The sequence below is a fragment of the Felis catus genome, chromosome A3 (genome assembly GCF_018350175.1).
Source record: "Felis catus isolate Fca126 chromosome A3, F.catus_Fca126_mat1.0, whole genome shotgun sequence".
NCBI lineage: Eukaryota > Metazoa > Chordata > Mammalia > Carnivora > Felidae > Felis > Felis catus.
The window spans coordinates 15,656,076-15,779,852 of NC_058370.1; the positions used below are offsets into that span (position 1 = coordinate 15,656,076).

Consider the following 123,777-nt stretch of genomic DNA (forward strand, 5'->3'; position numbering starts at 1 on the left):
AGAATCTGGGGCTGGGAAGTCAACTGTGCAGGTTAAGTTGGGAATCCTGGGTCTTCTCTCCTTGTTCCCTTGACCTGGCAGTGTGGTCGCAGGTGAATCACCACTCAGGGATTCTATTTGCCCTTTGGAAAATGGAAAGGATTCTACTTCCTTCTCTGCCATAGTCCTTCTCATGGGGTTCAAATGGCTGAGCTGTTGACTCCAGAGGAGCAAATGCTAATGTATGGATACATGGTGAAGTCCAAGAGAGGAGAGGGAAGAGAATAATCTATGAGCTTGGATATTTCCCGTCTTTCTGGGACTCAGTCTCCCCATCTGTAAATTCAGGTGCTTGGAACAGATAATACAGTACATTGTACTATTGCCCACAGATGCCTCTTCCCTCCCCACCGTTACCATGGCTTCCCTGTGGGGGGAGAGGTCATCCGTGGCCCAAAAAGTTAGGGCTTGGCCCTGGAACTGATGGGACACGGATGCAAGTGACAGTGTGCCAATTTCAAGGCAAGGCACCAGCCTTCTTGGAGCCTCTGCCCTCTGCCATGAGAAACGTTTGCCCAGAAGCCCTCTGGTCTCAGGATGAAGGATAACTGGGGCCTGGGCTGGAGCTGTCAAGACTCTAACTTGGAAGAGCAAAATAAATGTTTGTGATAGGAAGCCAGTGAGATCTGGGGGCGGAGGGGGGGCGTTCATTATTGACCTATAGCAGTGAGAGCTTGTGGAATTCAGATAATGATTGTTTCTCTTTAGCGAGTGCCCATTCTATGCCTCACACTCTAAACCATCATCTTATTCATCCATCCCATCACCCTGAGAAAGGTCGCCATTGTTATTCCCATTTGACAAGAAGAGCCTTTGAGATAAGTGATTGTCCGAAGTGGGTTCCCTGGAAGCAAATCTTTAGATGAAGGTTCACAGGATGGTGATGCTTTGGAAACATTCCAGGAAAAATGGGTCTGGGAGCAGAGAAGTGTACCAAAAAGGGAAGGAGGCCAGTAAGGGTGTGACAACAAGCAAAGTCTCACAGGGGGGTCTAGAGATGAGGTAGGTGACTCTTCAGAGCTGTCCCGCAGAGCAAGGGAGCTGGAGCATTTATGCCTCTGTATCCCTCAGGCATCAGTTAGTAGTACCTATGGGACGGAGGACATAAATTCCCAGGCACCTCAGGGACATCTGGGCGGCTGAGTCGATTAAGCGTCCAACTTCGTCTCGAGTCATGATCACACAGTTCTTGGGTTTGAGCCCCACATCAGGCTCTCTGCTATCAGCACAGAGCTTGCTTAGGATCCTCTGTCTGCCCCCCCCCCCCAGCGCATTCTATTTCTCTCTCTCTCTCTCTCTCTCTCTCTCTCTTTCTCTCTCTCAAAATAAATAGCCTTAAAAAAATCCCCAGGCACTCCAGGCTCTCCCTGTGTGTGGCACAGCAAGCTGCAGGAGGCTTAAGGACGCCAGTTGACAAAGAGATTCAGATACTAACTGTCAGGAGGGAAAGCATCCCAGGAGCCGGTGTGCACAAAACTGGAAAAGGGATCTGAGGTGATCTGGGCAATGCATGGACCTCACCTGCTACAAAGATGAGAGCCACATGAGGACAGTGGAGGAGGAAGCGACAAGGAGCCTGGGTCTTCAGTGCCACTCACGGACAGCTGCTCCCAGGCTGCTGAAAAGAGTCACCTCCCCTCCAGTTAAGCCACCAAGGCTCGGTTTGTATTCTTGCAGCTAAGTTGAATCGTACCTGAGATGCCGGGTGAAGAAAGGCAGGAAGAGTTGTTCATGGAGGAGCGACAGCGTGCGTTACTTCTCATCACGCTCCTGAAAGACAGGCGTTGTTCCCGTTTTACAGATGAGGAAGCTGAGAATCCAAGAAGAGACATCACTGGGCCCATGATCCCACAGAGATTTGGTGGGAAAGGCAGGACACAAACCCACTGTATTCGTTATTTATCACTGAGTAGCAAATTACCACCCATGTGGCAGCTTAAAACAGCACGCATTTATTATTTCGTAGTTTCTGTGGGTCAAGGATCCAGGCACAACTTAGTTGGGTCCTCAGCTTCAGGGTCTCACAAAGCTGAAATAAAGATGAGCAGCTAGGGCTGGTATCTCACTGAGTCTCGACTGCAGAAGGATCCACTTTCAAGTTCATTAGGTTGTTGGCAGCATTTCAGTTCCTTGAGGGCTGTAGGACTGACTTCCTCAGTTTCTAGCTGGTTGTTGGCCAGAAGTTGCCCTCATGTCCTTGCCTTTCCAGCACGGCAACTTGCTTCGCCAAAACCAGCAGGAAGTCAATCTTATGTTACTCAATCCTGGAAGCAACATTCCCTCACCTTTGCCATATCCTGCTCATTGCAGACAAATCAGGAAATCCTGCCCATCCATGCTCAAGAGGAAGGGATTACACAAGGGCATGCATACCAGGAGGCAGACATCACTGGGGCACATTCTAGAAGCTGCCTGATGCGCCGAGTCTACTTAAGTACAAAAATTTCTGCACTTTATGCAACATCAGACTTACTCTTTGGGGTAAAGCCTCACGGATCCAGATGGCCCTTTCTGGCCAGGACTGAAAGAGAATTTGGGGCACAGCCCAATGTAATGGGTACGGATACCTCTTTTAGCCTCAAAAGCCCATGATGACCCTCTTCCCACTCTACATTCGTGAATTCATCCAACACTCCATTTACTTCCCACATGATCTGGGGATGAAACCAGATCCTAGATTCAGTGTCTTCTGCCCTTGGGAAATAGGTCTGTCTTTTCTCTTTTTGGAAGCTACTGGTCCAACTCCGGGGTAGAGGGCACCTCTAGGTGGGGGCCGTGAAGGCTGCAGAGAAAGTACTAGGCCAAGAAATGGGAGACCTGCTTCTCTGCAGATCTTCATTTCCTTTGTTGGTAAAATGAGGGAATTGGGCAAGTTGTTTGTGAACTTCCTGCTCTGACTTCTTACTTTGAGGGAAGAACTGAACCGGTAAAGTCTAGAGCTGCAGTGTCCAGTATGGCAGCCACTGGCCCCATGAGGCTACTGAGTGTGTGAAATGTGATTATTCCAAATGAGAAGTACTGTATGTGGATATAGGAGTCAGAATTCTATGATGATTCCCGGTGACCCTCCCCCCTGTATAACCTCCTCCTCTTCGAGTGTAGATGGAACATGTGAAATGTGTTATGTGAGGAAAGGGAGACTGTCCTGGGTGGGCCTGTCCTAAGCAGATGATGGTCTAAGGGCAGAGCATTCTCTCTGGCTGCTCACAGAAGAGGAAGTCCACACACTAGGTTGCCTGGAAGAAAGCAAACATCCACGCGGGGAACTGCCCATGGGGCCATGTGGCAAGGAACCACAGGCAGCCTCCAGAGGCTGAGAGTGATCCCCAGCAGATAGCCAGCAGGAAGATGGGGAGCTCAGTCCTGCAACCACAAGGAAATGAACAATCTGTGAGCTTAGAAGTGAACCCCGAACTTCAGATGGGAACCACAGCCCCGGCTGATACCTTGACTTCAACCTGGTGAGACCCTGGGTTGAGAATTCAGCCATGAGGTGCTCAGATTTCTGACCTAGAGGAACTGTGAGATAATAAATCTCTATTGTTTTAAGTTGCTAAGTTTGTTGTAATTTGTTACACAGCAATAAAAAACGAATATCTTGGATTTCCAAGACTTAGTACAAGAACAAAAATGTGGGGTGCCTGGGTGGCTCAGTCGGTTGAGCGTCTGACTTCAGCTCGGGTCATGATCTCGTGGTCCATGAGTTCGAGCCCCATGTCGGGCTCTGTGCTGACAGCTCAGAGCCTGGAGCCTGCTTCAGATTCTGTGTCTTCCTCTCTCTCTGCCCCCCTCCCACTCATGCTCTCTCTCTCTCTCAAAAATAAATAAACATTTAAAAAAATGAAATTATAAAATACCTCCTTAGTAATTTCTTTATCGATCGCATGTTGAAATTATATTAATTTGAATATAGTGCGTTAAATAAAATATATTATTAAAATTAATTTCATCTGTTTTTAATTTTTTAAGTTGCTATCAGAAACATTTATTAAAAAATATTTTTTAATGTTTATTTATTTCTGAGAGAGAGAGAGAAAGAGTGCAAGTGGGAGAGGGGCAGAGAGAGAGGGAGACAGTATCCAAAGCAGGCTCCAGGCTCTGAGCTGTCATCACAGAGCCCGACATGGGGCTCAGGCTCATGAACCGCAAGATCATGACCTGAGCTGAAGTCAGATGCTCAACCGACTGAGCCACCCAGGTGCCCCTTGCTATCAGAAAAATTTAAGTCACATATGTGGCTCACAGACTATTCAGTGGACAGGTCTGTTCTAGAGGTCCCGGAAGTTAGCCATATGACCTTAGGAGTGAGTCACCTCACTCTCAAAGCCTTGCATTTCTCTTTCATTAAATTTTTTAAAGATTTTTTTAACGTTTATTTATTTTTGAGAGAGAGAGACACACACACAGAGTGAAAGCAGGGGAGGGACAGAGAGAAAGAGAGACATAGAATCCAAAGCAGGCTCCAGGCTCTGTGCTGTTAGCACAGAGCCTGACACTGGGCTCAAACTCACAAACCGCAAGATCATGACCTGAGCCCAAGTCGAACACTTAACCAACTGAGCCACCCAGGTGCCCCTATTTTTTATTAAATATTTTTTAATGTTTATTTATTTTCGTGAGAGAGATAGAGTGTGAGCAGGGGAGGGACAGAGAGAGAGGGAGACACAAAATCCCAAGCAGGGTCCAGGCTCTGAGCTGTCTGCACAGAGTCCGATGCAGGGTTCAAACTCATGAACCGTGAGATCACGACCTGAGCCAAAGTTGGACATTTAACTGACTAAGCCACCCAGGTGTCCTAAAGTCTTCCATTTCTTATCTTTGAATAATAATAGCACCTATCCATTTTGCAGCATAAATGAGATGAGGCCTATAGGACCCGAGACACAAGGCAAGGTCTTAAAAAATGCTGGTTATTATGATTATTAATAATAACAATTAGTATATGTGAAATAGAAATCCTTTCTTGAACCCAGATCCTAGTCTCCAGCACCCTCTCTCCGTCCAGACACACAGTAGGCACTTGATGAATGCTTGTGGATTATATAATCTTTCTTTTTAAAAAGATTTTATTTTTAAGTAACCTCTACACCCAACACGGGGCTCGAACTTGCAACCCGAGATCAAGTCTCACACAATCCATGGACTGAGCCAGCCAGGCACTCTGGATGACATAACCTTGACAAAGCTCTGACACAGTTCTCCTTTACCCTATCAACCCACTTGGAAGGTGGAAATCAGGGACCCATAGCTAGGGGGGAGACAGAACTTCTGGGGGACAAAATGATCTGTTTCAAGCTTCACAGCCCCAAGGGGCTCTCGGGGAATAAGGCCACCTTCTCTAACTCCCTAAGTCAGAGCCCCACCTGCAGTCCTGGAAGACATGAGACACAAGACCAAGCTAGGTGACCTGCGCAGGTGACTGAGCCTCATCTGTCCTCGTCCAAGTCTGTGTCAGGAAGGACTTGGATAAGTCACCTGAAGCAGAGTGCCTTACACATGTCAAGGGCGCAATTAAGGAAGGGATTATTACTGCTGTTGTTGTTCCTTTGTAGGCAAAACCCGGGCTGAAATCCCTCCCTAGTGGCACCTCAGTCTCCTAAATGACCCCTCCTCCCCTGGCCCCTGACTGGGGGGAGGGGGATGTCCTGGCTGTTGGGCCCAGTCTCCAGCCACCATCTCCACCCAATCGAGTCAGGAATAGAAACAACCGCCTCCGACAGCCCGCGGTCTCCCTCCCTCCCTCCCCCGGCAGCGATCGATGTGGCCTCCCCCGCGGGGGACAGAGGAAGACAGGGAAGGAGGGGCGGCGGGGCCTCCGGCAGCAGCGAGGTTCGGCGGCGCCGCTGGGACAGAGACGATCCCGGCCTGGCCAGCGGCTCCCCAGCCACGGAGCCCTCAGGGACTGAAGCACCTGGTGGGTGCCCTGGAGGGGCCTTGACAGGTAAGGGACCTCCCCTGGGGAGGGGCGTGGCCCGGGACGGGGCGGGGGCTGCACAGTGGGAGGCGAGGGTGGGGGCACTGCCCTTTCCGCTCCAGAGTCCCCTCCTTGAGACCCTCCCCCTCGCCTGGAGGGAGCGCTGTGGGGTGGCGGTGACCTGGGGTCGGTCCTGTTGGTTCATCTGTAAAATGGGATTAGAAAACCTCCCTAGCAGGGTCGGTGTAGGCATCTAACCGAGTGAAGCTGTATATAGAGCCCTGCGAAGTGACCAGCACATAGTAGTTGCTCAAAATAAGTTTGTAGAGAGAGCCTTCAATGGAAAAGCCTAGTTTCCAACCTTAACTGTGTGCCATGGACTAGCTGGGTGATGCTGAGCAAGTCATTTAATCTTTCTTACTGATATTCAGATTCTTGTTAGGGAAGGTTTGTTGAATTCATGATCTCATAATCATAGAGCAGGAAGGTGAGTTCCAGAAAGAGAAAGGGATTTGCCCACCGTTATGAAGCTATAATGGGTGATGCAGCTGGGTTAGAAGCTTCATCTTTTGACACCAGGTGCAATGGAGGAGGTGGGAGTGGAACTGCGTCCGCGTCCCAGGTGTTTACTGTGCACAGAGTATGAACCAAGGGCCGTGCTGCCCATAAACATCTTGCCATAGTTAAGCCTCATAACCTCTCAAGGGAAGTGTGATGTCCTCCAGTTTACAGATGGGGAAGCTGAAGCTCGGAACGGAGCCCCTCAAGGTCAACAGTCAGCAAATGGCAGACTCAGAATTTGAACCTAGCTCTGACCAGAAGAAATTGCAAATGATTAACATTTATTGAGCACCAACTGTGTTCCAGGGGCTTTGCACATGCATTCACAGTAAGCTTTCACCCTAAGTGCTATTGTTACTTTCCCTGTTCTATAGATAAGAGACCCAAAGCCCAGAGCAGGAGGAGACTGGCCTGAGGACGCAGAAGTGACGGAGGTAAGGACACCACCCTGATCCTGACCAGCTTAACACCAAGCCCAGGGTGAGTGAAGGGCACCCCACCTGGCTCCCTGCCAGGCAACAGGCGAGCGGCTCGATGGTGTACATTCCACCCTGGGAAGCGGGCATTGCTGATGGGATGGGGCAGATGGGATTACTGAGGATCAGGAGGCGAGTCACTAGCCATCAGTCCCAGTAGAGTTCGGAGACGTGGGCAGTGGAAGGACCCAACATCTTCTGGGGTCAACTAAGGCGAAGCACTTTCCCCATAAGCTACTTTAGTCCTCCAGCCTGCCTTGGGTAGGTGCTGTTGTCTGCATTTGGCATTGTGTAGGAAACTGAGACCTGGAGAAAAGCATCTTCCTCAAGGCCCTGGGGGGCATCAGGGATGGAGATAAACCCAGGTTTGGCTGACTCTGGGAGACAGTGAAACAGGTGGATAATTTACTGAACCCCTTCTGGGAGCCAGGCCTGATAAAGACAACAGTTCAATTAATCTTTTTAACCACACTTGGAGGTGGATCTTTTTATCTCCACTTGACCGAAGCTCAGGGAGGTGACAGGACTTGTCTCTGGTCACAGAAGACAGTGTTCCATCTGACTGACTCCAGAGATGCTTCAAATGGTCTAAGCCAACGGCTCTCAAATTTGACCATGGATCAGAGTCACCCTCCATGCTTGTTAAAACCCCAACTGCTGGACTCCATCCCCACAGTTTCTGATTCAGTAAGTCTAGAGCAGGCTGAGAATTTGCATCGTTGACAAATTCCCAGGTGGCACTGATGTTGCAAGTGCAGGGGACACACTTTGAGAACTACTGATCTCTTGGTCTAAACTGATTCTCCCAACACCCCCTTCCCCCCCAGGGATGGTCAGTATTACTATCCCCATTTTGCAGAGGAAGAGACTGAAGTTCAGAGTGCTCATGTGTCCAAGATCCCACATTAAGCCCCTGGCATATGAAAATCCAAGTTTGGAAAAGGGAGACATCCTATCTGAGCACACCCTGGGGTGCCAGGACATCCTGCCATTCAGTCACTTTCATAACCCCCCAAGATAGATCCCAGCATTTGTTCCGTGCCATTGAAATGGGAGGGGGGGGGCAGGCTCAATGATTTGGCCAAAGACCCTGAGTCGGGGGAGTGAGGGGCATTCAAACCCTAGTCTGAGATCAGAGGGCACTTACCTCCCGAGCGCCGCGCCGTCTGCACACCAGAGCTGGTGGAGGGGGCAGGAGGGTTAAACCCGGCCTTCTGGAAGGCAGGCCCGGAGACAACCCCCGCTCCACATCCCGCCCTCCCCGTGTCCACAGGCCATGGTGAGCGAGTCCCCGGGGCCCGGCGCCCGCGTGCCCTGGCGGCGGAGCGACGAGGCGCTGCGCGTGAACGTGGGCGGCGTGAGGCGGCGGCTGAGCGCACGCGCGCTGGCCCGCTTCCCGGGCACGCGGCTGGGCCGCCTGCAGGCCGCGGCGTCCGAGGAGCAGGCGCGGCGCCTGTGCGACGACTACGACGCGGCGGCGCGCGAGTTCTACTTCGACCGGCACCCGGGCTTCTTCCTGGGCCTGCTGCACTTCTACCGCACCGGCCGCCTGCACGTGCTCGACGAGCTGTGCGTCTTCGCCTTCGGCCAGGAGGCCGACTACTGGGGCCTGGGCGAGAGCGCGCTGGCCTCCTGCTGCCGCGCGCGCTACCTGGAGCGGCGCGTGGCGCGGCCGCGCGACTGGGACGAGGACAGCGACACGCCGAGCAGCGTGGACCCGTGCCCCGACGAGATCTCCGACGTGCAGCGCGAGCTGGCGCGCTACGGGGCCGCGCGCTGCGGCCGCCTGCGCCGCCGCCTCTGGCTCACCATGGAGAACCCCGGCTACTCGCTGCCCAGCAAGCTCTTCAGCTGCGTCTCCATCGGCGTGGTGCTGGCCTCCATCGCCGCCATGTGCATCCACAGCCTGCCCGAGTACCAGGCCCGCGAGGCGGCGGCCGCCGTGGCCGCGGTGGCCGCGGGTCGCGGCACGGAAGGCATGCGCGACGACCCGGTGCTGCGGCACCTGGAGTACTTCTGCATCGCCTGGTTCAGCTTCGAGGTGTCGTCGCGCCTCCTGCTGGCGCCCAGCACGCGCAACTTCTTCTGCCACCCCCTCAACCTCATCGACATCGTGTCGGTGCTCCCCTTCTACCTCACGCTGCTGGCCGGCGTGGCGCTCGGCGACCGGGGCGGCGCGGGCGGCGAGGACCTCGGTGACCTGGGCAAGGTGGTGCAGGTGTTCCGCCTCATGCGCATCTTCCGCGTGCTCAAGCTGGCGCGCCACTCCACCGGGCTGCGCTCGCTGGGCGCCACGCTCAAGGTACGGCCTCTGGGGCCCCGCGAGGAGGTGGGGGGGGTGAGGTGGGGGGGGGGCAGGCGGGGGTGACCAGAGGACGGGTTAGCAGGTGAACTTACAAGCGCGTGGTGTCCAGGCACACAGTGATCCAAGGCAACATTCTGTTCCTGTGCCAGGCACAGGGCTGGACACCAGGTGTACACGTCACATCTTTTCTGATGTTCCCAGCAGCCCTGGGAGGGCTCTTTCCTAGGGGTGAAAACTGAACACCGAGGTTTGCTTTTCTTTAAAAAAAAAAAAAAAAGAAAAGAAAAGAAAAGAAAAAGCAGGGGGTGGGGCGTCTGGGTGGCTCAGCCTGTTAAGCATTCAACTTTGGCCCAGGTCATGATCTCACTGTTAGTGAGTTCGAGCCCCATGTCAGGATCTGTGCTGACATCTCAGAGCCTGCAGCCTGCTTCAGACTCTGTCTCCCTCTCTCTCTGCCCCTCCCCCACTCACACTCTGTCTCTCAAAAATAAACATTACAATTTTTTTTAATTAAAAATATAAGACAAAGGTCACTTTTGGTCTGTCAAATATCAGATAATAAATAAGTGCAGAAATTTGCAAAGCAGAATGCTAAATGCCTTCTCCACTGAGCCTTTCCTCTGGCATTATCAGGGGGCACAGATATTGTAGGTCACCCTTGATGGGCCAAATCTAGCAGCAGCCCCAGAGCTAACACTTACTGAGTGTTAATTCTGTGCCAGTTTTACATCCATTATCGACGTTCTCAGGACAACTTCCTCAGGAAGATGCGGTTATTTATTCCCTTCCCGTAGATGAACAACCTGAGGTTGGAAGGTTGGCTTTTTAAAGCCTGGTTGCAATTTACTGAGCACCCTCCTTCTGCTGGGCCTTGCACTGGGGTGAATCACTGCCCTGGCAAGCTTAACCTTGAAGGGGTGAACTTAGCCTGGTGTGGAGAAGGAGGAAATGTGAACGGCTTGGACAGAGGCCTGGAGAGAGAACAGGATGAACGCTGGAGTGGGTGTGGGGGGGACATGGAGGGAGGGGTGTCAGTTGATGAGGTTGATGAGGTGAGAGGGACAGGGTACTGAAGGGCCATGGACTCTTGGACCAGGATTTTGAACTTTATCCCGAGTATTAGGGGATGGAGCCTGTGAGGGGTTCAAGCTGGGGCAAGTATTACTGTCACTACTTTGCAGATGTGGAAACTGAGGCTCCAGGAGGGGACAGGACTTGTCAGAGGTTCCTCAGTGAGTAAATTGCAGAGCCCAGAGAAGAACCCAGCTGTGCCTAACGCCATGACCTCCTGCTCTTTCTCCTAAAGCTCCGTGCAACCCTCCTGAGGATCCCTAGAAAACCCCTTCTACTCATGGCTTCCTAAAGCCCTTTTCATGCCCTGGAGGCAAGACAGCCAGCAAGCTGGGTACAGGCAGGGTGACGTGAGCAGAATGCTGGGGCATCAGGCATGTACGTGGGATTCAGTATCTGTCCAGGGAAGACCCCTTTGCCCCAGAACTCTGCCTTGTCTCCAGCCATGCAGGGATCCAGGGCCTGGTATCACTAGCATTTTCTGCAAGGAGGGAAAAGGATGTTGATGGAGGCTGCCAGATTCCAAGACACGGGTGTAAGTCTCCAGATGATAGCCTTGCTACTCAAAGCAAGGCCCTTGACCAGCAGCAGCTTTCTCGTTACCTGGAAACTTGCTTAGAAATGCAGAATTTCCAGCCCTACCCCAGACCCGCTCAATTGAGTTCTGCCTTTTTAACAAGATCCCAACATGATTCCTCCACACATTACAGTTTGGGACTAGGGGACTACAGTTCTAGGCTAGGAGTCTCAGCCTCAGCACTATTGATATTTGGAGGGAGATAATTCTTGGTTGTGTGTGTTGGGGGCGGGGGGATGGCTATCCTGGCATCGTAGGATGTTTACCGGCATATCCGACCTCTATCCAGTAGATGCCACTAGCACACCTGTCCAGTTGCGACAAGCAAAAATGTTTAAGGACTTTGCCATATGTCCCCTGGGGCAGATTGCCCTATTTGTGAACCACTGCTTGGCCTCCGGGTAGGCAGGTGCATTCAGGAACGTGTATCCTGTCAGCTTTCTCGAGGGGCAGAATGTATTTTTGTACTTGTCAGAAATGAGATAGACCAGTCAGAAGTACATGAAACCAATGCTTTGCATTGTGGAATACAAACTGTGGTCCCCCCTTGGTTCTGCAACTGTGGAAGAGTCACAAGCTTCTTATTCACTGGCTGGTGCCGCCAGTGCCCCCTGCATTAGAAGAAACCACTATGGCTTAGTGGGAGCCCTGGACAACAGAAGTTAGGCCTGTGTTTGCTCCCAGGGAGCTGGCTGCCTCTTGTAGATGAAAGATCTTAGTTTGGAGTCAAGGGGCCTGGGTCTTGGCACCAGCTCTACTTTGCTCTGTGACTTTGGACCTGCCCCTTCTACTCTCTGGCCTCAGTTTCCTCATATGCTCCATACCAGGTCTGTGAGCCCACCCGGCTCTGACTTGGCTTCCTGCATTCTCTTCCAGCACAGCTACCGCGAGGTGGGCATTTTACTGCTGTATCTGGCCGTGGGCGTGTCCGTGTTCTCCGGTGTGGCCTACACAGCCGAGAAGGAGGAGGACGTGGGCTTTGACACCATTCCCGCCTGCTGGTGGTGGGGCACGGTGAGCATGACCACTGTGGGCTACGGGGACGTGGTGCCCGTGACGGTGGCTGGCAAGCTAGCAGCCTCAGGCTGCATCCTCGGGGGCATCCTGGTGGTGGCGCTCCCCATCACCATCATCTTCAATAAGTTCTCTCACTTCTACCGGCGCCAGAAGGCTCTGGAGGCTGCTGTGCGCAACAGCGACCCCCGGGGGTTTGAGGATTTGCTGAGCAGTGTGGATGGGGTGTCAGAGGCGTCTCTGGAGACCTCCCGTGAGACCTCCCAGGAGGGAAGGTCTGCAGACCTGGAGGCCCAGGCCCCGAGTGCACCTCCAGACTCTCAGGTTTATTAAAGCCAGGGCTCAGTATCCTCCTTCCCACACTCCTACAGTCAGCTGAAGCAGCAGAGATCCTTCCCTGCTTACATGGTTCATGGTGGCCTCACTGCTCAGAATCACTCCCCCAGCCCTGAGAAATGGGGACTGGGTCCCTTCCGCTAAAGGCCCAGGTTAGGATGGTGTCACCCTAGGTTCTGTGAGCCTGGAGAACAGCCCAGAGACTTTTGTAAACGAACCTCCAAGCTACTGTGAAGCAGGCATGTGCTACAGAGAAAACCAAAAGGATGCTAACGGGTCATGAACACTCCCTGCCTGTCAGCCCTATCACACTCAGCCCTGTGTTGGAGGATGAGAATTGGACCCATTTCGCAGATGAGGAAACTGAGGCCCAGAGAGGTGCAATGACTCGCCCAAATGTCTCCCAGTTAGAAGTCGTGGAGCCAAGTTGGGAATCCAGACTCTTTGGTCGACCAAGCCAGTGTTCCTTCCATGCTGTCTTTCTTCTGCCCTCCTAAAGTTTGCATGTGGTTTTAGGGGGTTCATGAATCCTGAGAAGATCCTCTATCAGGGCTAGGGAAAGGCCCAGACAGAGGATTCAGATGTAGGAGCGCTGGACCTCAGCTGTGGTCCTTTTCCATGAGATTCTTTTTTTTTTTTTTTAATGTTTATTTATTTTCAAGACAATGTGAGACACAGAATACAAGCAGGGGAGGGGCAGACAGAAGGAGACACAGAATCTGAAGCGGGCTCCAGGCTCTGAGCTGTCAGCCCAGAGACCGACGCGGGGCTTGAACTCACGAACCGCGAGCTCATGACCTGAGCTGAAGTTGGACGCTCAACCGACTGAGCCACTCAGGCGCCCCCTTTCCCATGAGATTCTAACGGCAGTCGGCTCTAGGTGAGGTTTGGGAGGAAGGAAGAAGACCTGCCTTCCTAGCTGCTGTGTGAGCTTTGCTGAGCAATAGTCTTGCAGCTTCCTGCCAGGGCTGGCTTGAGATACAGACCCTGGAGGGGCCCCTGCCTGTGGCCTGAGGTCTAGACCCAGCTCTGCTAGGACACAGTGTGGGAGGTGGACGCCCCATCTCCAGGTCCCAGCCCACCTGTCACAAGGTCACAGTCTGTGCCCCGGAGGGAGATGAAAGCCAAATTCAGCAGGGAGTCACCGATTTAAAGCCAGCTCAGCTCTGAGAGGTTGGTGGCAAGAAGCTGCTATGCATGGACACCTGTGACCCCCCCCCCCCGCTGTCCCCAGTCTGACTGTGGCAGTTCCCTTCTTTGCGCCGCTAGGCCTCCAACCCTTCCTTGAGTTACCGTCCAGGCAGACGCTTGAGACCTCTGCTTCTTTTGACCCGCTCCAGCCCTTCATCCTTGCCGAGGACTTACCCTTCTACTCACCTGCTGAATCCTTCTTACTTACTGAGACGTTGGGAGGGAAGACTCCCGTAGCCCCATTTACATACTGTTTCTAGAACACTCATCACCGTACTGTCTTTGGCTGGCCACGGCTCTGTGCGCCGCCACCCCCCACATGCTGCACTTCAACACAGAAGACGTGTGGTGGAACCCAGGCTTGGTGGGGAGTAGGTGCTTAGTGAATACCTAATGAATACCTACTGATGGATCAGCCAGTTCGAACAGCACACTGTGTGTCAGGCGCCGGGAAGGAAGAGGAAATGACCAGAGAGGCCTTGCCCTTGAAAGGGTATGGACAGGACCGAACAGCATGTCCTTTGGTCCTGCCCCTGGTTCCTCCTTACTTTACGAGGCTTTTATGGCCATTTCTCTGTAGATTCTTCATTCACACATTCAACAAATATCATTGGAAGACTCACAAGCCGGGGCTTCATGTGTGGCCTGCAGAGGCGTTTTATTTAGCTGAACAGTACTTTTAGTATATTTTTTTCATTCAAATGCCTTTGAGTGAGGCATGTACTTTCCAGTTCCCCATAGCGTCTCCCCCGAAACACACACACACACACACACACACACACACACACACACTACTGTGGTAGTCCCGCTGCTTCTCAGATTTACTTGCCACACCTGTCCTCCGATTCATTGACTGCTAGGTTCAAGAGATATAACGGGGAACCAAATATATATATATATATATATATATATATATATATATATATATATATATATTCAAGAAGCTTACAGACTAGTGAGGGAGATGGATTTTAATCCAGTAATCACAGAGATGTGTAACAGTGAGCTGTATACTGAGTCCAGGAACTCCAGGCACACATGTAGCAGGGACCGTTAACGGGGGTCAGAGAAGACTTTCTTGAGGGTGACCATACAGATGAATCGTTAATTAGGCAGCGGGGGTTCCGGGAAGCATTTCCAAGCACAGGGCACAGCCACGGGCAGGCCTTGGGTATGACGTGGTAGGCCCCCGCGTATGGTTGGAACCCAAGTCTCCAGCCTGAGCAGAGACTGGAGCGGCGCCCGACCCCCCGCGTCCATACCAGCCCTCCCGCAGGCTCACCCCCGTATGCACCGCCCTTCCTGAACCGCTGAACGTGTCAAAGAGCCAGGTAGCTTCCAGACTTTCTCATCCCACAGACAAGTCCCTAAAGCCGGTATGGAGAAAGCTCCGGGGTGAACTGACCAGCCTGCGTCCCTCCCCAGGTGTGTGTCATCCTGGCAGAAAAGCAACAACTCACTGTCACTCCTACTCCTGTGTGTCTGTGAAAACTATTATGCAAATAAAGAGGCGGGGCGCAGGGACCTGTTTCTGCCTGTACTGGAGCTGACTGCCCGGGTGTGTGTGCTGAGTGAATGGGGAGGGTGGGGAGGCTCGTGGAGTGACTCCTTCCACGTCCTCTGGTTCCAGTCTCGAGTTTGGCACAGGACACAAGGGACAGGAATCCGGTGGGAACTAACTTGGTCAAAAAGAGTAACGCATTATAAATAAGTGATGAGCAACCATCACAATTATAGTCCTTTGGTTACAAGCAACAGAAACGGACTCTCTTAAGGAAAAAAAAAATTTATTGGAAGGTGTATTCCTTTCCTGTTGATGGCATAAAACAATAGAAATTTGTTCTCTGACAGTCTGGAGGCCAGAAATCTAAAATCAAGGTGTCAGCAGGGCTGCGCTCTGAGGCTCCAGGGGCGAATCTTCTTACCTCTCCCAGCTTCAAGTGGCTGCCAGTGTTCTAGGCTTGTGGCTGCATCCCTCCATTCTCTGCCTCTGCCCTGATGTCACCTTTCCCTCCTGCGTGTGGGAGTCTCCCAGTGCTCCTCTCATAAGGACTTGTGTGATGGCATGTAGGCCCCCCCTACCCGAGCTAATCTAAGATGATTTCAAGACCCTTAGCCTAATCACATCTGCAGAAAGACCCTTTTCCCGAATAAGGTAACATTTACAGGTTCCAGAGAATAGGACTTGGATGTATCTTCAGAACCACCATTCTGCGCACTACAGAAGGGTACCAGTGATGCTCACCTGTCAAAGGAAAAGCTGGCTGGCCAGGCCTCAGGACACGCAGGAATGAGGGGAACTCTGGGGACCTCAGTGGTGGGACCCATGAGCCTTCTGCCTACGGCACTGCCAGCTAAATGCTCAGCCTTCAGTGGCCTTCCTCCCCTGTGTCAATCCGCGCCCAGTTCCGATCCCAGCCTGCCTTGAGTCCCACGCCTCTCCCTTGGTGGAAGGGGGCAGGGCACCTGGGCCACGTGGGATGGAAGAAAGGTAGTTACCCAAAAGAAAAGGCCATGTGACGTCACCAAAATAAAGGGGAGGGATGTTAGGCAAAAAGAGCAGGTAGTCCACAACCCTTGGCTACCCAGCACATTATATGCTCACATCTTCTCTCCATAAGCACAGTCTAAAAAAGTGTTTGTAACATAAGGAAACTATCTTGTATATAACGGAAAACACACTTGGTGTGTTTGGGCTCTATTAATGTGATTTAATCAGTGTAGTGGATCAGTTTGATGTCTTGTGGGATAGGACAAAGTCAGAGATCTAATCAAATCTTTCCAGTGTAGAACTGGTGAACCAAAGTGTCCCTGAGTCAAACAGTAGAGGAAAACTGTTCTCTCTTCCAACTATTAGCAAAAGGCTTCCAGTGGTTTGTGTTTCTTGGAATAGAAAATGAAACCAATAGATGCATATTAGCTCCAGAGATTGTAAGGAATACATATCTAACACAGCAGTTAAAATTGGAGTTGTCACTTCATTAAAATCATCCACGGCCATTTTCCAAGATCCATCTAATTTTACACCAGCCAAACAGGGGAAACTAATGGTGTTTTGATGGGAGTCATCACCCTGCAGGGTCTTTATTGGAGGTACTAATCTCTGCAGCCTCCCCCAAGATGCGGTACCACTCTGAGTTTTCCATTTCAAAATAGTCATTGGATTCTATTGGCCTTTTATATTATAATGGCCTCCCTGGGTCAGGGAGCCAACGTGGGGATCTTTTCCAGCTGTCACTCAGAAACTGGAGATCTAGCCCTCCAGTGACATGGACAAGGGCCAAAATCTGACTTTTCACATGATGGGTGGACCTACAGTGGTACTCTCAGACCCAGAAAATTGGCATTGATTCAAAGTCTTCATCCAATGCCTCCTGAAAGGTTTGAGTATTTCCCTTTCTTCTCCCAGTTCCCCCGGTGAATGACCACAGGCGTTTTTGGAGAAAGCAAGACAAATGTTGCCATTACACTCGTGTGGTAGTATAGCGGACATGCTTCCCAAGGGCAAGTAGCATATCCTTCATTCAAGGGGCTTTAGATCAATAAATGAACTCAAGCCTAGGTGTTAGGTGATGGTTGCAGTGACGTAAGTTAGGACTTTTTTTTTTTTTTTTGCCAGGACTAGGTTTTGTTTTGCTTTGCTTTGTTTTGCTTTGTTTCTTATGTTTTATTCATTACTCAAATCAAGTAAGACCGGTGGTCACCTTTACCTCTTCAGGGCCCTCTAGCAGAGATCCTGCCTCATTCAGAACCTACTGAATATTATGACGACCACTTCACTTCGTTTCTGAGGCACTTCAATGCCACCCCCGGCCTCCCACACGTCTCCATTCTCCCTCCCGTCTGAGGTCAGTGAACCCATTTCACTGCAGTTGCAGCCCCACCACCAAGCTCTCCTGATGTAGACTTTCCTCAAAGCAAAGGTGAAGTGTTCTGGGTTCAGTGAAGGCCATAGAGATATTAATGGGAAGGAAGCACAAAATAAATCCAGTCTTCAGAAACTTTTGAATCCTTTCCTCTACGTGATGCCCAGGGGTTTCGGGCCTTTATATTGCATTTCACGTGGGCCAGCATTCGGTCCAAGTTTGCTTTAGCCAACCCATCAATGGTCAGAACGCGGCCAGCTCCTGGAGCTAGCACAGAGAATGCCGGATCCCTGACCCGTGCGTCCCTACCAAGGAGACCAGCCTGGTCCCACATTACATTTCCCCTCCCCTCATCAAGCACCACAAAAATCCATTCTCACAAATATTGCCCAGATTTCCACTGGTATCAGTGAACAGATTTTTGCAGTTCTGTATGTGTCCAAGATTCTTTCCTACTCAGTCTGTTTTTCACACTCCAGGCCAAAACTCATCCCCACCATCCCGGGAGCTTGGGAGCTTTCTCCACAAGGAAGGTGGGGACTGCTTCCACCCAGTGTTTGAGATCGCCTTGGATTTCTCCCACATTCTCTTGCGTGGCTGTTCTGCTGGTCATAAGCCACACATAAAAGTGTAGCCGGCCTGTCAAATCAGCAACCGGCATAATCAGTTACCAACTTTGGTTTTTGGAGATCTCAGCCCTATTGCAGGTCATGAAGTTCTTTTCACTGTGGTCATAGAAATGTTCTATGACCGCCACCCCCAAATTATATTTCGGCTTGCTTTGTTGAGTTTCCGTTTACATTATTCTATGCAGTTAGAAACAAAACATTCTATCCCACAGCCTGGGCATTTCTCATCTCAAAATTGAACCGTGACAGAAGCTATCCTTTCTCTGAGAGCCACATTCTCGGTGGTCAAATGATACCAAGTAGTACAGGAAACAACCCTTTCCTGCTGTATATACTGTGGGCTGCTCTTCAGGACCAGAGCAACAGCAGCAACTTCCCACTGTTTTGCCCCAGGAAAGCCCAACTGTTTTTAATACCCCACACTTCCTGGAGGACATGTGAACTATGACTCCATTCTTCTTCCAATTTCTCTGTCAGAAGACTTGGGCTGCAAACAAGTTAATCCAACTCTGGGCAACTTAAGCAAAAAATGGGTGCATTGGATAGATACCAGTTGGAATCAAAGTAAAATTAAACAACCAGGCTTTGGGGGGGGGGGCGCCTGGGTGGCTCAGTCGGTTAAGCATCCGACTTCAGCTCAGGTCATGATCTTGCAGTTCATGAGTTCGAGCCTCACGTCGGGCTCTGTGCTGATAGCTGAGCCTGGAGCCTGCTTCGGATTCTGTGTCTCCCTCTCTCTCTGCCCCTCCCCTGGTCGTGCTCTGTCTCTCTCTCTCTCTCTCTTAAAAAATGAATAAACATTAAAAAAAAAAAAAAACCCAACCAGGCTTTGAGAAAAAGATAGGAATGAGGGCAATATGGGGATGGAGGTACTTAGAGCCCACGAATCACCTTTTTCGGGTGTTGCCATTAAAATGCTTGGGTGACAGCACTCTGCTCTAGCTAAAACTTCCCGGAGAACTGGGTCTCCCTGGACTAGTTTGGGTCACATGCCCACCCCACGGCTGAGGGAATGGAGGAACTCCCACTGACAGTCTCCCCAGGACACAGATGGTGGGGGCGTAGTTTCCTGAAGAAAACGTGGGGTGCCTTCATTAAAAACGAGGGAAAGGGATCCTGAGTGGGCAAAACGAACAAATATTTATTATAATACCACTGATGGGAATGGTAGATAGGTGGCTTGGCTTCAGCAACAACAGAAACCAGGAATAAGAGAGAAAGACAGACATTGAATCTGTACGACACGGCAGACAACAGGGTCACCAATATCTCTCTCAGTTCCACATCTTGTGGTGCCTCCACCAGAGAACTCTTTCCCAGTTCTAGGTTGAAAACTGTGTCAGAGATGACTGGCCCAGTTCTGGATGAGGTTGCTGGGTCACTCCACTGTGGCAAAGGGTTGGGTCTATGAGAACACAGCAGCCACCATGTGAACCCCTGGCTGGCGTGGGAGTCGAGCAGTTTCTAAAAGGACAGATCCCATAGTTATCCCCCTTACAGTCTTGCCCTCTTGGGCCTTAGTTTCATGTTCTGTAAAATGGAGAGATGATGTCCAGAGATGTTCAGGAGTAACCGGGGCACTAGCCTGGAGGGTACATAGGAAAGCTCAGGTCATTTGGGGCTCCGGGATGTGATGTCTGTGGTAGTTTCTCCCTGTTTCCAATGACCTGGGGGTGCAGACTTCCCTGGTTAGTGAGACACAATGTTCCTCAAGGAGGATCCAATTTAAGATCTTCCCCCTCCCCAGCCCCATGTTATAGATCAAAAAACAGAGACCCGGGGAGGTCCAAGGTCATACCTGAGTCTCTCTGTGAGGAGAAGAGATTTTTGGCTTAAATAAGGCCAAGAGGAGTGTTCCTATTGGAGAAAGGGGATGGAAGGGAATCTGGTTGCCTCCTAAGGTACTTCTTGAGGCTCCCAAGAGTGAAGGTGACCTGTCAACTAATAAAAATAACCACTCATCACTTACCTGTGGCACTCTAGTTTACAGCATGATTTCATGTCCCTTATCCGCTACTTCTCACAACAGCCCTATAAGGCAAAGCCAACAATGAAATAGAATAATGTTTTTGGACAGCTGAGGAAACTGGCCCACCGTCAGATGATCAGAAAGCAGTGCATCAGGGATTCAAGCTCAGGCCACCTAATATGGGGCTGTACTCAACTGGGCACCACAGCTCACTGTTCTCACTCTCTTTGGCAAACTTAACTCGCTGGGTGCCATTGAAGGAAGTGGTTTTGAAGTGTGGGTCTTCATGCTCTGGACGTGGCCTTCAGGTGCTGGCTGGGATGGTCCTTGATGACTGCCAGATCTCATATTCCAGGCCAGCCAGGCCCTGTGCCTGAGTGTGGAAGGAATTCTCCGGGAAATTTAGTAAGTTGAGACACTAACCTCATAAGGCAGGAGCTTTTGAGATGAAAGGGACAGTGTCTTTCAGAATCTTGTCTGCTAGAAAAGAAGACAAGGTCATATGTACACTGGTGATTAACCTGTTCAAATGGAGTGGGTTCAGAACCTTCAGGAAATTCATGAGCTGAAGGGGAGGAACGGCACACACCTTGCTCCCAGAGTCAGACCTGGGTTCTGACATTGGCCCTGCCGCTTACCAGGTACATGACCCTGGACCGGATCTTTGATCTCCAAGAAGCGTGTCTCAAGGTCGACCTCCAACCTCTGTCAGGCTGGTATCCAAAGCCCTCCCTGCTCCACCTTTTCCTGTCTTCTTGAATGGGTAAGGAAGCGTTCAGTTACAAGTGACAGAAATCCAACACCGTGGCGTAAGTTCAGGTGGATCCAGAGGTTCCACAGAAGTCATCAGGTCTCCTCCCCTGCTGCTGTCCTAGCTCTGCATTCCTGTGTTGGCTTCAGTCTTAGGGAGTTACCGGAATTACTTGAATAGGATGGGAGAACACGAGTGATACCACATGGTGAGGAGGAAAGAACATGGGCCCTGAGGCCAGATGGACTTGTACTTGAATCTCTGCTACCAACAAGCTGTGTGATCTTGGTTGTGTTTCTTGCCTCTCTCAGCCTGTTCCTTCACTTGTCTTGATATAATGACCCCGACACCTCAGAGTGTTGATGTCAAGTTCAAGTGAGGTAACCTATGTGAAAACGCCTGGCACAATAAATGCTAGGAAGAAAATAAAAAACACATATGAAGGAAACGTAAATCCAGCAGCGCTCTGGTTTTCTTTGAGAATGGTAGAGCAACTTCGAGAAGAGGCTGCTGGGAAGGGAAGTAGTCTGCATGGGTAGAGATCACAAACCAGACGCATTCTTGTACTTGAAGCCACAGTTGGGGTCTCAGAATGAGTAGTGGGGTCAAGAAGTCTGGGGTGGAATCCAGACCCGACATGGCCAAACCTCGGGCCTCAGTTGCACTGTCTGTAAGGCAGGAAGCGGGCTGAGAGTAAGCATCTCTTACATTGCACAGGGTGGGGTGGTTTCCCTCCGATGCTTCAGTCTCATCAGGAATGACACCCCTTCCCATGGACCACAAGGCCCCACCTGCTCATCTTCACTCACCCCTCTGATGTCACTGCCACCTACTCTGTTCTTTGTTCACCGTTCCAGGCAGGGCGGCCATCCTTCTAACAAATCAAACTTCTGTCCTGGCCTCAGGGCCTTTGTTCTTGATGCTCCTTCAGCATGGAATGTCCACCATCCATGGGCTCTGCCTGGCTGGCTTCTTCCTGTCATTCAGGTCTCACTTCAAAAGCCATCTCTTCAGAAAACCTGCCTGGATCACTCTACATAAAGGTGTCTCTGGGGCGCCTGGGTGGCTCAGTTGGTTGAGCGTCTGACTTCAGCTCAGGTCGTGGTCTTGCAGTTTGTGAGTTCAAGCCCCGCGTTGGGCTCTGTGCTGACAGCTCAGAGCCTGGAGCCTGCTTCAGATTCTGTATCGCCCTCTCTCTCAAAAATAAATATTTTTTAAAAATTAAAAAAAAAGCTGTCTCTCTCTTCATCTTCGTGCATGCACATGTGCAAACACACACACGTACACACACACACACTCACATATCGCTCACAATCTCATTACTGTTTTACTTTCCTTATGGCACTTCATCCTCCTCTGAATGATGGTTTATTTATTTACACGTGACACAGACTCGCCGTGAATATGTGTTACAAGTGCACTAGTGACTCAACTATTGCCGGCATCGGTGCCGCGGATGATGTGGTTTTCTGAAATGGAGACCAGCTCTTGGGAAAGCTCCACACAAAACAAACCGCAAGTGTCCCTTCATTCCACATAGTTCATTCTTGGAAAATTAATAGTGAAACCTTGCACAAAGTACTTTGTGTCTAGAGGTCAATGAGGTTTGGTTTTGAATGAGGTGTTGATAAACAAGTTTCTCACCAACAGAAATGTCCAGTGGGGTTTGATGCTGTGCAGGACTGCCCAGAATGCACTGCAGGACACCTAGCATCCCTGCCTCTGCCCATTAAATGCTGACCGGATCCTGTGGTCATGGTCACAACAAAACCATTCTGAAGCATTTCCAGAACACTCCCTAGTGGTCAGTACCGCACACTATTAGAATCCCCTATCTATAGAAAGGGCGTAGCACTAGGGGCGCCTGGACGGCTCAGTCGGCTAAGCGTCCGACGCTTGGTTTCGGCTTAGGTCACGATCTCACAGTTCATGAGTTCGGGCTCCACGTTGGGCTCTGCACTGGCAGTACGGAGCCTGCTTGGGATTCTCCTCCTCTCCCAAGCTCTCTGCCCCTCCCCCACTTGCTCATACGTGCATGCTCGCTCGCTCTCTCTCAGAATGTAAATAAACTTAAAAAAAAAAAGCGTCTAGTACTAAATACCTCAGAGTCTGTGCAAAAAGATGAAACAACCTGAAAGGCTCGGCAGTGTGTCTGATGTCTAGTAAGTGCTTAGTAAACGGGAATTTACTTCATCTCTTCTTTCCACCTTCTGGCCACAGGTTCTGAGTCTGAGCAACAGGGAACACCTGTCATCAAACCCTGGCAACAGGAAGGAAGACACTGACTCTTTCAGGGAATAAGGGGAGTAAAATTAGGCAACAAGAGACACCCATCACCCCCACTCCCAGAGGGCTGACAGAATAGCGTGATGTTATGCAGAGAGACTGTGGAACTATTATATTAAACACTGTAGAGCAATTTGACTCAAGAGACCCATACTCACTTTTTGGTGTAACTCCGTTCCTTCCCTGCTTTGGTATAAACTTTGAGACTGAGAAAACCTGGGGTGGGGCGGGCTAGCGACGTATTTCTGGACGAGGATGGGCCACAGAAGGACAGCTCCGCTCTGAATGCTGGGCTGTGCCTGGCCCAGTTCCATGCAACAACAGAGATGAAGGATGTCATGGTGACCTTACATCCAGACTCTCACACCAGACCCTCTGCATAGGCCGGTCACTCTGCCCAGGAGGTCTTCGATCCCTCACTTCTTGCCCTTCCTTGACCTGGCCATCTCTTGCCTATTTCAAGTTCAAGATGCACGATTTCCAGAAAAGCTTCCTTGGACACCCCAGCAGAATTGACTGTCATTCTCTCCTCCTGTGTCCATGGTCGGTGAACTTCTTTCCACTATGGTATTTCCATATGCACTTGACTGACTCCCCATCTGGTCTGCAAGAACTATGTCTGGTTTATCTTTATCTCCCTGACGACTAGCTCAGACTGGGCACACAGTCGGCATTTACTCCCTACCCTACCTACTTCTCCCCCAGCTTTGGATTCTAAAATAAACATACGACACAGTCAGTGTCGCAGAGGTTCCCAACACCATTATCCAGGCTACAGAGGGAGGATCTCATTTTTAAAAAGAAGAAAGTCTTGTGTTCCAAAGGACAGTTTATTTAAAACAAAGGTGACAATGTGTAGGAAGTAGGAAAAACAACAATTCTAACATAAAAGCACACAGGAAGCACCTCAAATTAAAAAAGGTGCAGGGGAGGAAGCTATGTTTCATACATATACAAACTGCTGACCTCAATTGATTATTTACATCCAAACTTTATAAAATAGCATTTCAAGTCAGCACTTAAGCCAGTGTTATTAGTTTTTATTACAAAAAGTTAAAGCTACAAACTTCACATTTTTAAGTTGTACATCTGCAACAGCATTTAAGCTTTTTCCAAGTTGGTTCGAGTGCAAGCTGGTAGAGGAGATTTTTTTTTTTCCCCAGACACAAAAAAGAACATGGAGTCCAAATACAATGAATATAATCCTGATGAAAACACAGAGTGCATTAGAAAGGATGGGGTGGGAGGCTGAGGACTGGGAAGAAACAATTTTCCAGGAAATAAGGAGCTACAGTCTTTAGAGGCAATGTGGTGTGCTAGAAAGGGCACTGGAATAAGAATCAGAAAACCTGCATTTGAATCCTAGCTCCACCATATTTTAGCTGCATGACCTTGAGCTTAAAAGACTTCACCTCTCTGAGTCTCAGTTTCCTTATCTGTAAAAAGAGGACAGTAATACCTATACCTCCCGGAGCTATTAAGTTTTAACAGATATAAGGCTATTCAGATTATCTATTTTCTTCTTGAATGAGCTTTGGTGTTTTGTATCTTTCAAGGAATTCGCCCATTTTATTTAAGTTACTGAATTTATTAGCATAAAATTGTTCATGATATTGTTCTTAGCCTTTTAATATCTGTAGGAGCTTACTGATGCCACCTCTCTCATTCCTGATATTGGTAAGAGCTACTGAGTTTTAAATGGCATAATAAATCTCTGGCATCTGACAGGTGCTAAAGAAATGTTTCCTGGATCAGAATACACAGTCTCAAGGAGTCAAGCTATAGCTCTCCAGTGGCTTCAGAATTTTGGTTCTATCTATCTATCTATCTATCTATCTATCCATCCAGTCACTCATCAGCCAGCCCCCAGCCAGCCAGTCAGCCAAACATTCATCCATCCATCCATCCATCCATCCATCCATCCATCCATCCATCCAGTTGGTGACTGGGAGAAGGGACAAAGAAAAAAGGAAAAGAGAAATTTCTTCATAATTACTGATGAGGAAGCAATCAAGATATTCTTGGAGAATTTGAGATTTTTAAATCTCAAATATCAATCTTTTTAGGCTACAACTAGGTGAGGGTCCTTGTTTCTTAAAAGTAGAGAATAGGCGAGGTGCAGAGTCCCTGGAAACTTGAGTCAAAAATGCTGAGGCAATTACTGAAGCTCGGGACTCAATGAAAGCAAGCTGACCTAGCCTGAAGTTGGTATTCAAGGGGAAAAAATGACTGGGACTTGCTCCTCTGGCTTTCCGTCACTAGAAAACAAATACACCTTGTCGGGAAATGTATGTGGTCCAAAGAAATTGACTTCTCGCCAAAGGGTTCTGTCTCGCTAGACTGGTGAGCAGTGTTCTTTGTTGGACGAGCATGGTGGGTGCACACATGCCTGAAAGAAAATAAACTACGGATCAAGATTCATGACCCAAGAATATTTACGGGGAAAAACGAAAACCTTCTTTTACTTGGATCTAGCTTAGGAAGGAAGAAATGGGCATTCCTCTCCTGTCTGGCCAAGTGCAAAGTCCTTTCTAAAGAGAAAGAGGCTGAGGCAGGCCTGTTCGTTAGCACAGCAGATGGTGTGGGGGAATGCACGCTCCGTGCTGTGGTTGGTGAGACTCACTTGGCTGTCAGACTTGACTACTAACTCAGCTGTTTCCCAGCCTAAAAATGCCAGTGAGAGTTATTTATTCTGTGCGAGAAAGGTGGTCACTTCGTTTTAAAGATTTGTGACTTTCTTTTTCCCTGTAAATATTGGTCTCACATGGTGATGCTATGAATCCTGATTCAGCCACTTACTAGCTGTACTGCCCTGGGAAAGAACTTTTTTTCTGTCTGAACTTGCTCCTTCATCTATGAAGTGGAGATAAAGTACTTAACATATGGGGTTATCCTGAAGTTTGGATCTCACATATATAAAAAGCCCACCTAGCTCAGTGCCTGGTGTATACTAAGTGGTCAATGAATATTAGCTGCCATCGATTATTCTAGCGGGATCCTCTAGTCGTCCTCTGTTCTCTGTATCTAACACATAACTGCCTAACTGGCCAAACCCTGCAGATCAACCACTGCCTCTTACATTTTTAAAAACTTGCTTTAATTGCAAAGAACAGAATCTGGCCAGAGAAGAGGAACATTCCCTGCCTTTCCATTGATTCCCAGGTTTGGGAAGCAAAAGCAATTATGGAGTCGAATTACACTATCCTTAGGTGCAACCCAGTCAGTGCTCTCCCAGCAGGGGCGCGGGGAGGGGGGGGGAGGGGGGATAATTAAAAATGAGCAGACATTTGCCTTTCCTCACTGTCTACTCTTTGCTGTGTGATGACAGAACATGTGGCCTTGAGCCCATGCTGCAGAGGGATGGCCAGTGCTGTTCTGTGAAGCCCTCTGATCTTAGGCCCAAAATTGCCCACATGGTGCCTCTTACTGGCCAGCAGGCGCTGCAGGGCTCCGGAAGGGCCGAGATTCAACCATCAGGCTCCCCCTGGGGGTCTCAGAGCCAGTAGCCCTCTGAAGGGACCAAGCAAGACCAAGTCTGCCTTGTAGGCCTCTTGGGGAAACTTTACCAAAACTGACACAGGTTTCTCCCCTTGGACGGGGCTGCTTGGATCAGGGCCCAGGGGTGAGGAGCTCTGGTCTAGTCTCAGCTCTTCAGCTTGCTTTGTGATCTTGTCACCATATCACTTCCCCTCTCCAAGCCTCATTCGGGCCAGAAAATGCCTATGGTCCCTTCCAGTTGTGGCATTCTGTGGGCCCAGATGGAGCCTCCTGGAGAACAGATCTTAGTCTGATATTCAGGTATCCTTTCCAGACCCCTCAGCAGTAAAGTAAAAAAAGAAAACAGTCACATATTGGAATATGATCACCAAAAGCAATGCCATCTACCCATGTCTGTAAGGAATGCAGAGCAAAATGCATGCCCCTGTGCGATCTTCACATGATCAATGAGAAGTCCGAAGACACCTTCTCTTCTGTGGCCTGCACACAGCCCCGTGTTTGCTGAGAGGACCTGGCAGGCCCATTCCTGCACGGGGTCACGTCTCCTCTTAAGGCACTGGGCAGTATCTGTGCTGTGACTTTAGGCGGTCGGGAGAGTGGAAATGGATGAAAGGCATTGAAGCCACAAGGGGCAGTTTACAAAGAGGGTGCCAGGCTTCTCCTGGGACTCAAAAAGTAAACACAAACTCTCAAGGCTTTCCTGTGGACATGGTCAGTGGCTCCAGAAGCCAGAGATGACCCACCCAAGGCTCAAACCATGGGGAGAGAACTGGCCCAAACCTAATTTTTAATTGCAGCCCTGCAAAAGGGTGAGGTTGGCCCCTGGGAGCTGAGTGACCCCAACAGCCTCCCGCTGTCCCCTGCCCTCGTGTCCCACAGTACCATAATCTTACAGAAAAGAGGCCAACTGTTTAAAACTGTACCTGTACAGAGATGCCACCACCACACTCAGTGGGGAATCCAGTTATAATTTATATATATGTGCATATTTATATATTTTTTAAAAGTTTTCCAGAAAGAACAATTGAAAGCTATTGGAAGAAGAAAAACAAGACAACATGTAACATTTTCCCAGCTATCACTCATCTAGGAGTCTCTGTTCCTGGGGTTAAAAACTGAGTTTAAAAGCGCTGATATGAATCCTTTGAAATAATATAACTGATCGATTTAAATACATACACAAGATGGCGCGCTGACGGCAGGCAGCCCTTCCCACTGGTGCACTTCCTGAGTTCACGGAGGCGAAGGTGCCGTGGAAAAATGACGGGGCGGAAGTGTTGGCTGACAAGCCTGAGTGGCGAGCAGCCAGGGTTCACCGAAGGCCTGGTGCGCAGGCCGGGGTCCTCCTGGCCGGGCCTTCTCAGAAGTTCTGCTGCCGCCGCTTCTTAGCCTCGATGGCATCCAGGATTGGCTGCCTCTTGGACTGGTACTTCTGCCGGATCTCTTCGATCTCTTGCTCCATCATGGGGTCGAGGGCCAGGAGCCTCTTCTGAAGGTCCTCTACTGTCCAACTCTTAAGCTAGAAGAAGTGGAGCGTACAGTCACGACAAAGCCAACGTCAGCACAGAATAGCCGAGAAGCCCAGCCTTTCCGGTCACCCAGAAGGGAAGGGTTTGTGGTCAGACCAAGTTGGAGGGGGTGCAGTGGCTGGAAAGGGACAATTCATTCATAAATAGCATGCCACCAGGCTTTTTGGAGATAATTTATCCCTGGACAAGTTGTAAGTGCTAATCTCTTTGACTTACCTTGCTTTGACCAGAAACTTAACCAATACTACTTTCATCTCTCCTATCTTTTCAACAAATTACGTATCAATTTATTAAAATAACAGCCACTTGGTGTAGGCAAAATAATGCTTGCCCCCCTAGTTCTTGTCTCCTGCTTGTTCATGTTACCCGTGAGATGAGTGTCTGGATGGTGACCGGTCTCTTTCTGGATACCACACCAGGGAGGAGGGATGCTCACTGAGGATCAGATGCCATCCCCTGTACCCCCAGTGTCTCGGCACTTGTCTTACTAATAATCATCGGGTGCTAATTACATACCAGGCACCACTCTAAGCACTTCCTATGGATTACCGACACAGGCGTCTTGAGAATGCAGATACAACCCTTGGGCAGGGAGTGCGAGGGGTAGTTGGAAACTTCTGAGATTAAGTTTCCATCATCCGGAGAAAAAAACAACAGAACTTGATATATAAATTAATAATAAAAGGTAGCATTTATAGTGTTTTTCTATGTTCCAGATGCTCCGTGCTTTACATACATTGACTCGTTTCATCCTTGCGACAAGCCTACGATTTGCATGTATCATTATCTCCATGTTACAGATGAACAAGCCAAAAAAGAGGGTGGTGAAGAAAACTGCCCTCGGTCTCATGGCTAGTAAGTGGCAGAATCGAGATTCAAACCCAGGCAGGAAGGCCCCAGAGTTCATGCTCTTAACAGGGATCACAGAAGAGCAGACGAGCAAAGCACAGGTTTGAGAACCAACTCAATCTGTGGTTAAAACAAACATGGCTCTGCCTCTTGCAAATGCTGAGATTCAGGCAAGTCACCTGTCTCTCCAGGCCGTCCTCACCCATAGAGATGGGACAGCCATGCCTCGTCGTGCTTATTTTAAGAATTAAATGAGAGCATGTCTGTAAAGATGTTAGCACAATCCCTGGTACACCGTGTGCTTAAAGATGGCAGTGCGTGTTACAACCCTCCCTCTACCAGAGCCCAGGAGTGTGTTCATGTTCAACATGTGTCTGCAGCTGTCGGGCAAGTGGTTTCACTGCCATATGTAAGGAGGGTCACTGACTCCAAGCAAAGCCAGTCCTGGCTGCCAGGGATGAGAATGAAAGCCAACATTATCCACAGCGGGTGGTGATAAATTCTGTGAGCTCACAACCAGTTTAATAGGTGCCGTGTTTCAAGAACTCAAAGGCTCACTCAAGTCTTAGCAGAGATTTATGGAATCAACATGTCCCTCAGCCCCTCCCTGAGGCCCCAACAGGGAAGTGGTAGAGGAAGGGGGTGAAGGAACCTCTTTCTGTCCGCCCTTCCTCTACAGGGTGGGGTGTGACCGAGTGTGAAGTGCTTACAGTGGCTTCCCCAGGAATGGTTTAGTGACCTGTCGCCACAGGAATTTACGTTGGCCAGCTTCAGGGAGGTGGTCTGAGAAGCAAGAAAGGCCTAACAGTTCAAGACGAAAGGCTCTTTGTGATGTGGGAATGCAGAGAGCGAGTGTGGGGGATGCTGGAAAGTTGGGCTGAAGAAACCGCATCTCGTTTCCAGCCCAGCCTGTGGTTTTAGACCAGCAGGAGGGTGTTGTTCTGGGCCCAGGGACTCTCCCCAAGAGCAATGCTCACCTCGTCGTTGGCTTTTTCAGTTCCTTCTCCAGAAAGAAGCCACCCCAGACCTAATACTTAATGTTCCCAGCAGTTGAGGTGTTAATCTTAAGGGTCACAGATCATCAGTCTGAAGAGGCTGTGCAATCTTAGACAAGTAACTTCCCCTCTGAACCCCTCAGTGTCCTCCTCCGGAGAAGAGACCCCAGTTCTGCCATCCCTGGGCTCTAATGAAGATCAGATGACTTCACGGGTTGACGTTCTCAGCACAGAACTTCACATGGTATGCATTTCCCAGACAGTAAGCATGCCATAAACTGTAGTGGTCACCACAGTTATTAATGACCGCTATTGTTGCTGGTATTAATACTATCATTATTATTAATATTTTGGAAAGTCTCTAATTAATCTCCCATAAACAAGCTGTTCCTATAACCTCCGATCCAAGCCAGAGTCAAACAAGTGAAAAAGAAAATACTCTACTCTATTTTGGGCTAACAATGCCTAAGGATTGGCATTTTCGCATACCATCTGTTACCTTATTTATAGTTTAACAAAATATGTTTTTATCCAGCCATCGTATATTCACTGAACACCTACCATGGGCCAGGTAGGCACACAGGATACTCCTGTGAAAAAAAAAAACCCAAAACAAAACCCCCCAAATCACTGCCCTTGTGAAGCTCACATTTGAATGAGGTGAGACAGGCAACTGAGAATTAAATGACTCAGAAAATGACTCTTACATTAGAGGGTGATGGGGAAAGAAAAGAAACAACACAGTGAAGGAAGGGGAGCTGGGGATCGGGAGGCTTGCTCTTCATCATCCATCAGAATGAAGCGTCAACTGCGAGATGAAGAAATCAAAGTCAGTGGAGCAGCACTGGCTTTCTGGTTTGTTCGGCAGCTTCGGGCAAACCCCTTCTCCTCCCCAGGCCTCCGTTTCCCCACCTGTAACAGAGGGCTGCTGAGATGACTTCAAAATCTTGTTGGACGCAGTATTTCTCATCTATGACCCATGGATCGTGTGCATTGGAATCACTTGTAACCGTTAAAGGTTACAAGTCGTGAGCTACTCGATCACTCCCCCCCCCCCCCCCCACTAGGTAAGGACTTTGCATGCTAAAGAAGCTACTCATTTGTTCCTTGTAATTCCTCAAGTGTGATGAGCCTGGTTCTACATCCTCCTTCCCGTTTTCCTGACAGCAAAATTCTCACAAAGTAATTGCTGCCTGTCTCGGGTCAAGGCTTCTAGGTTTCCAGTTTCTGCACAGCCCTTCTGCCCTTGATCTAATCTAAAGGCCACAACATGAACCCCTGCTTTATCTCCACCACCTTTGGGCTAATTTACTTGCCCTAAGGCTTTGTTTGGGCTTAAGTTACACCTGACCCATTAGAACACTGCCAGTCAGTCACCGCTAATGCCTCAGTCACACTCCAGATATGGATTTTTCTGAAAACAAGCTCAGAGAATGGTTTCATGGCGCCAATGTAGCATCTCACCTTCCTGGTCCTTGGTGGCATAAATAAATTTCAAACGGATATCTTGCAGAAGAGTAACTGTGATGCTCAGGTTTTGCTATAGCCAGAGTTGTGACGGAGCACACCGCGGCCCGCCACCCCCCTCCCCGGACCGTGCAGGGGCTGAGCCGTTTTCACCAGCTGCAGGAAGTCCCACCCTGTAGCACACCTCATCTGTCCCCTCGCACTTACATAGCCTCTCTAGACTGTGACTCCCCATGTCCATCTGCAGACCAGCATTCTCCTCTGAATTCCAGGCTCACACACCCAGGGAAGGTCCTGCTTTATATCCCCATCCCAGATCAGCTCGTGGAAATCGGCACCTTGATGCCAACCAAAAGAAAACTCTCGAGTCCCACCCCTCCCAAACGGGCAGATCTATTCTCCTTACATCCAGGTCTTCCCCGTCTCAGGAGTGGTACCACCGTCCTGCCAGGTGCACAGAAATCATCCCTGATTCTTCCTTCCCCTCACCACCCCCTGCCCACAACCCATCCTTCGATCTCATCTCTAAAACACTAGGGTGACCCAAATCCAGCCCCTCAATCCAGGCCACCATCATCTCACAGCAAGGAGCATCATTAAAAATACAGAGATGAACCTGATCGAGTCCCCCTGTGTTTCCTGCCGCACTTAGAATAAAATCCCCAGGGCTACAAAGGCCGTCCATCTCTGGCCCCACAGTCCCCTCGAACTGCATCACCTACCACTCTCCCTTTTGTTCGGGATACTGGCTACCCTGTATTTCAAATCGTCAGACAAGCTGCACTTTTTCTGGCCTCAAGGGCTACATGGTGACTGATCCTTCTGCCTGGATGGGTCGTCCTCAGTTCTTCCTTATCTTTTAGGCCTTGGCTCCAAGGTCAACTCCTCAGAGAATCTGAGAAAGCCTTCCCCTAAGCACTTATCTAGAAAGGTCGCCTGCCCTACATGCATTGTTGTGCCTCAGCCCATAGTTTGCTTCCTTCAAAACGATGTGGCACGAGGTAATCAATCAATCGTTCTTATTTACTTTCTTTCATTTAGTGCGTCTCTCACTAGGACAAAAGTTCCAGGAGAACAGTGACTCTGTCTTGTTCACTACACCATGTGCAGGAATGAATAAATTGCCCTTTGTTTCCAATCAAATAATAACGGAAGCCACTGAAGTCGAGGGGGAAGTTCCCCAAGCACCGCCACAGGCAGCAGGGCTCTGGGCGAGGAGCGGAGAGGCCCCGGTGTGGAACAAGGAACGAGGTATGCCCTTCAGGGAACTTGTATTCCTCTCATTCTCAACATTCTTTTGGCATCGAAGGAAGTCTCTGCTCCCTGGAATCCCATTGGTGTGTTTGATGCTGAATGACGAGGAGGAGGTCTCCAGCCCTGGCTGAGTCACCTCTAATGGGCACGTCCACTTTAACTTTTCCTTCTGACAAAAAGGAACTACTACTTTGGAAAAGGATGAGGTAATCAAGAGAATAAGACCTGATCCCTGGGGACAAGACAAAATGAATGCCAAGCCCCGAGCCCCAGGCTCATTAATGAAGGTGGGTTGTGCTGAAGAGAGCAGACCAAGCGCAGGGAGAGGTCACAGAAGGAAAGAGAAACTAAAATAAGCCTCTTCACAACCATGGTCATTTAGAATTCTCTGACCACTCGGATGCTAATCAACACATCAGTCTTGAGTGCACGGCAGTGGGTGGGCTCCGAATCTGACGGTACTGATGCTCTGGCGCTGTGCTCACTGTAGCTGACCAACACTTGGCCTTCCCTCACCCAGTGTGACGTCTGTCGACGGATGTCTGAGCAAGTAAAGGCAACCACACACGCGCAGGGAGATTTCTCTTAGAGGCTGTCGTCTCCGGAAATGTTCCGTATCCTCAAGGAGGCAGTTTTTCAGTGTGAACTTTGGCCTCACCCTGTTTTAGCCAGATACGACGCCATCTTACCACTGGATCTACACTTAGACATCGAGGCGGTAGTTAATTTCTTGAGCTTATGCCATGCGCCCAGCACCGAGCTAAGCGTGTGTCCGCACAAATCAATCTATCTGCAAGGCAGGTATTATGACTGACCTCCTTTTACAAATGAGGTCAATGAGGGTACGAGTGAGCAAGCAGTTTGCCCGAAGTGATACAGCAAGGAACCGGAAAAGACTGTAACCACCACCCTAAGGGTTTCTGGAAACAGGCCTATCCGTTAGTGAACAACATGGAAGGCCAGAAGAATTACAAATTCGGCTGGTGTTAAATCCGTTAGATGGCCTTCGCATTCAAAATTGCCACTGCTAGTGACGATGGGTGACTTCGGGGAAGTCACCTGACCTCTCTGGGATCTGGTTTCCTCATCTGTAAAATGGGGATGATACTGTCTATTTGGCTGCCTTTCCTCAAGTAAAACCACCAAAGGCCTACCATGTGCCAGGCACCACTGCAGAGGGGCAGTGACTCAATTCACGTTTGCTAAACACGCTGCAAACTGAACCAACCAGCTTTCCTGGCAGCTCTACCAGGCCAGGCACACTGCAGGGCAACAGGAACGTAAAAGGCCGTATGTGTCGGAGAAGCAGCTGGGCTTTGGGGCAGGAGCACCGGCTTTGGGTCCCACGGACCCACGGACCCACGGCTTTGGGTCCCACGGACCGGGGTCCCACGGCAGCTCTGCCCTTGGGAGCTGGACGCCCTTGGGCGTCACACACATAATGTGTGCCTCCCCTGCCCCATTTTTAGAGAGCAGTATTTCTCCACCAGGGGAAGTTGTGAGGTTCAGAGGTGTTGGGAAAGTGTATAACAGAATTGGTACACGCCAAAAACAAAGCGGATAAGTGGGAGCCACCACCTTAAATCCCTTCTTCGGGAAATGGAGAAAAAACAGAAGCAATATAAAGAGTAGCTGCTGCTGCTGTCAGAGCTGAGCTTGATGAGCTCATGGTAGGGTGAGGACACAGCACACACACAGAGCTGTCTCTAGTGAACTCTGCGTGAGAAACCCCAAATCTCAGGAGTCGGGCTTGTCTCCCCTGGGCCAGACCACAGCGAGAGCCTCAGATTCCCAGCATCAGTACGAGTATAGAAGGCTGATGGGAACTGGTTTCTCCTCAAATGGACTTAGGAACTCTGAAATTCTGAATTACCCTGTGTCAACCAGCCCGAAGAACAACCGGGAAGATCCGGCTGGTGTTTCAGACAAGCGGGGACTCAGGAATCACGGTGACAGTCGGCCCACCTTGCATGAGCAGAGTGAAGCTGAACTAAACACATCCGAATATACAGCACAGGTTCATCCTGTCCTGGCAACAAGGCCCACGGTGAACAGACAGGTCTGGTCTATGTCCAAGGAACAGGGCCCAAAGTTCTGCTCCTCCGCTTCTAGAAACTCACCTCAGAAGTCTATTGTACAAATAGTGTCGTGCTACGTCCCTTAAAAAAACCAGCAGAGAGAGAGAGAGAGAGAGAGAGAGAGAGAGAGAGAGAGAGAGAGAGAGATGCCAAAGCGTTTGAGGACAAGCTTCAATTCTGTACTTACTGTATACTTAAGGACTCATAATTCTGCATCTAATATCACAACCAGGATTTCTCAAACACCTTGCCCCTTCTGAACAGGTGAGTCAGGCTGATGCCCTGTCAAAGGTGATGTTTTTATAGTGGCCAAGAATGAGGAAAGAACACGCCTTTGGAATTTAGCAAGACGACAAGGAAGCTCGACAGAGCTGAACGAAGCCACCAATGTGCCAATCCATACCTTCAACACCAGCCGCTAGAAGGTTAACAAAAATACCCTAGAGAAAAGGTACCAAGGTCTGTCAAAATCACGTAGGGCATTGACTTAAATCCACCAAAGATACTTATCCTTCCTTGATGTAAATTTGTCTCTATCAAGGAATGGATTCTAGACTGGAAGGAGGTGACTCTAGGAAGATTCTCAGATGATGCAATAATCTCTCAGCAGATGACTGAGAACGTAGTCATGCAGAAAAGCAGGGAGCTGACAGTCAAAACAACTTGTGTGGGTTAAGTAAGCCCTAGGCCACTGAATTTCGAAACATCTTACTGCTTAAATGAACCTTGTGAGAATGTTAATGGGAAATTTCCTCTGATTCAAATTATGGTCATGCCAAAGTATGCTTCCATCAGCCCCTTATAAAATCTTCCTAATGCAAAACTATTATTAATGATTACTTCAACCCCACCTTGAGTTTACAATTACTTCAAGTCAATACATGGAACTGTTGTCAGAATTCTAACCAAAGAAAACATGGCTGCATGTATTTAAAATATTTACCAAGAAGACTGGAATGAAATGCAGACCTTTGAACCTGGGTAAAACAAAGAAATGTGGCTCCAGGCAGGCCCAGTGATATAATGACACAAACTCTGATGCGGGTCAGAAGACCAGCCTCAAACAACCTGAAGACTGCATCCAGAGAGCCTCCCACCTAGAGAGCTCAGTACATGGTGCGTGTGCTGTGTGTATGAAGGATACAATTTGATAAATGGCATAAGCCAAAAGACGAAAAGCAAAAGTGTTTTCTTTAAACAATGGGGTTTCGCTATTATATAAAGTATATTACTTGCATAGTGTTAATTTTTTGTGATTTATCGAAGATCATCCTTCAAGTTACACAACAAAATTAATTTTTGTAGTTTTGCGTGCTTAGAATTTACTCCAACGTGAACTTTCACCACTTATTCTTGAAAATCACAATGCCCCTGCTTTTGTTGTTATTTTGTTTTCCTTCTGTGAGTTTTACAACAGTCTTTGGCCAAAGGTAAAAATGTTTCGACCAAACACAGATTGTTGTCCTACCATCATGCCTCTGGCTTTCCAGAGCAAGAATGCATAAGGAACTTTCATACCCCAAACACAGATGACTGACAGATGTTAAGAGGCACTGCATTGCTGCTATGGAGAGTTATATCTTTAATTATGAATCTGTAGCGAGTACCGGCTGACACACGTGTGACGGGGGGCCTGGACAGGGCAGGAGTAGGGACGACAAAGGTGAGGGTGAGTAAAGGTGTGCATGGGGCAGAAAGAATATGGCAGGATCCCTGCACAGTAAACGTAGAGCTAAATGAGGTAGTCAAACGAGCTACAATCCATGGCGTTACCGACTCATGACTGCTAAGTAGGTGTCATCACAGAGCCACCTTTCATTGAGTGCTGTGTGCTCAGCACCTTATGTGCATTATTTCATGTAACCTCAGAACAGTCCATGAAATAAGTAGTAATAACCTACTCTACGGAGGTGGAAACTGAGGCATAAAGAAATACAGGAATTTGCTCCTGCCCTGAAGCCAGCAAGTGTAAACGATGGAGTTAGGGTATGAGCCCTGGCACGTCTGACCGCAAAGCCCAAGCCAACCTCTTGTCAAGGCAACGTGCTACAGGAGTTGAGACAAGGAAGAATCCCTGTGGTTGGAATATCTGAGAGACCTTCCATTTTCTTATACATTTATAATAGTGTATATATATACATATATATACAATATAACAGAGGAGGAGCACTCACTCTGACTCAGAGCAAAGTCTGAATTGCAGAATTCTTAAAAATTACATGCAAACCTTGTTACTTCAAGTATTTATTGCATTCGAGATACAGGGGACTAATAAAATTAGGTTAAGTAAACAAAAGGACTTAGGAATTCACTTGTCAATATTATTAAAGCCACTCCAAATTCCTTCAGGCGCCACATTTTTTCACACCTCCATGCACCTGCTGAATATAATCCTGTCTTCAGTTTAGCGAAAGCCCATTCCACCTTCCAGCCTAGCCAGAGCTCTAACTCCTCCCTCTCCCCAACTACCTTTTCCTTCCCTGGGGTGGGAGCTATTTCAGAGAAGGAACTACATCTATTTTCAGAGAGTGAGGCCAGCAGAAAAGAGTTCTCAATAAATATTTAATAAAGAAACATATCCTTAATCTTTAAGCATTTATTTGAAAATGGTACTAACTTTTTATTCGGTTCCCTCAAGAAGCTTTGGAAATAGATAATCAATAAACAAACCTAAGAGTATAAGCTTGTTAAATAAGATTATGCCAATCAGCCCAAACTGACCCCTGCATGCCAAAATCAAAATGAACAGCTCATCTGGTATCATGACTGCAATAAAGCTACAAGGAAAAAAATGGACCTAAAAATCCACTCTAGTCCTGGTTGCTTATGACAGCTAAGAAAAACTCTATTTTAAGAGTATCTCTAAGCTGGTTTATAAATTTCACACTGGAGGAAGCTAAACTGTGAGCAGAAAACTTTCAGGAAGTCGGCAAACACATAATCTAGAGTGATGGCAAATGTCTAAAGAAGGCAGAGCACAAGAACAGAGCAGAGTGTGAGGCTCTTGACATCTGGAAGCACTGAAGGGAGACACCCAACGTCCCATCATTCTTGAGGGAATATTAATCTTTCAAAAGATATGAAAACCTAAAGCACAAACTGTACCAAGCTACTGTTTTAATGTAGCTTAATAATTCAGGAAAAGAGCTAGCTAATCACCTGAGAACCCCTGCAAGCTGGGCCTCTGTACACTTTCTCAGGCTGGAAATTTCCAAGATAACAAAAAGGCCAGGCCTTTTTCTCTCATCTTGCCAAATGAAAGAAGCCCAAAGAATCCCAAGCAAAATCTGAAAGCTAAAATACAAATTGATCTCAGTTCATCTAATAGAGGCAGTCTTGAAAGGGATCCTCGACTAAAGAAGGTCCAATTTAAATACACCCAAAGAACAAAATGTTTACAGAAAACTGGCCAAGAACGCAAACCAAAGTACTCTGAGTAAGCTACTTTGCAGGCCTGAATTTTTACAATTTGGGCTTTCTGATGTGGGAAAACTTGTAAGTGAACAGTACTTAATTTCTGGAAAGTATATAAAACCTCTGTACACTCTACTGCTGGGTAGTCCCATGTAATGAAGTGTCAGAGATTTACAACCTAAATAACCAAAAAGAAATATCCTCTCAATATCCTTTGAGGAAAAAAAGAATCCTGTAACAAAAGCAGACTAGTTCTATCTGCAAAGCATGTCACAATCCTTATATAATGGCCATTGAGTCTTGGGACCTGAGCCCCCTGCAGTGTCAATAACATAAATCAGGTTAGAGGGGTGGGGTGTGGGAGTGTGTGTGTGTGTGTGTGTGTGTGTGTGTGTGTGTAGACTTTCAATTCTGCCAAAACCACATAATTGCTAAAGAGGAATCTGCATCATTTTTTCTTTTATTTTTCTGACTCAGGATTGTCCAAAAAGGACAATTAAGATGGCTTAATTCCTTATCCTTTCAAAGCATTAATATGTATATGTTCTTGGTGCTTTGAGACAGCCCTTTATTCTTTTCAACAAGTGTTTAATTGGGTATAGATAATCAAATGTGATTTAATTTATGCCATCGTAATACTTTTCACATGTGTACAAATTCACAAACCAGAGAAAACTCTTTGTAAAGCCCATGTGTCCTAGTTTTTTGGTTCAGAAAGAATCATCACCATATTTCTAGCATGAGCTCATCTAAGCTCAGAGATAAAAACCACTTAGCTTTTCAAAAAACAACACTTGGTTCTTCTGGTATGAAACTTTCTTTTAAATGTGTATCCTAAATGTTTTCTATAATGAGCAAGCATCATGAAGAAAGAAACTGCCTCTAACCCGCGGTCTGACACAAAGCTTTCAATCTATACTGAACGGGAGCGGGAGAACTGTGATAATAGCATGATGTGTAATATACCATGATTCATATGATCTTTATTTGTGTCTGTAAACGTATTGTTTGCAAGTTCTAATTTTCATAAATCCTTGTCCCCTCATGGAAGTGTCTGTGAACAGCACAAGCACATGGGTACTACTGTTCTGACTTGATGGTATTTCTCTTAAAAAGAACAGGCAGAGTCTGTCAGTTGCCAGCCCCTGGCTTCTCTGCTCATGCACTGAGGTGAACAATGGCAGTCTTAGCACTTCTCCTAGAAAGCGTGTGTGATGCTAAGCTTTCTCAGCAGAGAGGCTGGAGGAACAGTGCAGGGAGGAAGAGGCTCTCCTGAGTCTCCAGCACAGGGGCTGGCAGTGTGGCTGGGAGGACAGCTGGTGAAGTACGGCCCAGCAAAAGTCCAGGACCCGTTTTCTCTGAGACCTTGAAGCCTCGGCTTGGCCATGACCTTTCGGCAGCCACGGTGACACGGACACCGGCACCCCACCAGGGCTAACAGACTCTGAAGGCCGCCTGCCCCCACCAGCACCCACCTCTCCTTTGCTCACCCATGCTGCTGGCTGCTGATCACCTGCTCCTCACCTGTACTGCAGAGGGTAGTCTATGGCGGGCCCCCAGCCTCTGCGCCAGCTCTGGTCTAGCCAAACCAGCAAACTCCCCTGCTGTGCCGTGGGTCAAACTCTACTTTCTCCACTGAGGCTGGAACCTCTGGTAGTTTGTCTCCCCCGTGGGCATGCTCCCTTAGCATGGGAGCCATGCTAAGAGTTTCCCTAGATCCCCAAACCACAAAGAGTTTCCCTAGATCTTATAGTAACTCCTTTATCATAGGCAATAATTCCTTGTATTAGTTTAACTCACTGTGTGGCTTGTCTCTTCACTGGACCCAGACTGCTACAGGGAGGAAGGCGTACGTGAGTACACATGAGCACATGCTTGGCCACTAACGGGAATACTTCCAAAATGCCAAACCCCAAATACAAATTTAAACATGAAAACCGCCCAGACAACCTCAAATCCAGAATAGTCTAGTGTATTTACAGCCTGCGTGTGGAATTAAAATACTCTGACTTGCTCCCACTGAAAACTGTATTATTGGTGAATAGATACACCAATTGTGGTATATCCATACAAAGAAAACTACTCAGCAATTGAATAGAGCAAGTCCATATACATGCAACGACACAGAGGCATCTCTCAACATGCTAAATGAAAGTACCAAACACAAAAGATGATATTCTGTATAATTCCACTCACATGGCCTTGTAGGAAAGGAGACTATTGGGACAAAAACCAGGGCATGACGGAACTTTTCAGGGTAATGGAAATGTTCTAGATCTTCATTATGGCAGTGTTTATACAACTGTATCCATTTGTCAAAAGTCATCAAACTGTGCACTTAAAAAGGAGCAAATTTTATGGTATGTAAATGAAATCTCAATAAGCCAGACTTTACCAAACAAAAAACTATATATTAAAAATTGTGGAAGGTATTTAAAGTCATCCTTAAAGGGAATTTTATAGTCTGATATGCATAAATTAGAAAAGAGAGAGGACTGAAAATTAGTAAACTTAACTGTCCAACTAAAGAAGGAAGAAAGCACCCAGAATAAACCCACAGAAAGTAGATAAAGGTAAGAACACAAATTTATGAATTTAAAGCCAATTCAATGGCGAGGCTCAATAAAACCAAAAGGTGGTTGTTTCAAATGACAAAAAGAAAAGAAAAGAAAAGAAAAGAAAAGAAAAGAAAAGAAAAGAAAAGAGAAAAGAAAAAAGAGAAAAGAAGAAAAGAAAAAAGAAAAGAAAAACCTCTGATAAGTCTGATTTTTAAAAAAGAAGAAGAAACAAATATTGGGAATGAAAAGCAAGCTGGACTTAAAGATACCGCAAAGTTTAACATTCAAAACTTTATGCCAAAAATGTTTAAAACTCAGATGAAATCAAGATTTCTAGGGAGAAAAAACGACTAGATTTACCTGGCAAAAAACCATAGAGACCATGGACTCAGAAATCTGGCCCCAAGGACAAAGGAGGAGAGCGGCACTGTTCAGGCACAGTTCACAACGTACACCAAAATGAAAGCCACAGAGGATGAAACAACCTTGCAAATACACACAACCCTGACACTACTGAGCGAAGGCACTTCCCTACAAGCAGGAAAAACACATGAATTCCCAGAACTTCCAGTTCTGGCAACAAGGTCCCCACAGAGTTACCTCCCAGAACTTCCTCCTGGAAAAGAGGGGGAGCTCTCCAGAGGCCAGAGATATGGTTTGTGTGCCCACCCCCCTTCCTCAGAATGCTGACACTGCTATTCCCAGTAAACCAAGGAAGCATAGAGAAAGGTAGGGCAGAGGGACCAGCCGAAGCTCCACCGGTGCTGCCTTGCTGAGACCGCAGGATTTAAGGACCTGGTTGCGTAACGATGACGATAGTAATAATAACCGTAACAATGATTGAAGCCAGTGTTTAAAAAAATATTTATTCACCATTATTAGCTGGTCACTACATTAAGCACTCTTCCTGTGTTAAAATCTCATTTGTTCTTAATTAAATCTACAGCTATAATTATTAATCTGATTCTGTGGACGGGGAAATTGAGGTTTGCAGAATCGCATAATTTGTCTGGGCAAGAGACCCAAACTGAATCTGGTTCTGTCTGGTTCTGTCTAACCCTAGTCTGTACTCTTAATGAAACATCACTCAATATCTACTATTGGTCAGGTGCTTTGCCCCTCATAATCTGAAGTCTAGGGAGGATAAAGCACAAAGATACCATCAACGCAACACTAAATAAAGAAAGAGAATACCCAAGATTTCGTTGCTTGCCTTGCTAAGAGAGGCTTAACATGAAGACAGACAAGGTTTACTCAAGTCAAGCGACCACAATACAAAGTGGTTAAAAGCAAGAGACTTTCTTGCATTCTCTACCTGTAAAATGGAAAAGCCAGATAATCCTAACCAACTGTACAGTCTCTGTGAGAAATAATCAAAATAGACACATGGGTAGAAGTTCCCTGGGGACAAATTTTGGGCAAAATAAAACAACAGCATCTTTAGGCAGAGCTTTCGAGCAATGGTCTGGACTACTTCCCAGCTGTGGAATCCCCCCTTTCCTCTCAGAAATGACCAGACACAGTCAAGTGCCTCTTGTTGGAAATGCTGCAGGAGCTGGAACACGTACCCTTTAAGAACCCGTTCTGTTCTGACAGCCTGTCGTTCTCTGAGACGGTGTTGGAATAGCTTATTGAGAGATGATGGCTCCAAAACGTAGACCACTCGTTACCTGTGCTTCCTGTGAAGCCACAAGGAAGCGACCTCAGGGCCTAAGGTGCCAAGAGATGATGTGCAAGTCTTAGGGTCCATTTCTGATCTTCTACGCTAAGCTACCTAGATGGAAATTCTTTCGTTATCACTGTTCTCACTACTGCTACCAAAACTCGCAAAACCATGGTCTGCACTCTGGCTCACCATGCGGTTGGGATGAAAATCATCCTAGGGGTGCCTGGGTGGCTCAGTGGGTTAAGCATCTGAATTTTGACTTTGGCTCAGGTCATGATCTCATGGCTTGTGAGTTGAAGCCCCATACCGGGCTCTGCACTGACAATGCAGAGCCTGCTTGGGATTTTCTCTCTCTCTCTCTCTCTCTCCCTCCCCCGCCCCCCCCACCTCTGTCCCCTCTCTCCCCCTCCCCCACCCACATGCTCTCTCTCTCTCTCTCTCTCTCTCTCAAAATAAATAAACTTAAAAAAAAATCATCCTATATTTTAACAGCAGAGAATCAATGACCATGAAGAACGAACTTTAAAGAAAGGTGCCAAGCAGTCACAGATCAAGCAGTCTCAGAGCCAAACAAAGGGAATGAAAAACAGTGGCAAGTTCACAGCGGCTGAGACCATTTAAGCAACCTCCTGGGGTCACAAACCACCAGCATTTAAAAGGTCTTGCTCTCAGTGCCATTTCAATAACTGAGTTAAAAACTAAGCTCAAACTGGCTAGCACGAGTCACCAGCAGAAGCAGGCTGCTGTGACTGGAGACAAAGGCGACATTCATTTGCTGTGTGGTTTCTCAGAAAGCGTATCTAAACAGCAGGTTTCCCTGGCAATGTTGGATACATACTTCTCTTTCAGACTGCTATTCTTGGCTGGTTTTCTGAAAGTAAAAAGTACAAGATCTCATTATAGTCCCAAGTACAAGTGAATTCAGCCTTAACATACTTTAAACCCAGCTTTACAGGAAAAATAAGAAATCTGAAACAAAAATAGTATACCTTGTCAAGAACAATTTAGGGCAGTCTTCTTACCAGAAACCGCTCGGTATGATTACCCAGTAAAGATCCATTAACATGCAACTGGTGTTTATCCTGGCTAGCTCCCCGGCATCCTCGTGGCCCTGGAGCTGGAGACCATAATACTAATCATGGTCTCCATTCATCTTTCTTCCAGCACAGGATTAGGAAAAGAAACTCACCAAAAAAAAGTGAGAAAGCAAACAAATATGGAGATACTCCAGAACAGAAAGGCAAGAGTCTGAGGGCACAGGGTCTCATGTTTAAAATGCTGCCTGAATTCACACTCGACAGACAAAACAACAACAAAAGCAAATGTGAAGCCTCAACTCCTAGAGCTGCCCACTGACAGGAAGACACCCAGGCTTCATAGGGCAGAGTGACCTAAAGGCAACCTAACTGCAACCAAAAAGTTCCAAATACCGAATGCCAAATAAAAGGAGAATGATTAAGTCAAGCAAAAGAATACAATGTGAGGGACTATTATGTAATCGTCAAGTCATAATTTTATAAATGTTTTTAATGATATGAGAAAAAGTTTAAGACATTTAAGTGAAAAGGAATCAAGATGCCATATTACACACAGAATGATCTCAGCTATGAAAAACAATATGCAAGTATAGAAACCAGAAGCAGGTATGTTAACTGTAAATAGGGTAGTGGTGTGATGGGAGAAATTTTCTTCCCTAAGCTTTTCTTCAATTTCTAAACTGTCTACAACAGGCACGTATTCTTTTTACACAAAGAAGGGGGAAAAAACAGCATTGCAACATCTCAGGAGAACAAAGCAACAGTAAAAAAGATGATGAAAAACAACACTTATCGAGTTCTTACTGTGGGCCAGGCGCTGTCCTAAGTGCTTTGTTTTTTGTTTTTTTTTTAAGATTTATTTTATTTTTAGAGAGGGAGAGTATGAGTCAGGGAGAGGGGCACAAGGAGAGGGAGAGAGAGAATCTCAAGCAGGCTCCACGTTGTCTGTGCAGAGCCCAATGGGGGGCTTGATCTCACGAACCATGAGATTATGACCTGGGCCAAAATCAAGAGTCAGATGCTCAACTGACTGAGCCACCCAGGCACCCCTGTCCTAAGTGCTTTGTACACATTATCTCACATGATATTCTCACCAGTCCCATGAGACAGCTGTGACTTTTACCTATATTTGACAGGTAAGGAAATTCAGAGTTAGCCAGGTGACCTAACAGGTGCAAACAATGGGATATGCAGCCAGAATGCTTCTGGTGGTTTTAACCACCACGTACACTGCCTTTAACCACAACTGTAGGACCTGCCTCCCTGCCTGCACACTGAGCCTAAAACAAGCATTGATAATAAAATCTACCTTAAGAGAAGTTCCAATAATTTAGGAGACTATGACTGCAAAAGAGGAAACTGCCAAGATACTAAGATACTCAAGTAATATTTTCAACTACTGAAAGCACCTCTAATGAAAGCTATAAAGAGAATCTATGTGAGCAACCCATCACCGTAGGGGAAATTATACCAGCACAACAAAGCCAACCCACAGCTAAGGTCCCCAATATAAGAGAAAGCTAGGACTATCTGGCAGAGGAAGACTTCTGCTATCTAGTCATCAAACAGCCAAGGAAAGAAAAAAGTACTTGAAAAATACAATTGGTAGGACTTGAACAAACAGGATCTGAATTTGCCCTTCCCTCCAGAAAAGTCCTCAGTTACAAGAGGCATTGACCACTGGAGGCTAGAGAACAGAAAGAAACTTACAAGAAAAGTAAGCATTGTCCTTGATGCCAAATTCTAACATGCAAGCAGCTCAGGAGGACCCCCTGACTCTTTTTTTCAGTCCAGCACTGAGGGCCTTTTGGTCAGAAATAATCGATTTTGCTTGGCAAAAAGGCATCAAGACATGGAAATAGTCTGGATCCAATTCTGTAGAATCAGCCTATTTCAGAGGCATTAAAGTGAATGCCAAAACCAGTCTGGTGTTCTGTTCACAGATCCTTTCTAGAGGTTTTAGCAGCAGAAAAATACTGAAACTCAGAGTTTTAAATGGAAATTTTCTATCTATAAAAACAGACACTATTAGATACCAGAAGCCATCAAGATTTGGTAATTCCAAATTCACCAGGGATATTAAAATTTTTTGGTTGTTAGGAAAACTGGCTAGCTGATAAGAAAAATATGAAGGTGGATTGCTACCTTACCCTTTACATCAACACAAATTCCAAACAATAAATAGTGAAAAAAGAAAAAAAGTATATGTTCTAAAACAAAGGGTTAACATTTTTTATAATCTTGGGATATGAGAAACTTCTAAATATAGCTTAAAATTCCAGAATCCACAAAGGAAAAGCTGCTAAATCAAAATAAAAAATTTTAAATATCTGAACAGTTAGAGACTATCAAGTTTTTAAAAACTGGGAAAATCTGTATTTTTTACATGTACCCCAATGTTTTTAGCAGCATTATCAACAATAGCCAAATTATGGAAAAAGCCCAAATGTCCATCAACTGATGAACGGATAAAGAAGATGTAGTGTGTATACACACACACACACACACACACACACACACACACACACACACACTGTAATATTACTCAGCCATTAAAAGAATGAAATCTTGGGGCACCTGGGTGGCTCAGTCGGTTAAGCGTCCGACTTCGGCTCAGGTCAAGATCTTGCGGTCCGTGAGTTCGAGCCCCGCGTCGGGCTCTGGGCTGATGGCTCAGAGCCTGGAGCCTGCTTCACATTCTGTGTCTCCCTCTCTCTCTGCCCCTCCCCTGTTCATGCTCTCTCTCTGTCTCAAAAGTAAATAAACGTTATAAAACATTTAAAAAAAAAAAAAAGAATGAAATCTTGCCATTTGCAACAACATGGATGGAACAAGAGTGTATTATGCTAAGTGAAATAAGTCAGTCAGAGAAAGACAAATACCATATGACTTCACTCATGTGTGGAATTTAAGAAAGAAAACAAACATAATGGGGAAAAAAGAGAGGCAAACCAAGAAGCAGATTCTTACCTATAGAGAACACACTGAGGGTCACTGGAGGGAGATGGGTGGGGGGATGGGTTAAATAGGTGATGGGCATTAAGAAGGGCACTTGTTGTGATGAGCACTGGGTGTTATATGTAAGTGATGAATCACTGAATTCTACTCCTAAAACTAATATTACACTGTATGTTAACTAACTGGAATTTAAATAAAAATTTGGAAAAAGAAAAAATAAATAAAAATAAAAACTGGGAGGGGTTCCTAGGTGGCTCAGTTGTTTAAGCATCTGACTCAATTTCAGCTCAGGTCATGATCTCCTAGTTCATGAGACTGAGCCCCAAGTTGGGCTCTGCACGGACAGTGCGGAGCCTGCTTGGGATTCTCTCTCCCTCTCGCTCTGCCCCTCCCCTGCTCACGCTCACTTGTGTGCATGCGTGCTCTCTCTCAAAATAAATAAACGTGAAAAAATTTTTTAAAAACTGGGAAAATACCTTTACCGTACATGTTAAAAGGCCTGTAACCTTACTTTGAAATCAATCAGGAAAATAAGAATTCCATTAATAACTGCATAAATACACAAACCGGCAGTTCAGACACCAAAAACAATAGGAAAATCTGAGAACATGAATCACAATTTCAAACTTATAAACAGTTTGGCCCAGGCATTCTACTTGCAGGAATTAATTCTAAAGCCATACATATCATGCAAAGATGTTTATTAAAGCAGCGTTTAATATTAAAAAGCTGGAGGCCACCTAAATGGCCACGGTTTGGGGATTAGTTAAATCGGGGGTCACAAAAGCAGATGTTTTCAGGGGCTGGCACAGGCAATGAAAAAATAAGCTCAACAGGCCAGCTCTGAAACTGCAGACGGGAAGTGGTGCGGTCTGCAGTGAACTGGAGAGCTCCGGCCCATTTCAGCAATTCCCACCGTAAACACCGTGTGTGCCCAGGCCCCCCACCCCCCAGGGTGCGATGTGTGATCCCTGTGATCCATTGCCAGGGGAAGAGTACTGCTGCCTGGGGCTTCTCTCTGAGAGCAGCTGGGAGGATCCCCTAACTGCCAAGGTTCCTCAGGCTGGAGCAGCTCCAAGAGGATGGCGCCAAACCTGACAGGCATCTGCTCCCGCACGGAGCTTTCCTCCAGGCTCCGGCCGCCCAGCCTGGTTTTACGGGCCCAGGCTCAGATCGCAGAGAAGGGAGGGGTAGGGGGGCGGGGGCCAGGGCGGCGGTCGGGGAGTGAACACTAGGCCTTCTGTGGGGTCTTCCCTCTCCAAGGGAACAAGATGGAGATGGGAGGAGTGTGAACGGGGGCGAACACACGCAGCACGAACCTTGCTGAAGGGTACATGAATCGCCGTAGTGATCTCACACCAGCAACTCGAGCACTGTTTCTGCAAATGCTCACACCAAGTGCTGAATTCACAGGACGGTAGTTGGACATTCTTTCAGCAATAAACCTCTGGGCCGAGGCTGCCTTCAAGGGCCCAGCTGCCACAGAGAAGTGGGGCCACAGATAACGTGGTGGGTGGCATATGGTATTTTATCACAGGGGCTGGACTCATCCCAGGAACTGGTTTAAGTTAATCCTAGTTAATCCTGGTTTCGGTTTATCAGTACAGCCTTGGCAGCCCTCGAAAGCGGGAAGCTTCCACGTGGATCTGGAACTGTATGTTTCTTCACAATGCGTGAGGATGACCTTGTACTTGGGCCTGCCATTTCTGGGAATAAGAGCCCCTGGGAGAGGGCAGCAGATTTCCTGACTTCACTTCATTTGAAACACCACTCCCTTAAGATTTTTTTAACTCCAGAAGAGACACATCAAATGGAGAAGAGATTAGCAGTCACCAAGAGTTAGGAAACAGGGTGTGTGTGTGGGTGCCTTATCAAAGCCAGCAGGGGTGCTCCTTGTGGCAATGAGCTGTCCTTCATCTCCACGTATTAATGTCCATATCCTGGTTGTGATAAGGCACCGTAATTTTGCAAGATGTGTACAAAGGACCTCAACACATATTATTTCTTACAACTGTATGTGAACCTACAATGACCTCAAAATAAATAGTTACAAAAAGGGAATATAATCTTTAAAAGATACCTCCATGTCTGAAGGCTACAAAATCCTAGAAAAGTGTTTAATATTCAATAGGATTTTCCTGAACAAAGAGCAAATAGAAGGGACCGGTGGCTCTGTAACGGGGATCTGAGTTTGCCCTTCCCCCGGCAGCTGGCCAGCCTCGGACCCAATGTTGTGCACAGTGCAAACTCAGCATTTACAAACGGAAGCGCTCGACAGGTGTGGGTGCCCAGATCCAGCTCTCGGTGTCTCTCTCTTTTTCTCTGATCCTCTTTCTGTCTCTCTCTCTCTCTCTCTCTCTCTCTCTCTCTCTCTCTCTCTCTCTCTCTCACACACACACACACACACACACACACACACACACACACACACACATATCCATCTCTCTCTCTCTCTCTCTCTCTCTCTCTCTCTCTCTCTCTCTCTCTCAAGGGCATCATCAGGATTAAAGCGGTTTTGAAAAAGAACATTAATGTGGGAACTTCCCAGGTCTTACAGCTTCTAGGCAGGCACAGAAGGGATACCATCTGATCAGAGAACACATAAAAGGTCTGTTTGAATCAGTGTGTGTGATATTTGAACCCTGTGACTAAGAAAGTCACAACAGAATTAGGCTCATCTTAAGTACTAAATAGACTCTTCAAAGCAGACAACATTTAACCAGGAAATGGAGCTACCACAGCAGGGCCCTTGACAAAACCATGAAGTAAGTTGGGGACCTGGCCCCACCTCTGTGTTTTGGGCAGCCCACATCGTTATCTTTCACTCTTCCCCTAGTGGTTCATCTCTCCCACCTCAGTATTACGCACATAAGTAAGATTTACTGAACGCCTGCTATGTCAGGTACTCTGCTAAGCACTTTAAAAGCATTTTCTAATTTAATTTTCTCAATAACCCTGACATAAATGCGATTAGTATCTTCCTCCTAGGTTAAGTGGCTTGCCTAGGGTTACGGATCTCATCAACAGTGAAGCTAGGACTGAATCCAGTCTCTTGGTCAGTATGTTATACTGCTTCCTATGCTCATTTTGGTCTCCAGGGCATCCAAGGCACCCCCTGCATTCTAAAAGGACGGGGGGGGGGGGGAAATCCTGCATAGACTGAACATCTTTTATATGCTTTACACAAGCTATCTCTTCTAGGCTCAAATAACCCCTTATGACAGATATGCATTATCTCCATTTTAAAGATTAGCAAACAAAGACAGAGAGTCTGAGGGCCCTTGAAGAGTTTTAATCTCACATTTATTTAGCAGATGAAGAAACCAGAGCCCCAGAAAGATTAGGTGGCTTGCTGAGAGACACAAAGCTAGTTACTGTCAGAACTGAGATCTGATTCTCAATCTGTGGCTCTCTCTAACTGTATCGAAGTTGTTGCTCTGAAAGGAACCAGCATATGAATAATAGAGCAGGACTGCCAGGCACTTCGCTAAATGCTTTTCATGCTTTACCAACTCCAATCTAGGGGATTCCCAACACTTCAGTTCCAATCAATGTTCTCTACCAACGTCTTACCAAAGAAGTGGCAAAGAATTTAAATTACACATCAATCCAATTTATAAGCCAACTAACATGCTCCTACACACACAGATGAATGGCTGTTGCAAAAAAAAAAAAATGATGAAAAGATGTGGAAAGTTTTTCAAAGAACACACAGTGGTTTCAAACAACGTAATCAAATAACACACTCTGAGCACCTGTGTGTCATGACTAAGGCTAGGCACGTCCAAGAAAGAAAATATGGAGCCTCTGAATTAGACAAAGGCTTACCACCAGTGCACACATAACACTTCTCACATAAGTTGTGACAAAAACAATGGTCTTATCATCAGAAAATCAGGATTAAAAAAAACCTAAGGCCATCACTTATTCACCTCGAGTCTCTGGGCCTCACTGTCAAGTGCATGGGCATAAAACCCATTGTACGAGGGTTCTGTGAGAGGCAAATGGGAGAAAACATTTACAGGGACCAACCACACAACATGCACTCAATAACTGCTACTTTCACCATTTTCTCCTCAAATTCTACAACCTTAAGAGAACAAGTGTCCCTGCCAATAAAATTTAAAGACAAGGTAAAGGGGAAACAAAGACGTTATTAGTCAAAGCTTCAGGTAGACAAGATGACTGTGTCCTAGAGCTCTACTCCACTGCCTGATGCCTGCAGTTAACGACCTGTACGGTACCCCTAAACATTTGCCAGGAGGGTAGATCTTATGTTAAGTCATCTTATCACAATAGTAATAATAATAATAAAAGAGGGTGGGAGGAAAAGAAAGACAAATAACCAACATGAAGGTTACTACAAATATTCAATACCTACGTCTAAGGTAAGAAACGGAAATTTACAGAAAAGCTAGCATTGAACAGACAACAGAGTATGAGAGAAGGAAAACCAGGGACTGAGTGCCCAAATGACACTGACAAGCACACTGTGACAGAGATACAATGGGAGAGTATATCAAATGTTCGCCACAGCCATTAAGACTTCTCTACAATGGATACCTTTGTTTTCACAGAGGTTACATTTAGTCAAACTGAAAGTGTTCTGAAAATAATGCCTTTTTGGTTAGCATGACATTTCCTGAACAACAGCATAACTACTGCATAACCCATAGTTACAAAGTAAACAGAAACAGCGGAAGAATGTAAAAATTAAATTGTTCCAACAAAGAGAATTATTTATATAAACAATGAAATGTAAGGCCTGTCAATCTGCAGTATGTTCTGAATCAGCATGAAAAAAATCATTTGGTGTCAATAGCAAATACTCTTCTAGTATCACAGAATTCCCAGTAATACACAATAAACCTGAAATCAGTTTTCCTGGTCTCCATAGTCCCCAACACACATTATCTGAAAGAAGATTCTTTTACTACTTTGTAGCATGGAATAAGTACCTAGTATGTGCCTGGAGCTCATTGTCGGTTTGTTTTGTTTTGTTTTCTTCATGTAAGAAAGCACTCGAGGATTAACAGAGACCGGAGGCAACCTGGGGATTTGGGTTCTAGGCCTAACTCTGGCATTAAGTAGGAAAGTTGCCTTTTAATGTCTCTGGACTTCAGCTCTTCAAACTCTGAAAGACATAAGAAACCTTGCCTTGCCTCCTTCACAGGAACACAATAAGCATCACCAAATTGAAGAGGAAAGTATAAATGCTCTTTTAACTATATTAAGTGTTATATTAACCTAACATGTGATGGCAGTGATAACGTTACCACCATCGGCAAACAAAGGTATACCAGAAGTCTGAGCTTAACTACTCCCTTGGCCTTCTGCGTCTGGGTTGTTATTGTTCGAAGATATCATTTTCTTTTACTAAAGTAAAATAAAAAGTGAGATGCTAATAAAATAAGTAATACTTAATATACTGTGAACCAAAACCAAACATAAGCAATCTTACAATTCTCTGCTGGTAGAATTCTACCATAGTTCTAAAAATAAACCTAGTTCAAATAACCCCAACCTACATTTTCATTTGATCCTTCTTCTAGCTCTTTGGGAAAAACGGGACAGGTGGTATTATGCTTTTTACAGACCACAGAGACAGGTCGTATAATGCTTTTTACAGACCACAAATCTGAAACTCAAAGAGGAGAGTGACCCCTCCACAGTGCCGGCTGAAGCCAAGGCCACGCGCCCATCTTCTGACAGGACTGAACATTCGTTCTGCTCGCTTCACACAATGTCCAACTTCCAGAATGATGAACTACTTTTATCACTCATTTTATGCAGCCGGCCACCTCTCTGTACCACAAATAAGTTCCACACAGGAGGCTACATGCGCGAGAAGCGAGGGGGAGGCGTCTCTCGGCACCAGGCGTGTGCTGCAGCAGAAGCAATCGAAAAGTGGCCGGATTTGAAAACTGCAGCATGTTAACGATTTATGAAAGGAGGGGCGGGCGCAAAGAAAAACTATACGGAACAGACAAGTAAGGGAAAGCAAGCAAGCACTGGGAAGCCCCAAGAACGGTACCCACGATCACCCTGGGTAATCCATTTCCAGCGGGCAACAGCCCTCCTTCCTCTCTCTTACAGCAGGTCGACGTCAGTGTCTCTGGGATGTGTTTCTGGTTTTCAAGTGGAAGTCAGTGTCAAATCACCAGGGAAAGGGGATTGGGTTACTGCAGTTTCCTCTGCGGACAGTGTTTCAGGAAAGGCAGGGGGAAGGGAGGGAAGGAGGAGGAAGTTAACATTTATGAAGTGCCTATGTTGAGGGCACTTAATATGCACTACCACATTTAATTCTCATACAGACACAAAATCCATCTGATAGGTGCTAGGATTACCTCTACTTCGCAGACGAGGAAACTGAGGCACAGAGGGGAAAAGAAACTAGCCTAAAACTAGACTCAGTGAGTGCTGGGGTCAGGATCAGGAAAGTCTGACTGCAGGGCTTTTAACTAGCAGGCGTTAGCAAACCAGCAGGCACTTAGGCACAGGTACGCATAGGCAACTCATGTGTCCTCACAAACAGACCCAACGGCAACGTTGTAAGACCTTCTAAACAAATGTGAAATACAACACTTGCCTGTCTGATACTTAGATGTGCAGAACAACCTATGTACCCAAAGAGCTCGATCTTTCTCAATAGTGTTTCAATACATTTCTCAGTAAATATCAATATTTATTTCTCAATAAATTTCTCAGTAGCATTTCAATTAAACCAACCATTCCTCCTGTCTGAATCCTCTTCTCCCTACCCCTTCTTCCCTCAAAATCTGTCCCAACAGCATCCAGCTCCAACAGTGAGATGAAGAAAGGAAAAGAGACGTGCATCCCAAATGCATTCCATTCAGTTTCTGCTGCTTAGAGTAAACGTGTCATCAAAGGCAGAAGACGCTCGATTCTATTGTGTTTCATTTGAGTGGCGGAACAACAAGATTTTTTAAGTAAATGTACTCATGTCAGAAGACGGAATGATACCAGGAATACATCTCAGGTAATGAGAAAAGTTCACATCATGTTTTTTCTTTCAAAGGCATGAGGCTATAAAAGCAAATACTGCTCTCAGAATTCTAAAGGAGATTCTTTCTTCAGATGGGGGTGAGAAAATTGGCATAAAGCTCCTTGTCTTCTCAGTATTTCATGTTCCAGAAATATAGATTACTGAACTGTCAGGAGTCCATGTGAGAAAAAAATGGGAGGTGAGGCTGAGAAGGAAGACTGGGAAAGTATCTTTGAAGCTCAAAGGAAGAAGAGTGAACACAGATACGTCTAGGTGAGTGAGATCACAATTCTTTTTTTTTTTTTTAGTTTTTGTTAACGTTTATTTATTTTTGAGACAGAGAGAGACAGAGCACGAACGGGGGAGGGTCAGAGAGAGGGAGACACAGAATCCGAAACAGGCTCCAGGCTCTGAGCTGTCAGCAGAGCCCGACGCGGGGCTTGAACTCATGGACCGTGAGATCATGACCTGAGCCAAAGTCGGCCGCTTAACCGACTGAGCCACCCAGGCGCCCCGAGATCACAATTCTAAGTCATGGCTGTGGGGTCGGCAATAAAAAAAAACAATTTACATTTGCCCCAACTGAAAATTTCAAGTTCTGCTTTCTAGATTGATAAATAATTTACATTTAAAAATATTTTTTAGCCTTTGGAACCTTCTTACTGATGAAGAGTAAATAATACTAAACTTAGAATAGTTTTCCTTTCTCTCCTCTGACTTCAAATTTAGCAAAATTAAAGGAACTGAACCAAACCTGGCTTTGGTTGTAATGAGATTCATACTCAAAGAAATTTCAGGTTCTGATTACAGCAATTAGGAAATCCCGTCCTCCGAGAATTCCTTCACTTGTTAATACCAACCCAAGAACATTCGGACACTCCCACCTCTAAGTGTTTGCCAGGAGACTGATCACGCACCTTCCTGTGATACAGGTGCTATGACTACGTTGAAGTCTAATTGGTTTATATAAACAGCACCAGATTGTGGCAGAGAGAGATCTCTGAATAAATTTACTAGCCGCCAATAAAACAGAAAACAAACAAACAAAAACATTAACTACAAAAAAAAAAAGAGAAAGAGAAAGCTATAAAGGCATAAGTATGTAACTCGCTTCTCAAAACTGAAAGACTAAAGCATGAGCCTTACAAAACAAAAGTGGCAAATTACAGAAAGCTCCGTTCTCTGTTTAGGAATGGGTTGATGAAGTGATCGACTTTAAAATCACTATGAACAACCTAAATGTCTATCGACAGAGGACTGGCTGAATCAGCTGTCATACAGCCACACAACACAACACTAAGCATCAGAAAAAATGGAATGAGGACTCTCTCTGTACAATGCTGCGGAGTGATTTCTAGGCTATACAGTTAAGTGAAAACAGGTAGATTAAAGTACATGATGAAAGTATGTGAACTATTGCTTATCTAAGGAGAGTACAAATACACATGTATATGTAAATATATATAACCAAAACGTAACAACAAAAAAGGAGAGAGGCTTTAACAGTAGAAGTTTTAATAGTAGAGGGTTTAAGGACAGAAGCAAAGTCCAAATAACTCTGTTCTGTAAATCTACCTTTGGAGCTGTATAGTTTATATAATTGTAAACTGAAACAACAAAAAGCAGTATCTAAAAACACAAGATGAGAAAACAAATCTATCTACATACTGTGTCTGTGGCATAACCACACAGACAGAAATTATTGCAAGTGACTTAAGCATACAATGATTTGACTGCACATCTCACCGGGGATATGGCCTAAGGACAAAGAGAAGTGCAATACAAATATTAAACCGTTTTCAGTAATTATTGTTGGTGGAAGTGATGGTATTGTGATTCGGGGATGGCATATGTACTGTGGGACATAAAGCAGATGACAAGTTACATTGCAGTTGCTGAGACCCTTAGGGTGACGGAATGAGTTACAGATGTAGGATCGATGTGTTTAAGAGCAAGCCCTGTAGTATTCAACCTGTACTGGAAATAGCGTAAGAACTCATGAGTTTGTAATAAACATACTTTCTGGTTTTACCCACTGAAAAGGCCTATGGGAAAATGATGACCTAACTGAGGTGAGCACTCCCTGTACCCAGAACATGGTCTCTAAATACTATTTCCCACTAAAAGGAGGCAGAAAATTCCTAACAATGGCTGTTTCCGTGAATTCAAAACGAAAAACAAAAAACAAAAAACAAAGAACAACAATAACAACAACAAAAAACAGCAGAATGGTGGTTGCCACAGACTGGGGGTCAGGGAAAAGGAAAGATGTTGGTTAAAGGGTACAAAGCTCTAGCTATAAAATGAGTACTCTCTGGCAATCTAATGTACAGCATGGTGACTATAATTAGCAATAGTGTATCATATACTTGAAAGTTAAGAGAGTAGATCTTAAAACTTATCAACACACACACACACACACACACACACACACACACACACACACACAATTGTGTGTGGGGATAAAAGAGTTAACTGACCTGACCGTGGTAATCATTTCACAATATATACATGTATCAAATCATCATGCTATATACATCTTCAACTTACATATATTCTGTGCCAATAATATCTCAAAAAAGCTTTAAAAATGTGGCTGCTTCCAGGTTTGGAGCAAGAAACATACAACATGAGCCTGGAACAGCTCATCCCATTAGAAAGAAAGGAGGCCATGAGAAAAGTTGCTGGGGAGTATATACATCACTAAACCAATTTTTTTTTTAAAAGAACTATTGGGGTCATAGCGAGATGGAAGAATTTGAACATAAAAAATAGTAACTGCAAAGATTGAAATGCATCAAATATTTTAATATCGCTGCTTTTCCTATATAAATTATAGCTGAGATTACATAATTAATGAAGCACCTCACTATAGAAATATTTCAGTTGGTAAATGGAAAAGGAGTGATCAAATGTCACAATTTTGCAACCCCTAATGAAATAATGCATGTAGGCAATGACCCTCAGTGGCTTATAGAAGAGAAAGAGAGATGAGCATATATTCAGGTATTCTGAACCTCCTGACGGAAGTGCACATGCCATCTATGAAATATCCTTGCCAAAAAGAACTGATTTTAGTCTGAGTTAGCTTCTAGATCAGCAGTTCTTGGAGTACAGCCTGCAGACACCTGGGAAACCCTTCACACCCTCTTAAGGAAACTGTGGAACCAAACTGTCTTCACAGAGATATTATTTGCCCTTTCTACTGTTGCTGACATTTACACTAATGGTACAAAAGCAACAGTGAGTAAAACTGCTAGCCCCTCTGTATGAATCAAGTGGCACCAAACGGTACTAGCAGCTATTGAATTCTTCACGACCACAGGCTCCAGTTAAAAAACAAAAACAAAAACAGAAACAAAAAACCTAACAAGGGGCAACTGGGTGACTCAGTTAAGCATCTGACTCTTGATCTCAGGGTGGCGAGTTCAAGCCCTGCCTTGGGCTCCATGCTGGGTGTGAGGGCCCACTTAAAAAAAAGAAAACAAACAAACAAACAAACAAACAATTTCCTTAAGAATGTCCTTGATGGGGCACGTGGGTGGCTCGGCTGGTTAACTGTCTGACTCTGGGTTTTGGCTCAGGTCATGATCTCTTTGTGAGTTTGGGACCCGCACAAACACACTTTGTGAGTTTGGGACCCGCATCCAGCTCCCCGCTGACAGTGTGGAGCCTGCTTGAGATCCTCTCTCTCTCTCTCTCTCTCTCTCTCTCTCTCTCAAAATAAATAAACTTCAAAAAAAAAATGTCCTTGATGAAGTAGTAAAAAGCAGTAATTTTATTTGAGTTCAATCTTGGAGTATGTCTTTTTAATACCATCTGCGACGAAATGGGAAGTCTGCATAAAGCACTCGGGCCGTGCCGTGCACTGCACTGGGCGGGCTGGCTTGAAGCGGAGTGCTTGTGCAAAGAAGCTGTGATGCGAACGAGCTGCTTTTCTCATGGAACACTGTTTCTCCTTGAAAGAATGACACACCGTGGCCACTCGGACTCGGGAAACGTGGAAGCCACGTTCTCACAAATGAACAAAGTAAGGCTTGTCGCTTCACGGGAAACCACGCAAGAGTGTGCCCTGCCAGTGATAAAACTCCAACTTGCAGACATTAGGTTCCATTCGGCCAGTGGGATAGTTAAGGCTGTGCACTCGTCTTTTAAAACTCATTTCTAAATAAATGGGCAACAAACTCAAAGACAAATTGTTTGGACAGTGATTCTTTTGTTTCTATACAATGGCAGATAAAGTTTCAAGCTGTAGATACCTCGTTCCCAGAAAACATCAAGATGCATCAATTTAAACATGAGTCAATAAAGCATTCCTGCTACCATATTGGTAATTTTAAATTACAAATAAAGTATTCATTCTTACCTCCCACCTAATGTCTAATTGCTGAAGTGCATAACTAAAAGCAAAGAGCGCAGCCTCTCACACAATGAATAATCAATTATGTCCTGACAGCAGCATAAAGCTTCTTTACAAAAACCCATAGAAATCTCTGCTTCACAGTCACATTTGGAGCCCTGACCTAGGAAAGTAGAGTTAAGACAAAGTTTGATGAACTCATAGGCTGTTGTCACCCTCCTGGGGAAAGCTCAGCGCTAAAATTTATCTTTCCCTACCACAAAGAGCCATCTGAATGGCTTTAACTGCATAGGGAATCCAGACAATCAATCTTGTTCAGGTTCTGTTACTTTTATCAAATTAAATTTGAATTAACAGTTCAATGGTTTTACATCCTGATGGGCCCATTATCGCACAACTTCAGAGAGGTATTAGTTTAGCTCTTTGGGTTGCATTAGGAGTCTATTATTAATTTTTCTGATACACCAAGGAAAAACCCTAAAAGACTACTAAATATTTCCCAAAAAGGAAGGGCACACGGGGCATTTCCTTATCGACCAGCTGGCCTTTAGTCCCGCACCTCTCCGCTCACACACCCACACCCGCTGGGCTCCAAAACACGATCTCTCGTGCTTCCCGGCATCCCACATTCCTCAAGGCCTCCACGTACCCTTTCCCTCCTCTAGATCAAGAATTCCTTTTCTTGGGGCGCCTGGGTGGCGCAGTCGGTTAAGCGTCCGACTTCAGCCAGGTCACGATCTCGCGGTCCGTGAGTTTGAGCCCCGCGTCGGGCTCTGGGCTGATGGCTCAGAGCCTGGAGCCTGTTTCCGATTCTGTGTCTCCCTCTCTCTCTGCCCCTCCCCCGTTCATGCTCTGTCTCTCTCTGTCCCAAAAATAGATAAACGTTGAAAAAAAAAATTAAAAAAAAAAAAAAAAAAAAGAATTCCTTTTCTTCTTTCAAAATACACTTCAAATGACTTCCTGATGCCTTCCCTGGGGTTCCTGCTGAGGTTCTTGCTCCCTCTTCTGGGCTCCTACAGCAATTTTTATATGCACTTTATAAACAGAATTTACCACAATAGCTTAGAGAAGGTGGTTAAGAGGATGGACTCCGGTGCCAAACTGCTTTGGGTCAAATCCCCGCTGTGCCACTTACCATCTGTACCACTTTAGCCCATTACTTACTCTCTTTAAGCCTCACTTTGCTCATCCGTAAAATAGCAATAATACTACCTGCCTCCTGGGAAAGTTACAAGGACTGAGCTAATACATAGGAAGGACTTAGTCCAATGCCAAGCACATAGGAAGTTCTCAATAAATGTAAGCTATTATTAGCACAATGTATCAAAGTGATTTGATTTTTGCTACACTATCAACTCTCTCAGGATAGTGACTGTATTTGTTGAATTAATTCAGAGACTGTGTCAGTATAATCAAAATAGTGTGCTAACCATGGGGCTCTCTGCTGTCAGCGTAGAGCCCACTTCAGATCCTCAGTCTCCCTCTCCCTCTGTCTCCCCCATTCACACACTCTCTCTGTGTCTTTCAAAATAAATAAATCAACTTAAAAAAAAATAGCGTGCTAACTTTAAGTCAGGCAATTGCTAGATGTTAGGAATACAAAGATGAGTTAAATCAGTCCTGGCTGTCAAGGATCTCTCAGCCTTGCCTATTCACACAAAGTATACATACAGAGGGCTTCAATGAACAGAGACTGAGTTAACGTGGGGGGCAACTACTATCAATTCTGTAGAACGAGTCGTAAGATATCTGGAAACAACCTCATTTGAATAAATAAGAAACTTGCTCCAAAAACTAACATACCAAGAACTAATAATCAATAATACTTAATAAAGTTATTAAGACTGAAAAGTACTAGATCATTTAGATCTGCAGAAGCTCTGGCTGACTCTATTTAGACTAGAACCAGGAGTGGGGGTGCACCTGGGTGGCTCAGTTGGTTAAGCATCCGACTTCAGCTCAGGTCATGATCTCGCGTTTCATGGGTTCAGGCCCCAGGTTGGGCTCTGTGCTGACAGCTCGGAGCCTGGAATCTGCTTTGGGTTCTGTGTCTCCCTCTCTCTCTGCCCGTCCCCTGGTCATGCTCTGTCTCTCTGTCTCTCTCAAAAATAAACGTTAAAAAAAAAAAAAAAAGGTGGGGGGCACCTGGGTGGCTCAGTCGGTTGAGCATCCAACTTCAGCTCAAGTCATGGTCTTGTGGTCCGTGAGTTCGACCCCTGCATCGGGCTCTCTGCTGACAGCTCAGAGCCTGGAGTGTGCTTTGGATTCTGTCTCTCTCTCTCTCTCTCTCTCTCTGCCTCTCCCCTGCTCACACTCTCTCTCAGAAATAAACATTAAAAAAAAAAAAAAAAAACCCACACAGAAAAACCTATGCAGAATTTTTTAAAACATTCTATTTTTTTCAAATTTAAGCAATAGTTTAGGAGTAATAAATACGTTCTTGCTGTAAAAACAGTTAAAACTGACATTCTCAAAGGTTATGACTCATCAAATCATTTCATATGCTGTTTTTTTTAATCTCTGCAGTCACCTGTGTGCATATACACAGAAATATGTACCATGTTTTGTGGTTATTAAAAAACAAAAATGGGGGGCGCCTGGGTGGCGCAGTCGGTTAAGCGTCCGACTTCAGCCAGGTCACGATCTCGCAGTCCGTGAGTTCGAGCCCCGCATCAGGCTCTGGGCTGATGGCTCGGAGCCTGGAGCCTGTTTCCGATTCTGTGTCTCCCTCTCTCTCTGCCCCTCCCCCGTTCATGCTCTGTCTCTCTCTGTCCCAAAAAAAAATAAACGTTGAAAAAAAAAATTTTTTAAAAAAACAAAAAAACAAAAATGGTATCACACTGTTTACGTTATTTTGCATTTTACCGTTGTTACACAGACTCCTATATATACACAGATATGTTTCCTGACTATTCTCTACACCTCTAATCTGTGTTCTATTCTTATGCCAGTTATCACAATGCTTTCATTGCTGTGGTTTTGTGCGATCTGACGCCTGGTGGTATAGGTCCAACCTCATTATCCTTCTGGTTCAAAAACATCTTGATACATTTCCATATGGGAAGTAACTCTGGCCTATGTTTTAGACATCTATGTACCTAGGTTTTCAATTGTAGAGACATCACATCATAAATAGTAATATTCTCTTCCCACTCTGACATTCCTCTATCTTTAGTAACTCTCTCTTCCCTTCTCTCTTGCAGTTTTTTGGGACCTTCTTCCTTTTCAACTTGATCAAATCTGTCATGCGTGGGTCCTTTCCAAGAACCAGCATTTAGTTTTACAACTTTGACAACTCTGTTGTCTGTTTCCTAATGCACCGAATTCTGCTTTTACCTTTATCCTATTTTGTCTTATTTTCAGTCTTTCTTATATCCTGAAAATACACTTAAGGCTATAAATCTTCCTCAGAGTACCATTTTTGCTGCATCCTATAGGTTTAATTTACAGATCTGAACCCTGCAGGGTACTTGTAACTCATTTCTAAATAGTTTACAACTTCTACTTTATCTTGAAAACAATAAATATTTGGAGATATACTCTTACATTTCCAAATGGAACAAAGTGGTTTTAGCTATTTTATTGTTAATTTCTAATTTTCTTGTGTTATAGTCTGTGAACGTGGCCTGTATGATTTCTTTATGGGATTTTTTTCTGAGCACTTTAAAACAGTCAAATTTTGTGACTCTTCCATATATGTCTTCAAAGTGTCATAGAGATTTTTTTTTTTTCAACGTTTATTTATTTTTGGGACAGAGAGAGAGACAGAGCATGAACAGGCGAGGGGCAGAGAGAGAGGGAGACACAGAATCGGAAACAGGCTCCAGGCTCTGAGCCATCAGCCCAGAGCCCGACGCGGGGCTCGAACTCCCGGACTGCGAGATCGTGACCTGGCTGAAGTCGGACGCTCAACCGACTGCGCCACCCAGGCGCCCCTGTCATAGAGATTTGAAAAGTGTTCCTATTTTCGGTTTTATCAACCTTGTTAACTGTAGTCCTCTGTTTTTTTTGTTTGTTTAACTGAAATGTCCAATTCTGAGAAGACAATTTACGCCTTCATCTATGGCTGCCGTTTTCTCATTGCCGCCTGTGTTTCTAGCAATTTGGGAGAAGTATACATACTTACAGAAGTTCACGACTTAGGTCTTCTGACCAAGCACAGCTCTTAGCAATAGAAAACATATCTTTTTCCCATGCACTTTATCTGATATTAATATTCTTTCAGCTACTTCCTTTCAGCGAGGATTTTGCTGAGTGTGTCTTTTTCTTGTTTTAAACTTTTCAGTGATATTTTATTTTTGTTATTATCTCTTATTAACAAGATTTAGCTGGATTTTGACTGTTATTTTGATCCCAAGGTGATTTTAACGCGCTCACACGTCTATAATTACCGAAGTGTTTACATCGGGGCTGCTATCAACCATGTCACTCTGCTCCCGCCACGACGGGCTTCGTTCTCTCCTGACATCACGCCCACCACATCCGGCTTCAGAGCCTTTGTACATGCTGCCCCTCTTCATTCAGGTCTTGGTAAATGTCTCCTTGCTCTGCAAGACCTTCTCTCATGCTATCTCTTTACTGTGGCTTTTTTTTCCTTCAATGCCATTATTACCTGAACAGATAGATTATCTGACCTCACGTCTGTCTCCCTCACCACTGCAAGCTCCAGCCTCATCTGTCTTGTTCACCCCTCCTGGCATTCGAGCCACCTTAGACTAAAAGATTACAGTGTGTTTCTGGAAGATTCGTGAGTCAAACTGGATTTAAGCTTACAGCTTTTTGTGGTTTTGCAAACGGCAAAATGGGAGGGTCTGAATTCTCCTTGAAGCAACTTTCATTGCTTGCAATGTGTTTACAGACTCTGAAATGCTGATTTTAGAGAATATTGCATTTTCAAGCATCTTTTATTATACTTTTATTTATTTACTTATACTTTAATCACAATATATATTACACATTAAAGGAAACCTTTGTTGCTTTTCCAACATGGTAAATAAGGTAATTCATTTTAGAAATGCAAAAGTATTCAATTTCAGATGAAAATATGACGGTTTTTGTCAGTATCCAATTCTACCACTCCTGACAAAATTACTTCCTATTTGCCATTTTGGGCAAAAAATTCATTTCAAAATAGCAACTGCCTTCACAGGAAGAAAGAGAGTATCTTTTTCATAATTAAAACCTGTTAAATGTATTAAATTTCATAGCTAAATGGTGTTAAATGCCTGGGAAATCAGCATCTCTAAGAGATTGTTGAAGGAGACATGTTAGCTAGTCTGACACACAACCTTCTACAAACTCAGTGAAATTATTCAGAATACTTTCTTCACGCCACAAATTGGCTTGTTCTTTGCCAAATGTCACTTACAAACAGATACTTTCCGGGACGCCTGGGTGGCTCAGTCGGTTCAGCATCCAACTTCGGCTCAGGTCATGATCTTGTGGTCTGTGAGTTCGAGCCGCATGTCAGGCTCTGTGCTGACAGCTCAGCCTGGAGCCTGCTTCGGATCCTGTGTCTCCCTCTCTCTCTCTCCCACTACCCCGCTCATGCTGTCTCAAAAGTAAATAAACATTAAAAAAAAATTTTTTTAATGGATATTTTCCTTCTTTTATGCGCTTCTTTGGAAACTCCAGTAGGAGTACAGGAGACGCAAAAGGAGAGTAAAAAAGAAATTTAAAAAAATCACGCAATGCTAATAAATCACGAATACATCCTTATTTCTGAATTTCTATACTGCCAATAGGAAAGAAAAAAAGCTATACCGCACTCTCAAAATCTTTAGACCAGAATTCAGCAAATTAGAATCGAGTGTAAGGTTGGTTAGAGCACAGATCACTCGGCACTGCCCCCAGAGATTCCGATTCACGAAGTCCAGGGTGGGGCCTGAGAAACCGCATTTCTAACAAGTTTCCAAGAGATACCAACACTGCTGGCCTGGGGAAGACTCTTCAAGAAACTGTCTGAGGCCATTATTTCAAATGCTCGGTTTGGGGTTAAGGCAAGAGCTACCTAGCAAGAACTTGAAGGCATTAAAAATCATTTTCATCTGCTCTCTGGTACTTTTTGAAACAGCAGCTCATGTACACCCCACCTAAACTTTCTTTCATTGCTTGGTCTGAGATTCTCTTAAAAGAGAAATTAAAAAGTTTTGTTGAAGTTTGGACAGTAAAAGTAGAATAAAATTTTACATGGTAGGATAGGTTGGTTCAGGTACAATGTGGACATATACTCATCCTAAGGATTTACAGCAAGAATCCCAGTCAAATGCCCCTAAATGCCAGACAGGTCAGACAATACACATGAATAAAGGAGGCCAGACATTGAGAACCAGACCTAAAAAGGGCAGCTGCTGTGCAGCTGCAGACAGTTATGGTCAGGTCTTCCAAGTTTTCAAAATAAGCTAGCGATCCACCATTTTATCTAAAAGCTCTCAATTTTCAAACCTGAGCAACTACTCAAAGGTTTGTAAACACAATACAGGCACACAAAAAGGTCTGTGGGCCGGAGGCTGCCAGTTTACAAGCTCTGCGTAGAAGGAGTCTCAGGACCTCCTCCCACCCGGGGCAGGCACAGTCCAGGTTGGGCAATGTGCTCACCTACTCGCGGCGCTCGTGGCCACTCCCTCCAGCAGCTGCCTATTCCCAGAATGGAAAGCACGCTCTCTAAACACCTATGAAAGAAAGCCTCTCTGCATAAGCAGCTCGCCCACCAAAACAACTTCTCGGCCAGTAATCCTAGTATGGGAAAACTATGGCAGAGAGAAGAGAATTCTTCCAACACTGGAGCTACCGATCCAAAAACAGTGATTAAAATGCCCGGAATTTCGGGATCACTAACTTTTTTCAAAGAAAAGGACACTACAGATTTGAGAAAAGGAATACAGATTTGAGGATTCTGAAGCTTTCTGTCACACTGATGGTATCCGGTATCCAGAAGTTATTTCATCTTTGCCCAGAGACTCACTCAACCGAGAAAATCAGTCCTTACAAATACGCTGAAGGCAACCACGTGGGCAACACCAAATCGCCAAAATAATTCAAATCTCACGAGTCTAACAACAAATGAGTGAACAGCTGACAGTAACACGTGATGCTGAAGAAGTAAATGAATGAACAGATGACAAGGCACATGAAGCGGGCTCTAACAGGGCTTCAGGGACTCAATAGTAAAACAGCCTCAGGTGGGTTATTCTGATGCTCAAATGACCTCTGTCACCGTTAGCACACACGATGACATTCCTGCTACTGTACAGTGGTAGAAATTACATATGGGATAAGGAGGTCATTACCTCAAGGCCAGTGAGTAGGAGAGTAGAAAGACAGGGCCAGAAAGGCCTCCCAGAATCCATCCACAACGTCCAATCCAAATTCTTTCATAAGTAACATCAGAATGACGACAGAATTTAAGAGTGTAAAAGTTAAAAATCCCTAAAGAGAAAATTCTTTTCTAAAAACGTTCAAAAAAAGGAACGCAGACTCCTTAGCTTACTTTTTCCCCCAATTTTTTATTGCCTCTGCTCACTGAATCTCTGTGAACATTAACACGTGTCTGTGGTTGAGGGAGAATGTTCCACTGCAGAGAAAGGAAAAACACACCCAGTTTTTCATAAGAAACTTTGGAACAGTTTAATATTCATCCTCAGGCAACATTCAGAATAGTCCTCTCAGAGTCTAAAATTAGGGTAATGATTAGCAAAACAGAAAAGACACCACACACCAGCATGAACTGCCCTCCAGTGTAATTCTTAACTATAAAGTCACAATCCCAAATCAACTAGAAATGTGGGTCCTTACTCGATGAGGATTTCTTTTACCATTAAGAATTCCAAGCTCGACAAAAAGACAAATGGCAAGTGAATAAAGGATTTTTAGAGCAAAGAAGATGCCATTAGACCCAGACCTACTCAAATGTCAGCGAAGATGTCGTCTCGAACCCATGAGGCCCTCAGCCCAATGGCCAGAGGCTTACACTGCACAAGAAAATGCTCTAGCGCTTTTGGTGAAGTGACAGAACCGGATGTGTGTTGTGGCAAATAACTCTGCCCAGCAGACAGAACCACTGGCTTCCAGCACTACTTACAAACTCATAGTCTCCATCCTGCGGCACTTTCCAATCTGAGGAGTTCCTCAGGGGGCCAGGTACACTTTTGCCGAAGCTATTGATCTGATTTTCCTTTTCTTTTTGTTCAAAGTATTCAAGGAACGATGGTTTTGCAGGCTGCATGGTCTCATCCCTTCCTGAAAACCAAGAACAACAAAAGGAGAAAAATGATATCTTCGACCTCAGATAAGTTTAATGGATACATCCATCTCCAGACGGCCTTCGTTCGGCCTGTGTGTCAGTGGCTCTTTTAGAGAAGGACCCTGAGGAGAATCTAGTAGAAACCACAGGAAATGCACAAATGCTCACTCCAAATACTTCTCATGGAATTTCAGAGGACTGTGGCCCCCCTCAAATACATGCAAATACTTTCCCAGGGCCCCTTTTTCTGGATGGAGAGACTTGGGTGATGTAAAGACCCCGAGTAAGATGCAAGTAGTATTTTGGGGGTCTCCGATGGCAACATGTTCCTGTAACATTTAGACTGAAAACACAGAAGCAAGCAAAAATATTTACTTATCATCTACGTAGACAACATTTTCTAGAGCCAACGGAGTAGAGAAGGGGAATGATACAATAGGGTGACTCCCTTTTGATAAACTCATGATCGGACTGGACTAATAAGAAAAATATGCATGAAAAAGCAAATAGAAATAAATCATAATCCATCCACTCCAGGAAATATTACGTAACTTTTAAAATCTTATTTATAAACGGTTTACAATAAAGGTAAAAGTTAAAAACAGGATACGATATTATATGTACAGAATGATCTCAACTCTGTAAAATCATATATGTAGGGGGGAAAAAAAAGACTGGAAGAAAATATACCAAAATGTTAATGGGGTTTGTCTCTCATAAGTAGATCTCAAGGTCTCACAGAAGGAAAGATCTTGCAAGCTGGCATGGTCAGGGAAGACTGGTAGAGGGGGGCTTCGGCTGGGCCCCAAACATCCCTGAAGAAGAATCAGCACTTAGGTGGCAGGGCAGTTACACAGCAGAGGCAGCAGGTATGAAAACAGCAGTCCGTCACTAGTTAGTAACAAGGGCAAAAAGAAAAATTGTACCTGGCACGACTTAACAACCTAGCTAGCTGAATGTATCTACTTCACACGTCAAAGTAATCTGTACTTCTAATTAGTATTCTAATACCAGGAAGTACAGAAGTTTTTTCCCAGTGCTTTCCATGAATATGTGGGTTTATACTGCCCTTTTCCCCAGTAACCAGGAAAAAAGACCAGAAGGCTCAAAGCCTTGAGAAATGAATGGGGAGGGGCATCTGGGTGGTTCAGTCAGTTAAGCCTCCAACTCTTGATCTTGACTCAAGTCACGGTCTTGCGATTCAGGAGTTCGAGCCCCATGTGGGGCTCTGCACGGACAGCACAGACCCTGCTTGGAGTTCTCTCTCCCTCTCTCTCTGCCCCTATCCCACTCGTGCTCTCTCTGTATAAATAAATAAGTAAACTGAAAAAAAATTTAAGAAGTGGATGGGGAGGGGTCTAGAAGAGAAACACCAACAAGTGTTTGTCCCATGCAACCTTATCTCCCGACACCCCCTGGTCCAGTGTCAAGCAGGCACCCTGACTGCCTCTCAGACATTTGTCATCTCACTTTACCATTGCCAAGTTCAAGAGCAGCCAATCCTAGATCTGCCCACTTCCAGATGCTGCCCAAAGCCTACTTCACTGGTGCCTCCTCACTAATGAGGGATTACTCACAGTATTTACTAAGATCAGTGATTATCTGGTGAGTGTGTGTGTTCTTTTGTTTGTTCTAGGTACCACATTAAGGGCTTTGCACGCTTATTTTATTTAATTGTTGAGTTAAATGTAAGGTATCATTTCATAATCTACTTCTGAAGGGACTGCAACAAAATAAAACCTGTAGAAGTGGAAGTGTTTTGGATTTGTCGACAAGTACTTTTGATCGGTTCCCCCCTCTGGGACGAGGAACAACCGTGCAGCAAGCCTCCACAAATCCCACACACAGACAAAGAGTTCTTAGAGAGCCTCCTGGAGCCATGTAACCATGGCTGTGCTAGCGACAGCTGTCACATATAGCACACGGTGTCCTTTCATACAGAATCTCCCGGCACAAACGGTGTATGGTGTCCTTTCATATGGAATCTCCTGGCTAGACAGTCCAACCAGCTGACCAGGACAGGAAGTCCTGAAACAAAATAGAGAGCCCAAATGGCTTCCAAACAATTAGTTATTTGGAAAAACACTGAATTGGATCCACACTTCACATCTTAAACCAGGAAAACTCCAAATGGGTAAAAGCTCCGACTGTAACAATGGAAACTATAAGCACTGTAAGAAAACTTGTGTGAATGCATTTAAAACCTGGGTGTGGAAGGGGTGCCTGGGTGGCTCAGCCTAACGGTTAGGTGTCTGACTTCGGCTCAGGGTCATGATCTCACGGTTCACGAGTTCAAGCCCCTGGTCAGGCTCTGCGCTGACAGCTCAGAGCCTGGAGCCTGCTTCAGATTCTGTGTCTCCCTCTCTCTCTGCCCCTCCTCCACTCATGCTGTCTCTCAAAAATGAATAAATAATAAAAATAAATGTAAAAATAAAAAAAAAAAACCTGGGTGTGGAAAAAGGCTTTCTACCTATGACAAAAACCCAGATGCAATGAAAAATGGAGAAATAAAAACCTTTTATGTAAAGAAAACATCATACATTTTTAAAAATTAGTAAGCACATATATAAGCTAAGACAAATGACAAACTGGAAGAAAATACTGGCAACAAGTACCATAAATTTGTTTAAAGAATTTAGGGGCACCTGAATGGCTTAGTCAGTTAAGCCTCTGACTTCAGCTCAGGTCATGATCTCACGGTTCATGAGTTCAAGCCCCGCGTCAGGCTCTGTGCTGACAGCTCAGAGCCTGGCGCCTGCTTCCAATTCTGTGTCTCCCTCCCTCTCCACCCCTCCTCTGCTCATGCTCTGTCTCTCAAAAATAAATATTTTTTTAAAAAGATCCAGATTTTGGTCCAACTATAAAATCCTGGGAAAACCATAGGTTCCAATCTACAAAAAGAGGCTCCTGGACCATTATTTCCCATGCCCCTTTACAGCTCCGAAAATTTCCCAATTCTATGAGTTGGCAGTAACTTATGAAAACGTATTTATGCTCAGTTACTGATAACCATTCAAAAGAAGTTCTTATCTCCAGAGGGATTATCACACTTGATAACCTCTAATCTAAAATATGCCACAGCTTAGATGTGTATGGGCATAAACCAAAGACCAGACCAAAGCAAAAAGTAGTTAGGACTCAACAAATACTTGTGACAAGACTGTCTCTGGCTCTTTGAGTTTTTTGTTGTTGTTGTTAAGCGGGGTTTTTTTTGGAGGTGGCAGGGGAGAAGTTGTCTTTTTTAAAACAGATGGAAGAGGTGACCAAATTTTTCTTGGCCCAAACTGTAATAAAGATATCATCTAGAGATGTTGGTTATAAAAATGTTTTATATAAGTAAAGCTGAAGACATGAATGAATCTACTAGTAGGAGAAGCCAACTCAACTGGCAAGAAACAGCATGCATTCAAAAAAGAAAAATGGTTAGGTGTATTTGTGATTCCTGTTATTTAGTGGTTCCAGAAATTAACTGACTGCATCACAATATTCTTCCTCTGTGTTAGGACTGCTTCCGTATTAAGTTCACATGGATCAGTCAGCACTCCTGTTGTGACCAACATTTTCTTACTAACACTGTGATTATAGTACCTGTTTTCACTCTGATTTTGTAGACTGATAATTCTCAGTAAATAGATCTGTATTACTGTAATAATTAGTATCTCGGATAGAACGTTTGCAAAAAACGTCCATGAGAATTCCCTCCCAGTGTCATCGCCCGTTGGTAATGCCCTCCCGCAAGATCAAGATCATGACCTGAGCTGAAGTCGGATGCTTAACTGACTGAGCCACCCAGGTACCTCTCAAATTCAATTAAGATTTACTGAGTATTTGGGGCGCCTGGGTGGCGCAGTCGGTTAAGCGTCCGACTTCAGCCAGGTCACGATCTCGCGGTCCGTGAGTTCGAGCCCCGCGTCAGGCTCTGGGCTGATGGCTCGGAGCCTGGAGCCTGTTTCCGATTCTGTGTCTCCCTCTCTCTCTGCCCCTCCCCCGTTCATGCTCTGTCTCTCTCTGTCCCAAAAATAAATAAACGTTGAAAAAAAAAAAAAAAAAGATTTACTGAGTATCTTCTAAGTTTCAGGCATTTTACTAGGTACTTTTGCATGACAGTCCTATCCAAACTTCATGAACACCACGAAATGAAGCAGGAGGGAGGAGGACCCGCATTTATTAGGCACCAAGTAGTAGATCATATACCATTTCACGTAATCCTCGAATCTTCTGAGGTATGTATTATTTCCACCTTACAGGTGAGAAATCTGCTTAAGATTACGTAGCTAGTTACCAACAAGAATGGGATTGTCAGTTTAAGTCTGGTGAGCTGCATCTCATACTGCAAATTCTCTAAAATTGAAATGAAAATTCTTGGTATGTCAGAACTGCCATTAAGGTGAGTGTATAAAGACTGAGGGAATGGGATTTTCCCAGTAACCTTATCTTTGAACTTCTCTTTTAGTGCTCCTGAGCTGGGTAATCAAGTGTGCTGGACAACAGCCTGTCAGTACTGAAAAGTGTAAGAGAATCAGTCCAAGCTGATTAAAGGCAATGCTGTCCCCAGGGCTTCAGCTGGCTGGTGGGCTTTTTGTTTCGCTGTGAGCTGGGATATTTTTTCAGATGTATCCCAGGAAATGAAGACGTTCCGCTGAATGATAATTCCAGAAACCTGAAGCCGTAGGGAGAATAGACAGAGCCGAAAAGTCAAACTTTCTAAATGGCCGTCTCTTGCCCTGATTCTTTGATCTGACACAGGAAATGCATGAATTCTTATACTATGACTGACCCATTTTTCTTTGTAAGCAGCATCTGGCAAGCTCAATGGAGGATCTGTCTAAGCTCACAGACCAGGGGTGAATTCATAAGCAACTGTATCCCATGTTTATTTTTCTTTGAAAAATGCTATATAAAAGGAGAAAGACCTAACAAGCCAATGTGCATCAACTGAAGAATGGATACATAAAATATGGAATATCTATACAGTGGAATATTACTCAGCAATAAAAAGAAATGAAATACTGATACATGATACATGGATGAACCCTAAAAGCATTATGCTAAGTTCAAAGAGCCAGTCACCAAACACGACATATTTTATGCCTCCGTATGAAATGTTCAGAAAAGGCAAATCTGTAGAGACATAAAGTAGATTAGCTGCCCAGGCCCATGGGGTGAGTGGGTAGGATGGCAAGTGACTGCTAATGGATATGGAGTTTCTTCTAGGGGTGATCAAAATTCTCTAAAGTTAGAGTGTCAACAAAACAGGGTATTATCCATACAATGGAATCATTCAGCCATTAAAAAGGAATGAAGCACTGGGGCGCCTGGGTGGCGCAGTCGGTTAAGCGTCCGACTTCAGCCAGGTCACGATCTCGCGGTCCGTGAGTTCAAGCCCCGCATCAGGCTCTGGGCTGATGGCTCAGAGCCTGGAGCCTGTTTCCAATTCTGTGTCTCCCTCTCTCTCTGCCCCTCCCCCATTCATGCTCTGTCTCTCTCTGTCCCAAAAATAAAATAAAAAAAAAAAAAACGTTGAACAAAAAAAAAAAAAAAAAAAGGAATGAAGCACTGACACACGCTACATCACGGATGAACCTTGAAAACATTAAGAGGAAGAAACGGAACACAAAGGCCACATTTTGTAGGATTCCATTTATATAAAATGTCCAGAATGGCAAATCCATAGAGACAGAAAGCAGATGATGGTTGCCCGTGAATGGGGGCAGGGGGTAATAAGAAGTGACTGCTAACAGCACTGTGGCTTTTGGGGGGGCAGTGAAGAAAATGTCTGGAATTCAACAGTGGCTATGGTTGCACAACCTTGTTAACTAAAAAAACCACAGAATTGTAACTTTCAAATGGTGAATTTTATGATATGGGAATTATATCTCAACTAAAAAAGATACATTTTTAAAAGTTAGATTGTGGTGATGGCTGCAAAACTCTGTAAATATACTAAACCCCAATAAATTGTATACTTTAAATGAGTAAATTACATGGTATGTGAATTATATATCAATAACTCAATTTTAGGGGTCCCTAGGTGGCTCAGTTGGTGAAGCGTCCAACTCTTGATTTAGGTTCAGGCCGTGATCTCTGCTCAGGTCATGATCTCACAGTCGTGAGATCAAGCCCTGCATCAGGCTCTACGCTGGGCACGGATGCTGCTTAAGATTCTCTCTCTCCCTCTCCTTCCACCCCCTCTCCCGCTCACACACTTGCGCGCACACCCTCCCTCAAAAAAAGATTATTAAAAAAACTAGAGATTAAAAACAATAATTCAATTAAAAAAAAAAAAGAAGGACTTCTTTCCTCTACGGTTTACTTTTTTTTTTAATGTTTTTATTTATTTTTGAGAGAGAAAGAGACAGAGTGTGAGCAGGGGAGGAGCAGAGAGAGGGAGACACAGAATCCAAAGAAGGCTTCAGGCTCTGAGCTGTCAGCACAGAGCCCGACACAGGGCTCGAACTCATGAACCATGAGATCAATGACCTGAGCCGAAGTCAGACACTTAACCGACCGAGCTACCCAGGCACCCCTACAGTTTACTTTTATTTCTAGATTCCTTTGAGCTATGACACAATGCCAGGGGAGTCAAAATTGGGAAAGAGATTGACCAAAGACTGAAGCCTGTCTTTTCCTATGGAATGACCACCTACTAGACATTAAACTTAATGCCCTTTCATTTTTACGTTCGTTTTTAAGACTGTCATTAAGTAAACCACAATGGTCACTACTCTGCCCTTAATTTCTACAGTAATAACTCTTTTCTACCTTAACAGTAATACATTCTGTTTAAGTTAGAGAAGTACACAGAGCCTGCATTTTCTTCTGTTTCATATTTGAATACTTGCAAGGAAAAAACTCAAGTAATCTCTCAAATGTTTTCTTCTGGCATGGAATAAAATGCCTTATCAGAGAGTTGTTTGTTCTGGTTTTTAATCTAACCTTTATTAGGTTTTGGTCTTTGTGTGGTTTTTGTTTTTGTTACTAGGCACCTAAGTGTCTTCCACATATTAACTCATTTCATTACACAAGTTATTATCCAAGTTTCTGTGTCGGGCCATAAATATTCCTTTGAATGTTCTTTGAAATCACTGAGAATTGCTGGAATCATAAATTAGAAGATTCCCTGGAGTCCAACTGGAATAAGTCTTCCAGTTCACCAATTTTGGCAATTGCCTCTTATGTAAATTGACATGACTTCTGGGCAGTGGTACTTAGTTATTTAAGTCTGGTGAGCTGCCACATATCTATTCAAAGAAATCTGAACCCAAATTTCAAAGAATTACTAACTGGAGCAAAAGAGGTACACATCTAAAAAGATATAGGAGGTTAACAAGTGAGAATGATCCATATCTTGGTTATTGCAAAAATTTCCCAACTGATCTTCCCTTTTCCAGCCTTTTCAAGCTCCAAATCATCCACGTGACTCTTCTAAAAAGCCACCTTGTCCTATCACTTTTCTGATCAAAATGTCTTTAAAATACCCTATTACCAACAGTAATTACCAAGTTCAAACTTCTCAGTGCGGCACTCAAGGTCCTCCAGCATCCAGTCAAAATCCACTTCAGCCAAATTGAATATTCAATGTATATGTTTACTTTCTGACTTTGCACCTGCCTAAAATAGTCTCCCTCAGTCTTTCTGCACATCTAAGTCCTTGCTTTCCTTCTCACAAAACCTTTAATACTTGTCTGCACCACTTACCCAGCATTTTGCCTAGTTATATTAGCTGCATATGTAAGTTATGGCGACATCAAATACCACTATCCAAAATATCTAGGGTAATGCCCCAGACATATAAGGAACTACAAGGAACAGTTATAGTACAGCAGGCACTCCATAAGTATTAGACAATGATAATGACAAATGTCATCTTTCCCTCTTAACCTATAAATTCCTGGTCAGCAGAAAATGACTCGTTTGGTTTTTATACACTACACAGGCATAACACATTGTGACTACCTAATAAATACTTCTTGGTTGGCATTAAATATTTATTGTTAACAAATACTGATTCCAAATTGATATTTTTAGAGCATAAACAGTTATGAGAATCATCTACTTTTTCTATATAGATCCATTTAAATTGATTAAAATGCATCTCCATTTCTTTGCTGAATAAGAGTAAGCAAGTCAGAACAGCTTAGAGCACCAGAGAAATATATTCCCTAACCAGTCAAAACTGATTTATCTGCCTCTTAAGCGTAAGAGCCGAAGTATATCTTTTAAGACTCATTTTCCCTTGTTCTTCATTACTCTCATGCTACTGCCCTCTCCTGGAAAATACATTTCCCCCACGGCTATTCTTGGCTCTCTCTCCTTTTACCAATTTAACTGTAATGGAGCACCTTATCTTCGCAAAAATATAGGCCTTGAGCCCTTCACCCAAGCTACACTGAGATCTGGTACTTTCATATCCTAATATGTGATCTGGCAGAGTGTTTCGAATGAATTTTCAGGCACCACGTGTCTGTGCCTTTTGGCTCATCCCAAAAGAATCAAGAATGTTAATGGTTTCCAAAGATAAAATTGAGCCCAACATCTGGACAGAATTAGAATAACTGCACAAAAAATTAGGATTTAGTCTCCACTTTACAGGATGACCTTGAAGTATTTTTCTAAGATAATTTTTTTAAAGTTCACTTATTTTGAGAGAGAAAGCACAAGTCAGGAAGGGTCAGAGACAGGGAGAGAGAGAATCCCAAGCAGGCTCCATGCTGTCCACACAGAGCCCAACGTGGGGCTTGAACCCACAAACTGAGATCATGACTAGAGTTGAAGTCAGACGCTTAACCGACGGAGCCACCCAGGCGCCCCTGACCTTGGAATATTTGTGCAACCATGAGAAAAGTCTAAGGACCAAGATGTCTGCTCTTCTACCTTAAATCCCACCCAGGAGAAAGATTCTGATAAACACGCAGTGAACCACAGCAATTATCGTTCAGGGACAGAAAAAAATCCAGTCAGTAAAAATTCCACAGGATTAAGATAACAGTTTGAACTCAACAAAGGAAGGTTCAGGTGGATCCGAAGTCTAGCCTTCTTTAAAATCTGCCATCTTGTATTTTGAGCTATTTAACAGATTCTCAAAATACCTCTATCTTATTGCCAAGGAATGTAAAACACGCACACTCACTCACTCTCTTTCTCCCTCCCTCCCTCTCTCACTCTCTCTCCCCCCTCAGCACATTTTTAAAACATTACTGAAACTGACAGGTAACCTTACTTTAGTTCAACCATTTTCATGGTTTTAGTTCACCAGTGCTCAGAGAGATGGCACTTACAAAACACCATTAATGCCAAGAATGAGAACATAAAAACATAAAAAAAAACATAACTAGCAAGAGAAAAGGAATTAGGATGCAAAAAAGTAGCCCTGGTTGAAGGAACTTTCAGGTCCAATTAAAAAGCCACTGTCACTCATTAAAAGACTCATAAACTTACACAACTCACCATTTTGAAGCATTTACATTCTAAGTATTTTCCATACGTTATTCCATATCATCTTACCAGCTCTACAGAGTAGGAACTTTTATGCCCCATTTTTTTAGACTAGGAAACTGAGGCTCAAAAAAGGACATAACTTGCCAAAGTTGAATGAACTTTATGAGATTCTGAGCAAGTTTCAAAGCAAAGACTCTCATTCCAAAAATTAATATTCTTTCCATGATCTCTTTTTCTTTCTCTTACCCTTACTGAGCAGATACATTTCTAACAAAGTGTTGTAAGTTTTAGCTTTGGTACTATAACTATTCCAATGCATGTGTAGAACTCTCAGACAATGCTGTGAGTAGAAAAAAATACATGAACACATAACATTCTCTGACAATAGTTCTAAAGAAATTGCACAGTAAGGCTACTGTAGTAAAAGAAGTGTTAAAACACACACAGTACATTACGTCCTATTTACTACCCTTGCATATGTGATCATCAGTCAGGGAGAATGAAATGGAGAACATACAAGGGAGGCAATGTTAAAACAATCCCCTCCAAACCGCTGCAGGTGTAAAGAAACTAGGCTGTGAGTCAAGAATTTCCAACTTATGCAGCTCCAAAATTGTATCTGATGGGTAGTGTTGAAATAAAATCATTTCAACAAGAGCCTAGACTTTTTAACATGAAGAAACTTATGGCAACAATAGGGGCCTTCATGAGACTTAGGAATTTCTGGGGAACTACAAATACACAGTGTTTGCCCCACATAATACTATCAAGTAATTTGCCCACAACATGCTTCTGAGTTGTCCTAACTAATTTATGCCATTCACTTTAAAATTCTACTTCCAAGAGATTAATGTGGTCATTACTCTAGAATAAAAATTAGAAATTTATGAATCATGTTCAAGTTTTAAATAGAAATCACCCACTTACTCCCTTTCAGAGTCTCATTTAAAAGGCTGGGTCTGAACTTGGACCACTGAAGGATTGAAAGATTGAATCCACTGACTCAAGCCTTTCAAATAAGAATGCCCACTACCGCCTCTACTATTCTAGACTCTACTGGAGGGCCTGGTAAGGAAGAAAAAATATATAAGGACCAGTGGCGACTGGGTGGCTCAGTTAAGTGTCCGATTCTTGATTTCATGATATCATGGTTAGTGAGTTTGAGCCCCGTCTCAGGCTCTGCAGTAACAGCACAGGGCCTGCCTGGGATTCTCTCTCTGTCCCTCCCCTGCTTATGCTCTCTCTCCTTCATCTAAAGTTAAAATATATATATATATATATACATATATATATATATATGTATATATATGTGTATGTGTATATATATATATATATACACACACATATATATGGATCAAAAGAAAGAACTAAGATTGACTTTTGTGTAGTCAACATGGAAACAGATTAGATGAAAACTAAAGAGAGTCAACAAAGCTATAAACTGCCATTAATAATATTTACTTTGATACACATATAACTTTCTCCAAGTCAGTTCGCACAGAGTTTTGAGTTTTATTTTAAAAATTTATTTAATTACTTGGTTAGGGCCATTTTAGCCGATGATAGCTGCAAAATTACATCGTACAAATTTTGTCCAAAATTTCTGCATCATACCATGCTGTAGAAAGAAAACATCAGTTCTCGTGAAGGTCTACTGAGAAATCTGGGAAGAGAGAGGAAGTTTAAACTATTTTGAGACATTTTGGTAGATTTTACTCTTACTTGAACTTTGCCAAGTATGAGGTGTCCAATTTCCTACCTAAATAAAATAAAGACACTGTCCTAATGTTGCTGCGCTTACTTAAAATAGATTTTAAAATAAATAAACAATGGTCTTGATCGAGAATAAAGCGTACCATAGAAAGGGGATTTGATGGGAATGCCATTCTAAGTCATAACCTGTTACAGAGCTCCCTCTGCTGGCCCCGAGAAAGCACAACAATCCTGACACTGACCTAGAACCTCTCCAGTCACTTCAGATATGGGGGGTGGGGCAAATAAAGTTCTTCCATAGCCCTTATCAAAAAAACCAAACAACAACAACAAAAAACCCACACTTATGTAGACAAATAGAAGAAACCTTCCAAAATCCCCAAACTGATATTTTATCCAGACATAGTTTTCAAAGTAGTGCAGGCGATGGTTTCCCTCCTCGGTTCTTACAGATGCTCCTAAGGTCTAAGGCAACCAGGTCTCCCCTCACTCTGACCCCCTCCCTCCAGCTGCAACCGATTCTTTACTCTAGACTGAGACATACGCAGCCAAAACATACTCCCTCAGACGGAGATACCATTAAACCTATCGTCGGAGGCTGACCCCCTTTGACAACCATCTGCCCTTCACTTCTGGAACTCTGGGGAAACATATAGAGTAGCTAGTTACTTGAACAACCAGCAAGGAGAGGTATATTACTGCGGGCTGAGGCTTACCAACATATGATCTGTAACATGAGCCTTGGTCCTGTCCCTCAACAACTAATAAAAAAGGCTCTGCGGAACAGGAATATAATATAATAAGCTTTGAAATCAAACATACCTAGTTTCAAGCCTTGGCACTTCTATTACTCACGATGTGATCACGAGCAAGCTACTTAATCGCTTTGCAATTCCATTTCTGCTGCGACAAAATGGGGGGTGGCTGTATTTACCACACAGCATGGGAGCAACGACTAGTATGTCAAATGTTTACAAAGGATTAAGCACAATGCCTGACACAGAAAATGCCTAATCATTAATGATTATTATTAACATTTATAATGTCTAACCTCCTGAGTATAATAAAGAAATAACTTATATAATAAATAATCGGTCCTAAAAAAAAATAGATTATCTCTGGAATCTCCTCAGAAGCCAGCACTAGTCTTCATCATGAATTTTCATGAGTCTTATATTAGGTCTAATGCCCATTAATGTAAGGGAATGCTTCCAAAACAAATTAAAGTTCAGGAGAACAAAAGGAGCACAGACTCCGGACTTGAGATTCCCAGCTCTAGTACTTACTAGCCAGGTGACCAGGAGCAAGGAACAACCTCTCCCAAGTTTTCCCTGGTAGAGAAAGTATAGACATACCATCACTATAGACAGGTCAAGATGACTGAATGAACGGAAGCACTAGAGGGCCCCCTCCTGCTCTAAACACAAAAATTCAAGACCTAACAAAACAAAAACACCGTAGTGCTCAAAACTAGAACAGGAAACTTCGCAGATGCCAAAAGCAACAGAGGAACCCACAGCACTGAGGTGAGTGGCCCACCGGGAAAACCAAACCAGAGGGACTAGTTTTTAGGCTGATGTGGGAACAGGAACCAAGATAAGACGGGAGCCAAGATACATCTATAAAAAGGCAGCTAGAACTCCATTCCCAGCACAAAGATGAAGCCAGGACAAACTCTACCCACAAGCACAAGGACATGGCTTAGGAATGTAATAAGGGGTGGAAAGAGTCAACTTCCAGAAATGTAATTCCCTTGGCTGTCCCACAAGCACACTCCAGTAATGATTAATATCTAAAAACTACACTGGAAGAAAATACCCCTTAGGGACCCACAGGGATACCTATGCAACCCCAGAAACATAAGACACCTCCAAAGAAGATACTTCCCACTAAAGCTCACAACAAAAATTACAAAATACAAAAAGAAATCTAACAACATGAGAGATGGCAGACACAAACAGCAGAGATCAGACCCAAAGGGACACCTGGGTGGCTCTCAGTTGGTTAAGCATCTGACTCTTGATTTTGACTCAGGTCATGATCCCACGTCTCTTGAGTTTGAGCCCCACATCAGGCTCTAGGATGACAGTGGTAAGCCTGCCTGGGATTCTCTCGCTCACTCTCTCTCAGCTACTCCCCCCCCCCCACACACACACAACTCTCTCTCTCTCTCTCTCTCTCTCTCTCTCTCAAAATAAATAAATCAACTTATAAAAAAAAGGGGGGGTGGGGCACCTGGGTGGCTCAGTCGGTTGAACGTCCGACTTTGGCTCAGGTCATGATCTCGCGGTCTGTGCGAGCCCCTCATCGGGCTCTGTGCTGACAGCTCAAAGCCTGGAGCCTGCTTCGGGCTCTGTGTCTCCCTCTCTCTCTGCCCCTCTCCCGCTCATGCTCTGTCTGTCTCTTTCTCTCTCTCTCTCTCTCTCTCTCTCTCTCTGTCAAAAATAAATAAACATTTTTTTTTTAATTAAAAACAAGGGGGGGTGCTTGGGTGGTTCAGTCAGGTAAGCGTCCCTACTTCAGCTCAGGTCTTGATCTCACAGTTCATGGGTTCGAGCCCTGCGTCCAGCTCTGTGCTGACAGCTCAGAGCCTGGAGCCTGCTTCTGATTCTGTGCCTCGCTCTCTCTCTGCCCCTCCTCTGTTTGCATGAACACGCGTGCTCTCTCTCAAAAATAAACAAACATTAAAACAAAACAAAACAAAAAACAAAAAAACAAATCAGACCCAAGAAGTTCAAGATAATAGACTGATCTAAAAAAAAAACCTTAAAATAATGACATTTATAATATTCAAACAGATAAAGGAAGAACATTTGCTAAGACAAGACTGGATATCACAAAAGAAAAAAAAACAGATTTAAAGATAACTAATTAAAACTTTTAGGAAGCAAAAAAAGTAGTCACAGAAATAAATTCAATGTCTGGGTCAAACAGTTGATTACATATGGCTAAAAAAAGAATGAAAGATAAATTTAGAGAAAACACCCAAAAGTAGCACAGAGACTTAAAACATGGGAAATAGGGAAATAAAAAGGAGAAATGAATATAAGTGAAGAAACCAAGGGTCCTGACAGCTGCTATTATTCTCGTGGGATATAAAGTGGTACGACATTTGGAGGACAATATACCAGCGTCACAATGACAAATATACATGAAATCATTCAAATACTTCTGCAAACTCCTAGGAAATACTAAAAAGGAGGCACATTTATACATAAGATGTTCCCTGCAGAGTTATTCATAATGGTGAAAAATTAGGAACAACCAAAATGTCCAGCACCAGGTAAATGATTAAAATACACTGGTAAGTGTGATAAATATAATAAAGGACTATGCAGCAACATGGAACATGCATACACTTACTAAGTGGAAAATAATCAGAAAACAGTATCTAAGCAAATTAGGGGCGCCTGGGTAGCTTAGTCAGTTAAGTGTCCAATTCTTGATTTCAGCTCAAGTCATGTTCTCGCAGTTTTGGGGTTCTGGAGTTCAAGCTCCAAGATGGGCTCAACACTGACAACATAGAGCCTGCTCGGTATTCTCTTTCTCCCTATGTCCGTCTCCTGTTCTCAGGCAGGCATGCACGCTCTCTCTCTCTCTCTCAAAATAAATAACCATAACAAAAGAATATCAGGGCGCCTGGGTGGCTCAGTTGGCTAAGCATCCTACTTCAGCTCAGGTCATGATCTCACAGTTCACGAGTCTGAGCCCTGCATCGGGCTCTGTGCTGACAGCTCACAGCCTGGAGCCTGCTTCGGATTCTGTGTCTCCCTCTCTCTCTGCCCCTCCCCCACTCACGCTCTGTCTCTGTCTCTGTCTCTCTCTCTCTCTCTCTCAAAAAAATTAAAAAAAAAAAACAAACCTAGGCAAATTATTACTGTATAGGAACCATACTGGCACACAGTCAAAAACAGGCATTCTTTGGTTGAGTGAAAGGGTGAACTACTTTCTTTTTTAACAGTGCATTAAGGGGCGCTTGGGTGGCTTAGCTGGTTAGGTGACTGACTCTTGGTTTTGGCTCAGGTCATGATCTCACAGTTCTTGGGATCAAGCCCCGAGGCAGGCTCTGTGCTGACAGTGCGGAACCTGATTGGGATTCTCTCTCTCCCTCTCTCTCTACCCCCTCCCGTGCTTATGGACACTGCTCTCTCTCTCTCTCAAAATACGTCATTTTAAAACACTGTGTTAATATTGCCATAATACTGTTGGTATAATAATTTTTAATATGGTAATGGAGAACAGAAGCAAATGAAATATCTAACTTTTCTAAGACAAGGAATAAACTTTTTAAAAAATCTGTAAAATACAGTCAATTGTCAAAAAGTGTATCAAAAAATTCAGAAAAGTTTCTGACCTGGATGTCCTACACAGACTGTGTGCAAGTCTTCTAATTTTCTTGTTACAATTTCTTTAAAATTAGAAACTAAAATTAGATTCTATGAAACTAATGCAAACCATTATGGAGATATGTCATTTTTTGTTAGGTTTATCGAGGGTAACAATTATAATTTTAATTTTTAAGGATTAAACTTTTCACAGAAGTTCAAAAAAGCAGTAAATGAAAGCCTATTTTGAAAACGGATTTTAACTTCTAGCAACTTCAGTTCTATATTAGTCCTGAATTGTAAAAGTTTTATAAATGCTTGGACTATTTGAGCTGTAAGAGACAAGGAAAGTAATAAGCTTATAATTCTTGAGTTTTACCCATTACGGTACAGAGGCCCATACAAGGAATGTGACTTCTCCAAAACAACACAGACAGCTTCTGAGCCAAGCTTGGTCAGATAGCCTCCTTTAAATGTTTAAAACTAATTCTGAAGAAATGGTATGATGTCTTAGATCTGCTTTAAATTAATTCAGTTCATTTTGAGGGGCTGAAATATGATGGGCAGTGAGCCAATCATTTTTGAAACCGTATGACAAGTCCACTGGGGTCATGATAGTATTCTGTGCAATTATGTTTTAATTTCCCATAATGAAAAGTTTAAGTAACTCCTAGAAACATAAGTGGTAAAGATTTCAAAGTAAGTGGCAAATCTGTCAAACTTGTGGCCCCAAAACTGAATTATAAGACCTGAAGTAGATGATTGATGAACTGAGTTTATTTAATGTCACTTGGCTATGACCGCCGAGGTTTTTAAACAGTTTTTCATGACTCTAATATAAGATGCATGTTTCTGATTAGACACACTAAACTATCCAAGCTCAGAAACTGAACAAACAACCCACTGAATTAATTAGTACTTAAAATACATTTGGAAAATTACATTTGGAATAAAATTAATTCTTTAAATAAAAAAAGAGGCAGATTTTCCATAACATGTGCATGCACAGCACATGTTAATGGGCCAGCCAAGTTTACTACACAGTGATTATAACCATCTGTATAATTAAAGCCCTTAAAACAAGTAGAAGCACTCAGAATCCATGGAAAGACCTAGAGGTCAGCAGCTACAAAACAAACCTAACAAATCACACTACTTAAAAATTTAGGAAGAAAAACTAAATGTAGTATATAACATTCACATGATAATTTATGTAACACCAAACACATATCTAAGATATGTATCTAGGATAGGATACTCCAATATGGAGTTTAAGGGATAAAACATACCTAAGAACACTAAATGAAATCAGCATTAAAAGGGACTAGCAGGCTGACAATGTTTTTATAAACTATTGTAAACAACCATTTTTAAGGCCATAAGAAGAGGGGAAAAAAAAAAAAAAGAATTCTTAAGACAATCCAGAGACAAAACCCTAATTTACCAGACACACTATCCCAGCAGTATTTCTGGTGGGATTTCTTTACGATAGTAACTTTAGAAAATAATTTGGAAAATAAATAAAATTTAAAACAGATATAATCCTCTTACCAATAATAACCACTTTTAATATCTGATTTATTTATCTCCAGCCTTTTGTTTTTTCAGTCTTTTTTCTATATACACATTAATGTATGTTATCTTTTTACTTTGTAAAACTGGAGTCATGTTATAATTTTGCTTCCTTCTTTTTAAAAAGATTTTTTTAAGTTTATTTATTTATTGTGAGAGAGAGAGCCATGGAGGGGCAGAGAGAGAGGGAGAAAGAGAATCCCAAGCAGGCTCCACGCTGTCAGTGCAGAGCCCAACGTGGGGCTCGAGCTCACAAAACTATGAGATCATGACCTGAACTGAAATCAAGAGTTGGTCGCTTAACTGACTGAGACATCCAGGCACCTCTCCTTCTCTTTTTCACTTAACAACATATCATAAGTATTTCCTTAGCTCACTAAGTATTCCTCAAACACAGGATTTTTAATGTTTTTATATGGTATAGTAGTCTTACAGAAGTATCACAATTTATTTGACCAATAATCTGCTGCTAAACATTTAATCCAGATTTTTTGTTTTACAATTCTAAGTAACATGTTTGGGAAAACTCTTGCATATAATTTGTCTACATCTTCGATTATTTTCTTGGACCTGATTCCTAGAAGTGGAATGTGCTGAGTTAAAGGTTTGAACTTTTTAAACCCTTGATGCATACTACATTCCAGGAAAGTTATACCAATTAACACATCCATCAACAATATTACTACTTTTCACCACCTGTATACTTCTGACCAGAATCCAAACACAGATAATAAGCCTCGGCCCCAAAACAGAAAAAAGAAAACTTTTCCCTTCGTAAACAGAGGCTGGATTATAAATACACAGACCTGAGACACCGAAAGCAGAGGGGGCTGCCTGGGACCCACGGCCCCAGAACTGCTGGCTCCAGTCCCGATGAACCAGCCAACCAGCCGCAGCTCCCCTGCACTGACCTACCCCTCTCTCGCCTCAGGGCCTCTGTGTATGCTGCTCCCTCTGCTGGAACACCTCCACCCACCCTTTTCACAGCCCAGATTAAATAAAATACTCCTCCACTCTGTTTCGACAAGCCCCTGGGTTACCTCTACTTTAGAAATTATTTCATACACTAAATTGTAATTCATGGTCCATCTCCCACACTAAACCATGATTTCCTTTGGGGCAAGGACTGTTTCTTCATTTCCTGCTGTGTCTTCAGCACCCAGCAAAGGACCTGGGATCCAGCACGGAAGAAAAATTCACTGAATGAATTAATCATGAAGCAGAGGGTCTAGAGCAGGAGTTAGAGAACTTTTGCTGTCTGTAAAGAACCAGAGAGCAAACATTTCAGGCTTTGGGAGCCAGATGGCCTCTGTCACAACTGCTCACTCCACCTCTATAGTGCAAAGCAGTCACAGACAATATGTAAACGAATGGACATGGCCATGTTCCAATAAATCTTTATTGCCAAAACCAGGTGGTAGGCCGGATTTGGCCCATAAACCATAGTTTGCTGCTCCCTGGTTTAAAGGAAGGACCTTTAAACTTTAAGAAGGAAAGGGGGGAAAAAAGATGATGAAAAGATTATAAAGCCTTAATGCTTTAAACCTATGCAAAGTTCATGGGGTGCCTGACTGGCTCAGTCAGTGGAGCATCCGACTCTTGATCTCAGCGTCATGAGTTCGAGTGCCACACTGGATGTAGAGATTTTTAAGAATAAAATCTTTAGGGGTGCCTAGGTGGCTCAGTCAGTGGGCGACCAACTCCAGCTCAGATCACGATGTCACGGGTTGTGAGTTTGAGCCACGTCGGGCTCTGTGCTGACAGCTCAGAGCGTGGTGCCTGCGTTGGATTCTGTGTCTCCCTCCCTCTCGGCCCCTTCCCTGCTTGTGCTCTCTCTTTCTCTCTCTCTCTCTCTCAAAAATAAATAAATATATTTTTAAAAATAAATAAATAAAATAAAACCTTTAAAAAATTAACTAATTAGAAAACAAATATATAAACTTGTGCAAAGTGCAGGCTAAAAAGTGCATACAGAATTCAATTAGTACTGTTTTTACTCACAAATTCCTTTCCTCTGTGAGCTGGTCTGTGATGCACAGAGTAAGGGAAGGGAAACAAGTGAGGAGGAGGGGAGAGGACAGCACTCCGAGATGAGAGCAGAAAATGTGTGTCAGGCCTCAGTCACAGGCAAAAAAGTATGAGCAGGATAAGAAGTGAAGCAGAGGTGGGTTTCAACTAGAAGGAATTTGACAGGACTTTCACAGTTGTACAGTCATCCTGACTAAGTATTGACTGAGTATCGGTAAACCTGGGTTAAATGCACAGAAAATAGAAAATACACTGAAGCTATGTTAAATAGCTCAGAATCTCATTACACTTTGATTATGCATCAAAACAATATGTGTGCTTGCCTCCACGGATCAAGGGAAAAGGAGAAAATGACAACATTCGATGAGAAAAGGGCCATTCAGGTTTGAAAGAAAGTCCCTCCTCGTTGCTGACGTTTTCTTGCCTCTGACACCGCAGGCCAGCTGTCCCCTTCCCCTTCCCCCACTCCCGCACCACCAGAAAGTGACTCGAGCTGAGCCCATGTGGACCAGGAGAGCCCATTTTCTCTGGAATGTGTAGGGTACGTCCAAGAAGGGAGTATATTTAACCAGAGCCTTACTTTTCATAGTCCCTTCCTCTTCCTCATCCTCTGCGTTGATCACCATGGTGCCCAGCTGTGACGGCAACGTGTCCCCATGCTCGATCATAGTGCTGGCTCCATCGGTCACTGTGCTGGCCACCCGGACGGTGCCCATCTCATCACCTGCTGCTCGAACCATCGTGCCAGAGTCCATCTCATCCTCTTCCTGGAGGAGGACAAAACCTCAAATTGGGCTAACTGGATCAAAAGACTGAATCCTTCGAATTACTATTACTCATCTCAACGCAAGCATTTCTGGATTTGATGCCGACTGGGGTTCTAGACCCACACCTTGTAGAGCAGAGAGCACTCTTATTTAACCAAAGAGAAACTTAAAGTCAGCCACGCGAGACAGCATATCGAACCAGGAGGGCCCTCATGGGGTGCCTGGGTGGCTCAGTTGGCTAAGCATCCGGCTTCGGCTCAGGTCATGACCTCATAGTTCATGAGTTCGAGCCCCACGTGGGGCTCTGTGCTGACAGCTCAGAGCCTGGAGTCTGCTTGGGATTCTGTCTCTCTGCCCCTCCCCCGACTCACACTCTGTCTCTGCTTCTCTTTCTCAAACATAATCATTTAAAAAATTTTTAAAAATTAAAAAAAAAAGGAGGACCCTCTTCCCTCACCCCTTCCTCCCTCCTTCTTAAGGGTTTTACAACGTAACCTAAGGAGCTGGGGTGCACACCTTTGGAATCTCAGGCTTGGGAGGGAGTCTCTGAGGATAAAATCTGCATATTTAGTATAGATCTTTGATTCTCCAAAAGGGCACAAAAGACCAAGTCTCCGACCTAAGCATTCCCTTTCCCGAATAAAAAGTCAAATTCAGTAAATGCTGTGGGGGCAAAAGAGTAAAATTTGAAAATGTCTTAGGAAGCCCCGCGAGAAGAACAAGCACAGACAGAGCAAGTCCTTCGCAGGGTCAGGCCAGGGCACAATCAGCCAAGCGGCGTCTCCAGCCCCAGGCTGATCTGGTATCTCCTACTCGTCCCACTGGACCCGGCAATTGCGAAGTAACACGCATTAATGCCCGAGGCCCACGGCATGCCTGCCACTCACTGAATTGTCCTCATCGTCCTGGTCCACCTCCCGCTGCTGGGCTTCCTGGCGTTTCAGCTTCACATCCATGGCCTCGTTAATTAAGTCCCGCAGTATCGACACTCCTTTGGCACTCTTGACAAACGGGTGCTGAAAGCACAAAAAGAGACAGTTTATACGGCACCCGTGCCCAAACGGTGCCTGGCACCCCGTAGGCACTCGATCACATTTGCTGAATCGATGAATCTAATCTTTCTCTTTATGGTAACATAACAGCCGTGAAATCACACTCACTTTATAACTGTGACCAGGGTTTCAGGCTTTGCTGTCTTTTTCAGCCTGGCTACAAAGTCTCTTCTCTCTCTGCCAAACCTAGATATTCTCAGTGGGGTGGTACTGCCCCCTAGAGGAAGTTTTATAAACGTGTCGGGAGCTTGTAGTTGGTGTTTGAACACCAATGGCACATAAGGGGAAGGAGAGACACCGGCAATCCTTCAAAGCGGGGACCAGTCCTGCACAGCAACAAACTGTGGCACATTCTGCATGTCTTTCAAACGTCTTAGAGTATATATGCACTTTAGTAAATAATACTGACAAATTTTTTTCAAGAGATAAGCAAAAAAGTCCAGAGATGATGTTGGAGGGGGCTTAAATGTCATAAAGATATTGTTTAAATATTACTGGATAATTTACTCATCCTGCTTATTCTCTCTACACAATGCACTATATAGTATTTTCAACTACATATTTAGGTAAAAAGGGATTTTAGGGCAAAAGTGTGGTTACTGCAGAAAAACACTAAAACAGGTCACAAATACGGAACAGGTGTAGGCCCAAATACCAATCAGCACAGACACCTGAAACCCAGGGATATTGTGGAATTTCATTTATACAAGCTGCTTCAATTTTTTAGTGTTTATACTACCTTTTTTGTTATTTGTGTTTACAGAACATTAGGAAACGAGGCTATGAAAGTTACATGTGGAAATTCTCTTTGGGGGGTTGCCTGTTGTCTCCCCAACTCATTGTGACACTGTCCCCATCTTTCTCTTTATAACCCATTCTCTATTCCCCAGCACCCATCAGAGGAGATGGTCTCTAAGGTCTTTGTAAGAACTTTGTAAGTGCATCTCAGCCTGTGACGGGTTGCAAAAGAGATTTCTTTTCCATAAAACTTCATCAGTACCCTATCCCGGCAGGAAAGAACTTGCCAATGCTTAGAACTAAGGTCCAGCTGATTTGCAAGAATACCATATTTCCTTGTTCTCTCCACTGGGTATAACTATAAGATCATTTCCCTCCTCTTAGCATATACAAATAAGCCTGGTCTGTTATTATTTAACATCACTTTTATGGTAGTGTCCACCCATTCATTTTCCTGGAGTGCCTGAACGGAATGGTTACCATTCTTAAATCTAAGCTCATTTATGGTGCTAGATACAGGTATTCAACTGCTGCATTGTGTCTGCAAGTTGAGTCAAACTGGAGCCTCTTTTTATACTGCCACACATTTTATGAATTATTACCTTTATATCTCTCCATTATATCATACACCTTATACTAATCCTTTTTAAATTATGGAAATAAACAGATTTTATTATCTACAAATTTCATTCCAGAAGAGTAGTGAGAGTACTAAAAATACACATATTTGTTATAAAGAGGGGGCACTGGGTCTGCGACGGCTGAAAACCACTGGCCCAGCCCAATAATAACCACAGACATTTGTCACCTCCACGTCATTCTACCTTTAACACATGTGAAACTTCGTTCAAAGTTACACATATCACTTAATCTTCACAACATAGGAGGCAGGTAATTAGTCTCCACTCATAGATAAGAAAACTAAAGCAACAGAGAGGGCACGTCACTTGCTCATGGTCATAAAGCTAGTAAACAGGGAGCCAGGATTCAAACCTGGACAGTCTGACACCTGAATTCAACCTCCTCAGCACCGAGCAGACTGCCTGCAAACCCCACCCGTCCTGCAAGCCCCACGCACCGAGGCGACCTGCTCCAGGGAAGCAGTTTCGGTACCTCCAGCCCAAAGTCACCTCCTCCTGTCATGAGCTACAAGAGGACCTACCATTAATCTCAGGTCCTTGTCAGAACTGGGTAGACTTGCAGGCACTTGTGCTTTGGAACTAAGAAGGCCCAGATTCTAGTCTCAGCTCTGCTGTTCCCCAGCTGAGTGCCTCTAAATGAGCTAATCTCTCTAAGCTTCCATTCTTTCCCCAGAAAACTGAAATAATACCTTCCCCTCACAGGGGATGTGTGATGATTAAAGGGCACAACATGTGCAAAGCACTCAGCACAACGGCAGTGCTCACTCTCAGTTCCCATCTCTGACCCCACAGAGCCCTCCATTTTCTGGTATTATTATCTTGTTCCATGATTTAACATTCTTTGCTACCCAGTTAGAGTCAAAGCTCCTTAGAAGGCAGGGAATGTCTTCTACTTCTTTACCATCTCCACGCAGGTGGGTTAGCAGCACCTTTTGGCCAGCAGGAGAGTGGAACAGAGGGAGGCAGCATCTCAGGGAGCATCATACCTGTAGGAGTTGAGTGGCTGTGGCTCTCTGCTCAGGGCTCTTTACAAGACACTGCTTCACGAAATCCATGAAGTTATCGGACCACAGTTCTGGCTTTCGAAATGTAGGAGGGGGGTTGGTGGGAATCATGAAGATTGCCTAGGTTAAAAAAAAATTGTTTTTGGTAAAATAAAAGTGATGTACTAATTAAAATATGAATAGAGATACATTTAAAGTTTGAAACATTTTCCTCTTCTCCATTGATAAGCCCAACCAAATCCCAGCTGAAGTCTAAGTGTCTCAAAGGAGGAAGTATGACAATTAGAGAAGTTAATATAGCTCTCTCTCCCTCTCCCTCTTTCATATGTATTCCTGTCTCCTCAACCTCCAATATCCAGCAAGCTTTTTGGAGTTTTGTTAACCACTGTATACTGCCTTTCAAAATAAAAAGGCAAGACCTGAGAGCATTTTTACATTTTACAAACTGTTAAGTCTTTTAATAGAAGTACTAAGAAGAGGGAAAGCTGAGTTGGGACGTATGGTGAGAGGACTATGGAACCCCTGAGGAAGGCAGGATCGAGGCCTTTTTTTTTTTTTTTTTAAGTTTTTAAATGTTTATTTTGAGAGAGAGAGAGAGACAGAGCACAAGTGGGAGAGGGGCAGAGAGAAGGGGAGACACAGAATCTGAAGCAGGCTCCAGGCTCCCAGCTGTCAGCACAGAGCCCAACGTGGGGCTCGAACTCACCAACTGTGAGATCACGACCTGAGCTGAAGTTGGACACTTAACCCACTGAGCCACCCAGGCGCCCCAGGCATGATCAGGCATGATCAAGGCCTCTTAACAGTGCTGTGATGAGGGGCCTGGCTGGGAATAGCTTGCAAACCCCTGAGGGTGTCACACTGATAGTTTCGGTGAAGACTGCACCGATGGGCCCTTACTACTCTAGAAGCCCATGGAAGCTGCAAAGGACAGAGCCTCTGATGAGGAGAGTCTGGGGATCTCCAAACCACAACTTACACATGTAAATACCTCTGAGGCTCAGGCAGGAAAAAGACAACAAATCAATCAGGCTGGGTGCTAGGGACATGACATCAAAAAAATTGTTTGCTTTCCTCTTAATATTACTATGAGAAAAACAGAGAAAACACTGTGATAAGGGACAAAGGATACTTGGTGACTAGGGAATCATGGAGACTGATAAAGTAGAAAGCCCATGCCCTGTATAAATGAGGGGACCACCACTCAGTTCCAGTTAATGTTATGTTAAAATGTGAGCAACTAAACTATTAAAAAATATACTTTGCATTTCTGTGACCTACGTCCTGCCAGACAGCTATCAATACACAACCTCTGGTATGGAGGGGGTGGATCACACTTGAACTGATTAGTGACTTGAACTGATTAGTGGAGTCTAGACTGCCACTTATCAATTATATACAATTAATTCATTTACTGTTTGGTACCTAATCAAGTAAGCCATTTAACTTTCTAATGACGACCAGTGGCTAACCACCCTACTGGTTTTGTCCATTTCCTTACCCTCATTGGATGGATGTCAGCATATGGGGGCTTTCCCTCAGCCATTTCTATAGCTGTTATTCCCAATGACCAAATGTCTGCCACACAGTTGTATCCAATTTCTTGAATCACTTCTGGAGCCATCCAAAATGGTGTTCCTATCACTGTATTTCGTTTGGCCATCGTATCCTAAAACAGAAAAGAATAGAGATCAACACTAAGCATTAAAACTACTGAGAGAAAAAGAGACTTTTCCAACAAGAAATGTCTTGTACTTGGAATACATATAAAAACCATACTCAAGGCATGATTGGGCAAGTCACAAAAGAAATTCAAATGAGGTGGAAACATAAAAGATTCTCAATTATTAAAACACACACACAGGGGCGCCTGGGTGGCTTAGTTGGTTAAGCAACTGACCTCGGCTCAGGTCATGATCTGCGGTTCGTGAATTCGAGCCCTGCATCAGGCTCTGTGCTGACAGCTCAGAGCCTGGAGCCTGCTTTGAATACTGTGTCTCCCTCTCTCTGTGCCCCTCCCCTGTTCACACTCTGTTTCTCAAAAAATAAACGCTAAAAAAAAATTTTAAAACACACACACAGGTAACCAACCTGGCCCAGTTGGTTAAACGTTGACTCTTGATATCGGCTCAAGTCATGATCTCACAGTTCATGAGACGGAGCCCCACGTCAGCCTCTGTGCTGACCGTGCAGAGCCTGTTTAGGATTCTTTCTCTCCCTTTCTCTCTGCCCCTCCCCACCTTGCACACGTGCTTGCTTTCTCTCTAAATAAATAAACTGTAAAACACACACACACACACACAAACAAAAACACACAAAAAAAACAATCAAGTACTAAAATAAGGTTGACAAACATTTAAAGAAATAATAACCAGTGCTGAAACAGCATAGAAAAACAACAGGCACTGAAATACAGTGTTATTACCAGGGTATAAATTGGTATAATGTTGTGTAAGCAATTTAGCAATATTTATGAAGTTAAATGTCCATATCCTTTGAGCCCAATCTTTTTCTAAAAATGTATCCTATGTGTAGGTACCCTAAGATACATGCACAAATGTTGGAGAAATATTTGTAATGGGGGGGGGAGGGGAGAAAATGGAAACAACTCAAAAGACCACCTAATTAAAAACAATAAATATCCATACAATTTATTAAAAAGGAGACACATATTTCCTGGTATGGAAAATACATTGTAAAGCTAGAAATTTAGATTGCAAAATTTTATGTAATATAGCCTTGTTTTTGTAAAAGAAAACTAATGATCACAACAATAAAACAGCAAACAATAATAAATACTGTTGCTATATGAATAGCAAATGAAAAATCTCAACACACACCAAACTATTAGCAACAGTTACATCTAGAAGGTGGAATCATGAAGGAAGGACGAAGAACGCTTACTTTCCATCCCATCTACTTCTGTAACACTCTGATGGTTTACATGAGCATGCAGTCCATGTACAATCAAGAAATGAAAGAAAAATCGTGTGTTGTTTATGTACATATGTCATTTTTCTTTCCATGTACATATATTCTATAAAATATAATGTACACATAGAAAAAAGTCTCAGTTTGGGGCTTAAAGAAAAATATATGAATGTAGCACACATGGGCAAGTAACTACTTTCATACTTCCCCAGAATGGCCTGGCCTTAATGAAAGAGAACCTTTTTGGGATCCTGCATTTAGGAAGAGAAGGATTTTAAACAGAACTAAATGTGCATCAGGACTTCCCATCACCATCACTCATGTTCCTTCTGAAATGTCTGTGACCTCATTTAGGCTATGCCAGTGAGGAGCAAATGACAGCAGTATTGTTAAATCGATCACACTTTGTGAGTCCTATGCAAAAAACTAGCACAGGAACTAACTTATTGCTTAGTCATTTCCTTTGGTTTGAAACCTAAATTTGCAGTTTTCAAATGGTGGTAGTCAAAGTTGTTTTCAAGGATTATATCCTTGAAATACTCATTATTTAGAAATAAGTATTTGGATATCTAGAAATTTTTTAAAAACTAAGAGTAATGAGTGGATACTAACCCAGCTTGATCTGTATTACAAAGTTACATTAATGCAGTAGCATAACAAGGGAGAGTATCAAGTCCAGAAACAGACTATGGCAACGTATGTGTATTTATGTGTGTGTACACACAGGCACACATACACACATATACATAAAGCTTGAGATATGATTAAAATGCCATTCCAAACTACCAACCAAAGGACTAAAAAAGCAGTGGGAGTCTGGCTAGTCATTTCTAACGCTCTACACTTAATTTCCTAACTTATACTTTTCACCAAAGGAAGTTCAAACACGTTGAAAATTTAAATACAAAAACCAAAATCGGTCTGGCTCGGTACTAAAGAAAGTACTAAAAGAAAGTATAGATGGACAGTTCTAGAATGTTGAAGCAGAAAAGGACTCTTAAAGGATGGCATCAAAGGCAGAAAGCATAACATATAAGGGAGGTGGATTTCCCTATATAAAATTTGGAAACTTCAGTGCTTAAAGAAAAACCATAATCAAAGTAAAAAGGCAACTAGCAAACTACAAAAACATGTTTCAACATATATAACAAAGGATTCACAATTTTAACAAATATTTTTTTTTAGTTTTGGTTTATCGTTTTTTGTTTTAAAGTTTATTTTGTTTTTTTTTTTAATTTTTTTTTTAACGTTTATTTATTTTTGAAACAGAGAGAGACAGAGCATGAACGGGGGAGGGGCAGAGAGAGAGGGAGACACAGAACCGGAAGCAGGCTCCAGGCTCCGAGCCATCAGCCCAGAGCCTGACGTGGGGCTCGAACTCACGGACCGTGAGATCGTGACCTGAGCTGAAGTCGGACGCTTAACCAACTGAGCCACCCAGGCGCCCCTAAAGTTTGTTTATTTTGAGAGACAGCATGAGCCGGACAGGGACAGAGACAGAGAGAGGGAGAGAGAGAATCCCAAGCAGGCTCTCAGCATGGAGTCTGGGTCGCTCATCAGTTAAGTGTCCGACTACAAGATTGAGCCCCGCATCCGGCCCTGTGCTGACAGTGCAGAGCCTGCTTGGGATTCTCTCTCTCTCCCTCTCTCTCACTTTCTCTCTCTCAAAATAAATAAGCTTAAAAAAATTATTTAAATAAATTTTTAAAAAAGAACTGAGCTGAGATTAAGAGTCAGATGCCCAACCAACGAGGTCACCCAGGTACCCCTAGCAAATGGATTTTTTTTCATGTTTATTTATTTATTTTGAGAGAGAGCATAAGCAGGGGAGAGGCCGAGAGAGAAGGAGAGAAAGACCCCAATCAGGCTCCACACCATCAGTGCACAGCCCAACATGGGACTTGATCCCATGAACTATGAGATCATGACCTGAACCAAACTCAAGTCAGATGCTTAACCAACTGAGCCACCGGGGCCCCCAACCAACAATTAAGATGAAGAGTTAACTTACAAAAGAAGAACTGTAAATGGCCAATTGTCAAATGTAAAAATAGTTTCAAAATGATTAAAAAGATACAATTTATTTCTCATTCAGTATTGGCAAATATGAAGGAAAATGGACATTTTTCAATTCATTCATTTTTTAATTAACTTATTTATTTATTTATTTACTTACTTACTTACTTATTTTAAGTAGGCTCCATGCCTAATGTGGGGCTTGAACTCACGACCCTAAGATTAAGAGTTGCATGCTCTAGGGGTGCCCGACTTCAGCTCAGGTCGTGATCTCATGGTTCTGTGCTGACAGCTCAGAGCCTGGAGCCTGCTTTGGATTCTGTGTCTCCCTCTCTCTCTGCCCCTCCCCTGCTGGTACTCTGTCTCTCTCTCTCTCAAAAATAAATAAACATTAAAAAAAAAAAAAAAAGAGTTGCATGCTCCACAGACCGAGCCAGCCAGGAGGCCCTAAAATGGACACATTTATATACTACAGTTGGAAGAATAAATTGTTCCCTAGAAGGACTTTATGTGTTAACAACAAAATCTTTTGAAAGACCCAGAAATCACAATATGGAATAAGTTTCTGATTTTGCTTTTCAAACATCAAAGCAATTTCTGTGCCGTTGCAATACCTATTAAACTCCCTAACATAATTCAGGAAGATTTAAAAACAAAAAACAAAACAAGACAAAAAAACCAGAAAACTCGACCTAATACCAGCTCTAAACAAACAAGCAAAAAATATTTTTTCTGCCGCCCAAGAAAATTGTTTGATGTATAATGTTGTTGCTGCCAATTTTAGTACGTATCTGTCCAGAACTGTTTCTGTTTTTCTATATATACTTCATATACACTTAGGTATTTTTCAAAATCAGGTAATGCTACATTTCCTGTTTTGAAACCATGGTTTTTTCATTGCCATACACCGGTGACGTAGGAGGAGAATCAAAAGGCTGTATCCTGGAACCAAACGAAGACTGTGCTCAGTAAAATAACTGCCAAATGCTTCCTGGTTGACATGATGCTATGTCTTATTCAAGGAAAGCAGTTTGGATTGAATTTTTCTTCCTTTTATAAGTATGATGATGAACAGAATTCAAACTTCTACTCTTATCGTTTCTTGTTTTAGCTTTTATTTTTATCAAAGTTAAAATCCAGGACCTGAACCCCAGGAAAGGATCTGAAGTAACCTACTAGCTCTTTTGTAATTTTATTGGCAACTTTTATAAACTTTTTATGAATACAATGAAATTAAGTATTGTATTTAAAAAATACCTAGGGGTGCCTGGGTGGCTCAGCCGGATGAGTATCCAACTTTGGCTCAGGTCATGATCTCACAGCTCGTGAGTTTGAGCCCCGCGTCAGGCTCTGTGCCGACAGCGCAGAACCTGGAGCCTGCTTTGGACTCTGTCTCCCTCTCTCTCTGCTCCTCCCCCACTCGCACTCTCTCTCTCTCAAAATAAATAAACATTAAAAAAAAATTTTTTTTTTTAATACCTAAATAACAGGAACTCCTTCTCAGGACAGAGCTGAAAGTTACCAAGACAAGTAACATTTCTACTTACTGTAAGTTGACCCGCTACCCCAAAATCTGCAAGTTTTGCATGTCCTTCTGTATTCAGCAAAATATTTCCTGCCTTGATATCTCGGTGTATTTTTCTCATAAAATGAAGGTATTCCAGTCCCTTTAGTGTTGACTGTAATATTGTAGCTATTTCATCTTCTGTTAACTGGGGGACAAAAAAAAAGAATGAAAGGTTAAAATGCCATCAGTTTACATCAAGGGGAAAAATTAGATGGAAGCTCCCATCCTAGAATATAAGATCTTACTCAACCTGTCACAACATTGGACAGCTTGTACCATCTCTCCACTAACCACTTCTAAAGTGGTATTTCCTGTCCCATCTCTCCCCAGACATCAGATTCACATATCTGCCTACACAGCATCTCCAACTGAATACCGAACAAGCCTCATAAACATAAGTCAAAATCAAATTCTTTATTTATTCCTACCGCCCCCCAGGCCTCTCCATACCACCCACCCAACCTGCTCTATTCCTCCTAGTCTTCTCTCAGTAAAAGACAGTTTCAATTGCTCTGGACAAAAACCTTGAGGTCGTCCCTAGCTCCTTCCTATCTTCAAAATATATCCAAACATATCCTCTTGTCATCACCCTGGTCCAAGTCAACTGCAAGTCCTGCCTGAATTATTCTAATAATTTCCTCAATGGTCTCATTGCTGGTCCTAACTGGTCTCACTGCTTCCGCCCTTGACCCTCAACAGCCTATTTTCCACATGGCAGCGTGCCATAATGAACCTTTTAAAATGCAAGCCAGATCTGCTCAGAACCCTCCAATGGCTTCCTAAGTCACTTAAAATTAAAGCCAGTCCTCACCAAAGTCTTCCATGATCTGGTTCCCAGCTACCTTCCTCCTCTACTTACTTTCTACCTTGCTCATTCTGTTTCAGCCACGTACCCTTCCTTGCTATTCTTCAAACACTCAAAGCAAACTTCAACTTCTGGGACTATTCATCTGATGTTCTCTCTACCTACCATGCTCTTCATCCAGGAAGTCAGAAAGGCCTTCCCCAGCTCCCTCCATTCCTAGGTCATTCTCTACCCCTTTATCCTATCTTACCGGTAAATACAGCATTATCCCCAACTGTCGTATTACACGTTATTTGTATACCTACTCTGTGATGTATTTCCTATTAGGAATGTAAACTCCATTTTAAAATGTCTTTGATTTGTTTACTATTATAACCTTAGCACCAAGAAAGGCATGTGACACATAGCAGGTCCTGAAAAAGTATTTGCTGAATGATGATGAACAAATGAAAGCAAGAATGCTGGTCGACACAGAAGATCGGCCCAGTCCCATGCTGATGTTGTGCAGATCCAGTGCTAAACAAACGCAATCCATCAACAAACTCTCAGTCTCCATTTTAACAACTCACACAAGAAGACAGTAGGCTGTGTGGTGCAACAAACACGAGACTGGGGATTAGGAAGACCTAGTTTTTCACCATGGCTCTACATTCTAGCTGTGTGACTTAAGCAAGTTCTGGAACCTCCCTTGGTCCCAGTTTCTCAGTCTATAAAACAGGACTATTACCTTTCTTCAAGAATGTCAGGAAAATCAAATGATATAAGGCATGGAAGAATGCACATGGCTTAATAACTACTATGCTATCAATCAATCAACAAATAGTTAATAAGCATCAACTGAGAGCCAGACGCTGCTTGGGGCACCTGGGTGGCTCAGTGAGTTAGGTTTCCGACTTCGGTTCAGGTCATGATCTCACAGTTCGTGGGTTCAAGCCCCGCATCTGGTTCTCTACTATCAGCACGGGGCCCGCTTCAGATCTTCTGTTCCCGTCCCCACTCTGCTCCTCTCCTGCTCACACACACTCTCTTTCTCAAAAATAAATAAACACTGAAAAAAAAAAAAAGAGCCAGACACTGCTAATAAAATTTAAAAAGGCTAACCATTATTAAGCATTTACTCTATGGCAGGCACTGTTTTTGTAATCTCATTAAATCCTTATAAGAATCACGTGAAATAGGTACTATCATCATCATCACCATCACCATTTTATAGATAAAGACGCTGAAGCACAAACAAGTCATTTGTTTCAAAGGTCACAAAGCTAACAAGCGACAGAGCTCTCTCACTGCAGCCCAAGCAAACACTATTGGCAAAGTCTGCAAACTAGAGTTTAGGTACCTCCCGTAGCTGAAGAGAACAAAGTTCATGTGACCTGTTTACCGATCACTTATTCTAATGAATTGAGCTAATCAGGTAAGGGAGCAATATAATGTGAGCCACAAATAAAAATTTTAATTTTCTAATAGCCACATTTTAAAAAAAAAAGCAAAAGTAATTTTTTTAAGTTTGTTTTTTTAGTAATCTCTAACACCTAACATGGGGCTTGAACTCATGACTCCAAGATGAAGAGTCACTCTTCACTCCAACTGGGCCAACCAGGCACCCCCAAATTAACTGTGATAATATATTTTACTTAACCATATTTATCCAAAATATTATCATTTCAACATGTAATCAATATATAAACAATGTAAATTTTTTTTACATTCTTCCTTTTTGTAATAATTCTTCCAAACCTGGTATTTTATACTTACAACACTTCTCAATTCAGACTAGCCACATTTAAAATTCTCAGTGACCACATGTAGGTAGTGACTATCATACTGGACAAGACAGAGTTAAAACATTTTACAAAATAACATGCTATAATTAAAGATCAGCACTTAATAGCTAAAAATTACATAAACACAATAAATTAATATTAAAACATCAAACTCACCATCAAATTAGTTTTGGATTTTTTTAAAATACCTGAAACAAAGTAACTTAATGCTGCATATAAGAAAGCTTGGAATCCAATTTTTAATTCAATAAATTATTCAAGCTTTGGGACTTCTTTATCATATTGCTGGATATTATTCCTACCTAAAGAACTTGCTATTTGATCAGAAAAACACACTAACTCTGAATAATATAAATTAAGAAAAGGATATACTTGTATAGATAATCCAAAAGTTACAACTAAGTTTTATTTTTATTTTTTTAATTATTATTATTTTAATTCCCGGGTAAACATGATGCTATATTAGTTTCAGGTGTACAATAGATTAGACAGTTCCATACATTACTCTGTGCTCATCAGGGTTAAGTGTCCTCTTAATTCCCATCACCTATTTTACCCATCCCCCCACCTGGCTCCCCTCTGGTAACCATCTATTTATTCTCTCTTAACAGAGTCTGTTTCTGGTTTGTTTTTGTTGTTGTTGTTCATTTGCTTTGTTTCTTAAATTCCACATATGAGTGAAATTATATGGTATTTGTCTAACTGGCTTATTTCATTTAGCATTATACACTTTAGATCCATCCATGTTGTGGCAAATGGCAATATTTCATTTTTTTACAGCTAAATAATATTTGTATGTGTACACACACACATACACACACACACACACACACACACACACATATCTTCTTTATCCATTCATCTATGATGGACACTTGGGCTGCTTCCATGATTGGACTATTGTAAATAATGCCGCAATAAACACAGGGGTGCATATATCCCTTTGAATTAGTTTTTGTATTCTTTGGGTAAATACCCAGTAGTGTGATTACTGAATTATAGGGTAATTTTAGTTTTAATTTTTTGAGGATACAACTGAGTCTTAAAATATTCCCATCTTGGGGTGCCTGGGTGGCTCGGTTGGTTAAACAGCAGACTCTTGATTTTAGCTCATGTCACAATCCTTAGGTCTGTGAGTTCAAGCCCTGTATCGGGCTCTATGCTGACGGTGCAGAGCCTGCTTGGGATTCTCTGTCTCACTCTTGCTCTGTTGCTCCCCTGCTTACTCTCTCTCTCTCAAAATAAGTAAACTTTAAAAATAAATTAAAAATAAGAAAATTAAAAATAAAAATAAAAATAAATTATTCCTACCTTACATACAGCACCTCACGATTTACAAAGCACTTTCATATATTTAAATTAATTTTCACAATTCTGCAAATATTTAATATAGGTATTATTCCTGTTTCTCTTATTAAAACAAAACAACAACAACAACAACAACAAAACTAAAGGCTAAGATGTCCCCTGCTTTTACTTTTATCCATTCACAGTCCACACAGAAGCCACGGTTTATCTTCTAAAATGTAAATCAGATGGCTCCTCACTTGCTTAGAACCTGGCAATGGTTTCCTATGGTACCCCGATAAAAGTCAAACTCATTATCGTTGTGGACAATCCCAACGTAATCCAGGCCCGCTCACCTGTCTCACCTCATCTCCTACAGTTCTCCCTCCCCTCTCCCTCCACTCACAGTGGCCTTCTTTATGTGCCAAACCCGTTCTAGCCTCAGGATCTTTGCATTGCTTATTCCCCTACCTAGAATGGTCTTTTTCTGAGAAAGAAAGAGAAAGAGTGCTAATGGGGGAGAGGGGCAGAGGGAGAGAGACAGAATCTTAACCAGGCTCCACATTCAGCAAAGAGCCAGACACAGGGTTTGACCCCATGACCCAGGGATCATGGCCTGAGCCAAAATCAAGAGTCAGATGCTCAACCAACTGAGCCCCCCAGGCAACCCTCAAGTTTTACTTTAAACGCTACCTCCCTAAGAGGCCTTTCTCAGCTGTCCACTCTCAAGTAGCTCCCCAAGCACCCTCCACCACTCCATTCCTTCAAATAAATTATCACTCTCTGGGATTTCTTTTCTAGTTACCATCAGGTGGCTTTTTTGTTGCCCTACAAAAAAATGTACTAGCACAAGAGCAGGGTCGTTGTGTTCTTTACTCCTGGATGCCTAGAGCTTAGAATATTTACTGAATGAGCAACTGAACCTGAATTAAACCCACGACTCCTAGCTTTTATTCCAGCAATCACAGTAAGAGCCAATATCTTCCACAGAGATTATTCTGTTTAGTAGGATACAGAAGTTAATTTGCGAACATGCTGGGTAAGAGGAGAAAACCAAATCCTATTTTAAACGTTTAAAATCCATTGCTTGGGGTGCCTGCGTGGCTCAGTCAGTTAAGCATCTGACTTTGGCTCAGGTCATGATTTCATGGTGCAAGCGTTGGAGCCCCACGTTGGGCTCTGTGCTGACAGCTCAGAGCCTGGAGCCTGCTTCAGATTCTGTGTCTCCCTCTCTCTGCCCCTCCCCAGCTCATGCTATGTCTCTCTCTCTCTCTCTCTCTCTCTCAAAAGTAAATAGACGTTAAAAAAAAAACTAAGGGCACCTGGGTGGCTCAGATGATTAGGTGGCCAACTTCAGCTCAAGTCAAGATCTCAACATTCATGAGCTCAAGCCCACGTCGGGCTTGGAGCCTGGAGCTCAGAGCCTGGAGCTGCTTCGGATTCTGTGTTTCCCTCTCTCTCTGCCCTTCCCTCGCTTGAGCTCTGTCTCTCTCTCTCTCTCTCTCTCAAAAATAAAAAAACACTAAAAAACATTTTCTTAAAGGGGCACCTGGGTGGCTCAGTCATTTAAGCATCCAACTTCAGCTCAGGTCATGATCTCACAGTTCATGGGTTTAAGCCCTGCATCAAGCTCTGTGCTGACAGCTCAGAGCCTAGAGCCTGCTTTGGATTCTGTGTCTCCCTCTCTCTCTCTGCCCCTCCCCTGCTCACACTCTGTTGTGCTCTCTCTCTCTCTCAAGAATGAATAAACATTTAAAATAATTTTTTTTTTATTTAGAATAGATAAATAAGTAAATAAAATAAAATCCACTGCTTAACCAAGATTTGTTGGCACTGTTTTCCTTCCCAGTATGAAGTAAGCAAGTCATGCTACATATCAGTGGACTGGGCTGATGTCAAAACTGCCATTTTTAGGAGGCATCGGAAAGCAGAGAGGGAACAAATGATGGAAACGGGGCAATCTGACAGTCATCTCTCTTAAAACAACAGTAGGAAAGTTACCACGAATACAAGGCCAGAAACTAGCCCAGATGCATTGTTCCAGAAGGTAAACTTACCGTTTTATTTCGTAATCGAATGATATCAGACACAGAACCAGCCCCACAGTATTCCATAACGATCCACAAGTCTGTGTTCTTAAAATAACTGCCATAATATTTGACTACATGAGGGCTAAAGAGAGAGCAACAATATGAATTAGTGTTACAGCCTTCGATACGTGAAAATTAATTTCTCTGTTCCAAAGATCAATTATTCATATTTCAGGTTAAAATAAACACCCTCTTTATTGATAAAAATATACATAATAAATAATAATAATTTTCCAAATAATAAATAACAAAAGTGAGAAAATGTATGGGTCTGTTAACCTGCATTTCTAGGTGTACAATTCATCCCAGGAAAAGAACTACAGCTATTCAAAAAGAAATAGTTACCATCACAGCAGTATCACAATGAAAATTTAGATACCATCTAAATGTCTAACATTAGGGAGTTTATTAAAGGAATAATGATAGACCCATATAATGGAATAACCACAAATCCAAGGAAAATATTATAGACGAATACTTGATAACATGAGAAGATATCCTGCTTACAAAAAAAAAAAAAAAAAAAAAAGTGCTTACCAAAAAGAAAAAAAGTACAGGTGCAGGTTACATAATAGTAAGAAAAGTGAAACTACAGAAAGAGATATGAAAGGATATGTACACCAAGTAGTATTTAACAACGATTACTTCTCCAAAGGGAAAAATGATTTTATTTTCTTTTTATTTGCATTTTTCCCAGAAGTCATGTGTACTTTGTAATAAGAAAAAAAAATAAGTCGCACTACAATCTACTATAAAGAAAAAACCTTCAGAGTCAGACCTGGAATTTTGGTCCTCAGGCTTGAAGACAGATACCAAGTGAGAAATTTCAGAGAAAAGTCAAACATCCCATTAAAATGAAATACTCTGCCCACTGAGAGCTACCAGCTTTAATTGGCTAGATTGTTATCAGGGCTAGATAATGTTGCATGATAACTGAAGATGCTAAAACCTACTTGGCATCATTAATGCTCAGAATTTCAAACGCCCCTTTATCCCCGAGAAACATGTCAACGACAAGGACAGCAGGAAACACACACACACAAACGCTACTAACGAGGACATGGATGAGTAAGTCTCTTAAGATACCGATCACATCTGCTCTCCCTTCCTTACATTCCTGTAGGATTTACTGCCTTTACAAGGCAAGTAATACCAGCTACTTACTGTTGTAATATGTCCTATACTATTTTGTATCATCGGCTAGATTCTCCCATACATACACAGGCATGTCTGGCATGACATATTTGTCTATAAACTCACAGGGGACAAGAAGTCTGCCCTGTACTTCTCTGTACTCCGTACCATGCTTAGCACAGAATAGGCTCTTCAAAATAACTCTTCTTTAATTAGAGATATTTGCATACTCTGTTTCAAACACAGCTCTTGGGTGGCCTATCAGCAGTGGCAAAGTCCCAACGTGCCAATTGGAAAGAGTTTCCATACAGTATCTCAGAGCAGAGGAAAAGGAAAATGGCTACCCGACTACAATCAATCCGGTCAAGTGATACAAAGGGAAGGAGGGAGAAGAGAAAATAACTGCACTCGCAAGTCAGTGAAATCTAAAGGCTCTTGGGCAAATTTCCTCGTAGGCTGCCCCACCTGCCCCAATGCTGAGCTTCAGGAGAACAAATGCAGCCTCCAGTACAAGACACTCTCATTCTCCTTTCATCCCTAGAGCTGGCATTGCCTCTAAGTTTGTGTATCTCTGACCTTTTTTTTTTTAATGTTTATTTATTTTTGAGAGAGTGAGAGAGAGAGAGAGAGCGTGCGAGCAGGGGAGGGGCAGAGATAGAGGGGGACAGAGGATCTGTAGCAGGCTCTGTGCTAACAGCCCGATGTGGGGCTCGAACTCATGAACCATAAGATCATGACCTGAGCCGAAGTTGGACACTTAACAAAATGAACCACCCAGGTGTCTTTCTCTCAAATTTAAACAGTAGTGGGGAGAGGCCCCTGGGTAACTCAGTCGGTTAAGCATCCGACCTCAGCTCAGGTCATGATCGCACAGTCCGTGAGTTCAAGCCCTGTGCTGACAGCTCAGCAACTCTGTGCTAACAGCTCAGAGTCTGGAGCCTGCTTCAGATTCTGTGTCTCCTTCTCTCTCTGCCCCTCCCCAGCTCTGCTCTGTCTCTCTCCCTCAAAAACAAATAAACGTTAAAAAAATTTTTTTAAATAAACAGTAGTGGGGAAACCTGCTCCATCACAGAGACCAACCCATGTTGTCACAGAATTTCAGAGCAAACCACGTGCTTTTCTGTGGTTGCTTGGTGGCCTGACTTCCTGCTTACAACATTTGACAAATCTTAGTTCCTCAAAAATACAATTCTTAACTACTCTGAGCTTGAAGAATTTTTTTAAATGTGAAGGAACAGTAATACATAAAAAAAGCATTTTCTTTTTATAGGTCTGATATTCCAAGGCTTCTAGAGCTGAAAGTATTTGAATTATCTCTCCTTAGCTATTTCTGCAGACATGTTTTCTCAATAGGAAGTAAAAGAGATCATTATCAGGGGGAAAAAAAAAAGCGAGCACCACTTTCTGCCTCTTTGCCTCCTCTTCCTAGTTTTGAAAGGGGCTTACTAAGAGAAGAAGAAGAAAAAAAAAATCTATCCAGAATAGAAACCATAAAAGTTTATCTACTAAAACACATTTTATCATCAGATTTTTTTTGTCTGAAAGGAACATGCACAGTGATTCCACTAAACTCTCTCTTCTGCAAAATATCTAAGGAAATGCATCTGTAGGTGTTAAACTGTAAATAATCCAAAACCATGTCCTCTCCAAAGTAACACCACATGGCTTTACCTGTCGCATTGTTGCATTATAGAGATTTCTTTGATTATCTCCTGCAGGTCTGATTCCACAGGAACTTGCTTAATCGCAACAATCTGACCAGTCTCTTTGTGAATAGCTTTGTACACGCTGCCATAGGACCTATAATTGGGGTAAAGAGAACGTTTGTAAAGGCACAGCAAGACCAGAGATACAAAGTGGTAAAACGCAACCAACTCATGGTTCTAAATTATACCCCCAATGACTACAACTGCAAAACTGAAACAGCTAAAGTACTTCAGGGAGGAAAAACAACCTGTTAACTTCACATTTAAATAACTGACCGTATTCATATAAAATAATCACTGTTATAGTAGCTACCATGCCTGATGTCTGTCAGAAGCTGTGCATCATCCCAGTTCATCCACACACACACACAAAACAAAAAACAAAGAAGGGGTCATTATCCCTATTTTACAGGAAAAATGTGTAAAGGCCCAGAGGTTATAAGACTTGGTCCTCACAAAGGTAAAAAACTAAGTGGTCAGGCCAGGAAGTGAATCTAGGTTTGTGTGAACACAGAGCTCCCAGGGCTCGAACACAGAAACGGACGCCTCTGTGCTCTTGTGTTCACTCCAGTCCCATGAGGTCTTTCCGTCCTTGCTCCTCTCACTCACAATAATACTTAAAACATTATGGAAACTAATTAAAAATCTCAGGCCCTTCAAAGGCTAGTATCAGATGAACGGAGCACATATAAAGCCATTTACTCATGCCCCCTTACAAGATTATTATCGAAATAAGTAAAAAGTGTATATGTCGATTCAATTTGGGGGTGAAAAGAGCATGGGATTTAGAATCGAAAGACCTAGGATTTGAGCCCTATCCCCCACTACATATTAACCATCATTTACATACACATTAACCTTCTCGTGCCTCAATTTCCTCACCTGCAAAATGACAATACAAACTACAAGACAATTGTGGTGGTCAAATGACATACCATCATCACCTTGCATGGATTACATTTTTACTGGAAACCTCGACGGCTGTCACTGAAAACACAATGAGTAAGACATCCTTCCTATTTCCCAAACCCACCTGTTTCTTCACACTGTCTTGGTGAAAAAACATCAACATCACAGGGCCACCTGATATAGCAAAGTAGCTGAATGCTCTAGCTGCCAAAAGACACTTGGGAACCATTTCAATGTGAAAGTAAATAAAACTTTAAAAAAAAAAAAGTCTATGCAGAACACACAAAAAATTTCCATTCCATCAGAATCCCTTATATTGTCAAACTAGTATAATAATCCTTAAATGTTACAATTTTATTTATTTTTTTTTTTTTTTGGCCAGAGAAAGGCAACCATTGACCCTGTGTGGAAGCCTGACTGCTGCTTCTTTTTCCTCACAGTTAAACTTTTGATTCATTAGGGTGGTGAAGGCTTGGTCCCAGGGGATAAAACATGGTGGTCCAAGGGTCCAAGCACTCAGCATTCCTATTTCTTCTGCTGGTGACTGAAGTAGTAATAAGCACATGACCTAGCTCTGGCCAATGAAATTTGAGGGAAATTCTGTAGAAGGGATTCTGGGAGAGACTTTCTTCCCTGATAAATCAGACGGTAGCACACAAGAAGACCCATTTTTACTCGCCACTTCCTTTCCTACTTTGATTACTATTACATAAGGCATGATGCTGGAAAGTAATGTAGCCATCTTGAAATAGAGAACTACACAAATAGCTAACCCATTATCAAGCCAATCAACCATTCTGGAATCTTCCACCCGAGATTTATTATTACTCAGTTATTAAATGCCCTTATTGGTTAGTCATTGCTAGTTGGGTATTCTATTACTTTCATCCAAAGTTATTCTTGATACACTAGGTCCCATATGTATGAAAATGTCTGTATTTCACCTCCTCTTTGGAATCGGTTGTGCTGGATACAGAGTTCGTAGACAATAGCTTTCCCTCAGCACCTTTTCTGCCGTTTTCCAGCTTCTATTGCTGCCAAGAAGTTGGCTACCATTGGATTATCATTTTTCATAGGTAATCTCTCTTTCTGTAGTATTCCAGATTTCCTCTTTATCCTTAACATTCTACAATTTTACTATGATATAACTAGGAGTTGCTTTATTTGATACTTCATAAGTTTCTTTGATCTGAAGGCACATGTTTTTCTTCAAGTCTGGAAATTCTCAGCCTTATCTATTTCCTATCTTTTCTACTATCTCCTAGAATTCCTACTGGACCCACACTGCACCTCCTCAATCCACGTTGCCCTCTTGATTTCTAACACCATGTTTCTCTGTCCTGCATTTTGTGATCAGTCTCATTTCTATCTTTCCATTCACAAATTCATTCAGCTTGTCTAGTTTACCGCTTATCCAAATTATTGGACCTCCTGAACTTCAATCATTATAGTTTCCATTGTCAAGATTCCCAACTTTAATTTTTCATGGAGCTAACTGTTCATGTTCATAACCAGGTGTTCTTCTTTCAAGGATGTTATTCTGTGTCTTCTCTTTTTGAAAATCGAAAACATGTTAAATCCCTTTTGAGATTGCTCCACTATTTCTATTTCCTTGGGTGTGAATTCTCCCATTTGTTAGTTCTGATCACTATTTCATGGCAGATTTCCTTGCAGGAGTTTCCTTTTATCTTGAATAATTTTCCTCTACACAATGTAACTGCCATGACCAGTTCATGATGCCATGGTGGTTTCATGGTTCTTTCAGCCCCATCATCTAGGCTGTACAACTTAAACTTCGTCCCCCGTTAGGAGTTGGGAGTTGTTGCCTCTCTAAGATCCCATACCTGAAAGTGTCTGGGCCCAGTTCCTATTGTCAAACAGGTACCTCCACTTTTTCCCCAGGCCACAGGCAAATGATACTTTCTGGTGGTGTTTGGGCAAATTTATCTCAACTTAAGCTCATAGATGGGGAGCCTCATCCATCCCACAGCTTCATGTAGGAAGCCCACCTGCAATCTCCTGACAAGGACAAGGCAAGCTTTCCCCACCCCCTTACTATTACATATCTTTTCCATCCCTGGTCCGTAGCTGGCCATGTGTCCTTTTATCTAAACTTTTAATTTTCATTCATTAGTTTTATCTGTCTGAAATGGAAAGAGAGATCTCTGCATGTGCTCACTCAGCAATCTTGACCAGAACACTCTCTATGCCTCCCTATGCTCCCTTCAGAGCAAGGAATACTCCTAGAGTTCATATAGCAATTAAGATTCGTGATTTCCACGTACTTCATTTTCAGTAATCTGAAGAGAATTTAGAAGGCTTCAGCAATTGTTCGCACTTTTAGGCCGGTTCCATAAGACCAGATTCCCTACCACAAAACTACAGTGAATTTTAACTGGCAGAGAACAAAAATGGTGGGGAAGTAGGGGTTTCATACAAGCCATACAAGGCAAGGATCAATTTGGAAAAAAACAAATAATACAGTGTCTGAAGCCAAAGTAACTTGATACAAGTCTTAACAATACCACTCACTAGCTACGAAACCATGGGCAAGATGTTTTTGTTACTACCCGCTGATAAAAACTTCAACGAGTCAAGGTGTAAAACTTTTAAGTATAACAGAAGGACAAAAGGTGCTAGGCTGGCACTCAAAACACTTTCCAAGCATGGTCCACTCATTCTGGTCTGGAGCTTTGGCTCTACTCTGCCACAGATCCACAGCGTTTCTTCCATACACAGAAGGACCACGGCCTCCAGAATCCAATACAGTCCGTCAGCCAGAGCTCATTTCACAAGACACAAGTCAGTGAGTGTTCACAATCTATTTGTTTTCCAGAGCAATTTAAGGATGGCATGGCAGTTTGTGTTTAGACAGAAAAGGGCAGCTAAGGTCTTCCTTTAGGATTCTGTTAGTTAAATGAAACTTGTTCGGGTTCATTCGGCTATGATGACAGAAATCCAAGCATCTGTGGTGTCACTTAAAAGAACAATACGGTGATAGCACGGGGAGAAAGATCTGAAGCTTTATGCCAATTTTCTTGCTGGTTATATCTCTATAGGGAAATTTCCAAGTTCCTCAATGAAGACATGCATAGGTCTAAAAGACAATTAAAAACAATCGTAATTAGCTTAGTTTTCCCTTACGCTACGTTCCTGATATATTCTCTGTCTGTAGTTTTCTTCTGGCGTTCCCCAAACCCAATCAAGCCAAACAGAGCTCCCTTCAAGAACACCTAAATATACTAGAAGAGTTAAGATTAACTTTAATTTGACATGGTAAGGTCTGAAAAAGGCTTCAGTTGGTAGACATAAAAATAAAATAATCATGGTTGCCACTTATTGAGGACTTACTCTGTGACAAGCACCATACTCAGTACTCAGTACTTTACCCCCATTACCTCATATAATACTTGACTTAACCCAAATGAGGGAGATACTAATGTCTGCACTTTATAGCTGAAGTTTACGAAGCTTCAAAATATTAAATAATTTGCTCAAGCTCACTCGTTTATTGTGACTAAAAAACAGTAGAGCAACGCAGCTCTAATTTCAGAGTCCACACCTTTACGACTGTAACACATTTCGATTAAAACTGAAAGAAACAAGTCACTTACATATTCAGTTATGCCTACCATGTTTACCTTATTCAAAGCATAACCTGTCAGCACTGTTAGATTAAGGGCTTTGGACTCATTTCCTTGAGGAAAAGAGCAAGGATACCAAGCTAAAGCTGAAAAGGGCAGGTGAGAGATGTAGAGGGACTGTCATTTTTCCATACCTTTAAGGATGCCAAGTCAACTTGCAGTCTTCAGATTCATCTTGTACTTGTCTTTTCACAGCACAGCTGGTGTCCCCTTTTACTTCCCTTCTCTGCTTGATGTCTTGTTTGATTCCAAAGAGTATTTCTCCAACTTACAAAGAGATGACTAATGTTTTTTACAAGGAGGCAATCCATGAAAACCTATGCCATGTAATCCACGATCAGGTTTAACATTATTGCTGACCTATATTAGACATAAATAACACTAAACTCCAAAATAAAATATGGAAGACTTGATTTCAAGAAGCACACAGTACTTAAACAGACATTTTTAAAAGCTAATGTTTCAAGTCTTCTATTGAACTAAAAGCACTCTCAAGAGACTGAACACACACACACACACACACACACCTGCTTATTTATGCAGAAACTGTCACTGGAGGATACACAAAAAAACCACTATACTGATTGCTACTGGGTGGCTGAGAGATAGAAGTAGAATGTGGATTTTCCTCATTGTATACACTCCTTTGCTTTTGAATTCTGATACCTATGAATTGATTACCTACTCAAAAACTAACAACATAATAAAAAATGTCTCTCACATTTTAATATCTGGTCATTACAGAAAAAGAAATAAATAGATTAAGGGTACAATGAAAAGGATATGTAAAGGTATAAAAAATTATGCTGTAACCTTTATTGCATCATGAAAGTCAATGACAGCCACTATCCACTACTAATTACCATTTCAGCAGTATTTTATAAACCCATTCACATATCTGGGTTTTAAGAAGACCACTCGTTCCCAACCTGGGATTTTCAATCTATTGGAAGTTATAAAGGTAGTCACAGTCCCTGATTTACTATATTTCACAAAGCTACACTAACCAAAATGCTGAATTCCATTTTTTTATTGAAACAAGTTATTGCATGTTGATCAGAAACTACGAACAGCAAATAAAAATGTACGATCAACAAAAATTCTTGAAGTATAAGCTAGTTAGTGCTGTTACATAGATAAAATCACGTAACCCATAGATTCTATAAGAGAGAAAGTAATGGATGCCGTTGGTGTGAAAGAGACCAGAAATCAATGAATCTGTCTACAATGGTGACTGGGAGAGAGAGGAAAAGGGCATTTCAAGCTGTAAGCTGACCTTCCTCCTGACCCAGAGCAGTGCCATACACAACATTTCTGTCCCTCCTCCTCAGGTGTATGAACTATTGACATGAGAAAGGTGCAGCTACTTCCAGTGTTAGGGGAAGAAAAAGACTGGGACCTACTGGTCCACCTGTTTGTTCTGTACACTTACCCTTCTCCAAGTTTCTCTAAGACATCAAATACTTCTTCCGGCTGTTTAGTTAAACTATCTTCATCCAACTTTTTCAGCTGCCTGTGAATGAAGAAATAAAAACATAAAATACATTTTATTTACCAGCAACTAGACCACAAAATACGTTATTTATATTAAAATTAGCATCTTAGGGATTTCTCTACAAAGTCTTCACTAGTGAACATGAAAGGGCAAGCTAAGAGACTTTTTTTTTAAGTTTTTTATTTAAGTAATCGCTACACCCAGCATGGGGCTTGAACTCACGACCCTGAGATCAAGAGTCGCATGCTCTTTTGACTGAACCAGCCAGACACCCCGAGCTAAAAGACTTTTAAGGGACGCTGAAGGGCGGCTCTATGGCAGTGCTGCACGTGTTCTGGCTCCCTCTGATGAGCATAATCAGGACCAGAGGGTAGACAGCTACCAAGAGTCAGATTTCAGTTCAACAGGTATAAGAAACTTTCTAACAGTAAAAGTTGTTCTGAAATGGTTTAGACAGCCTTAAGAAGTCCCTAGTTCCCCATCACTGGAGAATTTAAACAGAAAATGAATCATGTGGCTAAAGTGCTACAGAGTGGGTTCAAGCGTTAGAGGGAACCTTTAAATCCATTTAAATCTTGAGATGCCATGAATTAAAATGGCATAACTATCTCTTCAAAAAAGATGTTTAATGTAAGGTTAACTATGAATTGAAATATGGTCTCAGCCTGGAGGCCAAGGAAGACAGAGTCTCTCACCCTTCATTAGCAAGATTTTGGCAATTTGGTCAAAACATAGAGATTCTACAGGTATCACAGAAACAGAAAGGGGAAGGTATACACTTAGACATGATCAAAAGTGAAAAATAACTATGCAGCTAGGAATTTCAAATAGTCTCACAGGGACTCTTCCACGAGCAGCAGTGTACCTCCGATGAGTCCCAAAAATCAAAGACATATGGGTGCTTATAACTTCCAGATAATTTTTCAGACTATGCCAGATATAGTAAATAACAAACACAGGAGGTTAAAAATTAACAGTATTTTTTTTAAAACTCTGAGACCTCTGAAAATTATTAATGGGCTTAAGGAAGAAGCTTGCCAAGGAATATCTGTGTGTGTATACGTGTGCATCTTCTACACAATGGCTTCCTGAAACTACAAAAGACAACAAAGAAAAGACAGCTCAGGAAATGGTGAAATATGGAAGTAGTAACACTAGAGATTTCTGTGTAGAGAGAAGGTTCAAACTGCTGGACAATACCAATTTTTACATGAAAAGACTTGAATTACACATGCATGCGCGCGCGCGCACACACACACACACACACACACACACATACACACACACACACACACACACACACACCTTCCCGGAAAAAATAGCAAAACCAAAAGAAAAGACAAAAAAGAAATCCCTGAACACGTCAAGTGTATCCACCCATAACCACTGATCTCTAAAGGACAATCTTTTATAATTCTGTAAATGTCAAGACTATGTACTAGAAAAATGGAGAAATGCTCCACGTCAGTAATTGCCACAACTTGAAAATTAACAAAATGACCACCGTGACCTTTGAAAATCAAAAGGTCCTAAATATTAAATTCCAATGACATCATAAAAACTAGCTTCAAAACAAAAAGGGCTGAAGTGAAACTCCTCTTAAAGTTCAGAAGCAACATGTCTATGAACTCAGAAGTTAGAAAGAACATCACATAAACCAAGGGAGGCGGGGAGGCAGGGGGCGGGGAAGCACTGAATTTATAACTGTATAAACAATGGACAATACCTCATTTCTCAAGTATAATTAAACAGCTTATATAAAGGAAGATCAAATGTGTTCCTCTGAAGTGTTGACTTTGTGGTCTACAAAAAACAAAACTCACGATTTCAACTACTCTGAGACCACAACATAACAAAGGAAACTGCCACTGCCGTGACAGAAACAGCTGCAAGCGCCTGATAATCCTCTGACAGAAGAACTTTCTATACCTGCTCAGGCAGTTCTCTGAAACAATCGAAGTGGGGTGTTTGTTTGATTTTGATCTGGGCTTAAACATCTTTATTTCTCTGGTGCCTCACAACCCAGAAGTGGTCGATAAATATTTCCTAAATTGATCAATGAATGTCATGATGGGAATCCTAAGCTTTTACCAGGAATCCTTGCGAGTTTTCAAAAGAATAGAATTCCACCCTAAAAAGGGTTAGCAGGTTATCAACAATTAAGATTACTATGGAAAATCTTTTGGTAAGTGACTCTTAATGACATTTATACCATAAATTTTCATGGAAGAAGCACAAAACAGCCCCGACTGATGATTCAGCTCTCAGCTGGGACTTCCCCAAGTCATAGGTAGTTTCATTGCTTGCTCATAAAAGAACAGGCCTGGCCAACACAGCCTCCATGGACCAAACACCGGCAGATGCTCCTCTCCTAAGTCAGATGGCCACATGGACAGCCAAGCATCCCAGAAATGCTCTCTGCATCCTCCACCACGCTATTATTATCTGACACCAATTCACTTTTTTAAAAATCATAAACTCCTACATAAGCCATCAACTTTAATCTCTCATCACTCAGTCACACGCAAATGAACGCAGAGAGGATTTCCTTCCTGCATTGATTGAGACTGCAATCCCTTGTTGGGAACACATGCCAACCGAATCTCTGACAAGACACCTGTACCTTTCCAAACACAAACAAGGGTGTTTCAGAAGTAGTTACTCACAAGTCTGGCTAATTCTGAAGCCTCTTTCTCCCATCTTAGAACTCTTGTAAGGTTCATTTTATTAATGTATACTTATCCCTCTTTCCATTCAGAATTTGATAATGGTTACAACAAATGTGTAAGATAAATTGATGACTTTTTTAATGATCATAAAAATCAGTATGTTCTCCCTCCCCAAATTCATATGTTGAAGTCCTAAATGCCAAGACCTCAGAATGTGACTTTATTTAGAGACAGGGCCTTTAAAGAGGTAATAAAGGTAAGATGAGGTCACATAGGTGAGCCCTACTTCAATAAGACTGGTGTCCTTATAGGAGGTTAAGGACACAGATAGGAACAGAGGGAAGACCATGTGAAGGCACAGGAAGGAGACAGCCATCTGCAAGCCAGGGAGACAGGCCTCAAGGAAACAGCCCTACTGACACCCTGATCTCAGACTTCTAGCCTCCAGAACTATAAGAAAATAAATTTCTGCCATTTCAATCACCCAGTGTGTGAAATGGACATGGCAGTCCTAACAAATGCAAGTAATAAAGTTCATCTGCTGATGAGGTTCACCTAAGATGAGCAATTCATTCAAGAATTCAGCCCTGCAGGGGCGCCTGGGTTGCTCAGTTGGTTGAGCATCCGGGCTCAGGTCACAATCCCACAGTTTGTGGGTTTGAGGCCAGTGTCGGGCTCTGTGCTGACAGCTCGGAGCCCAGAGCCTGATTCCGATTCTGTGTCTCCCTCTCACTCTGCCCCTCCCCTGCTGGCACTCTGTCTCTGTCTCTCAAAAATAAATAAATGGTAAAAAAAAAAAAAAAGAAAAGAAAAAGAAAAAGAATTCAGCCCTGCAGTGCTCTCCTCTTGCACATTTCATAAATTTCTGAAAATCCAAAAGGTGTGGGAATGAGTGTGCCAAAATGCACAAAGCTTGACTCTTTTGCCCAAGCTAATATAACACAAGGCAAAGGTAGAAACAAAACTCAGATTCCTAATCCTCTTTTCAATTAAACCAAGACCTCGGAAGAACAATGAATATATTTCAGAAAGAAATATAACCCGTGTACATTTATAACTGGATCACTATGGTGCTTCAGCAAATACTTGCTAACATACACAGACCCTGTGGAACCGGGATCCTTCCACAGAGGCATCAGACTGAGGCAGTTAAGAGCATGGACTTTGGACCCGATCGCCTGGTTTAAAATCCCAGGTCTGCCCCTAACTAACTGTGGAACCTCCCACAAATCACTTAAACTCTTTGTGCCTCAGTTTAATCACCTGTGAAACAGAAATATGGAGATAACCACCTCATAGGGTTGTTGTGACAATCAAAAGAGTCATAAGAAGTTGAATCATGTGAAATTACCATTTTTATAGGTCAATTTCATGAGGCTCATCAGGAGGCATGGAAAGCACTGGGAAGGTGTCTGGCTCCCAGTAAGTGCCGTTTGGGTAAGAATCATTATTATTTCCGTCTCAGCACACTAGAGTGGGGTGATTATGAGCCCACCCCAACCAGCTATTTGCCTTCCGCAGTGTTTGCGTACTTCAAACAAACACCAAGTGTGCAGCCCAGGCTGCCAATCCCTTCCCTTCACCTCTCCTTTGCCCCACACTCCCACACGCAGAACACTTCCTACTTTAGTGCTCATTCTGCTGCAGGAAGTCAGAGGTCCCTGTGAAATAGAAGCTAACTACACTGCACCCCAGAGAAGCATGACTCCCTTGATCTCTGCACTCTACTTTTCTCCAGATGTGGCAGACTGACATAAGATCCTGGTGTCCACAGAGCAAATCAATGATACAACTATAACCAGCCCAAGAGTTCAGACTTTCTAGGATCTGCTACCTCCCCGATCTTGACTTAAAACAATTCCAGGTAGTAGTAGGATCTGGAGCTGATACAAAACAATAGAGGCCTGAAAAGGGCCCAGTCTGGTCAGGTCACGACCCAGACCTGGAGCAAAGAAGGAAATACACAGAGCTGTGTCGCAACTCTTCTGGGCCTCAATTTGCCCATCTTGAAAACCTCCACTTATTTCCTTCCCAATGGCAGATTTGAAAAGCTGAGGAGAACATGAGGAAAGCTAGGAAGGCACTGGGCATCAGGAATGAAAGATGCCATCATCATCCTAGAGTGGGGACACCATCCAGCAAATCTTCCTAAATGCTACCCTCCACAAAGCCTTCCCTTGCTGGACCTTCAACCTCTCTCGGCACGCCTTCCGCCTTAGGCGCAAAGCTCTTCCCCTCAACAGATCCTCCCCACTGCACCCCTCAGGTGGGACCCCTTCGCTTAGAAAGTGCATCCAGCCTTCCTCTGCTTGTTCCTGATCCATACCTTGGACCTCTCTAGGTTCCCATCCTGCTTCAGCATCCCCCACCCCTCACCTCCCCGCTACCTCGATGAATCCCTCCTAGGACAGCCTCCCCGCAAGAGCCCCCGCCTTGAGCAGGTGCTCTCCCTAACTTGTCCCCACGTCCCTCAGTAGCTGCTCCCTTCAGCAGCGCCCCCCTTCCGCCAGGATGTCCCTCCACAGCAAGCGCTCTCCCCAACCAGCCCCACGTTTATTCCCCTGGGCGCGCGCTCCCCTCTGCCGGACCCCCTCCCGGGAGAGATTTCCCCCACCCCCCCAACTCAGCAGGTGCCCATCAGCCGGATAGCCTCGCCCCGCGGGTCCACCCCTACGGGGGCGCACCTGGTGCCTCCCCTCTGCCAGTTCCCGCCTTTCCCTCTCCCCACCCCCTGCCTCTCAGCCAGCGGCCCCTTACCGGCGCGGCGGGTTCCTCAGCTGCACCGTCTCCATGGCGCTGCCGGCAGCCGCCCAGACCCGCTCACTGCTCCATCCTCCCCCGGGACCTCCCCGAGCCCGCCCCGCAGACCCTCCCACACTTCCGCTTTCCGCCCTCACCGGAAGCGGCGCGCGCCGCGGGAGCGGGGCGGGGCGGCAAGGACCGGGCTTGAGCCACGTGGTGTGGACTTGAGTCACGTGGCGCTCGGGGCGCGGCCAAGGAACCCGGAGCTCCCTGTGCGAGGCCGGCATCCGTGGGCCATGCAGCCTCGGTGCAGAGTTGCTCTGAGTTAATCCTGTGCTTACCGAGCTCCGTGTGTGTGGCGCTGTGCTAGGCTCTAGGTACGTAATAGTCAAGATCTAGAGGAGTCCTACCTTTTTCTGCAATTTACGGCGTAGAAAAGATAGTTACTAGACTGGTAGTTAACATAGTGATAAGTGATGATAACTGTGATATGAGAACCTAACCAACGCCAGTAGGATCAGGAAAACTCTGAGAAGGCTGGAACGAACGGGCATTCATTCTATATATGTCTAGCATCTGCTCTGGGCCAAGCACAGTACTAGGTGCCGCACAGTGAGCAAAATAAAATTTCTGCCCTCAATGGACCTTAACATTCAAGTGAGAAAGGCAATAAACGTAAAAACAAACTGACTAAAATGAGAGTGTAAGTCATACTAATGTGTTTAAGATTTTACGCACTCAGTCTGGGGCTCCAACTCACAACGCAGAGATCAAGAATCAGATGCTTCACCTACTAAGGCCAGCCAGCTGCCCCTAGTCACACTAATATTTTTTAAAAGAGTAGTTAAGGCAGAGGGAACAGTAAGGACAAAGATTTGTGTTAGAAGTTGCCATGTTTGGAGCAGAATGAATAAGGAAAAGTAGGAGATGACGTAGGAGCTGTGGCCAGAATCAGATTGAAAATGGGCCATGTACAGATACAAAAAATTACTAGAAGTTAGTTAGGTGTACCATTAGCTATCACTATGTAACAGACCACCCCAAAGCCCAATGGTTTAAACAGTTTCCAGCTTTTGGTTATTACAAATAAAAGTTATGATCATTTGTATACAAGTGTTTGTATGGACATACAGATAGGCATACATACATTTCATTTCTCTTGGGTAAATATACAGGTGAGAAATCGCTGTGCCATAGAAGATACATGTTTAATGTGCTAAGAAACTTTTTCAAGGTGATTATACTATTTTTCATTTCTACCAACCATGTATATGAGTTTCAATTGCTCTGTATCATGTACACTTGGTATGATCAGTCTTTGCAATTTTGGCCAATCGGATAGGCGTGTAATAGTGTCTCATCATTTTTAATTTGCACTTCTGTAAGGACTAATGATGTTGAGCATCTTTTCAAGTGCTTGTCATCTGTATATTTACTGAAGTATCTGTTCAAGCCTTTTGTCCTTCTTAAAACTAGATTGTTTTTCTTATTATTGATTTTTTTTGAGTTTTTAATATTCTGGATGCATGTCCTTTATCATATACATGATTTGCAAATATTTTCTGAGGTTTGTATTTTCATTTTCTTAACAGTCTCATTTGAAGAACAGAAATTTTAATTTTTATTAAGTCCAATTAATCAATTTTTTTTTCATTTGTGAGTCATACTTTTGATGTCACACCTAAGAAATCTTGAGGAGGAGACCAACCCTGCAAGCTCACTTCCCAGGTTCCCATGTCAGCTGACTTCTGGCTGGTTTCAGTGGAGGGCAGAACTGAGAGAGAAGCCAGACTCTTTCTCTGCCTTCTTTGCTTCTGATTAAGTATCCAACAGTAACCTTCTCTTCAGCTCCTCCCAGAGTGGCCTGACATGGCTCCAGCTTCCATTCTGCTGCGGCTTCTGAACTCTGTAAATATCACCATTTCCTTCTTATATCCAAGTCCTAGGCTGAGTAGTTCCTTCCTGCTACTGCTGTCCTTTGGGCTCCCTCACTATTCTCTGTTGGCATCTTGGCTCCTCTGTCATCTATAAAAACAATTCCCTCAATTAAATTCTTTTTTTTATATACAAATCAAAGCCACACTGCGATACCACCTCACACCGGTCAGAGTGGCTACAATGAACAACTCAGGAAACTATAGATGCTGACGAGGATATGGAGAAAAAGGAACCCTCTTGCGCTGTTGGTGGGAATGCAAACTGGTGCAGTCGCTCTGGAAAACGGTGTGGAGTTTCCTCAAAAAATTAGAAATAGACCTACCCTATGGCCCAGCAATAGCACTACTAGGAATTTACCCAAGGGATACAGGAGTGCTGATGCATAGGGTGACATTCACCCCAACGTTTATAGCAGCACTTTCAACAATAGCCAAATTATGGAAAGAGCCTAAATGTCCATAAACTGATGAATGGATAAAGAAGATGTGGTTAATATATACAATGGAATACTACTTGGCAATGAGAAAGAATGAAATCATGCCATTTGCAGCAATGTCGATGGAACTGGAGTGTATTATGCTAAGGGAAATAAGTCAGTCAGAGAAAGCCAGATATCATGTGTTTTCACTCATATGTGGATCCTGAGAAACTTAACAGAAGACCATGAGGGAAGGGAAGGGGGAAAAATAGTTACAAACAGAGGGGCAGGGAAGTGAACCATAAGAGACTCTTAAATACAGAGAACAAACTTAGGGTTGATGGGGGGTGGGGGGGAGGGGAAAATGGGTGATGGGCATTGAGGAGGGCACTCGTTGGGATGAGCACTGGGTGTTGTATGTAAACCAATTTGACAATAAATTATATTTAAAAAATAAATTCTTTTTTTTAAATATTTATTTATTTATTTTGAGAGAGTCAGGAGGGAGGGGCAGAGAGGAAGAGGGAGAGAGAGAATTCCAAGCAGACTCTGAACTGTCAGCACGGAGCCCAATGTGGGGCTCGATCCCACAAACTGAGAGATCATGATCCAAGCCCAAATCAAGAGTCAGATACTTAACTGACTGAGCCACCCAGGCACCCCTTAAATTCTTATTTCAAATCCCTTCTGTAACCCACCTTACTCAGAGTGTGTTTTCAGGTTAGATCATGTTGATATACCTGAGTTGAAAAGCATTCAGAACTGTAAACTGACAAATTATGATGCTGTCTGTACTTCTTTCCCCAAGACTAATTGGTTTATGATGTGAAATCAGCATATAAAAGTATTGGCTGTGCCTAGCTCTGTTAAATGAAATGTAACATTTTCCTGATTATAACACATCTTTACTCGCCAGTGTCTCTCAACCAAGGAAGGCAAAGATATTATTTAAAGAAACTATCAATTAACCCTGAAAAGAAGTGTTTAAACAACAAAAAAACTATGTCCAATAATAATGTCTGTGCATATTATCTCATTAGGGAGACCATGGCTTTAATATCTATTCCTTCCCCCATTAAAGCTGAATACGTATTAAATATGGCTTTGATGAGATGGTTAACTCAGAGAGATGAAATCTTAATGTCAAAAAGTTACTTCCAGCCAAAAAATAGATAGAACCCAAATGTCCATCAGCTGATGAGTGTATAAACAAAATGGACACCCAAAATGCATACAGCGAAATATTATTCAGCCATAAAAAGGAATGAAGTTCTGAGGCACGCTACACCATAGATGAACCTTGAAAACATTGTGGTATGCAAAAGAAGCCAATCACAAAGGATTCATATGGTTCCATTTACATGAAAAGTCCAAACCAGGCAAATCTATCAGAAAGTAGGTTACTGGTTGCCTTAGACTTGGGGGTGAAGGGGTAGATGAATTGGACATGATGACTAAAGGAAGTGGGGTTTCATTTGGGGGTAATAATATTCTAAAATTGATTGTGGTGATGATTGCACAACTCTGAATACAATAAAAGCCACTGAACTGCACTCAACTTTAAATGGGTGAGTTATATACTAGTGAATTATTTCTCAGTAAAGTTGTTTTTATTTTTATTTTTTTCTCATTAAAATTGTTTTAATAATATTTGAGCCTCCAGAAACACCGAGAATGAAAGTTTTTTTTCAGGCTTTCTGATAATGCTAAAATCTACTATGATCTATTTAATACCTGAGAAACACATGTGTTAGAGAGGAGTCAAAATGTTTTTTAAGAAGTAAAACCTCAGAATAGTACTTTATTTTCACAGGCTGTTGTTACGTACTGTAACTAAATAGTAAAAAACAGTATCACATCTAATTCTCTTTTTAGCCTATCTATATAGAAGCAGTTTTGATAGTGCTTCTCATGCATTTCCACCAAAGTAATCTTAACAGCTAAAAGTTGAAATCTTGGGGCGCCTGGGTGGCTCAGTCGGTTAAGCCTCCGACTTCGGCTCAGGTCGTGATCTCGCGGTCTGTGGGTTCGGGCCCCGTGTCGGGCTCTGTGCTGACAGCTCAGAGCCTAGAGCCTGTTTCAGATTCTGTGTCTCCCTCTTTCTCTGACCCTCCCCTGTTCATGCTCTCTCTCTGTCTCAAAAATAAATAAATGTCAAAAAAAAATTTTTTTTAAAAAGTTGAAATCTTAATTTTGATGGCCCCCTCTTTTCACTATTTGGCAATATTCAAACAGGAATTTGGAGGTAACATATCAGAATCAGAATTCAAGTAACAGAGGATAGCTCAGGTTGGAAATGATGGGAATTTGACCCACAGACAGACCCACAGGTGTGTAGAATTTGGGAGTAAAACTAGAGTTGATTTTATGAGGCACAGGTCTGAAACAAACCGGTCTGTGGAGAGAAAAAAACAGATAAACATCAAGTACAAACAAACTCCATGTCGATTTCAAAATATAAAGTCATATCTTGCTTTTGGGTAGAGGGAGTCACCAATACAAAGCTATCCAAGTCCTTAAATTAGTCAGTAGGCTTAATACAATCCAATTTAAACATCCAAGAGTGTGTGTGTGGTAGTTAAGTTGATTCTAAGGTTTATGCGGGACTAAACATATAGGAGTGTCTGGGAAATTAGTAAAGTTGTTTTTAGAGTCACCTCTGGGGCCCCTCGGTGGCTCGGTAGGTTGAGTGTGTGACTTGATCTCAGCTCAGGTCTTGATCTCAGGGTCATGAGTTCAAGCCACGTGTCAGGCTCTGCACTGGGTGTGAAGCCTACTTTAAAAAAAAAAAAGTCACTTTCTCCTAGAAGACTTCCCCTCTGACGCCCCCTCCCCTAAATTTCTTCAACGCTGCTTTTATCAGCCCTGCATTTAGAGGCAACATTGTGGGAAGGGATTGCCAGTTATCAATTACTGTGTAAGAAACCATTCCCAGGGGCACCTGAGTGGCTCAGTAGGTTGAGCATCCACTGCGGTCGTGATCTCACGTTTCCTGAGATGGAGCCCCACGTTGGGCTGTGTACTGATGGTGTGAGCCTGCTTGAGATTCTCTCTCCCCCCTTCTCTCTACCTGTCCCCCACTTGTGTTCATGCTCTCCCTCTCTCGAAATAAATAAATTAAAAACAAAAAACATTAAAGAAGAAAAAAGAAACCACTCCCAAAACCTAGTGACGTAAAACAGTATTTGTGCTCTCTCATAAATCTACAATTTGAGCATGGGTTAGCAGGGAAGGCTCATCTCTTTCCCACGGTGTCAGCCAAGATCAGTCACCATTTGGATGGATTACGACCCAAAATGCCTCTCCCACATGGCTGACAAGCTGGTGCTGGGGGTAGAGGGGCCTTCTCTGTTTTTGTTTTTGTATCTCCCCACAGATTAAAGGCTGGGTTCTGAACGATATTTGTGAGCGAGAGCCAGGAGGAAGCTGTAGTCCCTTTTAACAGCATAGCTTTGGAAGGTAGATAGATAGTATTTCTACTGTTGAGGGGGCCCCAAAGTCCTGAGCAGTTTCAAAAGAGCCGACATAGACTCCATCTCTTGATGGGGAGTGGTAAAGTTCTGGAAGTGGGTGGGACTGGAAAGTGTTGTTTTCCTCATTTTTGGAAAATATAATTTGCTACAGGCATACTTGTCTGGTATACCATTTAGAATATACCCACCTCCAAGCAACTGAAAAAAAAAAAAAAAAGAAAAAACCAAAACCAACAACACCTAAATAGTGGCTTAAGGCACCACGCATTTGTCGTTTATTAAATGTATTTTTTTTACGTTTTTTATTTTTTTTTAATTTTTTTAATGTTTATTTATTTTTGAGACAGAGAGAGACAGAGAGAGACAGAGCATGAATGGGGGAGGGACAGAGAGAGAGGGAGACACAGAATCGGAAGCAGGCTCCAGGCTCTGAGCTATCAGCCCAGAGCCTGATGCGGGGCTTGAATTCACAAACTGTGAGATCGTGACCTGAGCTGAAGTCGGACGCTCAACCGACTGAGCCACCCAGGCGCCCCACGTTTTTTATTTTTGAGAGACAGAGAGAGAGCACAGTGGGGGAGGGGCAGAGAGAGGAGAAGACACAGAATCGGAAACAGGCTCCAGGCTCCGAGCTGTCAGCACAGAGCCCGATGCGGGGCTTGAACCCACGGACGGCAAGATCATGACCTGGGCCGAAGTCGGACGCTCAACCGACTGAGCCACCCAGGCGCCCCGCATTTGTCGTTTATTAAGGAGTCCAGAAGTCAGTAGTCCCAGGGTTGATTCAGTGGCTCCACGACGTCAATTTCATCTTTCCCCTCCCACCCTACTCAGTACGTTGGCTTTTCATACCTGTGCTGATTGCCTCACAACTGCAAAAATCAGTATATATCCAGGTGTATATCCTTAACCCAACAGTGCCCAAAGCAGAAAGAGAGCAAAAAAGGTTATTTTGAAGTCCTGTACCTCTTACGTGGGAGGAAAAACTTTCTCATTAAACACTCAGCAAACATCCCATATCACTGACCGGATCAGGGTCATGTCCACCCCTGACCAATCACTGGTAAAAGGGAGAGAGAGTATTGATTCCCTTAAAGAAATATGATGCATCCCCTGGGCCAGGAGAATCTCAGGCGAAATTCAAACTTCTAGAAGCAAAGATGGAAGCTGTGGAGTAGATAAGCAGCTGTGTGTGTGCCGCCTCGAGTTTTCCCACCACACCAAGTGTTCGTTCTTTCTTCTTGTGTGGAGTCTGTGCTGGACTGAGGGGATTCATAGGCAACAGTCACTCCGCCCTCAGAAAGTTTACAGTCTGGTTGAGTTTACATAAATAATTGTAACTAAATTCCTGAGAGACCAGGTGTTTGTCAACAAGACTTTATAACTGCAGGCTTGGTGCCAGATCCCATTGGGTCTTGTGGAGACAAAAATAAAGACCTAGCTCCTGCCTTTAACGACCTCAGTCTTTGAGAAAAACGGTAAACTTACAATCACAGAGTGTTAAGTGCTAAATAGGGGTAAACCCTGGTTGCAATAAGAGCAGAGGAGAAACAAGGTAAAAGAGGAGAGGAGGCAAGAAAGGCTTTCAGAGACGATGGTTGAGTCGATTATAGGTGGAGTCAGGACTGGGCAAGAGGAAGTGTTTGGAAAAGACTGGGGGGGGGGGGCGGCGCATAAGCAAACGTTAGGAAGCAAGAGAAAAAGCTTAATGTCCGCAGGTAGCAACAAGCAATAAAAAACACTGGAGTATGAAGTGGGACATACAGTGAAGGCTGAAGATAAATAAGTTTAGGGAAAGATCCTCATCAACCTATCAGTCCATTCATTTATTAAATGATTATCTACACAGCACTAGGTACCAGCCACCCTCCAGCCTCGGTGCCTTTTGCACTCTCTGCCTGGAACAGCACTCCCTAAATCTTCTCAGGCTTCAGCTCAATTAGTCCCTCAGAGACGTTTTCCCCACTTCCCTTACCTAAAACAGCCCCCACGTGG

At 43.6% G+C, this 123,777-nt stretch overlaps 2 protein-coding genes across 10 annotated transcripts; one reads left to right on the forward strand and one right to left on the reverse strand.

The window, feature by feature from the left end:
- Positions 1-5,483: 5,483 nt before the first annotated feature.
- KCNS1 (potassium voltage-gated channel modifier subfamily S member 1) lies at positions 5,484-23,655 on the forward strand. Of its 3 annotated transcripts, none has more exons than XM_045053557.1 (5): positions 5,484-5,980; positions 6,889-6,948; positions 8,264-9,292; positions 11,820-11,957; positions 22,920-23,655. In XM_045053557.1, the coding sequence occupies exons 3-5, from the start codon at positions 8,267-8,269 to the stop codon at positions 22,998-23,000; spliced, it is 1,245 nt and encodes a 414-aa protein (XP_044909492.1). In that variant the 5' UTR covers positions 5,484-5,980; positions 6,889-6,948; positions 8,264-8,266; the 3' UTR covers positions 23,001-23,655. The 3 variants fall into 3 exon arrangements, with proteins under 3 accessions (XP_044909492.1, XP_044909491.1, XP_023106976.1); XM_045053556.1 differs by lacking the exon at positions 22,920-23,655 and adding an exon at positions 17,203-18,637 and having other exon boundaries at positions 5,485-5,980; XM_023251208.2 differs by lacking the exon at positions 22,920-23,655 and having other exon boundaries at positions 5,490-5,980; positions 11,820-13,023.
- Positions 23,656-23,796: 141 nt separating this feature from the next.
- Positions 23,797-116,113, reverse strand: STK4 (serine/threonine kinase 4). 7 transcript variants are annotated; one of them, XM_045053558.1, is made up of 12 exons: positions 110,480-110,560; positions 109,182-109,407; positions 107,689-108,500; positions 104,460-104,588; positions 101,622-101,736; positions 95,669-95,833; positions 90,676-90,843; positions 89,157-89,294; positions 86,627-86,755; positions 85,553-85,739; positions 65,735-65,892; positions 23,797-28,002 (listed from the first exon to the last, which is right to left on the reverse strand). In XM_045053558.1, the coding sequence occupies exons 3-12, from the start codon at positions 107,691-107,693 to the stop codon at positions 27,844-27,846; spliced, it is 1,353 nt and encodes a 450-aa protein (XP_044909493.1). In that variant the 5' UTR covers positions 107,694-108,500; positions 109,182-109,407; positions 110,480-110,560; the 3' UTR covers positions 23,797-27,843. The 7 variants fall into 7 exon arrangements, with proteins under 7 accessions (XP_044909493.1, XP_044909494.1, XP_044909495.1 ...); XM_045053559.1 differs by having other exon boundaries at positions 109,182-109,364; positions 110,480-110,549; XM_045053560.1 differs by having other exon boundaries at positions 109,182-109,314; positions 110,480-110,538.
- Between the last annotated feature and the right edge of the window lie 7,664 nt (positions 116,114-123,777).

Coding starts and splice junctions, on each gene's coding strand:
- KCNS1 (XM_023251208.2), top strand. CDS start 8,267: ATGGTGAGCGAGTCCCCGGGGCCCGGCGCCCGCGTGCCCTGGCGGCGG. Junction 9,293..11,819: donor CGCTGGGCGCCACGCTCAAG/GTACGGCCTCTG, acceptor ATTCTCTTCCAG/CACAGCTACCGCGAGGTGGG.
- STK4 (XM_003983444.6), bottom strand. CDS start 116,003: ATGGAGACGGTGCAGCTGAGGAACCCGCCGCGCCG. Junction 101,737..104,459: donor ATAATGCAACAATGCGACAG/GTAAAGCCATGT, acceptor CTCTCTCTTTAG/CCCTCATGTAGTCAAATATT. Junction 89,295..90,675: donor CTGACATCCATCCAATGAGG/GTAAGGAAATGG, acceptor TTTTTAACCTAG/GCAATCTTCATGATTCCCAC.